Source organism: Pseudorca crassidens, chromosome 15, assembly GCF_039906515.1.
Source record: "Pseudorca crassidens isolate mPseCra1 chromosome 15, mPseCra1.hap1, whole genome shotgun sequence".
Lineage (NCBI taxonomy): Eukaryota > Metazoa > Chordata > Mammalia > Artiodactyla > Delphinidae > Pseudorca > Pseudorca crassidens.
In genome coordinates, this window is record NC_090310.1 from 4,264,620 (window position 1) to 4,405,853 (window position 141,234).

At 48.1% G+C, this 141,234-nt stretch overlaps 4 protein-coding genes across 30 annotated transcripts; 1 reads left to right on the forward strand and 3 right to left on the reverse strand.

Annotated features, from left to right (window-relative positions):
• Nucleotides 1-1,892: 1,892 nt before the first annotated feature.
• On the reverse strand, nt 1,893-7,755 carry LOC137206523 (speedy protein E4-like). Its single transcript, XM_067705221.1, has 7 exons — nt 7,356-7,755; nt 6,678-6,858; nt 6,395-6,453; nt 5,825-5,910; nt 4,123-4,291; nt 3,858-3,962; nt 1,893-2,018 (listed from the first exon to the last, which is right to left on the reverse strand). The coding sequence occupies exons 1-7, from the start codon at nt 7,518-7,520 to the stop codon at nt 1,893-1,895; spliced, it is 891 nt and encodes a 296-aa protein (XP_067561322.1). The 5' UTR covers nt 7,521-7,755.
• Nucleotides 7,756-16,085: 8,330 nt separating this feature from the next.
• ZNF12 (zinc finger protein 12) lies at nt 16,086-75,980 on the forward strand. 14 transcript variants are annotated; one of them, XM_067705497.1, is made up of 8 exons: nt 16,251-16,714; nt 17,697-17,761; nt 46,936-47,140; nt 47,487-47,624; nt 48,610-48,674; nt 55,546-55,672; nt 58,899-59,018; nt 75,428-75,980. In XM_067705497.1, the coding sequence occupies exons 3-8, from the start codon at nt 47,017-47,019 to the stop codon at nt 75,430-75,432; spliced, it is 579 nt and encodes a 192-aa protein (XP_067561598.1). In that variant the 5' UTR covers nt 16,251-16,714; nt 17,697-17,761; nt 46,936-47,016; the 3' UTR covers nt 75,433-75,980. The 14 variants fall into 14 exon arrangements, with proteins under 14 accessions (XP_067561592.1, XP_067561598.1, XP_067561599.1 ...); XM_067705498.1 differs by having other exon boundaries at nt 16,255-16,714; nt 58,899-59,006; XM_067705491.1 differs by lacking the exons at nt 46,936-47,140; nt 47,487-47,624; nt 75,428-75,980 and adding exons at nt 16,086-16,211; nt 55,941-56,036 and having other exon boundaries at nt 16,582-16,714; nt 58,899-63,010.
• LOC137206650 (zinc finger protein 510-like) lies at nt 57,510-88,691 on the reverse strand. Of its 12 annotated transcripts, none has more exons than XM_067705538.1 (8): nt 88,335-88,691; nt 87,770-87,968; nt 87,372-87,518; nt 86,700-86,848; nt 85,509-85,667; nt 75,746-75,869; nt 75,367-75,462; nt 57,510-65,927 (listed from the first exon to the last, which is right to left on the reverse strand). In XM_067705538.1, the coding sequence occupies exons 4-8, from the start codon at nt 86,754-86,756 to the stop codon at nt 65,893-65,895; spliced, it is 471 nt and encodes a 156-aa protein (XP_067561639.1). In that variant the 5' UTR covers nt 86,757-86,848; nt 87,372-87,518; nt 87,770-87,968; nt 88,335-88,691; the 3' UTR covers nt 57,510-65,892. The 12 variants fall into 12 exon arrangements, 2 of the variants coding, with proteins under 2 accessions (XP_067561639.1, XP_067561640.1); XM_067705539.1 differs by having other exon boundaries at nt 57,510-72,725; nt 88,335-88,690; XR_010934767.1 differs by lacking the exons at nt 57,510-65,927; nt 85,509-85,667 and adding an exon at nt 70,817-72,725 and having other exon boundaries at nt 88,335-88,688.
• Nucleotides 88,692-111,324: 22,633 nt separating this feature from the next.
• ZNF316 (zinc finger protein 316) lies at nt 111,325-128,996 on the reverse strand. 3 transcript variants are annotated; one of them, XM_067705472.1, is made up of 6 exons: nt 128,880-128,996; nt 124,634-125,016; nt 123,795-123,910; nt 122,828-122,954; nt 122,172-122,285; nt 111,325-115,531 (listed from the first exon to the last, which is right to left on the reverse strand). In XM_067705472.1, exons 2-6 carry the CDS (start codon nt 124,986-124,988, stop codon nt 113,217-113,219), a joined length of 3,027 nt encoding a protein of 1,008 aa, XP_067561573.1. In that variant the 5' UTR covers nt 124,989-125,016; nt 128,880-128,996; the 3' UTR covers nt 111,325-113,216. The 3 variants fall into 3 exon arrangements, with proteins under 3 accessions (XP_067561573.1, XP_067561574.1, XP_067561575.1); XM_067705473.1 differs by lacking the exon at nt 128,880-128,996 and having other exon boundaries at nt 124,634-128,589; XM_067705474.1 differs by lacking the exons at nt 124,634-125,016; nt 128,880-128,996 and adding an exon at nt 124,514-124,546.
• Between the last annotated feature and the right edge of the window lie 12,238 nt (nt 128,997-141,234).

Genomic DNA, 141,234 nt, shown 5'->3' on the forward strand with positions numbered 1-141,234 from the left:
TGTGAAGATCGTTGAAAGAAATTATTTGTCATTCCTTCAAGCCATAAACATTTGATGAATACTTGCAAAAAATAGAAAATAAAGAAACCTCTAGAGGCCGCGAGCCACAACTACTGGAACCCACGTGCCTAGAACCCATGCTCCGCAACAAGAGAAGCCACCGTATTGAGAAGCTGATGTACCACAACGAAGAGTCGTCCCCGATCACGCCAACTAGAGAAAGCCCACGTGCAACAACAAAGACCCAACGCAGACAAAAATAAATAAATAAATTGATAAATGTATTTTTTTAAAAAAAAAGAAAGTAAATGCACAACAAAATTTCTGCATTTCTGAGAAAGTTAAGCTCTCTTAAAACTGTGTTTCTTTTGGTCTGTTTTTTTTTTTTTTTTTAAGTGTACTGTCAAGAATTCCCTGGCATTTCAGGGGTTAGGACTCTGCGCTTCCACTAGTAGAGGCCTGTTTTTGATCCCTGGTCAGAGAAGTAAGATCCTGCAAGCTGCGTGGCATGGCCAGAAAAACAGCAAAGACAAAATAATCATACTTTAGCCGTTCAACACAGTCAGGGACCTTTAGTTCCTCCTCAAGGGCTATCGGGTAATATTCTGAGCCATGTCCTTGGAACTGCTTGGCAGAGACTGAAACCCCCAGCAGGTGGAAGAAGTTAACTGCATGCTGCCCACAAGCACGTAGACCCCAGACCAGTTGGAACCAGAAGGCTGATGATGTTGGGTCCCCGTGACCTCACCACCAACCAATCAGAAGCATGTCCGTGAGCTGATCACGCACCCTGTAACCCTCTCTTCAACATGTAGCCCCTTGCTCTTGTCCCTGTATAGTCCTCAAGCAAAACCTCAGGAGGGGAGAGTTGGTTCTTCGGGACATGAGCCCACCATCTCCCCTGGACTGCCGGCTTCCTCAATAAAGCTATCTTTCCTTGTACCCAACACTTGTCTCTCAGTATTGGAGTCCTGAATGATGCAAGATGTGCCTCATCTTCTGTAGTTTTCTCTGCATGAAAAATAATTCAGGATTATTTTTCAGAGTTAAGAAATGTGGTTGGATAATCACAACACCATTAAACAACACCTCGTTGGACAGCAAAGAGGCGAAGCCGACTGGTAATGACCACACACATCATGACTGTGGGAAGACTTTCATCTTTATTGTATTTCCCAAAAGCTGCATTGCTCGGTGCTCTTTAATAATCTAAAATAACGTACAAACATGTTGAGACAAGTTAAAAAATTACGACTGAATTCCCACAATTCAATAATGAGAACTAAAAAAATAAAATTTATGCTTACAAGATGTGGGAGGAAATACCCACCTAGCTGTAAGTAGAATGGGAATATTATGTAATATATAAAATGTATATTATATAGTAGATAAAAATAAAAATCTCTCTTGAAAATGTGAGTAAAATTGTATATATGTGTAAATATACAACAGCTGTAATACTCATCAGAAAAGTTTGTAGGAACAAGGTGTTTCAAAATGAAGACTATTTCTAAATGAATATTTAAAATAAATATATAAATATAAAAATACAATAATTTTATAGGTGACATTTTCAAAATAAGCCTGTGAAAGTTAAGTCATCAGTCACGACCCTATGGCTCTCATTATATATTTTAAACTTTTTCTATCCTATTCTGAGCCCCTACACTCCACCTTCAAATGCTTCTAGACCGGGGCAAACAAGTGTATAAAAAATGGGACCTCCAATGGGACCTCAGGGGAGATTTGAATGAAATGATCTGAAAATTGGGGTGGTGACTTCCAAAAGGATGGCATCTGAGAAAACCCTGTTTTCTTATTGTCCTGCCACAGACTCCTAGAAGCATGCCCCGCTCCTAGGAGTATGATATGAAGACTCTTCTCAGCTTGTTCTAGAAGGTGCTGGGTTCTTCGCGATTATCTGCACAAGAGGCTTTCTCCTTTCCTTCCTCACAGCTGTCATCACTGTCTGGAGTGCCCTCGTGTTGAACATCCTCATCTCTCCTGGGCTCTGTGATCTGGAAGTAAGAGAAAGAGCGAGGATGTCAGATTGCAAAGTGGCAACTGTGCAGATATAAAGGTTTTCACATGCTTAGTCCATTCTAAGCAGAATTGAGACTCCTTTATGATTGCAGTTTTATCTCAAATTCTCCATTCTGAACCCCAGTCCTGAGCCATTCATTGTTTTCAAGTGTGATTCTTGGACTCTGGTGACCCTGACTCCAAAAACTACTGAATACACCTAAGGTCAGGCCCAGTAATCTGCTTTATAGCGAAGACCCCAGGTGATTCTGCGCAGGGAGCTGGCATTTGGAGAAATGCTGCTTTAGTCTCAACTCACCTTGGTCCTCTGGCACCACTTCAGTTCTGAACTTGGCACCACACTATAGACATGACTGACAAGTCAGCATCGTGGACCAGGAGACCTGATGCCGGATGCCTAACCCTGACGCTAACCCTGCATCCTAATGTCTATTTTGTTATTAATTTTTCATTTATTTACTTATTTCCTTTATTTTATTTTTGGCTGCATTGGGTCTTCATTGCTGCGCGCGGGCTCTCTCTAGTTGTGGTGAGCGAGGAGTACTCTCCGTTGCTTCTTATGACGTTGGCTTCTCTTGTTGCGGAGCATGGGCTCTAGGCTCACAGGCTGAGTAGTTGTGGCTTGCGGGCTCTAGATTGCAGGCTCAGTAGTTGTGGCTCGTGGGCTCTAGAGCTCAGGTGCAGTAGTTGTGGCGCACGGGCTTAGTTGCTCCGCGGCATGTGGGGTCTTCCCGGACCAGGGCTCGAACCCGTGTGCCCTGCCTTGGCAGGCGGATTCTTAACCACTCTGCCACCAGGGAAGTCCCTGGATCCTAATGTTGAAATAATACTCAGTCCTCAACTTGGTTAGTGTTACAGGCTGAATGTTTGTGTCCCCCAAAATTCTTATGTTGAAATCTTAAAATCTTAACCGCTAAGGTGCTGGTATTAGGAGGTGGGGTGTTTGGGAGGTTATTAGGTCATGGGGTAGAGCCCTCATGAATGAGATTATTGGCCTTGTAAAAGAGACTGTGGAGTGTTGTTTATGAGCCACGCGGTCCGTAGTAGGTAGGGCAGGTCGAATGGACTAAGACAGCTAGTTTGCAAGATTTAAACCAAGTGTTTGCTCAGTCCTCTGCCCACATCTAGAACTCTAATGTGTCAATTGTAATAAGCCATGCTGAAGATGGCATTCCTTAACCTTCACTCGTTGTGATAAACCCCTTTGACCGTCAGCTTGAGGGGGAAAAGGTGAATTGTCCAAGAGGAATCATTGGTCCGGAAGTGGCGAGTCAGGGGAAATAAAGAGTCCCAGGTCATCTGGCCATAAGCAATTTGAAAGTAAATTTGGATGAAAATAAAGCCAGTCCTAATTCATCTTCTCTTATTGAACGTGTGGGCTGTTGTATGTAATATCCTGTGTGTAGACCTTTACTTTGTTGTAGGTAAGTGCTAGAACCCACATCCCTGAGGGATGCAAGGCCAAAAATGAATGAAAAAGAGAAACTGGAAACACAGTATATGGAAGAAAATCACCATCTCGTCAAAGCTGTCATTTGGACCCAGTTGCTTTGGGTGAAATGACTTGAGTGAGACCCATGCGTCTGGGACAAACTGGTTTCCCCGAGGTCTGGCGCCCACGGGCCCCACGGTGCTGGTGTCTGTGTGTGGCTGTCAGTCCGTGGCTGGGCGCTGAGTCGGTGTGAGGCTGTGTGCCCGGCTGGCCCCCTTCACAGCGTGAGAGGTGATGTGGGTCCAGCAGTGGGATTCCTCCGATTTCCTCAGTAGACAACACGTCATTCCGCCCTCACCTTCGCGCACGCACGCAGACCTACCTTTGCGCAGGCCGATGACTTGAGGCCTGCGTGCTCCTGGGGCCCCTGGGGCAAGAGGGCGCGATCTCTTCCCCACACCCAGAGCTCTGGATCAAAAGCCTGGATCTGGAAAGAAAAACAGCCTCTGGCAATGAGGATGCCGCTGCCTCCCGTTGCCCGGCCTCCGGTTCTTTCTCGTCCATCCCCAAGTCCCAAACCGAGTTCCCCGTGATCCCCCCCTCCTCTGCGGCCCTCCCCCTCCCCGAGACCGCCACAGCCCACCCACCTGCTCGCACTCTTCCCGAGTGACCCTCGTCTTCCAGCCCATGGAACGGATGAACTGGGAACGCAGTTTGTGGAACAAGGGACGCTGGGAGCGGTTCTTTCCATAGAGGAACGAAAAGATGGCCTGTTTGGGGGCCTGGTTGTCCTCTTCCATGTCGCTGGCCACATAGCTGGGGAAAGACATCAGGTCGCTGTCATCAGGACAGGAAGGGCCTCCGCTTGAGATCAGCTTCCCAGGAAAGAGGCAGGCTGAACATCCTCACACGACCCACCCAGCCCTGCCCGGTGTCACCGTCACCGTCACCGTCACCGAGAGCCGCCCATTCTTCAAGGAGGCACTGCCAGGCAGGACCTTCGGAAGGGTGCCTCTCACACCTTGAGGATGAGGACAAAATCCAAACCCCCTGTTCCCTTCAACTTGTTTTATGTGGACACACCTCTCTCCCTATGTTGTAGGTACAGGGACAGTTCCTGAGGGCAGGAGCTGATCTGATCTGTTTCTGCATTCATCCCTCTCCTACCAAATGACACATTTAGGGCTTGGTTCATATTGATGCATGAATTCAACAGCCTTTTGTGAATCTCTGTTCCCATCACCTCATATTCCGTGGCATGTACGGTGTACGTTATAAGGTTTCATTAGATGAGTGAATGAATGAATGAATGAACATTTAATCTCAGAGCCAAATGCAATACTGATTACCTCGAAGACTCACAGTAACGAACATTTGCAAAACGAAAAGAATTGTGCTGAGCGTTTTGGGAATGCATTGACATTTTGACAAGACCTGCCTTCCACATTGTGTCCAGTCTGATGGGACTGGGGAGGGGGAAGGGGGGACATCAGAAATGACTATAATGCAAAGCATCACAGTATAATACGATTTTAACTCCAGTGGCTCCGGGATGCAGTTAGGGAGATCAGGCATCGTGAAGGTTTTGGTGTTTGAACCCACTTTAAGGATAGGGTCATTTTCTTCAGATAAATGTGTGGGAAAGATACCTGGACAGAAAGCCCACTAGAAACTTAGAGGGCAGGGTATGTGGAAGGAACGGTGGAGCACAGGAGTAAAGCGTCAGGACGGTGTGCTGGAGACTGCAGAGAGAGTTGGATTCCAGCCCAGAGCCCTGGCCTTGATCTGGCACGGCATTAGCCGATGAAATTGTGCGAGGCGGCCAGACCTGTGTTTTGGGAGACATTCAGGCGAACAGAGCCGACTGGCCTGGGGGACTCGGGAGGAGCGCCAGTGGGGAGCAGTTTACACCAGGTCCGCGCTATGCGACGAGGACCCCCGGCTGTGGCATTTGTCGTGGGAACGCAGAAACGGAAGATGACCACACGTGGTGCTGATGTGGGAAGGCCCGAGACTGGAAAACCAGACCGGAAACGCCTCAAGTCTGTTTACTCGGGGGCAGGACGGCGTCAGTTCTTTCTTCCTCTCCTCTTAGGAAGGTTTTGTGTTTTGCTTTGTGTCGTTCAGTGTTTCAATTGACATTAGGGTAGTTTGTTTTGACAACGAATGGTATAAAAAACATAACTTTGTTTGAAAAAGAAACCACTGTACCGTAATCCTGTCATTTTCACACCAGAGTAAACAGTACAAAGGGGTTTAAAAAAATAGATGAAAGGTCAGAGCCCCCCGTCTCTCTCCACCCTCCCAGGGTGTTGAATATTGATGGCGGGGATGGAGCAAGGTACTCACAGAGCTATGAAGAAATGGATTCTCTGGAATTGCCAGGAGAAGAGCCCGGCCCGGCTAAAATAAGCTATCACCATCGACAGGAGATACTGATGGAAAGAGGGAAAGAACGTAGGAGAGAGGTCACCTCCTGGAAGAGGAGAAAGAGTGGGAGGGAGAAGGGAGCAGGGGACGAGGAATGGGTGGTGCCACTTGGAGAGGAGACCCCCCGTGTTGGGTGAGCCTGATCATTTGGGGAAGGGGGGAGGACAGAAGGTCAGAGTTGGCGACGCTCCAAGGATGGGAGGCTGTGGGTTTGAGGATGTGGACTTAGGGCCACTGGCACTGGATTGTGTTTGTTGAACCGGAGCCAAGGCGAGTCCCCAGGAGCTGAGAGGAGAGGGGACTTCGGCAGCAGCCACCAAAGGGGCACACGTGGGGCTCAGATCCCAGAGGGGCCCTCGAGGCCCCTGGAGGGAAGTGTTGACAAGGCATCAGGTTGGGAGGGGAGTGGAAACGTGGGTGTAGAAAGCACCCCGTGCGCCCACCCAGGACAGGCGCTGGAGCTGGAATCCATCTCAGCGGGTGGTTTACCTTGTCAGATACTTCCAGCCTTTTGTCCCAGGCAAGGAATTTCTTAACGACGGGATCCTCTGTGAAAAGAGGGCAGATGTTGCCAGTGGGAACAGGGCTGTCATGGAAGCATTGCAGAGCCAAGAGGGAGAACCGCGCCCCCCCCCGGGGGAAATGCCAAGTTGTGGCCCAGGGTGAAGCTGACGGGAAGAGGGGATTGAAGACCATTCACTGTGGGAGGAAAGGGGGTGACTCCCGTTCTAGGGGGGCCGAGTGACAGGGAGTGATGCCCCTTCATCGTTACCGAGCATCCTGTTGAAGACCTCGTGGTGCTCAGGCAGCACTGAAGACACCCGCTGTCGCTTCAGCTTCATCTTGAGCCCAATCAGCCACTCCACGACCCAGGTGTCCTGGGCCTCAGCAGCCGGGTCGCCCTCCACCTCCGCTCTGAACGCCACTGACCTCTTCCTCTTACCGCCGGGGCGCTGAGGCGGGGAGGTACAACCGGCCCAGGGGGCTGACGAAGGAGAAGAGACTACAGTATGACGCCCTCATCTTGGGAATTCAGCCACTGGTGACCACCCAACCCCACCCCGACTCTGCCTCCCCCCTGAAGCACCCCCGTGCTTTCCAGTCTCACAGACCGCTGACCTTGCCCCAAGTCATCTTTCCATCTTTCTCTGTCCATATCTACCGATCCCTCCCCTGACTCCTTTTGTCATCTTTCCAGCTTCCTGTCCTCAAAGCTCTTTCTCATGGTAGATAATTTCTCCCACCAGGGGAAAAAAGAAAAAAAGAACCCTCCCCTTGTTTCCTCTCTTCCCTCCTCTCATCCTTGGATCTCGTCTCCTAACCTCTTTCTTGCTCCCCAGGTGTTCCGTGTCCCCAGCTCCTGTGCTCTCCTCCCTCAATCCCTGGCTTTCCAAATGTCTCCTTTCTTTCATAGGCACCCTTCGCAGGGGCTCTTTCCCGACCTCTGTACCCATTCCTCCTTACCGGTCAAGCCTCTGCAATTCCTTCTCGTGCCAGCTCCTTCACCTGACAGTCCTGGGATTTCTTCATAGACAGTCACCTCCAGGGGGTACCCTGAGGAGCTGGGCTGGCAGGTCTCGTCCTCAGCCTGGGAACTCGGTGGACGATTGTCCATGATGTCTCCCAAACTCTTCCCTTCCTCGAAGCCTAGACTCTGCTTTGTCCCAACTCTTGTTCTGGACTTGGGCTAAACACGAGTGGTCGTCCCTTCTCCAAGCTGCGGGGCAACTGGCAGTGGAGAGAAGCTCTGGCGAGATGCTATTGTCTACTACTGTTGCCGAGCACCACGGAGTCTGGTCCTTCCAATCAGGAAGGTCGGAAGCCTCTGATGTCATCATCCGTCATTCCAACCTGGCAAGCAGTTTGAAGGAAATCACAAGTAACTGTCAAACCTATGTGTGCACTTGTCTCAGAGATCAGGGGTAAATGGTATCTCCTGCCACTGACCCAACCTCTGCCCGTCCTCCAAAACCCCCTTCAAGGTGTCCAGACCCCGCTTTACCGCTTCCCAGCAGGTGCGCTGTCCTCTCCCTGCTGGACTCTCCCCCTCCCTCCCATTCCTTTTCCACAGGCTGGTGGGAGAGTGGGAAGAGGGACAAGGAGACTTAGGGGAAGCAGCAACGGTTCAGCCTTATAAGAGTGAGATAAGTATGTAAAAAAATATCCCAGGTACATTGACTCACTGGATTAAAAAGTTACGTTAAAACATGGAATTCTGCAAAGCTCTTCTGCTCAGTGTTTACTGGCACTATGTTCAGAATTCTGTAGTGGGGGAGCACACGTCCGCTACCCTCAGGCACCTTTGAGTCCAAGAGGCATTTTGAGAAGCTAAAATCATACAGAACTACACGTGCTCACGCACCCTTCAACGGATGTCTACAGACAGACACACAAAAACACACACACACAAAAAGGGCCCCTTTGGATTTCACAAAGTCCATGGGTTGTCCAAAGCCTGCCCCTCGATTCCAATTAAGAAGTTCTCGTCTACTTATCAAAATTTTGAGAATGTAGTATCACTGTTGTCCCAGAGATTTCACTACCTGAATAAAAATGTCACATGTACAAAAGCCTAAATGGGAAAATCTCCAGTTCAAGACAGGTTATTTTGCTATGAGGGGAGGAAGTACACGGTAGCCGAGATGCAGAGAAGAAAATAGCCAACTCGGGATCGTGCAGTGTCACTGGAAGCTTCTTCCGAACTTCCCAACTCATGCTTCCACTCCTCGCCTGGGGGTCTGCGTCTTGCTCTACCTTCCTCCCTCCCTGCCTCCCTCCCTCCCTCCCTCCCTCCTCCCTTTGCTCTCTTTTTATTGTGAGAAAATTTGCATCACATGAAATTTGCCCATTTTAAGGGTACAGTTGAGTGACATGAAGAATTCACATTGTTGGGTTTCCCTGGTGGCACAGTGGTCAAGAATCCGCCTGCCGATGCAGAGGACACGGGTTCGAGCCCTGGTCCCGGAAGATCCCACATGCCGCGGAGCACCTTAGCCCGTGCGCCACCAGTACTGAGCCCGCAAGCCATAACTCCTCAGCCCACGAGCCACAACTACTGAGCCCGTGCGCCTAGAGCCCGTGTTCCGCCGTAAAGAGAAGCCACCGCAATGAGAAGCCCGTGCACCGCAGCGAAGAGTAGCCTCCTCTCGCTGCAACTAGAGAAAGCCTGCGCACAGCAAAGAAGACTCAACGCAGCCAAAAATAAGTAAAACAAAACTCTTAAGAAAAAAAATAAAGAATTCTCATTGTTGTGCAACCATCCCGACTGTCCATCTCCAGAATGTTTTCATGCTGTCAAACTGAAACTCTGTCCCCATTAAACACTGACTCCCCATCCCCCCCAGCCCCTGACACCCACCCTTCCACTTTCTGTCTCCATGAATGTGACCCCTCTGGGGATGTCACCGAAATGGAATCATGTAACATTTGTCCATTTGTATCTGGCCTATCCACTTAGCATAATGTCTTCACGTGTCATCCGTGTGGTAGCCTGTGTCAAAATTTCCTTCCTAGACCCCAAAGCCAGTGTGGACAGTACACAGTGAGCGAGAAGGAAATAAAACCCTAGGTCTGAAGAAGTTCAGATGTATGCCAAGTGCAGTGGGAAAGCAGTGAATGAGAGGTGTCGTGATCCAGTTTGCACTGAAAGGGAAACAATTGATGTTGGCTGCTGTAGAAATGGATGCGGTGGGGATTCAGCAAGAGTGGAAGTCGGGAGACCCAGATATGGTTAGGAATTTGGCGTGGTAGTGCAGGAAGACGATGTCTGAGAAGATGGAGAGAAGCCAACAGGTTCCATATATTTGGAGGGAGACTCAGCAGGGCTCATCGGGGGATCAGACTGGGGGGAGGTAGCGGGGCGGTATTTCTGTTTACTCTGTGTGCACGTGTGTGCTTATGCCTCTACTGCTGAGACTTAACTGTTTCTACAAAGAAACACTAACCTTTCCTCTTACAAGTGGAATTGTTAAATTTTCACTGTTTATACAAAGAAATGTCAAACAATCATTGAAAAATACCTACATGCTCTTTCTATCAATTAGAAACTTTCCTTCCTGTTTGTGGATGAATAATATCTGTTGTATGAATACACACACTACATTTTCTTTATCCATTCATCTGTCAATGAATGCTTGGGTTGTTTCCACATTTTGGCTCTGAATCTTGCTTTTGCATTATTGTTTGGACTTTGATGAGAAGTATCTCTGTTGTTCAGGATGTGCCCAGAGTTTTAGTTTGTCTTTTGATCACTTACATATTTCTAATTAGCCCAAGCAATGCATACGTAGAGTCAGATCAGTTCATCCAAGGTGCAGGGACTGAGTGTCTCTTTGGTTTGCACTTGTGGACTTTCTGAGATGTTCTAGGTCTCAGAGGCCATGCAAAGAGCGTCTGAGGTCCTCCAGAGCTGCCACAGCCCGGCTCTCCTCAGGGCCCGCACTGCTGGGAAAAGCACTGCTGCTTGAGGACCTGTGTCCCTCTGCTGTGGACGTTCCATCGTTAGGAGGCAAATGAGTTCAGATTTGCAATCATCGTGCTTTCAAACATCACCGCTGACTGGGTCCTTGTATAACAGAACAGAAGTTCAGTCTCCCTCTTGCTTAAGAGGCTTTCAAATCCTAGAAGGTTGGTATTCTGTCCCCGTGAAAATTTCTCTTGTATACTGTGAAATACCCTGATTGCTTTATCTAGTCTTCAGATCTGGATTTGCATAATCCCACCCCACATCACCTTGTCCAAATGAGCTAAAATCGGGTGGGACCAGTCTTAAGATGTGTTGGTATGTTGTCCAAAAACGGCGTAAACAGCCCAGATCGAATCTGATGTTGTAAGTGAGCAGGACCTTGTGGGGCCTTCCTGGGACGGATTCTCCCCATGTCTTCTGCCTGCTTCTTGTCTTTAGAAAATTTTAGCCTCCTAGCCTTCCCTGAGTTCGAAAGGGACAATTTAAGCAGAGAAGGGAGAAAGTGCAAAAAGACAGGAAAAGAGTCCAAAACGACCAAATAACAGTAGTGTAGCCGTTAAACAAAGTCAAGGACATTTCCTTCTTCCTCAAGGGCTGTAGATACTGTTCTGAGCCTCGTCCTTGGAGCTGTTTTGCAGACTGAAGCCCCCAGCAGGTGGAAGACGTGAACTGCATGCTGCCCACAAGCACGTAGACCCCAGAGCAGCTGGAACCAGAAGGTTGATGATGTTGACCTCAAATTATCTCACCACCAACCAATCGGAAGAATGTCCACAAGCTGACCACACACCCCTTAACCTCCCCTCCCTCACCCCACTCTTTTGTAATTCACTTTAAACATTTTTTAAATTTTATTTTGGGACTATAGTTGGTTTACAATGTTGTGTTAGTTTCCGGTGTACAGCAAAGTGATTCAGTTATATATACACAGATACCTTTTCTTTTTCAGATTGTTTTCCCATTTAGGTTATTACAAAATTTTGTGTTTTTTTTCGTTGCGCTGTGTGGCTTGTAGGATCTCAGTTCCCTGACCAGGTATTGAACCCGGGCCACGACCGTGAAAGACCAGAATCGTAACCTCTGCGCCAGCAGGGGACTCCCTAGGTTAATAGAGAATATTGAGTAGAGGTCCCTGAGCTATACAGGAGGTCCTCGTTGATTGCCTATTTTGTATATAGTTGTGTGTGTACGTTAGTCCCAACCTCCTGATCTGTTCCTCTCCCCCACCTTTCCCCTTTGGCAACCATAAGTTTGTTTTCTATGTCTGTGAGTCTGTTTCTGTTTTGTAAAGAAGTTCATTGGTATCATTGTTTTAGATTCCACATAGAAGTGATATCATGTGGTATTTGTCTTTCTCTGTCTGACTTCCTTCCCTTAGTATGATAATCTCTAGGTCCATCCATATTGCTGCAAATGGCATTATCTCATTCTTTTTATGGCTGAGTAATATTCCATCGCATGTATGTACCACGTCTTCCTTATCCATTCCTCTGTCGATGGACGTTTAAGTTGCTCCCATGTCTTGGCTATTGTAAATAGTACTGCTATACATATTGGGGTGCATGTGTCTTCCTGAATTATGGTTTTCTCAGGGTATGTGCCCAGGAGTGTGATTGCTGGGTCGTACGGTAGCTCTAGCTTCAGTGTTTTGAGGAACCTCCACACTGTTCTCCATGGTGGCGGCACCAGTGTACATTCCCACCAACAGCCTCACCCCATCTGTAAACACCTTTCCCTGAAAGCCATTGGGGAGTGGGGGCCTTCTGAGCCCTAGATACCTGGACCCCTTGCTTGTTGCCCTGCCAGAAACGCGGCACTTTCCTTCACCGTGACCCGGTGTCAGTAGATTGGCTTTAGTGCGTGCGGGCGAGTGGACCCAAGTTTGGTTCAGTAACAGCGTGTTTGGAGACAAGCAAAACTATCACCTCTCCTCCTCTCTTTTCCTCCTGTGGATGCAGTTTAATATAACAACGGCTGTAGCTCTAGTGCAGAAATATCAGTAGAGTGAAGCACAAGTGCTTTGTCAACACAGTCCTTTCGGCATGAGAGTCACGTGGAGAAAACATTACAACACAGATGCCTGGACCCAGCCTCACAGATTTATTTCCACAGCACTGAGCTAGGGCCTAATTTTAACTTTCTCAACTGACATGCTTCGGATGTGGAAATCTCTGGGTGGGACGTGCCACCCAGGCCGGTGCCGTAGGGGGGCTTCAAGGCGTCGTTGAATGAAATAAGAAGGAAGGAGGTGAACCGTGACCTGGATTTCACCCAGGCATCCTCTGGCAGGGCTGTGGCCAGGCCATGGGTCCACAGCTGAGCGGACGTCTGTGTCAGCCTCCAATCCTCCTGCCAACGCGTCCGTGACAACCCCTCCAGCAGCCCGGTGCTGCCGTGGATAAGCAGCCCTGGGATCGGAGTTCAGCCCAGGCACCTACCTGGTACATGCATAGTGCATGTGCTGGTGAGGAAACCGCCCTCTCCACCGGGAAGCCTGGAGCACATCCTCCCGTACGGCCCTCAGAGGGGACCAACCCTGCTGACACCTTGATCTCAGACTTCCAACCTGCGTAAATGTCGGACAGTGCATTTGTGTTGCTTAAGCCCGCCAGTTTGTCGTACTTGGTGACGCAGCCCAAGCAAACTGCTACGACCTGTATTTTGAAAAAGAAGAAATTCACATGTGACGGTCGCTTTCCTGCTTCCCCTGCCTTTATTTTTATTTTTAAAAAAAATATTTATTTCTCTTAGGCTGCGTCGTGTCTTAGTTGCGGCACACGGTCCTAATTGCCCCGTGGCGTGTGGGATCTTAGCTCCCGGACCAGGGTTCCCGGGCTTCGAACCCACGTGCCCTGCATTAGAAGGCGGAGTCGTTACCACTGGAACACCAGGGAAGTCCCTCCCCTGCCTTCAAATTAAGACGTGTCGCTGAACTTCAAAGAAGAACCTGTCCTTTTCTGTTAGATTACAAACTTGAGTTTTCTTCTTAAACGTTGCGTTTCCGGTTGTGGTAGATGAGTTAGTGTTGAAAAAAATGGCTGAGAGACTTTAAGAGGAAAAGGATTTTACAAATCCTGAAGATGGATGCCAGTTATCGTGATAAAATTGCTATGTTAAGAGAGCAAAAATAAACAGGAGACAACACAGATAAGTACTTAGGAAATGCAGGATGGGAAAGGCTTCTTCAAGTACAGTGTCAAAACACATGAAAAGTATGAAGTGGAAGTGAAAGATTTGAACACAACATACTTTTTTAAGTGTGCGTATAAGAGAATGTGAGAGTAAAAAGTTAAAAAGATAAAGAAAAGGGATTGACAGATACACACTTTTATATGTAAAATAGATAAACAGTGATGACCTAGTGTATAGCACAGGGAACTATGTTCAATACCTTGTAATAACCCATAATGGAAAAGAGGCTGAAAAAGAATACATATATTCTTACATAAATACATGTAACCGAATCACTTTGCTGTACACCTGAAACCTTGCAAACCAACTATACTTCAGTAAAAATAGAGAACTGACAAAATAGGGGAAATATCTGTACTTAATAGAGATGCAGATCCTCCAAGAGAAAGCTTTGTATTGTAAATATGCATATATATGAAGAGATCCTAAGGAAACCAAACTAAAAGGTGGCCGTTGCTGCTTCTGGTCAAGGTGCAGTCGCAGGGTCCAGGTTTACCCTCCTAGCTTAAAAGAGCTTTAAAAAGGGGGAAATGTATGAAATGACGGTTTTCCGCCTTTTGGAGAGAGGGGTGAGTCGTGAGGGACATCAGCTCACTGCTGGACATCCTATTCATTGGGATGACTCCGTACTTATTCCCTTTTTTAGAGCGTTTCCTCAAGACAACTGGTAATAGAAATACTTCCAGAGAGTGTCCAGGGCAAAGTACAGGGCAGGGGGCTGGGGAGCCCAGCATGTCCCTGGGCTGAAGGGATAGAGTGAGATGTTGAGGTGGGCACAGCAGCTGGGGTTCACAGGCCACCCCAGTGTTCTGCTGAGACCCGGTCGGTGCACGTGGGTGAGCTGAGAACTGGAGGCCTGGTGGCGGGCTGATGGGCGCGCTGCCCACCCACGGTGCTTCCAAGCAAGGTACTCCGTGTAGCTGACATCTTTACGTGGTGAAAATGGAAAAGGCGAGAAATGCGCCCTGGAGGTTTGCCAGGCTCAGGCTCAGAGCAGGCGTGGTCACTGTCATTCACACACAGGCAGAATTTCATTGGTGAGAATTCAGGCAGAGGCCACAGTCAACAGCAGCAAGAACCGGAAAAGACCATTCCTCGCTCTAAGCAGCCACTTCCAAGAGCAATTGTGGAGAAGCACGCATTTTGTTCAGGATTAATGTAATGTGGCAGTTCAGCTGGGGAAATCAGCAATGGGTTATGTGCTTATTCATTTGGACGAATCATCACTTATTTCCGTTTTTAGAGGATTTCCTCAAGACGCTTGTAATATAAATAGTTCCTCTGTCCCTTTCGTAAGCATCTAAATCTTTCTAAAAGCTAAATCAGTGTCTTGCCAGCATTACAACCCAGGAATGTCTTTGTTAAGGACCTGAGAGCTATCTTCTTTATCTCTGTCACCCGGGGAGTTTAGGCTAGGTGGTAGGCACCTTGCTCTGAGCTCTAAGTACCTGCTTATGCTAGAGATAGGAGCAGTTGTCTTTCTCCTTTGGATAAAGGGTATTAACTAGCATGGACAGCCACCGAGATTACCAGGTGAATTTAGGATATACTCTGAAAGAATGTATGCCATTTTTATGGTGTTGTCAAGTCTTTTCACATGAGACAAGTTCCCGTTTATCTTGAGAACATGTATGCAACAGAATTTATCTGCTGAGCTATAAAAAAAAAAAAACAGGTGAGGTTGATTTCATTTGCACAAACATTAGTGCTTCGCCTGTGGTGCACAACAGTCTGGTTTAATGGTTGTTCAACAGTAAAACCGTTTTCTTTACGTCTACATTTGTGGAGAGGATTTTCTCGGTTGGCGGGAGATTTTTTTTTAATTTTGTTTGTTACTTACTTAATTAATTAATGAGACTGCACTGCGCAGCATGCGGGATCTTAGTTCCCCAACCAGGAATCAAACGCGTACCCCCTGCAGTGGAACCTAGGAGTCTTAACCACTGTACCGCCAGGGAAGTCCCTGGAGATTTTATTTTTAACTTTTCCCCTAGCAGCTTTTAAGGAACAGTTGGCCAAAAACACAGTTATATTATTTCACCCCCCAAATAGTGATAAATCATTACCCTTATGATTCCATTTTTGAAAAATGATATTTTTACCTCACATAAACGGTATCCTCTTTAAGAGGTAAGATCCCTGGTATCTGATCTTCGTACAGTTTTTATCGTGTTGGCTGTGTAAACAGCTACAATTTCTATTTTCTTTTCTTTCCGTGGGTAATATTAGTTTGTATCATGGCTGGGCATTTATTGTATCCTAGGATTTGAAGGAAAGTTGTAGCGTTTCAGTTAAGCGAACATGATACGCTCCTTCCCCTCTCTTGGCGGTGGGGGAATCTCAGATGTAACCCGAAATGTCTCAGGACAGGGAAATGACCAGGGACCCTGGAGGCCATCACACAGCCCCCGCTTGAGGCCGCAGCTTTCCTTGATCCCTAACAGGAGTGAAGACAAATGGGCAATTGAGTCCCTGGTCCCGACGGCCCACCGTCGCAGCCCAGCAGCTCTTCACGGCCAGATGACTTGAAGACGTTTAAGTGGCTCACTAACTGGACGGCGCGGAGACTTCTGGGAAATAGAGTCCTGGCACTTGTTCCGCTCTCCGGTCGGGCTTTGGCAGGCGGACTTCCGGCGTCCTCCTGCGCAGGTGCGCCTCACGGTTTGTGCGTGTTGGCGCAACGCATCGTCGCCGCGCCGCCGTCGCTTCCTGTGTGTGCCGTGGTGTCCGCTGGTCGTGGTTCCCTCGACTTGGCCTGTTGTGGGCGAGCATTTCGGGGCCTGCGGGGCTGGGCGCCGTCCGGCCCGGCCGGCAGCCAGCGCGAGCGAGTTGTTCAGGGGAGGGTTCGCGCAGGCCGGGCGGAGGCTGGAAGTGGGACCCGCGAGCTCGAGCCGCGGAGCCTGCGGCCTGGGCCGGAGTGGCCGAGCGGCCGGCGGCGGTGCAGTGCCCGACCGTCTGCAGCGCGCGGCATAGCGAGTTTCCGGGAGAGCCGTGGGCCTGAAGGGAGTTTGTGCCGTAGGCCCAGAGCCGGCCCCTCGGTCCCAGTGGCTTCGGGAGGCGCAGCGGAGGGACCCGAGAGAGGAGCGCGCCGGAGGAGCAGCCCCCGGACCGGAGCCTCGGGAGCCCGGGGCCTGTCAGCTAGCGTCGACGGGGTAGGTGTTGCGTCTGCGTGCCTGCAGGCGGTTGTGGACCCTGCGGCCCTTGGAGAGCGGGGCTTCGGGTAGCCCGCCCCGGGCCCCGCCGGAGAGCGACCGGGAGGGTTTGAGCGCTTCCCCGAGGTGGATGGGCCGGGCTGGAGGGCAGGGCCGGCTGCTCCGGATGGGGCTCCCCTGGGACTTGTGAGCTCCGGGGGTCCTGGGGGAGCAGGGGCGGGACGTGCCGCGTCCATTCCTCGGTCCAACCGCGATCCTCCTCGTCTTCCTCCTCCTATCGCCGTCTCGGCATCTCGCACGTGTCTCTCAAAGCGCGTTAGCACATTGGTTGTTGAAGCTAAGTGTCCGCTGCCGCCCTGGGTTGTGCCCTGTGGAATCGCACAGTGTAGTTAGTGCTGGATGAGTCTGCAAGGCTTCTGTCCTGCTGCCTCGCTTGAGGAAGGAAGAGATTGGGCCTGAGGAGGGAGATGACTTGTCCTAGATCCTCACCGGGTGTGCACGTGGGGTCGCTAACAGGACTCCAAACTCCTAGGGCAGGTGTTCTGTCCACTTAAAGTCAGTTTTAATGAAAGAGCTTTTTGAGCGTCGCACTGAAGTTTGTAAAGTTTGTACAAATAATTGAAAGACTGAAACGCACCTGTGTCCCTTTATTCCGGGTATGCTGTGGATTTCCTGATCTAAGTTGTTAACAGACTTAGAGATAAACTATAAGCGTCTTTTAATTTCATATTTATTGACGGAGGTTTATTTTAATAGGACTCAATGTACACTCGGTGCTGAAAAAAAAGTATCCCCTCAGGTACCACAGCCACGTGGGAGTTACAGACCTGAGTGTGGTTGCTCCCTCCTCATTCTAACAGGCCCTTCTGAAGAGGAAATGGCGGGTCTCCCACAGGTGTCTCTTGTGGAGCGCGGGGCGGGTGCTCGTGCAACCCCGAGCCGCTTCAGTCGTAGCTTCACTGCCTGCGTTTTCCTTCTGCAGGTCCGCCTCCACTGTCACAGTCCTGCACGTTGTTCCAAGAGCAGCGGAAAATGAATCAGCCCCTGGTGAGTTTTGCTGTTTACTTATTTACCTGCTGCTGTTCTTTTGTGATAACACCTTGGGAGGCGAATAGTTCAAAACGTGAAATGGGAAAGTAGGAGTAGGGAAAAGATGTGGTTCGACAAAGCGTAGAGGAGCAGGTCAGTACCAAGTGTTTCTGGCAAGTTCCACGTGTAGATCCCACGATCCTCTTATAGACACAGTACAAGCCTCGTGTTCTTGACATCTGTGGCAAAACGCCATCCCTTGCTTGACTTACATTGTCCTGCCGAAGCACTTTTGTTCTCGGGCGTTAAAGGTTTCCTTGAGGATCCCGCTGTAGGCCGCTAGCCTTCCTGAGCCACAGCCCCTAACGTGTTGACATCGGTGCCTTCCTGTCCTTCCCGTAAGCCGAGATCATGCCTTCCAGGGAGCACTCAGGGCATAGAACTTTTCTGTTCAGTAGAACACCGTTGTCACATAGGTACATTGTTTTCAGTGCTCAATCCAGGGATGCAAAGAGGAGCATCTGGAAGCACAGCCTTGTCACCCTTCCAGTAAATTTCTCTCTTTGTCACTTACAATCTAACAGGGTCGCGTTACACACCATGTAGTGATGTCTGTGGCAAAGATTCCGTGTTTCCCACCTGAATTGTATCATGCAGCCTGCGGTCTTGGTTCTGCCCCTCCCCGGAACCTGATCCGGTTGAGGTGACCTGGCATCCAGCATACAAACCAGTGGCGATTTGCCAGTCGTCACCTCAGACCACTGTCGCCTTCCCATCTGCAGAGTCTGCTGTGTTGGTTTCTGTGACAGATCTCTCCTTGCTCTCTTCCTGACTGATTCTTTCTTCCCCCCCTTTGTGTGTTGTCTTTTCACTCTTGGTTCATGACTCTTCAACCTGTCTGACTTCGCCTTGTGGTGCTTTTCACTTCCAGCTCTGTCAGCTCTCCCAGCGGGACCAGATAGATGCCTCTGTCCAGCCACTTGCCAGCATCTCTGTGGAGTTTGTCCAAAGGGCACCTCAAATTGCTAGATCCAGTAGATCCAAGAATGATTACTTACAGCTCCCCCGCCCCTTGCCTTCTCTTTTTGTCCCTGGCGGCTCATCGTTGCATCGTCTAGCCTGTCACCCTACCCAGAAAAATGGGTTCATTCTAAAGTCCTTCACCAGCCTCTGTTACCACGTTGTAGTATTAGGCTTGTTAATGTAGTCTAAATGGTTTTTAGTCGTTCCCCCTCATCCCGTACTTGCTACCATTAAAATAGCTGATCTTTTCATTTCTGTAGTTCCGGAAACTTTTTTTCTGTGCTGCTACCTCTTTCCTCCAGCAGCTCAAGTGTATTGTGCATGCTGAGTATTTCTCCTAAAATATTAATCACAGCATTTTGTCTGCATATGGGAAGCACTTTAGAGGTTCCCTGGGTGACTGGACAAACGAGGTAGCCGTTCAATGGAGCCATTAACCATCGAGCCCAGCACTGGGGGGAGGTCGTACCTCGCTGATGATGCGTTTGGATGGATCTGTGGGGTAAAATCCTGATCGGAGACGCTTAGGAGAGAGGAGTGGGAGAACTGGGTTTGTTGTGTTTCTAACTTTTTCAGGACGTTTTGCTGTGACGGGGAAAAGAGAAATTGGACAGTAGCTGGAGTAGGAGCTGAGGTCCGGGGAGGATGTTGTGTTGTGTTGTGTTTTGACGGGAGAAATTAGAGTGGGAATGATCCAGTAGATGCGTGTGGGGGAGGGGAGAGCTTCTGCCCGGGGTGCTGGAGTGGGGAGGGGATGGCAGAGCTGGGTTGCAGGTGGGGAAGCCCTCCAATGGCTTCTCTGTTCTCAGGGAAGCAGCTCCTCAGCTGAGGGTGAGGGTGAAGTTGGGGGTTTGAGGAGAGAGCAGAGCTCTGGGGCCCAGCTCCATGGTGACCGTCAGCACACACAGTTCAGCCAGCTGGGAAGACTGTACTTGCCTTGTCTGCCTGAAGAGCCATCTCCTCTCTTACATGTGGGAGGAATTACTCTTTGGGGAGCCTATGTAATGACACGGGTGCTTCTCAGCTCAAAGCGAATTGAGTGCCAGTTCTGGCCACGGAGACTTTCTGCTCTGCTGGTGGAAGGGTCCCCAGACGACGTGTCCTGCTTCCCTGGCTCTTGGCCTCGGGGACCCTTCACGCCATCTAGTGTCGTGTCTTTTATCTTAGACATAAACTTCAGATGTCTTCAGGTTCTGCATGTGATCTTGAGCAATTCTCTGCTTCCAGGAGCTTCTGTTCTCCTCGGGAAAGGCACTTCACAGACGTAATTACGGGAGAGGACGGGAATCCTGCCCGTCGATACGTCGGGAACTCCAGAGTGCTGACACAGCAGAGCCTGCTTTTATTTACTTATCTATGTGTTTTAATTTTTGTTTCTTTACTTATTAATTTATTCACTTCTGGCTGCATTGGGTCTCTGTTGCTGCGCGCAGGCGTTTGTCTGTAGTTGCGGTGAGCGGGGGCTACTCTTTGTGGCGGTGCGCGGGCTTCTCATTGCGGTGGCTTCTCTTATTGCAGACCGTGGCTTCTAGGCATGCGGGCTTCAGTAGTTGTGGGCCGTGGGCTCAGTACTTGTAGCGTGCGGGCTGTAGAGCGCAGACTGAGTAGTTGTGACTCACGGGCTTAGTTGCTCCGCAGCATGTGGGATCTTCCCGGACCAGGGTTCGAACCCGTGTGCCCACCATTGGCAGGCGGATTCTTACCCACTGCGCCACCAGGGAAGCCCGAGAGCCTGGTTATAAATGCATCGTCAGAGCACGTGGCTCAGTGACTCGGGGAAGGGTGACGGGCCTCAAGTGACCAGGACTTGGGTAGCTGCAGAGGTTGGCGAGGCTCTCAGAGCAGCGTGAGGTGGACTGGATGAGGCTCCTGAGGTGCTGGTAAGGACCTCCTTCCTTAGGACGTGGGCCTCCCGTCAGGAACAGCGGGACGTGGATGCAGGCAGACCCTGAGGTTGACTGAAGAGCCTCCCCTCTGTGCTGGTTTTTGTTTCATCCTGTGGAGAAACTGAAACCTTGTAATCGGGACAGTGAGTCATCTGATCTAAAGATGTCATGTGTAGAGACCGTGGACGGCATGAAACACGGGGTGGGGTGCGGTGGGTCAAGTCAGGGGGACTCTGGGCTCCAGCGCGCTGCCCGACAGGAAGGGGCTAGGCCGCGGCGTGTTCCCGCTGGTCCTAGGCCCCGGTAAGCAGTATGGACGTTCCCTTGGGGTTTTTCTGAATCGTGAATGAGGTTGAGAGTATTTTCACATGCTTAGAAGCTGTTTCTTCTTTTTAATGGATAGACAGTTTTTAGAGCAGTTTTAGGGTTCCAGGAGAATCGAGCAGACAGCAGTTTCCTATGCCCGTCCCTCTGGGTTCCCTCCCTTGATAACCTCTCAGGCCTATGTGGCGCGTCATCGCAGTGATGGATCAGCATTGACCCCTGATTCTCCCGTGGAGTCTGTAGTTTATATTAAGGCTCCCTCTCTGTGTCCTACTGCCCAGGTTTGGACAAGTGTGATGACCTGCAGCCACCACTGCAGTGCTACCCAGAAGCACTTCACTGCCCGAAACATCCGTGCCGGTCACCTGTTCATCCCCCACAGTGTCCCCGAGCCCCCGACAGCTGCTGATCTTGTTACTGTCTGTGTATTTTTGCCCTTTCCAGAATGTCACGTAGTTGGAATCCTTCTGTCTGTGGTCTTTTCAGACTGGTGTATTTCTGTTTTTATATGAAGGGCCTGTCATGTGCATTGCCCGTCTTCTTGCCCCAATACTGTCTTGTTTTGTTTTGTTTCGTTCTGTTTTGTTTTCCTTGTCTTATTGGCTTTCAGAGTCGTGTTAAATGTTTCTAAATTTTTCCAGTTGGGGTCATGTTAGTAAACATTGTTTTCCAAAGTTCATTGTCTTTTTCCTGTATTTTCCAGCATTGCTATGTAATTCATTACTTTTTTTTTACTTTGAGAGGTTGAATACTATGCATTTCAAAAGTTTCTAGAAATCAGCACGTTTGTGTGGGTAAGAGTCCTAGTTGAAGAGCACCTTCCTTGGTCAGTACTGAGGTGCAGCTTCTTCGCGGGCGGAGGCGCGTGAGAGGGGAGGAATGCGTCGGTCTCGTGGTTCCCTTTCTGCTGGGTCTCAGTTCCCCTTTCTGGTTCTGGGCAGTGCATCAGCCACTCTCCTCGGACAGGCCAGGCAGGTAGGGTCCTCGCTTCCTGGCTGTGGAGGCTGTGTGTGTCTGGGAACACCTTTCTTTTTCCCTGACGAGCGAGAGGACCCTTTTGGTTGTGGAGCGGCGTCCTAGGACTGCGGCCCCTGGGCCCCCGCTGTTGTGTGTCATTTGGGCCCCAGCCATGCATGGGAGATCTCTGACACAGGGACGCAGCTGTTAAAGCCCTCTTGGGGTTTTGTCACGTACAATCCTCTGAGGAATACTCCTTTTCTCTAATGGAATTCCAGTGCTTAAGCTTTCTAGCCACTCATGAAAAGAATCTCAGAAAGGAAAGGAGACCCGTCCTCTCTGCCACCAAGCAGGGGAGTGAGCCGACACTGTGAACGTAACGCTGAGAAAGTGGCTTGTGGGAAATGTGTAACCAGTTCTGAGTTGTGGGATTACAAGGCTGTCTGTGTGGAATCTTACTGTACCAAGTGGTCTTTTAAGACACATACGTCGTGGGTTGTTCCCTTGTGTTTTGAAACTAACCTAAAACCCCTCAATATTTGCAGTTCTGATTGCTTTCTTAATTTGTTATCCAGGTTTCCTGACACCCATTTTTTTAAGTTTAAAGTGCAGTTTTCTCATCTTCCCTTTACATAAAAGTGAACGTGGGCAAGCCACTTAACCCATCACCAAATAGAAAATCATCTGGAACATTCACATGAATGCTGTTTTCAAGCAGCAACAGTGCATATATTTTTATGCCCGTTACCAGTGAAAACTACAATGTTTTCTTATTGTGCTGTTTTTTTCTCATCCGGCAAAATTACAAGCAATTAGAAAAGCCCCACAGATCACACATTTTGTGAAATTACAAATGCAGAACCGGAAAGGAGAATAAGGTGTGCGTGATTCTACTTACGCTTTAAAATGAGAGTAGTTCATGGTCTGATCCCTCACTCTCTTGCATTTGGTAATAACTTTCAGTGTGTGAACGTGTGGGCCCCCAGTCTTCATCCGGGCAGCCACAGGTGTGACCAGTGACGCCTGAATGGAATATGGGCAGAGCTTCTGGAAGACTTGCTGTCGATTTCTGAGACAGGCTTCTCGAGGCTGAGCCGAGGCAGTTCTGCACAGACGCTCGTCTGCCTTGGGCGGCAACCAGCTCTTCCCCCTGCCCCGCTCACCCCCTCATCCCCCACCCCCTGGTGTCCTGTCAGCAGGTGGGCACCCTCAGCCTTCCCAGGCCAGCAAAGCCTGGGTCCCGGACGTCTCTGCATCTGGAGCTGGGGGTCAGGTGACCTGGCATCTCAGGGGACCTTGCTAACAGGACCCATCCTGCCTCTTCGATTGTTACACGTAAAGAACTTTGATTTCCAGTCAATGTCAGGAGTTTGTTGCCATCTTAAACGGCCTCTGTGCTTGGCGTGGTCTTTTCCTTAACCTCCTCCACACCATTCCTTAGTTACCCTGCGGCACGTGGGATCTTAGTGTCCTGACCAGGGATTGAACCCAGGTCCCCTGTATTATAAGGGGGATTCTTTACCACTGGCCCACCGGGGAAGTCCCTACCCTTATGTTTTAACAGTTTGGGAGGTCTTCACAGAGATCCTGGATGGATTCACCTAACAGCACCAGGTAAACTTCGTGTCAAGAGTAGTGCACATCATTCCTCAAAAATTTTAAAGTAGAACTATAAAAGGATCCAGAAATTCCACTTCTGTGTATTTTTTTGGAAGAAAACAGAAACACTAGTTCAAAAAGGCACATGTACGCCTATGTTCATTGAGCATCATTTATAATAGCCAGTATATAGGAGCAACCTATGTGTCCATCCATAGATGAATGGATACAGAAGATGCGTCACATACACACACACACACACACACACACACACACACACACAATGGACTATTAGCCAGAAAAAAAAAAAAAAAGAAGAAGAATGAGGGGCTTCCCTGGGGGTGCAGTGGTTAAGAATCCACCTGCCAGTGCAGGGCAAATGGGTTCAAGCCCTGGTCCGGGAGGATTGCACATGCCACGGAGAAACTAAGCCCGTGTGCCACAACTATTGAGCCATGCTCTAGAGCCTGCGAACCACAACTACTGAGCCCGCGTACCACAGTGACTGAAGCCCGCTCACCTAGAGCCCATGCTCTGCAACAAGAGAAGCCCCCGCAATGAGAAGCCCACGTACCGCAAGGAAGAGAAGCCCCCGCTGGCCGCAACTAGAAAAGATGCCACCTGCAGCAACAGAGACCCAATGCAGCCAAAAGTAAAATAAATAAATTTTTAAAAATTAAAAAAAAAAGAATGAAATCTTGCCATTTGTGGCAACATGGATGGAGGCAGAGGGTGGTGTGCTAAGTGCAATAAGTCAGAGTGAGGAAGGCAAATACCGTATGATCTCATTTGTATGCGGCATATAAAAAACAAAGTAAATGAACTAATGTCACTATACAGAAACAGACTCATCGATACAGAGAACAAACAGGTGGTTGCCAGAAGAGGGTAGGTGGATGAGTGAAATAGGTGAGGGAGATTAAGAGGAACAGATAAGCAGTTACCAAATAAATGAGTCTTTGGAGTGCAATATACAGCATGGGCAATACAGTCAATAACATTATAACTTTGTACGGTGATGGATGGTAACTCGACCACAACTAGACTTAATCTTGGTGATCATTTTCTAATGTATAGAAATATTGATATTATGCACCTGGAACTAACATAGTGTTGTAGGTCAGTTGCACTTGAATGAAATTTTTTAATTCAGACGAAAAGAATAGTGTGCCTCGTTAACTATAGACGCTTAGTCATACAGCAGTTCTCTAGAACATATTCATCCTGTGTAACTGTAACTTTATACCCATTGAACAACTCCCCATTCTCTCCTCCCCCACCCCTGACAATTTATGTGTGACTCTTTTAGATACCTCATATAAGTGGAAACACACAGTTTTGTCCTTCTGTGACTGACTTATTTCACTTATCATAATGTCTTCTAGTTATATCCCCGTTGTCACAACTGGTAGGATTTCCTTCTAATAAGTCTGAATAATATCCTATGTATATACCCCATTTTCTTTATCCATTTCTGTGTTGGTGAAAATTTGCGTAGTTTTCCTATCTTGGCTCTGGTGAATAATTCTGTAATGAATATAGAGGTGCATGTATCTCTTCTAAATATTGATTTCCTTTTCTTTGAATATACAGGCTATAATTTATTATATTATATTACGTTATATTCTATTATAGTTATTGTGCTTCCCGGATCTTGTGTTTTTCACAAATTGAAGGTTTGCGGCAACTCTTTGTTGAGCAAGTCTGTTGGCACCGTATTTCCAACAGCAGTTGCTCACTTCTTGTCTGTGTGTCATATGTTAGTAATTCTCACACTATTTCAAACCCTCCATCAGCAAAAAGGTTACTACTCGCCGAAGGCTCAGATGATGGTTAACATTTTTTAGCAGTAAAGTATTTTTAATCTTTTTTTGTTTCGGCTGTGCTGCACAGCACAGCACGTGGGATCTCAGTTCCCCGACCAGGGATCAAAGCTGCGCCCCCTGTATTGGAAGGCGGATTCTTAACCACTGGACCACCAGGGAAGTCCCTAAAGTATTTTTTTTTTTAACATCTTTATTGGAGTATATTTGCTTTGCAGTGTTGTGTTAGTTTCTGCTGTATAACAGAGTGAATCAGCTGTATGTATACATATATCCCCATATCCCCTCCATCTTGTGTCTCCCTCCCACCCTCCCTAGCCCACCCCTCTAGGTGGTCACAAAGCACTGAGCTGATCTCCCTGTGCTATGCGGCTGCTTCCCACCAGCTATCTGTTTTACATTTGGTAGTGTATATATATGTCCATGCCACTGTCTCGCTTCGTCCCAGCTTACCCTTCCCCCACCGCCCCGTGTCCTCAGGTGCATTCTCTGCGTCTGCGTCTTTATTCCTGTCCTGCCACTAGGTTCATCAGAACCCCCTTTTTTTTTCTTTCGGTTCCATAAATGTGTGTTAGCAGACGGTATTTGTTTTTGTCTTTCTGACTGACTTCACTCTGTTTCACAGACTCTAGGTCCATCCACCTCACTACAGATAGTTCAATTTGGTTTCTTTTTATGGCTGAGTCATATTCCATGGTATATATGTGCCACATCTTCTTTATCCATTCATCTGTCAGTGGACACTTCAGTTGCTTCCATGTCCTGGCTATTGTAAATAGTGCTGCAGTGAACATTGTGGTACGTGTCTCTTTTTGAATTATGGTTTTCTCAGCATAGGTGCCCAGTAGTGAGATTGGAGGATCATATGTTAGTTCTATGTGTAGTTGGTTTTTTGTTTTGTATAAATTTATGTCGTTTTATTTATTCTTTATTTTCGGCTGCGTTGGGTCTTCGTTGCTGTGCGTGGGCTTTCTCTAGTTGCAGCGAGCAGGCGCTTCACTGTGCGGTGCGCAGACTCCTCTTACGGTGGCTTCTCTAGTTGCGGAGCGCTGGCTCTAGGCGTGCGGGCTTCAGTAGTTGTGGCACGCGGGCTCAGTGGGTGTGGCTCGCGGGCTCTAGAGCGCAGGCTCAGTAGTTGTGGCACACGGGCTTAGTTGCCCTGCGCATGTGGGATGTTCCCGGACCAGGGCTCGAACCCGTGTCCCATGCACTGGGAGGAGGATTCTTAACCACTGCGCCACCAGGGAAGCCCTATTTTTAGTTTTTGAAGGAACCTCCATACTGTCCTCCGTAGTGGCTGTATAAATGTACATTCCCAGCAGCGTGCAGGAGGATGGTTCCCTTTTCTCCACACCCCCTCCAGCAGTTATTGTTCGTAGATTTTTTGATGATGGCCATTCTGAGTGGTGTGAGGTGATACCTCACTGTAGTTTTGATTTGCCTTTCTCTAACGATTAGTGTCGTTGAGCATCCTTTCATGTGTTTGTTGGCAATCTTATATCTTCTTTGGAGAAATGTCCCTTTAGGTCTTGTGTCCATTTTTGGGTTGAGTTGTTTGTTTTTTTGATATTGAGCTGCGTGAGCCGCCTGTATATTTTGGAGATGAATCCTTTGTCAGTCGCTTCGTTTACAAATATTTTCTCCCACTCTGAGGGTTGTTTTTTTGTTGTTGTTTATGGTTTCCTTTCCTGTGGAAAAGCTTTTAAGTTTCATTCGGTCCCATTTGTTTATTTTTGTTTTTATTTCCATTTTTCTAAGAGGTGGGTCAAAAAGGATCTTGCTGTGATTTATGTCATAGAGTGTTCTGCCTATGTTTTCCTCTAAGAGTTTGATAGTGTCTGGCCTTTCATTTAGGTCTTTAATCCATTTTGAGTTTATTTTTGTGTTATGGTGTTAGGTAGTGTTCTCATTTCATTCTTTTACAGGTAGCTGTCCAGTTTTCCCAGCCCCACTTATTGAAGAGGCTGTCTCTTCTCCATTGTATATTCTTGCCTCCTTCATCAAAGATAAGGTGACCATATGTGCGTGGTTTATCTCTGGGCTTTCTATCCTGTTATACTGATCTATATTTCTCTTCCCTAAAGTATATTTCAATAAACGTATGTACATTGTTTTTTTAGACACAAGGCTATCGCACACTTAACAGGCTACAGTATAGTGTAAACATAAGTTTTTCATGCACGGGTACACCAAAGAATTCATGTGACTCGCTTTATGGCGGTATTCGCTTCATTGCAGTGTTCTGGAACCGAAGCTGCAGTGTCTCTGAGCTGGGCCCGTATACCCAGAAGTGGGATTGCTGGATCATATGGAAATTTTATTTAAAAGATTTTGAGAAAACTCCGTACTGTTTTCCACAGTGCCTGCACGATGTTACATTCTTGCCTACAATATGCAAGGGTTACGATTTCTCTACAACCTTGACAACTCTTATCTTTAAAAAAAAAAAAAAAATTGTGGGCATTCTAACAGATGTGAGGTAATATTATGATTTTGATTTGCATTTCCTGGATGATTAGTGACGTTGAGCACCTTTTCATGTACCTGGTGCTGTGTTAAGTCTTTCTAACACACACACACACACACACACACACACACACACACACGCGCGCAAAGGGATAGAAGGAATGTTTTGGAAGTGAAGAGTATCTTACCGTGATGGTGGTGGTGGTATCACAGGTGTGTGCATATGTCCAGACTCATCAAGTTATACAAATTAAACATGGGCTGGATTTTGTGTATCAATTACACGTAAATAAATCTGTAAAAGCCCAGCAACAAGTGGTGTGTTTCATGAGCCAGTGAAGCCCAGGTACGTCTTATCTCCTCTCCCAGGGGTGAACCCAAGCTGCCATTGAACTTGGAGCACTTTCTGTTTCTTTAGTTTCCCCTTGTATTACTTCTGTGTTTCTGCGTTGTTTTCAGATTACAGCTGAGTGGTTCCCCATTTGGAGCAGCAGGGATTCTGAGTTTGGCTCTGTCGTTTGAAGACTTTTGATGGCCTCTCCAAAGGGATTATGTTTCTACAGAACTAATCTCAATTAGGTGAGAGGTAACAGAGGATCTGGTTTGTTTGTCTTTTCTTAGTCTTTTCTGTTTGTCTACTTGGACAAGCTCAAATCAATTGAGAATCTCTTGCCCAATGGGAGGAGAACTGCTCTTTAACATCTAGACTGGTGAGTGTTTATTCCTGACTCATGTCTAAGACTTGAGAACTGAAGGTAGAAGTTCCATTCTCTATATGTCTGTGTGTCTGTAATTCAGGAGGTCTTTACCTCTGACAGTGTGAGTATGTAATGTTTTCCTACTTCTGGATCTATTAAAGTACATTGTAGAGTATCTTAAATTGAAGGCTTTCTGTCCTGATTGGCCTACAAAGATACAAATGTGCTTACAAAAATCATATATCCCTAAAATTCTCAGAGAGAAAGGAATGAGAACTTCTCATACGTTAAATGTGCTAGAAAAGTATTCTTGTAGAAATCAAGTCAGGGAATTCCCTGGCCGTCCAGTGGTAGGACTCGGTGCTTTCACTGCCAGGATCCGGGTTCCGTCCCTGGTCAGGGAACTAAGATCCAGCAAGCCTCTGTGTGCAGCCAAAAATCAACTCAGAAATTGAAAGACTTCAAGTTTACATAATTTAGGTAAATCTTTGACAAATGAAGCTAGTTTAATATTTTTGGTTTAATAAATATTTATTCCTATCTTAATTATCGGTATTAGGCATACATTTAAAAAAATCTACTTGGGAGTGTTCTTCCTAAATTTATATAGGTGTGCCCATCAAATAAGGTAACGTTACTTCTACTTAGTATTTAAGGCTGTGAAAAATGTAAATTTGTGTTTAACCGCATTTACTTATTATTCCGACAAACTTTCTTTCAACAGTAACTGTGTTTTGTACTGTGTTAGCTTGTCGATAAATTCCAAGATCTTTAGTTTACGTAAAGCCTTGAACTGATATTAAATTGTGTTACTTACTGGATAATCGTTGGATACCGAGGTCATTTCTAAGCAAGACAGAAACCCGAAACATTGATTACTAAGCATAATCTCAAGTTCTATGCTCTTGCTGCATATTTTTATTTGTTACCTAGAGGCTATGTCTGTGGATGTGTTAATGAATGTGTTTGTCTCTACCACTTGGAGAAGTCGTGTAAGGGATGTTTGTGGCTATGTAAAGTTGTGCTATGTGTGTTCATGAGCTCTCCTAGCCTAAAATGCTGATGTGTGATGGGCAGTTGTCAATTATTCGCTGCTAGTTTTCTTTGTGAAATGGAAGTAACTTTGGTTCAAAGTTATCATTAATATAATATGAATGAGACTTGACCAATAGTAATGTTATCAGCTGTAAGAGAACTGAGGTTCAGCTGCTCATCGCTCAGAAGTCAGTGTTCCAGAGACAAGAGTTGGTGGAAGAAGAAAGATGCTTTATTCAGGAAGCTGGCAACCTGGGAAGATGGTGGACTAGTGTCCCCAAAACCATCTCCCAGTTGCCAATTAGAGGGAAAAGGGGTTGATAGGGAAAAGACGGGAAGTCTCTGGGCTGTGCCGGTGGGGGCTACATGCAGAGTAGCACAGTCATCTCTGACCATCATCTTGAAATTGGTCATGCAGTGGTGTGGTTGGTGTCATGTTGATTGTTTCAGGCACAGTTAATCTTCAACTCCAGTGTTGGTTTGTTCCCATTTCCTTGAGGCCAGTTCCTGGAATTGTGTAAGCCATTGGTTCAGGTCTGCTCAAGGTGGAGCAGCTGACGTCATAGCTCCAGTCTGGTGATCATACAGTTAGCTTTCTCCTCTTGGAGTGGTTTTAGTATCTGAAAAACAAGTTAAGAGTGTGTCTCTGACACTGTTACTTATGTCCTTCGGGAGGAACCAGAGATTCTGTGAGTGCTGTTGTCCTAATCATTAACTGCTTGAACCTGTTCTTTTGTGACTCAGCGGAGGCCTGGGAGACTGCAGCTGTTTTACAAACAAGAGGCAGGGGACATGGAAGGGCCCTGCATGGTCCTGCTTGGTTCCAGCAGCCGAGAGGTACAACTTTGTATGCAAGATAATGAGATGTAGTTTTGTTTATTAACAGGAACAAAAATAGTTTGGTCCTAAAGTGAAATGACTGATTGTTCCAGCACCAGAAAGAGGATAGTGAAGGACACAACCTCAGTGAATATAGAAAGTTGCAGGAGATGGGTGGAAAGGGAATTTCATTTGTCTGAGCTGAAGGCGGCTCAGTTTTGATGTTTATTCCAGAGGTTTTCAGAAAAGAGCTTCTGGTTCTCTGAGTATCCAATGTTATATTGATGCAAAGCGGGAGTTTGGTTTTCTCTCTGTAAAATGATAACTGTTTCTAGTGGAGTGTTGGTCTCTTTAATAAGTGGTTGGAAAGTTGTTCTCTAAATCTGCCTAAACAGCAGAGCTTCTGAGTCTCACTGGAAGAGCTTTCTGCCCCTAGTTCTGAATTCATCCGGCCTTATTATGTTTTGAAAATAAATGCACAGGGACTTCCCTGGCGGTGCAGTGGTTAAGAATCCGCCTGCCAGTGCAGGGCACACGGGTTCGAGCCCTGGTCCAGGAAGATCCCACATGCTTTTAGAAACTAGAGCACGGAGAGAGTAAGGTCATACAAAATTTGAGACACTAAATATTGTCATAGTTTAAGCAGTGTGAAGATCGTTGAAAGAAATTATTTGTCATTCCTTCAAGCCATAAACATTTGATGAATACTTGCAAAAAATAGAAAATAAAGAAACCTCTAGAGGCCGCGAGCCACAACTACTGGAACCCACGTGCCTAGAACCCATGCTCCGCAACAAGAGAAGCCACCGTATTGAGAAGCTGATGTACCACAATGAAGAATCGTCCCCGATCACGCCAACTAGAGAAAGCCCACGTGCGACAACAAAGACCCAACGCAGACAAAAATAAATAAATAAATTGAAAAATGTATTAAAAATAAAAGAAAATAAATGCACAACAAAATTTCTGCATTTCTGAGAAAGTTAAGCTTCCTTAAAACTGTGTTCCTTTCGGTCTGGTTTTTTTTTTGTTTTTTTTTTAAGTGTACTGTCAAGAATTCCCTGGCATTTCAGGAGTTAGGACTCTGCGCTTCCACTAGTAGAGGCCTGTTTTTGATCCCTGGTCAGAGAAGTAAGATCCTGCAAGCTGCGTGGCGTGGCCAGAAAAACAGCAAAGACAAAATAATCATACTTTAGCCATTCAACACAGTCAGGGACCTTTAGTTCCTCCTCAAGGGCTATCGGGTAATATTCTGAGCCATGTCCTTGGAACTGCTTGGCAGAGACTGAAACCCCCAGCAGGTGGAAGAAGTTAACTGCATGCTGCCCACAAGCACGTAGACCCCAGACCAGTTGGAACCAGAAGGCTGATGATGTTGGGTCCCCGTGACCTCACCACCAACCAATCAGAAGCATGTCCGTGAGCTGATCACGCACCCTGTAACCCTCTCTTCAACATGTAGCCCCTTGCTCTTGTCCCTGTATAGTCCTCAAGCAAAACCTCAGGAGGGGAGAGTTGGTTCTTCGGGACGTGAGCCCACCATCTCCCCTGGACTGCCGGCTTCCTCAATAAAGCTATCTTTCCTTGTACCCAACACTTGTCTCTCAGTATTGGAGTCCTGAATGATGCAAGATGTGCCTCATCTTCTGTAGTTTTCTCTGCATGAAAAATAATTCAGGATTATTTTTCAGAGTTAAGAAATGTGGTTGGATAATCACAACACCATTAAACAACACCTCGTTGGACAGCAAAGAGGCGAAGCCGACTGGTAATGACCACACACATCATGACTGTGGGAAGACTTTCATCTTTATTGTATTTCCCAAAAGCTGCATTGCTCGGTGCTCTTTAATAATCTAAAATAACGTACAAACATGTTGAGACAAGTTAAAAAATTACGACTGAATTCCCACAATTCAATAATGAGAACTAAAAAAATAAAATTTATGCTTACAAGATGTGGGAGGAAATACCCACCTAGCTGTAAGTAGAATGGGAATATTATGTAATATATAAAATGTATATTATATAGTAGATAAAAATAAAAATCTCTCTTGAAAATGTGAGTAAAATTGTATATATGTGTAAATATACAACAGCTGTAATACTCATCAGAAAAGTTTGTAGGAACAAGGTGTTTCAAAATGAAGACTATTTCTAAATGAATATTTAAAATAAATATATAAATATAAAAATACAATAATTTTATAGGTGACATTTTCAAAATAAGCCTGTGAAAGTTAAGTCATCAGTCACGACCCTATGGCTCTCATTATATATTTTAAACTTTTTCTATCCTATTCTGAGCCCCTACACTCCACCTTCAAATGCTTCTAGACCGGGGCAAACAAGTGTATAAAAAATGGGACCTCCAATGGGACCTCAGGGGAGATTTGAATGAAATGATCTGAAAATTGGGGTGGTGACTTCCAAAAGGATGGCATCTGAGAAAACCCTGTTTTCTTATTGTCCTGCCACAGACTCCTAGAAGCATGCCCCGCTCCTAGGAGTATGATATGAAGACTCTTCTCAGCTTGTTCTAGAAGGTGCTGGGTTCTTCGCGATTATCTGCACAAGAGGCTTTCTCCTTTCCTTCCTCACAGCTGTCATCACTGTCTGGAGTGCCCTCGTGTTGAACATCCTCATCTCTCCTGGGCTCTGTGATCTGGAAGTAAGAGAAAGAGCGAGGATGTCAGATTGCAAAGTGGCAACTGTGCAGATATAAAGGTTTTCACATGCTTAGTCCATTCTAAGCAGAATTGAGACTCCTTTATGATTGCAGTTTTATCTCAAATTCTCCATTCTGAACCCCAGTCCTGAGCCATTCATTGTTTTCAAGTGTGATTCTTGGACTCTGGTGACCCTGACTCCAAAAACTACTGAATACACCTAAGGTCAGGCCCAGTAATCTGCTTTATAGCGAAGACCCCAGGTGATTCTGCGCAGGGAGCTGGCATTTGGAGAAATGCTGCTTTAGTCTCAACTCACCTTGGTCCTCTGGCACCACTTCAGTTCTGAACTTGGCACCACACTATAGACATGACTGACAAGTCAGCATCGTGGACCAGGAGACCTGATGCCGGATGCCTAACCCTGACGCTAACCCTGCATCCTAATGTCTATTTTGTTATTAATTTTTCATTTATTTACTTATTTCCTTTATTTTATTTTTGGCTGCATTGGGTCTTCATTGCTGCGCGCGGGCTCTCTCTAGTTGTGGTGAGCGAGGAGTACTCTCCGTTGCTTCTTATGACGTTGGCTTCTCTTGTTGCGGAGCATGGGCTCTAGGCTCACAGGCTGAGTAGTTGTGGCTTGCGGGCTCTAGATTGCAGGCTCAGTAGTTGTGGCTCGTGGGCTCTAGAGCTCAGGTGCAGTAGTTGTGGCGCACGGGCTTAGTTGCTCCGCGGCATGTGGGGTCTTCCCGGACCAGGGCTCGAACCCGTGTGCCCTGCCTTGGCAGGCGGATTCTTAACCACTCTGCCACCAGGGAAGTCCCTGGATCCTAATGTTGAAATAATACTCAGTCCTCAACTTGGTTAGTGTTACAGGCTGAATGTTTGTGTCCCCCAAAATTCTTATGTTGAAATCTTAAAATCTTAACCGCTAAGGTGCTGGTATTAGGAGGTGGGGTGTTTGGGAGGTTATTAGGTCATGGGGTAGAGCCCTCATGAATGAGATTATTGGCCTTGTAGAAGAGACTGTGGAGTGTTGTTTATGAGCCACGCGGTCCGTAGTAGGTAGGGCAGGTCGAATGGACTAAGACAGCTAGTTTGCAAGATTTAAACCAAGTGTTTGCTCAGTCCTCTGCCCACATCTAGAACTCTAATGTGTCAATTGTAATAAGCCATGCTGAAGATGGCATTCCTTAACCTTCACTCGTTGTGATAAACCCCCTTGACCGTCAGCTTGAGGGGGAAAAGGTGAATTGTCCAAGAGGAATCATTGGTCCGGAAGTGGCGAGTCAGGGGAAATAAAGAGTCCCAGGTCATCTGGCCATAAGCAATTTGAAAGTAAATTTGGATGAAAATAAAGCCAGTCCTAATTCATCTTCTCTTATTGAACGTGTGGGCTGTTGTATGTAATATCCTGTGTGTAGACCTTTACTTTGTTGTAGGTAAGTGCTAGAACCCACATCCCTGAGGGATGCAAGGCCAAAAATGAATGAAAAAGAGAAACTGGAAACACAGTATATGGAAGAAAATCACCATCTCGTCAAAGCTGTCATTTGGACCCAGTTGCTTTGGGTGAAATGACTTGAGTGAGACCCATGCGTCTGGGACAAACTGGTTTCCCCGAGGTCTGGCGCCCACGGGCCCCACGGTGCTGGTGTCTGTGTGTGGCTGTCAGTCCGTGGCTGGGCGCTGAGTCGGTGTGAGGCTGTGTGCCCGGCTGGCCCCCTTCACAGCGTGAGAGGTGATGTGGGTCCAGCAGTGGGATTCCTCCGATTTCCTCAGTAGACAACACGTCATTCCGCCCTCACCTTTGCGCACGCACGCAGACCTACCTTTGCGCAGGCCGATGACTTGAGGCCTGCGTGCTCCTGGGGCCCCTGGGGCAAGAGGGCGCGATCTCTTCCCCACACCCAGAGCTCTGGATCAAAAGCCTGGATCTGGAAAGAAAAACAGCCTCTGGCAATGAGGATGCCGCTGCCTCCCGTTGCCCGGCCTCCGGTTCTTTCTCGTCCATCCCCAAGTCCCAAACCGAGTTCCCCGTGATCCCCCCCTCCTCTGCGGCCCTCCCCCTCCCCGAGACCACCACAGCCCACCCACCTGCTCGCACTCTTCCCGAGTGACCCTCGTCTTCCAGCCCATGGAACGGATGAACTGGGAACGCAGTTTGTGGAACAAGGGACGCTGGGAGCGGTTCTTTCCATAGAGGAACGAAAAGATGGCCTGTTTGGGGGCCTGGTTGTCCTCTTCCATGTCGCTGGCCACATAGCTGGGGAAAGACATCAGGTCGCTGTCATCAGGACAGGAAGGGCCTCCGCTTGAGATCAGCTTCCCAGGAAAGAGGCAGGCTGAACATCCTCACACGACCCACCCAGCCCTGCCCGGTGTCACCGTCACCGTCACCGTCACCGAGAGCCGCCCATTCTTCAAGGAGGCACTGCCAGGCAGGACCTTCGGAAGGGTGCCTCTCACACCTTGAGGATGAGGACAAAATCCAAACCCCCTGTTCCCTTCAACTTGTTTTATGTGGACACACCTCTCTCCCTATGTTGTAGGTACAGGGACAGTTCCTGAGGGCAGGAGCTGATCTGATCTGTTTCTGCATTCATCCCTCTCCTACCAAATGACACATTTAGGGCTTGGTTCATATTGATGCATGAATTCAACAGCCTTTTGTGAATCTCTGTTCCCATCACCTCATATTCCGTGGCATGTACGGTGTACGTTATAAGGTTTCATTAGATGAGTGAATGAATGAATGAATGAACATTTAATCTCAGAGCCAAATGCAATACTGATTACCTCGAAGACTCACAGTAACGAACATTTGCAAAACGAAAAGAATTGTGCTGAGCGTTTTGGGAATGCATTGACATTTTGACAAGACCTGCCTTCCACATTGTGTCCAGTCTGATGGGACTGGGGAGGGGGAAGGGGGGACATCAGAAATGACTATAATGCAAAGCATCACAGTATAATACGATTTTAACTCCAGTGGCTCCGGGATGCAGTTAGGGAGATCAGGCATCGTGAAGGTTTTGGTGTTTGAACCCACTTTAAGGATAGGGTCATTTTCTTCAGATAAATGTGTGGGAAAGATACCTGGACAGAAAGCCCACTAGAAACTTAGAGGGCAGGGTATGTGGAAGGAACGGTGGAGCACAGGAGTAAAGCGTCAGGACGGTGTGCTGGAGACTGCAGAGAGAGTTGGATTCCAGCCCAGAGCCCTGGCCTTGATCTGGCACGGCATTAGCCGATGAAATTGTGCGAGGCGGCCAGACCTGTGTTTTGGGAGACATTCAGGCGAACAGAGCCGACTGGCCTGGGGGACTCGGGAGGAGCGCCAGTGGGGAGCAGTTTACGCCAGGTCCGCGCTATGCGACGAGGACCCCCGGCTGTGGCATTTGTCGTGGGAACGCAGAAACGGAAGATGACCACACGTGGTGCTGATGTGGGAAGGCCCGAGACTGGAAAACCAGACCGGAAACGCCTCAAGTCTGTTTACTCGGGGGCAGGACGGCGTCAGTTCTTTCTTCCTCTCCTCTTAGGAAGGTTTTGTGTTTTGCTTTGTGTCGTTCAGTGTTTCAATTGACATTAGGGTAGTTTGTTTTGACAACGAATGGTATAAAAAACATAACTTTGTTTGAAAAAGAAACCACTGTACCGTAATCCTGTCATTTTCACACCAGAGTAAACAGTACAAAGGGGTTTAAAAAAATAGATGAAAGGTCAGAGCCCCCCGTCTCTCTCCACCCTCCCAGGGTGTTGAATATTGATGGCGGGGATGGAGCAAGGTACTCACAGAGCTATGAAGAAATGGATTCTCTGGAATTGCCAGGAGAAGAGCCCGGCCCGGCTAAAATAAGCTATCACCATCGACAGGAGATACTGATGGAAAGAGGGAAAGAACGTAGGAGAGAGGTCACCTCCTGGAAGAGGAGAAAGAGTGGGAGGGAGAAGGGAGCAGGGGACGAGGAATGGGTGGTGCCACTTGGAGAGGAGACCCCCCGTGTTGGGTGAGCCTGATCATTTGGGGAAGGGGGGAGGACAGAAGGTCAGAGTTGGCGACGCTCCAAGGATGGGAGGCTGTGGGTTTGAGGATGTGGACTTAGGGCCACTGGCACTGGATTGTGTTTGTTGAACCGGAGCCAAGGCGAGTCCCCAGGAGCTGAGAGGAGAGGGGACTTCGGCAGCAGCCACCAAAGGGGCACACGTGGGGCTCAGATCCCAGAGGGGCCCTCGAGGCCCCTGGAGGGAAGTGTTGACAAGGCATCAGGTTGGGAGGGGAGTGGAAACGTGGGTGTAGAAAGCACCCCGTGCGCCCACCCAGGACAGGCGCTGGAGCTGGAATCCATCTCAGCGGGTGGTTTACCTTGTCAGATACTTCCAGCCTTTTGTCCCAGGCAAGGAATTTCTTAACGACGGGATCCTCTGTGAAAAGAGGGCAGATGTTGCCAGTGGGAACAGGGCTGTCATGGAAGCATTGCAGAGCCAAGAGGGAGAACCGCGCCCCCCCCCGGGGGAAATGCCAAGTTGTGGCCCAGGGTGAAGCTGACGGGAAGAGGGGATTGAAGACCATTCACTGTGGGAGGAAAGGGGGTGACTCCCGTTCTAGGGGGGCCGAGTGACAGGGAGTGATGCCCCTTCATCGTTACCGAGCATCCTGTTGAAGACCTCGTGGTGCTCAGGCAGCACTGAAGACACCCGCTGTCGCTTCAGCTTCATCTTGAGCCCAATCAGCCACTCCACGACCCAGGTGTCCTGGGCCTCAGCAGCCGGGTCGCCCTCCACCTCCGCTCTGAACGCCACTGACCTCTTCCTCTTACCGCCGGGGCGCTGAGGCGGGGAGGTACAACCGGCCCAGGGGGCTGACGAAGGAGAAGAGACTACAGTATGACGCCCTCATCTTGGGAATTCAGCCACTGGTGACCACCCAACCCCACCCCGACTCTGCCTCCCCCCTGAAGCACCCCCGTGCTTTCCAGTCTCACAGACCGCTGACCTTGCCCCAAGTCATCTTTCCATCTTTCTCTGTCCATATCTACCGATCCCTCCCCTGACTCCTTTTGTCATCTTTCCAGCTTCCTGTCCTCAAAGCTCTTTCTCATGGTAGATAATTTCTCCCACCAGGGGAAAAAAGAAAAAAAGAACCCTCCCCTTGTTTCCTCTCTTCCCTCCTCTCATCCTTGGATCTCGTCTCCTAACCTCTTTCTTGCTCCCCAGGTGTTCCGTGTCCCCAGCTCCTGTGCTCTCCTCCCTCAATCCCTGGCTTTCCAAATGTCTCCTTTCTTTCATAGGCACCCTTCGCAGGGGCTCTTTCCCGACCTCTGTACCCATTCCTCCTTACCGGTCAAGCCTCTGCAATTCCTTCTCGTGCCAGCTCCTTCACCTGACAGTCCTGGGATTTCTTCATAGACAGTCACCTCCAGGGGGTACCCTGAGGAGCTGGGCTGGCAGGTCTCGTCCTCAGCCTGGGAACTCGGTGGACGATTGTCCATGATGTCTCCCAAACTCTTCCCTTCCTCGAAGCCTAGACTCTGCTTTGTCCCAACTCTTGTTCTGGACTTGGGCTAAACACGAGTGGTCGTCCCTTCTCCAAGCTGCGGGGCAACTGGCAGTGGAGAGAAGCTCTGGCGAGATGCTATTGTCTACTACTGTTGCCGAGCACCACGGAGTCTGGTCCTTCCAATCAGGAAGGTCGGAAGCCTCTGATGTCATCATCCGTCATTCCAACCTGGCAAGCAGTTTGAAGGAAATCACAAGTAACTGTCAAACCTATGTGTGCACTTGTCTCAGAGATCAGGGGTAAATGGTATCTCCTGCCACTGACCCAACCTCTGCCCGTCCTCCAAAACCCCCTTCAAGGTGTCCAGACCCCGCTTTACCGCTTCCCAGCAGGTGCGCTGTCCTCTCCCTGCTGGACTCTCCCCCTCCCTCCCATTCCTTTTCCACGGGCTGGTGGGAGAGTGGGAAGAGGGACAAGGAGACTTAGGGGAAGCAGCAACGGTTCAGCCTTATAAGAGTGAGATAAGTATGTAAAAAAATATCCCAGGTACATTGACTCACTGGATTAAAAAGTTACGTTAAAACATGGAATTCTGCAAAGCTCTTCTGCTCAGTGTTTACTGGCACTATGTTCAGAATTCTGTAGTGGGGGAGCACACGTCCGCTACCCTCAGGCACCTTTGAGTCCAAGAGGCATTTTGAGAAGCTAAAATCATACAGAACTACACGTGCTCACGCACCCTTCAACGGGTGTCTACAGACAGACACACAAAAACACACACACAAAAAGGGCCCCTTTGGATTTCACAAAGTCCATGGGTTGTCCAAAGCCTGCCCCTCGATTCCAATTAAGAAGTTCTCGTCTACTTATCAAAATTTTGAGAATGTAGTATCACTGTTGTCCCAGAGATTTCACTACCTGAATAAAAATGTCACATGTACAAAAGCCTAAATGGGAAAATCTCCAGTTCAAGACAGGTTATTTTGCTATGAGGGGAGGAAGTACACGGTAGCCGAGATGCAGAGAAGAAAATAGCCAACTCGGGATCGTGCAGTGTCACTGGAAGCTTCTTCCGAACTTCCCAACTCATGCTTCCACTCCTCGCCTGGGGGTCTGCGTCTTGCTCTACCTTCCTCCCTCCCTGCCTCCCTCCCTCCCTCCCTCCCTCCTCCCTTTGCTCTCTTTTTATTGTGAGAAAATTTGCATCACATGAAATTTGCCCATTTTAAGGGTACAGTTGAGTGACATGAAGAATTCACATTGTTGGGTTTCCCTGGTGGCACAGTGGTCAAGAATCCGCCTGCCGATGCAGAGGACACGGGTTCGAGCCCTGGTCCCGGAAGATCCCACATGCCGCGGAGCACCTTAGCCCGTGCGCCACCAGTACTGAGCCCGCAAGCCATAACTCCTCAGCCCACGAGCCACAACTACTGAGCCCGTGCGCCTAGAGCCCGTGTTCCGCCGTAAAGAGAAGCCACCGCAATGAGAAGCCCGTGCACCGCAGCGAAGAGTAGCCTCCTCTCGCTGCAACTAGAGAAAGCCTGCGCACAGCAAAGAAGACTCAACGCAGCCAAAAATAAGTAAAACAAAACTCTTAAGAAAAAAAATAAAGAATTCTCATTGTTGTGCAACCATCCCGACTGTCCATCTCCAGAATGTTTTCATGCTGTCAAACTGAAACTCTGTCCCCATTAAACACTGACTCCCCATCCCCCCCAGCCCCTGACACCCACCCTTCCACTTTCTGTCTCCATGAATGTGACCCCTCTGGGGATGTCACCGAAATGGAATCATGTAACATTTGTCCATTTGTATCTGGCCTATCCACTTAGCATAATGTCTTCACGTGTCATCCGTGTGGTAGCCTGTGTCAAAATTTCCTTCCTAGACCCCAAAGCCAGTGTGGACAGTACACAGTGAGCGAGAAGGAAATAAAACCCTAGGTCTGAAGAAGTTCAGATGTATGCCAAGTGCAGTGGGAAAGCAGTGAATGAGAGGTGTCGTGATCCAGTTTGCACTGAAAGGGAAACAATTGATGTTGGCTGCTGTAGAAATGGATGCGGTGGGGATTCAGCAAGAGTGGAAGTCGGGAGACCCAGATATGGTTAGGAATTTGGTGTGGTAGTGCAGGAAGACGATGTCTGAGAAGATGGAGAGAAGCCAACAGGTTCCATATATTTGGAGGGAGACTCAGCAGGGCTCATCGGGGGATCAGACTGGGGGGAGGTAGCGGGGCGGTATTTCTGTTTACTCTGTGTGCACGTGTGTGCTTATGCCTCTACTGCTGAGACTTAACTGTTTCTACAAAGAAACACTAACCTTTCCTCTTACAAGTGGAATTGTTAAATTTTCACTGTTTATACAAAGAAATGTCAAACAATCATTGAAAAATACCTACATGCTCTTTCTATCAATTAGAAACTTTCCTTCCTGTTTGTGGATGAATAATATCTGTTGTATGAATACACACACTACATTTTCTTTATCCAATCATCTGTCAATGAATGCTTGGGTTGTTTCCACATTTTGGCTCTGAATCTTGCTTTTGCATTATTGTTTGGACTTTGATGAGAAGTATCTCTGTTGTTCAGGATGTGCCCAGAGTTTTAGTTTGTCTTTTGATCACTTACATATTTCTAATTAGCCCAAGCAATGCATACGTAGAGTCAGATCAGTTCATCCAAGGTGCAGGGACTGAGTGTCTCTTTGGTTTGCACTCGTGGACTTTCTGAGATGTTCTAGGTCTCAGAGGCCATGCAAAGAGCGTCTGAGGTCCTCCAGAGCTGCCACAGCCCGGCTCTCCTCAGGGCCCGCACTGCTGGGAAAAGCACTGCTGCTTGAGGACCTGTGTCCCTCTGCTGTGGACGTTCCATCGTTAGGAGGCAAATGAGTTCAGATTTGCAATCATCGTGCTTTCAAACATCACCGCTGACTGGGTCCTTGTATAACAGAACAGAAGTTCAGTCTCCCTCTTGCTTAAGAGGCTTTCAAATCCTAGAAGGTTGGTATTCTGTCCCCGTGAAAATTTCTCTTGTATACTGTGAAATACCCTGATTGCTTTATCTAGTCTTCAGATCTGGATTTGCATAATCCCACCCCACATCACCTTGTCCAAATGAGCTAAAATCGGGTGGGACCAGTCTTAAGATGTGTTGGTATGTTGTCCAAAAACGGCGTAAACAGCCCAGATCGAATCTGATGTTGTAAGTGAGCAGGACCTTGTGGGGCCTTCCTGGGACGGATTCTCCCCATGTCTTCTGCCTGCTTCTTGTCTTTAGAAAATTTTAGCCTCCTAGCCTTCCCTGAGTTCGAAAGGGACAATTTAAGCAGAGAAGGGAGAAAGTGCAAAAAGACAGGAAAAGAGTCCAAAACGACCAAATAACAGTAGTGTAGCCGTTAAACAAAGTCAAGGACATTTCCTTCTTCCTCAAGGGCTGTAGATACTGTTCTGAGCCTCGTCCTTGGAGCTGTTTTGCAGACTGAAGCCCCCAGCAGGTGGAAGACGTGAACTGCATGCTGCCCACAAGCACGTAGACCCCAGAGCAGCTGGAACCAGAAGGTTGATGATGTTGACCTCAAATTATCTCACCACCAACCAATCGGAAGAATGTCCACAAGCTGACCACACACCCCTTAACCTCCCCTCCCTCACCCCACTCTTTTGTAATTCACTTTAAACATTTTTTAAATTTTATTTTGGGACTATAGTTGGTTTACAATGTTGTGTTAGTTTCCGGTGTACAGCAAAGTGATTCAGTTATATATACACAGATACCTTTTCTTTTTCAGATTGTTTTCCCATTTAGGTTATTACAAAATTTTGTGTTTTTTTTCGTTGCGCTGTGTGGCTTGTAGGATCTCAGTTCCCTGACCAGGTATTGAACCCGGGCCACGACCGTGAAAGACCAGAATCGTAACCTCTGCGCCAGCAGGGGACTCCCTAGGTTAATAGAGAATATTGAGTAGAGGTCCCTGAGCTATACAGGAGGTCCTCGTTGATTGCCTATTTTGTATATAGTTGTGTGTGTACGTTAGTCCCAACCTCCTGATCTGTTCCTCTCCCCCACCTTTCCCCTTTGGCAACCATAAGTTTGTTTTCTATGTCTGTGAGTCTGTTTCTGTTTTGTAAAGAAGTTCATTGGTATCATTGTTTTAGATTCCACATAGAAGTGATATCATGTGGTATTTGTCTTTCTCTGTCTGACTTCCTTCCCTTAGTATGATAATCTCTAGGTCCATCCATGTTGCTGCAAATGGCATTATCTCATTCTTTTTATGGCTGAGTAATATTCCATCGCATGTATGTACCACGTCTTCCTTATCCATTCCTCTGTCGATGGACGTTTAAGTTGCTCCCATGTCTTGGCTATTGTAAATAGTACTGCTATACATATTGGGGTGCATGTGTCTTCCTGAATTATGGTTTTCTCAGGGTATGTGCCCAGGAGTGTGATTGCTGGGTCGTACGGTAGCTCTAGCTTCAGTGTTTTGAGGAACCTCCACACTGTTCTCCATGGTGGCGGCACCAGTGTACATTCCCACCAACAGCCTCACCCCATCTGTAAACACCTTTCCCTGAAAGCCATTGGGGAGTGGGGGCCTTCTGAGCCCTAGATACCTGGACCCCTTGCTTGTTGCCCTGCCAGAAACGCGGCACTTTCCTTCACCGTGACCCGGTGTCAGTAGATTGGCTTTAGTGCGTGCGGGCGAGTGGACCCAAGTTTGGTTCAGTAACAGCGTGTTTGGAGACAAGCAAAACTATCACCTCTCCTCCTCTCTTTTCCTCCTGTGGATGCAGTTTAATATAACAACGGCTGTAGCTCTAGTGCAGAAATATCAGTAGAGTGAAGCACAAGTGCTTTGTCAACACAGTCCTTTCGGCATGAGAGTCACGTGGAGAAAACATTACAACACAGATGCCTGGACCCAGCCTCACAGATTTATTTCCACAGCACTGAGCTAGGGCCTAATTTTAACTTTCTCAACTGACATGCTTCGGATGTGGAAATCTCTGGGTGGGACGTGCCACCCAGGCCGGTGCCGTAGGGGGGCTTCAAGGCGTCGTTGAATGAAATAAGAAGGAAGGAGGTGAACCGTGACCTGGATTTCACCCAGGCATCCTCTGGCAGGGCTGTGGCCAGGCCATGGGTCCACAGCTGAGCGGACGTCTGTGTCAGCCTCCAATCCTCCTGCCAACGCGTCCGTGACAACCCCTCCAGCAGCCCGGTGCTGCCGTGGATAAGCAGCCCTGGGATCGGAGTTCAGCCCAGGCACCTACCTGGTACATGCATAGTGCATGTGCTGGTGAGGAAACCGCCCTCTCCACCGGGAAGCCTGGAGCACATCCTCCCGTACGGCCCTCAGAGGGGACCAACCCTGCTGACACCTTGATCTCAGACTTCCAACCTGCGTAAATGTCGGACAGTGCATTTGTGTTGCTTAAGCCCGCCAGTTTGTCGTACTTGGTGACGCAGCCCAAGCAAACTGCTACGACCTGTATTTTGAATAAGAAGGAATTCACATGTGACGGTCGCTTTCCTGCTTCCCCTGCCTTTATTTTTTTATTTTTATTTTTTAAAAAAGATTTATTTCTCTTAGGCTGCGTCGTGTCTTAGTTGCGGCACACGGTCCTAATTGCCCCGTGGCGTGTGGGATATTAGCTCCCGGACCAGGGTTCCCGGGCTTCGAACCCGCGTCCCCTGCATTAGAAGGCGGATTCGTTACCACTGGAACACCAGGGAAGTCCCTCCCCTGCCTTCAAATTAAGACGTGTCGCTGAACTTCAAAGAAGAACCTGTCCTTTTCTGTTAGATTACAAACTTGAGTTTTCTTCTTAAACGTTGCGTTTCCCGGTTGTGGTAGATGAGTTAGTGTTGAAAAAAATGGCTGAGAGACTTTAAGAGGAAAATGATTTTACAAATTCTGAATATGGGTGCCAGTTATCGTGATAAAATTGCTATGTTAAGAGAGCAAAAATAAACAGGAGAAAACACAGGTAAGTACTTAGGAAATGCATGATGGGAAAGGCTTCTTCAAGTACAGTGTCAAAGCAGATTAAAAGTATGAAGTGAAAGTGAAAGATTTGAACACAACATACTTTTTAAAGTGTGTGTATAAGAGAATGTGAGTAAAAATTTAAAAAGATAAAGAACAGGGATTGACAGATACACACTTGTATATGTAAAATAGATAAACAGTGATGACCTAGTGTATAGCACAGGGAACTATGTTCAATACCTTGTAATAACCCATAATGGAAAAGAGGCTGAAAAAGAATACATATATTCTTACATAAATACATGTAACCGAATCACTTTGCTGTACACCTGAAACATTGCAAACCAACTATACTTCAGTAGAAATAGAGAACTGACAAAATAGGGGAAATATCTGTAGTTAATAGAGATGCAGATACACAAGCAGAAAGCTTTGTTTTGTAAATATCCATATATATGAAGAGATCCTAAAGAAACCAAACTAAAAGGTGGCCGTTGCTGCTTCTGGTCAAGGTGCAGTCGCAGGGTCCAGGTTTACCCTCCTAGCTTAAAAGAGCTTTAAAAAGGGGGAAATGTATGAAATGACGGTTTTCCGCCTTTTGGAGAGAGGGGTGAGTCGTGAGGGACATCAGCTCACTGCTGGACATCCTATTCATTGGGATGACTCCGTACTTATTCCCTTTTTTAGAGCATTTCCTCAAGACAACTGGTAATAGAAATACTTCCAGAGAGTGTCCAGGGCAAAGTACAGGGCAGGGGGCTGGGGAGCCCAGCATGTCCCTGGGCTGAAGGGATAGAGTGAGGTGTTGAGGTGGGCACAGCAGCTGGGGTTCACAGGCCACCCCAGTGTTCTGCTGAGACCCGGTCGGTGCACGTGGGTGAGCTGAGAACTGGAGGCCTGGTGGCGGGCTGATGGGCGCGCTGCCCACCCACGGTGCTTCCAAGCAAGGTACTCCGTGTAGCTGACGTCTTTACGTGGTGAAAATGGAAAAGGCGAGAAATGCGCCCTGGAGGTTTGCCAGGCTCTGGCTCAGAGGAGGCGTGGTCGCTGTCATTCCCACAGGAGCAGCATTTCATCGGTGAGAGTGTCGCAGTTCTGCTGGGGAAATCAGGAATGGGTTGTGTGCTTATTCATTTGGACGAATCATCACTTCTTATTTCCGTTTTTAGAGGATTTCCTCAAGACTCTTGTAATAAAATAGTTCCTCTGTCCCTTTAGTAAGTATCTAAATCTTTTAAAAAGCTAAATCAGTCTCTTGCCAGCATTACAACCCAGGAATGTGTTTGTTAAGGACCTGAGAGCTATCTTCTTTATCTCTGTCACCGGGGGGGAGTTTAGGCTAGGTGGTAGGCACTTTGCTCTGAGCTGTAAGTACCTGCTTATCCTAGAGATAGGAGTAGTTGTCTTTCTCCTTTGGATAAAGGGTATTAACTAGCATGAACAGCCACCGAGATTACCAGGTGAATTTAGGATATACTCTGAAAGAATGTATGCCATTTTTATGGTGTTGTCAAGTCTTTTCACATGAGACAAGTTCCCGTTTATCTTGAGAACATGTATGCAACAGAATTTATCTGCTGAGGTATAAAAAAAAAAAAAAGGTGAAGTTGATTTCATTTGCACAAACATTAGTGGTCCGCCTGTGGTGCACAACACAGTCTTGTTTAATGGTTATTCAACAGTAAAACCGGTTTCTTTATGTCTACATTTGTGTAGAGGATTTTCTCGGTTGGCGGGAGATTTTATTTTTTATTTTTGTTAATTACTTAATTAATGGGACTGCACTGCGCAGCATGCGGGATCTTAGTTCCCCAACCAGGAATCAAACGCGTACCCCCTGCAGTGGAACCTAGGAGTCTTAACCACTGTATCGCCAGGGAAGTCCCTGGAGATTTTATTTTTAACTTTTCCCCTAGCAGCTTTTAAGGAACAGTTGGCCAAAAACACAGTTATATTATCTCACCCCCAAAATAGTGATAAATCATTACCCTTATGATTTCATTTTTGAGAAATGATATTTTTACCTAACATAAACAGTATCTTCGTTAAGAGGTAAGATCCCAGGTGTCTGTTTTCTGTTTGTGTGTACCTTCTGATTTTCGTACAGTTTTTAAAGTGTTGGTTGTGCAAACAGCTACAATTTCTATTTTCTTTTCTTTTCGTGGGTAATATTAGTTTGTATCATGGCTGGGCATTTATTGTATCCTAGGATTTGAATTACAGTTGTAGCGTTTCAGTTAAGCGAACGTGATACACTCCTTCCCCTCTCCTGGCGGTGGGGGAATCTCAGATGTAACTCGAAATGTCTCAGGGCAGGGAAAGGACCAGGGACCCTGGAGGCCATCACACAGCCCCCGCTTGAGGCCGCAGCTTTCCTTGATCCCTAACAGGAGTGAAGACAAATGGGCAATTGAGTCCCTGGTCCAGACGGCCCACCGTCGCAGCACAGCAGCTCCTCACTGCCAGATGAGATGAAGACATTTACGTCGCTCACTAACTGGACGGCGCGGAGACTTCTGGGAAATAGAGTCTTGGTACTTGTTTCGCTCTCCGGTCGGGCTTTGGCAGGCGGACTTCCGGCGTCCTCCTGCGCAGGTGCGCCTCACGGTTTCTGAGGGTTGGCGCACGCGCGCCGTCGCCGCGCCGCCTTCGCTTCCTGTGCGTGCGCAGGTCGGCTATGGTCGTCGTTCCGCCGTTTTGGCCTCTTGCCGAACATTTCGGGGCTTCCGGGGCTGGACGCCGTCCGGCCCGGCCGGCAACAAGCGCGAGCGGGGTGTGCGGGCGAGGGTTCGCGCAGGCCGGGCGGAGGCTGGAAGTGGGACCACCGAGCTTGAGCCGCGGAGCCCGCGGCCTGGGCCGGAGTGGCCGAGCGGCCGGCGGCGGTGCGCGGCATAGCGAGTTTCCGGGAGAGCCGTGGGCCTGAAGGGAGTTTGTGCCGTAGGCCCAGAGCCGGCTCCTCGGGCCCAGTGGCCTAGGGAGGCGGAGAGGAGGGACCCCGAGAGAGGAGCGCGCCGGAGGAGCAGCCCCCGGACCGGAGCCTCGGCAGCCCGGGGACGGTCAGCGAGTCTCGACGGGGTTGGTGCGTCTGCGTGCCTGCAGGCGGTTGTGGACCTTGCGGCCGTTGCAGAGCGGGCTTGGGTTACCCCGCCGTGGGCCCCGCGGTAGTGCGATCGGGAGGGTTTGACCGCTTCCCGGAGGTGGAGGGGCCGGGCTGGAGGGCAGGGCCGGCTACTCCGGATGGGGCTGCCCTGGGACTTGTGAGCTCCGGGTGTTCTGGGGGAGCAGGGGCCACAGACTCGGCCGGGACGTGCCTCTTCCTCCCTTCCGTCCAACCCCGATCCTCCACGTCCTGTTGTCGCCGTGTCGGCATCTCGCACGTGTCTCTCAAGGCGCGTCACCACCTTGGTTGTCTAATCTAAGCGTCCCCTGCCCCCCTCGGTTGTTCCCTGTGGATTCGCACAGTGTAATCGGTGCAGGATGAGTCTGCAAGGCTTCTGTCCTGCTGCCTCGCTTGAGGAAGGAAGAGATTTGGCCTGAGAAGGGAGATGACTTGTCCTAGATCCTCACCGGGTGTGCACGTGCAGTCGCTACAAGGAATCTAAACTCCTAGGGCAGGTGTTCTGTCCACTTAAAGTCAGTTTTAATAAAAGTGTTTTTTGAGCGTCGCACTTAAGTTTGTAAAGTTTGTACAAATAATTGAAAGACTGAAACGCACCTGAGTGTGTCCCTTTATTCTGTGTATGCTGTGGATGTCTAATCTAAGTTGTTAACAGACTTAGAAGAGTTAAACTATAAGCGTGTTTTAATTTCATATTTATTGACGGAGGATTATTTTCGTAGGACTCAATGTACACTCGCTGCTGAAAAAAGTATCCCCTCAGGTACCACAGCCACGTGGGAGTTACAGACCTGAGGGTGGTTGCTCCCTCCTCATTCTAACAGGCCCTTCTGAAGAGGAAATGGCGGGTCTCCCACAGGTGTCTCTTGTGGAGCGCGGGGCGGGTGCTCGTGCAACCCCGAGCCGCTTCAGTCGTAGCTTCACTGCCTGCGTTTTCCTTCTGCAGGTCCGCCTCCACTGTCACAGTCCTGCACGTTGTTCCAAGAGCAGCGGAAAATGAATCAGCCCCTGGTGAGTTTTGCTGTTTACTTATTTACCTGCTGCTGTTCTTTTGTGATAACACCTTGGGAGGCGAATAGTTCAAAACGTGAAATGGGAAAGTAGGAGTAGGGAAAAGATGTGGTTCGACAAAGCGTAGAGGAGCAGGTCAGTACCAAGTGTTTCTGGCAAGTTCCACGTGTAGATCCCACGATCCTCTTATAGACACAGTACAAGCCTCGTGTTCTTGACATCTGTGGCAAAACGCCATCCCTTGCTTGACTTACATTGTCCTGCCGAAGCACTTTTGTTCTCGGGCGTTAAAGGTTTCCTTGAGGATCCCGCTGTAGGCCGCTAGCCTTCCTGAGCCACAGCCCCTAACGTGTTGACATCGGTGCCTTCCTTGTGCTTCCCGTAAGCCGAGAGCATGCCTTCCAGGGAGCACTCAGGGCATAGAACTTTTCTGTTCAGTAGAACACCGTTGTCACATAGGTACATTGTTTTCAGTGCTCAGTCCAGGGACGCAATGAGGAGCATCTGGAAGCACAGCCTTGTCACCCTTCCAGTAAATTTCCCTCTTTGTCACTTACAATCTAACAGGGTCGCGTTACACACCATGTAGTGATGTCTGTGGCAAAGATTCCGTGTTTCCCACCTGTATTGTATCGTGCAGCTTGCGGTCTTGGTTCTGCCCCTCCCTGGAACCTGATCCGGTTGAGGTGACCTGGCATCCAGCATACAAACCAGTGGCGATTTGCCAGTCGTCACCTCAGACCACTGTCGCCTTCCCATCTGCAGAGTCGGCAGTGTTGGTTTCTGTGACAGATCTCTCCTTGCTCTCTTCCTGACTGATTCTTTCTTCCCGCCTCTTTGTGTGTTGTCTTTTCACTCTTGGTTCATGACTCTTCAACCTGTCTGACTTCGCCTTGTGGTGCTTTTCACTTCCAGCTCTGTCAGTTCTCCCAGCTGGACCAGATAGATGCCTCTGTCCAGCCACTTGCCAGCATCTCTGTGGAGTTTGTCCAAAGGGCACCTCAAATTGCTAGATCCAGTAGATCCAAGAATGATTACTTACAGCTCCCCCGCCCCTTGCCTTCTCCTTTTGTCCCTGGCGGCTCATCGTTGCATCATCCACCCTGTCACCCTACCCAGAAAAATGGGTTCATTCTAAAGTCCTTCTGCAGCCTCTGTTACCACGTTGTAGTATTAGGCTTGTTAATGTAGTCTAAATGGTTTTTAGTCGTTCCCCTTCATCCCGTACTTGCTACCATTAAAATAGCTGATCTTTTCATTTCTGTAGTTACGGAAACTTTTTTTCTGTGCTGCTCTTTCCTCCAGCAGCTCAAGTGTATTCTCCACGCTGAGTATTTCTCCTAAAATATTAAGCACAGCGTTTTGTGTGCATGTGGGAAGCACTTTAGAGGTTCCCTGGGTGACTGGACAAACGAGGTTGCCGTTCTATGGAGCCATTGACCATCGAGCTGAGCACTGGGGGGAGGTCGTATCTCGCTGATGATGCGTTTGGATGGATCTGTGGGGTAAAATCCTGATCGGAGACGCTTAGGAGAGAGGAGTGGGAGAACTGGGTTTGTTCTGTTCCCAACTGTTTCAGGACGTTTTGCTGTGACGGGGAAAGAAGAAATTGGACAGTAGCTGGAGTAGGAGCTGAGGTCCGGGGAGGATGTTGTGTTGTGTTGTGTTGTGTTTTGATGCGAGAAATAAGAGTCGGAATGATCCAGTAGATGCGTGTGGGGGAGGGGAGAGCTGCTGCCCGGGGTGCTGGAGTGGGGAGGGGATGGCAGAGCTGGGTTGCAGGTGGGGAAGCCCTCCGATGGCTTCTCTGTTCTCAGGGAAGCAGCTCCTCAGCTGAGGGTGAGGGTGAGGTTGGGGGTTTGAGGAGAGAGCAGAGCTCTGGGGCCCAGTGGACATTTTCTGCTCTGCTGATGGAAGGATCCCTAGAGGAAGTGTCCTGCTTGCCTCGCTCTTGGCTTGGAGACCATTCACAGCATCTAGTGTTGTGTCTTTTTTCTTAGACATAAACATCAAATGTTTTCAGCTTCTGCATGTGATCTTAAGAAGCAGTTCTCTGCTTCCAGTAGCTTCTCTTCTACGCAGGGAAGGCACTTCACAGACATCATTACAGGAGAGGAAGAGAATCCTGCCCATCAATGTGTAGGGAAATCCAGAGTGCTGACAAAGCAGAGTCTGGTTTTATTTATTTATTTAGACTTTTATTTATTTATTAATTTAATCATTTTTAGCTGCGTTGGGTGTTTGTTTTTGCCTGCTGGCTTTTTCTCTAGTTGTAGCGAGTGGGGCCTACTCTTCGTGACGGTGCGTGGACTTCTCATTGCGGTGGCTTCTCTTACTAAGGAGCATGGCTTCTAGGCATGCGGGCTTCCATTGTTGTGGCTGGCGGGCTCAGTAGTTGTGGCTCACAGACTTAGTTGCTCCGCAGCATGTGGGATCTTCCCAGACCAGCGTTCGAACTCATGTGCCCGCCTTTGACAGGCGGATTCTTAACGACTGCGCCACTGGGGAAGTACGAGATCCTGGTTATAAATGCATCGTCACAACACGTGGCTCAGTGACTTGGGGAAGGGTGACGGCCCTCAAGTGACCAGGACTTGGGTAGCTGCAGAGGTTGGCGAGGCTCTCAGAGCAGCGTGAGGTGGACTGGATGAGACTCCTGAGGTGCTGGTAAGGACCTCCTTCCTTAGGACGTGGGCCTCCCGTCAGGAACAGCGGGACGTGGATGCAGGCAGACCCTGAGGTTGACTGAAGAGCCTCCCCTGTGTGCTGGTTTTGGTTTCATCCTGTGGAGAAACTGAAACCTTGTAATCGGACAGTGAGTCATCTGATCTAAAGATGTCATGTGTAGAGACCGTGGACGGCATGAAACACGGGGTGGGGTGCGGTGGGTCAAGTCAGGGGGACTCTGGGCTCCAGCGCGCTGCCCGACAGGAAGGGGCTAGGCCGCGGCGTGTTCCCGCTGGTCCTAGGCCCCGGTAAGCAGTATGGACGTTCCCTTGGGGTTTTTCTGAATCGTGAATGAGGTTGAGAGTATTTTCACATGCTTAGAAGCTGTTTCTTCTTTTTAATGGATAGACAGTTTTTAGAGCAGTTTTAGGGTTCCAGGAGAATCGAGCAGACAGCAGTTTCCTATGCCCGTCCCTCTGGGTTCCCCCCCTTGATAACCTCTCAGGCCTGTGTGGCGCGTCATCTCAGTGATGGATCAGCATTGACCCCTGATTCTCCCGTGGAGTCTGTAGTTTATATTAAGGCTCCCTCTCTGTGTCCTACTGCCCAGGTTTGGACAAGTGTGATGACCTGCAGCCACCACTGCAGTGCTACCCAGAAGCACTTCACTGCCCGAAACATCCGTGCCGGTCACCTGTTCATCCCCCACAGTGTCCCCGAGCCCCCGACAGCTGCTGATCTTGTTACTGTCTGTGTATTTTTGCCCTTTCCAGAATGTCACGTAGTTGGAATCCTTCTGTCTGTGGTCTTTTCAGACTGGTGTATTTCTGTTTTTATATGAAGGGCCTGTCATGTGCATTGCCCGTCTTCCTGCCCCAATACTGTCTTGTTTTGTTTTGTTTCGTTCTGTTTTGTTTTCCTTGTCTTATTGGCTTTCAGAGTCGTGTTAAATGTTTCTAAATTTTTCCAGTTGGGGTCATGTTAGTAAACATTGTTTTCCAAAGGTTATTGTCTTTTTCCTGTATTTTCCAGCATTGCTATGTAATTCATTACTTTTTTTTTACTTTGAGAGGTTGAATACTATGCATTTCAAAAGTTTCTCAAAATCAGCACGTTTGTATGAGTAAGAGTCCTAGTTGAAGAGCACCCTCCTTGGTCAGTACTGAGGTGCAGCTTCTTCGCGGGCGGAGGCGCGTGAGAGGGGAGGAATGCGTCGGTCTCGTGGTTCCCTTTCTGCTGGGTCTCAGTTCCCCTTTCTGGTTCTGGGCAGTGCATCAGCCACTCTCCTCGGACAGGCCAGGCAGGTAGGGTCCTCGCTTCCTGGCTGTGGAGGCTGTGTGTGTCTGGGAACACCTTTCTTTTTCCCTGACGAGCGAGAGGACCCTTTTGGTTGTGGAGCGGCGTCCTAGGACTGCGGCCCCTGGGCCCCCGCTGTTGTGTGTCATTTGGGCCCCAGCCATGCATGGGAGATCTCTGACACAGGGACGCAGCTGTTAAAGCCCTCTTGGGGTTTTGTCACGTACAATCCTCTGAGGAATACTCCTTTTCTCTAATGGAATTCCAGTGCTTAAGCTTTCTAGCCACTCATGAAAAGAATCTCAGAAAGGAAAGGAGACCCGTCCTCTCTGCCACCAAGCAGGGGAGTGAGCCGACACTGTGAACGTAACGCTGAGAAAGTGGCTTGTGGGAAATGTGTAACCAGTTCTGAGTTGTGGGATTACAAGGCTGTCTGTGTGGAATCTTACTGTACCAAGTGGTCTTTTAAGACACATACGTCGTGGGTTGTTCCCTTGTGTTTTGAAACTGACCTAAAACCCCTCAGTATTTGCAGTTCTGATTGCTTTCTTAATTTGTTATCCAGGTTTCCTGACACCCATTTTTTTAAGTTTAAAGTGCAGTTTTCTCATCTTCCCTTTACATAAAAGTGAACGTGGGCAAGCCACTTAACCCATCACCAAATAGAAAATCATCTGGAACATTCACATGAATGCTGTTTTCAAGCAGCAACAGTGCATATATTTTTATGCCCGTTACCAGTGAAAACTATAATGTTTTCTTATTGTGCTGTTTTTTTCTCATCCGGCAAAATTACAAGCAATTAGAAAAGCCCCTCAAATCACACATTTTGTGAAATTACAAATGCAGAACCGGAAAGGAGAATAAGGTGTGCGTGATTCTACTTATGCTTTAACATGAGAGTAGTTCGTGGTCTGATCCCTCACTCTCTTGCATTTGCTAATAACTTTCAGTGTGTGAACGTGTGGGCCCCCAGTCTTCATCCGGGCAGCCACAGGTGTGTCCAGTGACGCCTGAATGGAATATGGGCAGAGCTTCTGGAAGACTTGCTGTCGATTTCTGAGACAGGCTTCTCGAGGCTGAGCCGAGGCAGTTCTGCACAGACGCTCGTCTGCCTTGGGCGGCAACCAGCTCTTCCCCCCGCCCCGCTCACCCCCCACCCCCCGGTGTCCTGTCAGCAGGTGGGCACCCTCAGCCTTCCCAGGCCAGCAAAGCCTGGGTCCCGGACGTCTCTGCATCTGGAGCTGGGGGTCAGGTGATCTGGCATCTCAGGGGACCTTGCTAACAGGACCCATCCTGCCTCTTCGATTGTTACACATAAAGAACTTTGATTTTCAGCCAATGTCAGGAGTTTGTTGCCATCTTAAACGGCCTCTGTGCTTGGCGTGGTCTTTTCCTTAACCTCTTCCACACCATTCCTCCCTCCACGTTCTTTTGAAATCACCTGAACTTTTTTATGTTTAACATGCTGGTCTTGTGTTGTATTCCTTTGTTGGCAATTGCATAAACTTAACAGCCACATTACATTTAGTTATTTAAATTTACTTCTCTGTTTTCTGCTTCATATTTGTCCTCCTTTCACGAGTAATAGGATACACTTTAGATTATCAACAATAATAGTAGGTATCATTGAGAAGCATTTTATGTCCAAAGAACTATGTTAAGTGCTTTCCATGGATGAACCCATTTGATATTGACCTGTATCATTATGTGATAGGTACCATTATTATCTTTTTTTTTTTTTTTTTTTTTTTGCTGTACGCGGGCCTCTCACCGTTGTGGCCTCTCCGTTGCGGAGCACAGGCTCCGGACATGGCTCACGGGCCCAGCCGCTCCGCGGCATGTGGGATCCTCCCGGACCAGGGCACGAACCCATGTCCCCTTCATTGGCAGGCGGACTCCCAACCCCTGCGCCACCAGGGAAGCCCCCCCATTATTATCTTTATTTCAGAGGTGATGGTACAGAAGGAAACAGTTTGTAATGACAGGTGTGAGTGTTCGTGAATTTATTCAGAAGATCCACGCTAAAACGTCTGGGTGTGGCAATTTCTAGTTCTTTTGTGAGCTCTCTGTCCCTTGTCAGGAGTGTGCTTCTCCCCTGGAAGGTGTTCATGGGAAGAAGGGATTCCAAGTCCCCAGCTGGGAATTAGGGGCAGCTGACCCAGCTGTCCCCGACAGCTCGTTTGGCAGGTCAGGGTCAGACCACTCCAGGCTTATCTTCATAGTAAAATACGGAACTAGGATGTGTTGCCTGGCTTGCTTGTTACTTTGGGAAGTGTGGCCAGTACTGCAGCTCAGCTCCTTCTGTGAGCGGTAGGAGAAGCTTAGGACAGGAATGGGACACATGTGTCCGGAGTTTAGGAGAGAAGCCTGGGCTGGCGATATAAATTTGGGAAATGTTGACATGTAGATGGTAATTAAAGCCATGAGGCCAGATGGGATCACCATCAAAGCTAAGTGTAAAGGAAAATAACTGAGCCCCAGGTCCCTCTAACTTGAGGATGACTCAGGGGAGAGGAGGAGCCAGCAAACGAGACTGAGAAGGAGTGGCCGGGGAGGTAAGAGGAGGACCACGCTGTTAACAGTCTGGAAGCCAAGCGAAGGGGCACAGTGCATCCCGGGTTGGCACGCGTGCCCTCAGGCCTGTGCTCCTCGGGGGCAGGGGCTTTGTCTGCTGTTGTAGGTCCCCAACAGCCAGGATTGTTCCTGGCTCACAGTGTAAGACAATATTTTCTTTCTTCGTTGTACACTGAACGAACTCATAGCAGTGTATTGCATTTATTTTCCTCCCACGAGATCCATAACGTAAAAGAGGTATACAGTGTTAACTTTCTTGGTGAGCTGGGTGAGCTCTTGTCCCCCTAAGTCTTCTCCACGTCACCCAGTTCCCATCACGGTGCCATTACAGGGGCCAGTGTCATTCAAGGACGTGGCTGTGGACTTCACCCAGGATGAGTGGCAGCAGTTGGACCCTGAGCAGAAGACAACCTACAGGGATGTGATGCTGGAGAACTACAGCCACCTCGTTTCTGTGGGTGAGGAGAACCTGCTTTCTGAATTGCTGAGATAAACAGGATTTCCCTCTAACTTACTGACTTTAACTTTGAATTTAACGGGACAAATGTGAGTAATCTGGGGCACCAGGCAGGAGGGCATTTGGTCTTTGCCTCCAAGTAGGTTCTAATTTTGGTACAGCACAGATGGCCACTTCTGTTGTGTAGCTCGAAAGGCAGCCCTTTGCTTAGATGACAGATCTGGAAGCCCAGCAGCCAGGCTCAAGTTCTCTCTCATTTCTGTTAACAGGGTGTCACATTATCAAACCGGAAGTTATCACCAAGTTGGAGAAAGGAGAAGAGCCATGGATAGTGGGAGGAGAATTCCTACTTCAGAGTTACCCAGGTGTGTGAGTGAGGCAGTGAGGAGGTCGGTAACTCAGAAGTGTTTTTCCCTGGAATTTTTTAATGGTGCCAAGCCTTAGAAGTGACTAAGGAGAGTTGCTCGTGTGCTGTAGCTACACGAATCTCACTCCCAAAGACTTCCTCCTTCCCCACAAAAGCTTATGTTGGTAGAGCTCCTCCACGCTTGCTTCTACCCAGAACCAAACCCACTCACTTCCTTCTTCCTCTTAAACCTCAGATCCTCTTGTTCTTACAGCATATTCAGTAACCTCTTATCGTAGATTCTTTTTGCTTTCAGCCATTCATAGTCTGTTACTAGAGAATAACTCGTGACTCTCCATATTCTTTTTACTTCCCTTTTTTCTTGTTTCCCATGAAATGCCTCAGACTTGTTTCTGTCTGCAGTTTCACTTCTCACTTCTCTTTCCCTGAGGTCAGAGGTCAAACCCCCGTCTTGTGCATAAACCAGTAAACTCAGTTCACCTTTGCTGTCATGAGCACAGGTGCTGGTCATTCCTGAGACGAGTGCTGCTAGAGTTTGGTATCTCCCTCTTCCTCCAAATGCCCATTTTCATCTTGTCTCCTGTTTACTGTTCTGTGGCCAGGGCCTTGAATGCTGTCGTGTCGGAGTAGGTGTGGAGTGAGTAGGAGGTACAGAAATGAGTCGTGGCTCATTTATCCTCCCACCCCCCCCTCCAGAAATGTCTCTGAAGGATCTGCTTCACACTTCAGTGGTTTGTTCCCCGACTTCTTCAAAGGGCTCCTCCTGTCTGAAGTCTTGAGGGTTTTTGTCTGTTTAATGCTGCATTGTCCACCCTGTCCTCTGGTTCAGTGTTTCCTGTGGGAGCAGTAGGCGCTCCTTCATTCTGACTGGATTTGCAAGATGTGTTCATCTGCCTTTCTAACCCATCTTATCACTAGTCTCATAGGGTAAGCCTACAGCAATTCCCTGTTGATTGCTAAAAAGAATTTAAACTTCTCCTCCTTTAAGAATTACCCAATATCGGCCCTGTGTTACCTGGAAATTTTAATTTTCTATTGTTTTCCGAAACTCCGGATAAACTCCCTTTGGTCCACACTTCTAAATGTCTTCTGTTTCATTGGGGTGTGGGTTATTTGTCCAGATTACACATTCTTTAAGTCTGAACTCAAATATTCAAACCCTCCTTGAAGTTTTTCCTTCCAGCTCTAATCATCACTCCAATCTCTTCTTTGACTTTGACTCCACCTCATCATGGTGATGCCTTAAAAAAAAAAGCTAGGTCTGATCAAGGAATCTGTTATTTGATTATGTATTTTTTGCTTGAGCTTCTGCACACCACGCCCCCCATAATCCAATAAAGAAAAGGCCATGTTCTGTCCCCTTATCATAGTATGTAATATATAGTACATGTTTATTTCTTTGATTATCTGAGGAGCCAGGTTAGTGAAAGAACCTTCTTGTCCATTCAATCAGAAATAATTTATAGGCAGGTATTTCTTTTTATTTTATTTTTATTTTTTTATTGAAGTATAGTCAGTTTATAGTGTTGTGTTAGTTTCAGGTGTACAGCAAAGTGATTCAGATATAGGCATTTATTTCTAAATATGTATGTCTAGGTGACATCCCATATATTCTGCTGGTAGTCGAAAGATGTCCATATGATTAAAATTAAGAACAACTATGATTTCTATTGAGGGGTTCAAAAGAAATAGGAAATAGAGCCATACTTTCTAAGAGGTTTTGGTTAAGAAAAGAGAACAGAGATGCATGGGTAATTTAAAAGTCAGCATTGCACATGGAATGTTAATGTTCCAATGCAAGGCTGAATCAAAAATATATGGAGAGTAATTATTTTCAACTATAAGGGGAAATGGAGCTAATTAACTTGAGAAAGGACTTGAATAGTATTTTTTTTTAAGCATGGACACACCCTAAAAGATAGGGTTTGAGTGGATCAAGGCTGGAAGTCTGGCAAACTTAGTAAAACAATAGGAGCAGAGACCTGTGGTTGAACGTAAGCTGGAGCATTGCTGGTACCAGACATCTCGGTGTAGGTGACAGTGCCTTAGCCTGTGATCTGTCTCTCCACTTGATGTGAAAGTGCCATGGTGTAAAGTGCTGATCCACCTCCTGAGACTGATTCCTCCTTGTCCTTGTCCACTGGCTAAACTCATTGTCGCCCCATCAGTTTACCTGTTTGCAGTGAGTCCTTTCACATCTAAGAATTGGTCATTCACCCAGCATCTTTTGTCTTCACATCATTGCTCCACGTTTGTATTTTACCTTCTATACCCAGTTTTGAACAAAATCTTAAAAGTAGCAAAGATCAAAGGTGCTTGTGTGTGTTTTTGCTGCGTTGGGTCTTCGTTGCTGTGCGTGGGCTTTCTCTAGTTGTGGCGAGCAGAGGCTACTCTTTGTTGCAGTGTGCAGGCTTCTCACTGTGGTGGCTTCTCGTTGTGGAGCACGGCCTCTAGGTGTGCGAGCTTCAGTAGTTGTGGCACACAGGCTCTAGAGCGCAGGCTTAGTAGTTGTGGCACATGGGCTTAGTTGCTCTGTGGCATGTGGGATCTTCGCAGACCTGGGCTCAAACTCGTGTCCCCTGCACTTGCAGGCAGATTCTTAACCACTGCGCCATCAGGGAAGCCCGGTGCTTGTGCTTTTGTCAGCTTTTCTCACCACTGGAGATTGTGGAGGTTGTGTGTGTGCATGTGGGTGCTTATTCCAAACCAAAAGAATAAGGGAAAAAAGTACACTTGGAATTGTTTTCATCTGTCCATGAAGCTAGCACCTGTGCCACAAAGAAATGGCTTGTGTACAAGTCACATCTCATACCTTATATAGGAAGATGTATAAAAATTGGTTAATTTTGCCTCTTTTTAGAAGAAGACTGGGAAGCCCATGATCTGATAGAGGGAGCCCAGGAAAATGAAGACAAACATTCAAGGCAAACCGAATCTGTCAACAACAAAACCCTGATTGAAGAGAGAGGTAATGTTTTTGGTAAGAGTTTTAATGTGGAAACAAACCCTGTTCCTTCAAGAAAAATATCCTGTAAATGTGACTCATGTGGAAAGAGTTTAAAATCTACTTCAGAATATATTAGTAGTGATGGAAGCTATGCAAGAATGAAGCCGGATGAATGTAGTGCATGTGGGAAATCTCTTCTCCATGTTAAGCTTGAAAAAACCCATCTAGGAGATAAACCTTATGAATTTAATCAAAATAGGGAGGCTTATGCTCTAAATGAAGGAAGTATTTATCAGAACATTCATATTTTAGAGAAACCCTTTGAATATATGGAATATCAGAAAGCCTTTCGAAAGGGTACAGTGTTTGTTAATCATATGGAGGAGAAGCCCTACAAGTGGAACGAATCTGAAATAGCCTTTCTCCAAATGTCAAACCTCAGTGTGCACCAGAGAGCTCATATGGAAGTGAAGCCCTATGAATGCAATGCATGTGGGAAGTCCTTCTGTAAAAAGTCAAAATTTATTATACACCAGAGGACTCATACAGGAGAGAAACCTTATGAATGTAACCAATGTGGGAAATCCTTCTGCCAGAAGGGAACCCTCACTGTACATCAGCGAACACACACAGGGGAGAAGCCCTATGAATGTACTGAATGTGGGAAAACTTTCTACCAGAAGTTACACCTCATTCAACATCAGAGAACTCACTCAGGAGAGAAGCCCTATGAATGTAGTTATTGTGGAAAATCATTTTGCCAGAAGACACATCTCACACAACACCAGAGAACACATTCAGGAGAGAGACCCTATGTTTGTCATGACTGTGGAAAAACCTTCTCCCAGAAGTCAGCACTTAATGACCATCAGAAAATTCACACAGGCGTGAAACTCTATAAGTGCAACGAGTGTGGGAAATGTTTCTGCCGCAAGTCTACTCTGACTACACACCAGAGGACACACACAGGAGAGAAACCCTACGAGTGCAATGAATGTGGGAAATTCTTCTCTCGGTTGTCATATCTCACTGTACATTACAGAACTCATTCAGGAGAGAAGCCCTATGAATGTAACGAATGCGGGAAAACCTTCTACCTGAACTCAGCCCTCATGAGACATCAGAGAGTCCACACAGGAGAGAAGCCCTATGAATGTAATGAATGTGGAAAGTTATTCTCCCAGTTGTCATACCTCACTATACATCATAGAACTCACTCAGGCGTGAAACCCTATGAATGTAACGAATGTGGGAAGACCTTCTACCAGAATTCAGCCCTTTGTAGACATCGGAGAATACATAAAGGAGAGAAGCCTTATGAATGTTACATATGTGGGAAGTTCTTCTCTCAGATGTCATACCTCACTATACATCACAGAATTCATTCAGGAGAGAAGCCCTATGAATGTACTGAATGTGGGAAAACCTTCTGCCAGAATTCAGCTCTTAATAGACATCAGAGAACACACACAGGAGAGAAAGCCTATGAGTGTTATGAATGTGGGAAGTTCTTCTCTCAGATGTCATATCTCACTATCCATCATCGAATTCATTCAGGAGAGAAACCTTTTGAATGTAACGAATGTGGGAAAGCCTTCTCTCGGATGTCATACCTTACAGTACATTATAGAACTCATTCAGGAGAGAAGCCCTATGAATGTAACGAATGTGGGAAAAAATTCTACCACAAATCAGCCTTCAATAGCCATCAAAGAATTCACAGGAGAGGAAATATGAACGTACTTGACGTGGGAAGGCTTCTTTGAAGTCACACCTCATTTAATGTCACAGAACCCTCAATATTTCTACCATCCTAAGATAGTTCACACAGGTGAGTGTGGACAAGCCTTCGAGCATTATAGTCAGACTTGGAATCTGGAAGTTCACAGGATGGAAACCACAACTGTAACTAGGCCCCATGATGGGTTGACAAGAGTAAAAATTTATTGATACTTAAATTGTACATAGTTTCACCATGGATTCAAACTATTTCACATATCAGGGAATTCAGACCAAGGGAAAATCTCTCAACTTAAGGAATGTGGAGAATATATTCTGTTGGAAATTATGAATACTGAAAGTTATGTTTCTGATAAAATATAAAGCTTTTTGTAAAAAAGGAGCTGCAGAAGATGGCCGTTGTGAATAAATATGCTCCTTATGTAAATAGAAGCTGTAAAGTTGTCAGGTAGCTAATCAAGACAGCAACATGGCAACATTAAGCTCATATATGAGTGGGTCCTGAGGATGTAGGACTAATGCTTTTGAGGGTGTTTTGGTCTGTTTGTTTGCTTTTTAAGATGCTGCATTACAGGAATTGTTTGTTCAGTTTGAGTCATGTTTGAAAAGGCATCCTATCCTTATTAGAATAATATCTAAGGCATATGGTAAAGACCCATTTTAAGTAGCACCACTATGTTAGTATCTTAATATGCATTGTTACTGAACTAATATTTAAAGGATAAGAAGTATGCTTCTTTTTGTAATCTTCCCTGGCATTTATAAATGCATTTTATCACTGGTAATGAACTAAGTCTTCCATAAGGGAGCCAGTGTTTTTAATAATGTTTTCAACTGTATCTGAATTAGCAAGAGATAGAAATCTATGCAAAAAATAGCAAATGGCATAGATAATTTACAATTGTTAATGCTAGAAGTCTGTAGTGAGGAACATAGGACTCATTGCACTCAGTACAGTTTTTTAGATGAACCTAAAATAGTTTCATTTTAATCTAATTTTTTCCACCTACGGTTTTTTATTTAGATGCCTACCTAAGTGTAAGTGTGCAGAGCACACATAATGTGTAACCTAGGAATTAATTTTATTTGATAGGATGGTATTTTTAAACTGTGCTTTGCTCCTTCCTGAATGGATTAAGAGTGGGTTCATATGGCTTTGTAGCTGGCATTGTTGGGTGACCACCCTAGTCACTCCTTATTGTTGGCTGGCCAAGTTTGGGTATCCATTTCTCCTGACAGAACAGAAAAATCCTGATTAGTTTCAGCCAATAATGATAATCCCTTTCTCATGGCCAGCAACTGGTTTAGAGTGGTCCAAGGACCCATTCTAGACAAATAAAGGAAACATCTGACAGGTTATTTCTGGAAAAGTTTTCTTCAAAGCTTCAAGGAATCATGCTGGGTGAAATGGAACCTTGTTGAACTTTTCCTCCTCTGGAATGTGATGCCTGGCTCTGTCTTTCAGCAATGAATTATGATATAATTTGCACGTGGCAGAGCAGAAAGATTGGAAGAACCTGGGACCTGGGCAATGCTCTTGAGCCACTGAACCAGCCAGCCATGTAGCCATTCCACCTCTGGACTGTTTCTTTTCTGAAAGACTAAATTTATTTTTAAGATGATTGATTTAGGTTGTTTTTAGGGATAACTAAAGATACAGAGTTTGTAGGAGTTACGTGATTGAGAAGTGGACTTTAGGCAAATCATTTATTTTGAGCTGTTGATTTCGAAATTACCTTATTTTCTGTAAATTTTGGTGTAAATAGTTTAAGCATTAGAAAACCTGAAACCATTAAATGTGTATGTTTTTCTAAATTGTTATGTTACTGACCTAAGAACCTCTGGAACCTGATACGATGTCAGGTATATCTATCTTTTGGTAATGCATGACATAAATTTTGTTTAGGTTAATTTGTTATTCATGGATCATTGCTATCATGTTGTTGACAATATATGGTGTCAGGTAAGGACCTACTTCTGTTGTCCAGTGATTAGCCTGATAGCCTGTATTATTTGAGTAATTCACCCCTTACCACGGAGATGAAATGCCATGCTTCTCATGTATTTCTGTCACTCATGGCACCTGTTTTTTGTTGCTTATCACTTTTCCACCATATGATCTTGAGTCTGCTACATAACAGGAATTAAAATTCTGGTAGAGTGTATAATAGTTTTGTGTAGCAACTATATTTGTTGAAATGATATTTGCAGAGGTTTCCTACACTAGAGGGAAGTAGCTTAAATAAACAGTATGCATTTTAAGTAAAATATTTGAAAAGTTTAAATGGTTTACCACATTCTTTTTCTCTTATGGAGTGCCTGACATGAAAGGGTCCTGTACATGTAAGTGGTCCTCAACTGCCTCTTCAGTAATGCAGTCGTGGGATTTCTTTATTGTTTCAGAGATGTCAGTGTTTTCATATTATTACATCTCTGAAATTAGGATCCATAGCATGTTCTGATTCAACTGGCATTGATTTTTTTTCTTTCTTAGAGGTACTTAAAATAATGGGTTGTCTTAGATTTGATGGAATGCAATATTTGAAAAGTTTTTAACTATTCCTGGCAAGGCCTAAGTTCATGAAAGAAGGCACCACAGGGGATGGTTCTGTTTCCCCACCCAGCAGCAAACCGAATGTGGAATTGGGCAGAGCGGGAGTACTTGCTCTTTATACACAGTGACCTCATACTGTGGAGTGTAAGCAGATTTGGAACTCCCAGGGGGTTTCCAAGGGCTGAGCAGGAGGTCGACCCCTCCTGGCACATAGAGGTGAGATTCCCCCAGTTTTTTTGGTCTGTTTTTTCAGTTATCCTAGTGTTAGTGAAATGGTGGTTCATTTGATGCTTCTGTGGCCTCTCAAACAGGTCAAAATGAAGACCATTCCTAACACCAGGGCCCTCTTCTGAGGCAACAGTCACCCTCTCTTTATTCCACCTCAGCGTGGCTGGCTGGGCTGTCCACTCTAGCGCCCCAAAGAAAGTTGTATGGATAGATACTGGTAAGGATGTATTGGTATGTTTGTATACTGTGGAAATATGTAAAATGATACAGGCATCTGGGAAACTAACCTGGAAATACCTTTTAAATTCAATAATATGTGTGCTTTATCATGCAGTAGTACCCCAATCTGTTGATAGATCCCAGAGAACTTCTATACACAGGAGAATGTATATACAGGGAATTTCACCACAGCAGGACTTTTGAGATATCCTAGGTGACTGTCATTAGAAGAGGTGAGTAAAATGTGGATCAAGCAGTGGGGTGGTGTCCAGCAGTTAGCAGTGTGTGCTTTGTTGTAGCACAGCTGATTAACCCTTTTAGATATGAATGAAAGAAAAATGGATGGAATGAGATTTCGTGCAACTAAAAAATGTTTACATCAAAGTTACACACACACCCTCATAGAGGCTACAGTAGTATGTGCTTAAGGTCATACCTTCATCAGTGTGAGTACCTGTGGGGGAAGGGATGGAATTGGGGTTTGGCATGAAGAAACAGTGGGGTCCACACAGAAACCAATGCTGATAATAAGTATGTTTTTAACTGAGTAGTACAGTTAACACTGTGCCCAGGACTCCTCCAGAAATATGAAAACATGCACACAGGAAAAGTAAAGGCCCCTAATTAAAATCCCCAATAATGTTTTATTCTGTTCAGTTTTAGCCAGAATTTTATAGCTTAGGTACCTAAATGGTGCCTCCTGTGCCTTTTCTGGCAACTTCTACCCAAGCCAACTTTCAGGAAAATGGCACAGCTGCTTGTAAACGTTCTTATGATGAAAGAGTTATACATGTGAGTGTCTGCATCACTTTGTAGAACTCAGTGTAATAAACTGGGCTGCTGACTGTACTACAGTGTTACCCTGCTTTGTTTATGAAAGAGATTCCCCCTTAAGTTTCAACTGGCACATCACTGGAGATTTGACTTCTCAACTTACCTTTTAGGTAGGTTAGCCAGGTGATTATGTTGGAGCCCATTAGGGAAATCTGTGTCATCCTCTGAGTCACATTCTTAAAAGTTGGTTCTTCACTGCCTTTCTTCCTTCCCTTGCTTGGGCTGTGTTTGATAGAACTTATTATTCTAAAACATATAAAAACCATTCTTGGTTTATGCTGTACAAAAAAGAGGCAGTAGGCCAAATTTGGCCTATGATCCATATTTTGCCGACTCCTGCTTAGGGGATGGAAAAGTAATACGTTGAAGGGAAACTTCTCTGGATAACACCATGGAACGGGATGAGGAGGGTCCCCTACCTCCCTGGACCCCCTGTTTGGAATTGTACATGAGATTTCAATCTCTTGGTTCAGCCACTTTGCTTGGCAGCCAATCTGACACTTACACAGAATTAGCCAACAAAAAATGAACTGCAGTCATGTCTTCTAAAATGCAACCTATGCCTTCCTCCAAAACTTAGTGGTACACTAATGATGAAATACAAGAGTGAGTCTTAGAAAGTAAAAGGCAGCCCACTCAAAATCTTTTCAACAATAATTTTTTCAACAAGATTATTCATGGAATCAACAGAATCCTAATAAATACTAGCACACTGTAATAGTATTAAATTCCTAATTATGCAGTATTTTACCTTCAGAAAAATGTGTGCGCCCGCCCCTCCCCCCAAAGAAAAAGAAAAATGTTCACCCAGATCTTGGTTTGTAATTTTTCTCCACTAAATGGAACCAGAGCTCTTAAGAGTAAAAGCTTATTCCAATGCTGATTAGGAAAATTAAGTGTAGAACAGTCATTTGTATTAGCAATCAGGAAGTGCTCAAAAACTGACGAGAAGTGATTTCACCAAAAATGGCAGAGTAGAGAAATCTGTCCCCCTCCCCCAACATGAACAATTAATGAGCTGGCAACGTTGGCAAAACTCTAGAATCTAGTCTGGGACTTAGAACCACCAAGGAAGCTTGATAAGGGCAACACTTTGCAATGAGAAAGCTGCCCACCCACTGTCCCCCACATCTCTGGTCACCAGCCCGATTGCTGGCAGCCTGAGCCCCAGGCACAGGTTGCTGGGGGCAGGGCAAGAATGAGACCTTACCCCACAGGGCTGTGCTTGTGGGCCTCACCTGTGGGCTGCTGTCTGTAAGTCAGTAACAGGGCGTCCCTTTGTTGTTTCCTTGACTCAGAACAGTCTTCCCAGAGGGCTGGTGCCAAAGGCATTTAAAGGCACAAGTCCTGGGGGTGGAGGCAGCAACCTGGTGGGCAGGATGACAGTCAAAGTGAGCAGCAGACGTATTGAGAAGCCTGGGAAGGGACAGGTTGGAAAATGGAGTTGTGTGTGGCAATACAAGCTTTTGAAAAGCTTCCTAGTGCACATCGTGTGTGCCCAGGTGAGACACAGCTGAGAAAAGACCTGAAAAGTCCCTATGCTCTCACCTGGACTGGCCTGCAGGCTCCATGTAAGCTGGAAGTGAAGGCTAAGGCAGAGTGGAACCAGCCTGGCTAAGCGCTGAAGGAGTGCCCAACACAGCCAGCCTGCAAAACTGGGGGAATGTCCCCTTTTTTTGGCTCCAGGTGTTTACAGAAGCTGACAAAACACAGCTGACCTCTGGAAGCTAATGGAACAGAATTAAGTGGCCACACAATATACAGATTCAATGCAATCCCTATCAAGTTACCAATGGTATTTTTTACAGAACTAGAACAAAAATTTTTTACGTTTGCACAGAAACACAAAAGACCCCAAATATCCAAAGTAATCCTGAGAAAGAAAAACGGAGCTGGAGGAATCAGGTGCCCTGACAAAGCTAATCAAAACAGTATGGTACTGAAAAAAAAACAAACATAGAACAATGGAACAGGATAGAAAACCCAGAAATAAACCCACGCACCTATGGTCACCTAATTTACAACAAAGGAGGCAAGAATATACGAGAAGACAGTCTCTTCAATAAGTGGTGCTGGGAAAACTGGACAACTACATGTAAAAGAATGAAATCAGAACATTCTCTAATACCATACACAAAAACTTAAAATGGATTAAAGACCTAAGTGTAAGTAAGGCCAGACACTATAGAACTCTTAGAGGGAAAACATAGGCAGAGAACACTCTTCGACATAAATCGCAGCAGTATCTTTTTGGATCCACCTCCTAGAATAACGAAAATAAAAACAAAAAACCAAATGGGACCTAATTAAACTTAAAAGCTTTTGCACAATAAAGGAAATGATAAACAACAAAAAGTCAACCCACAGATGGGGAAAAAAATATTTGTAAATAAAGCCACTGACAAGGAATTAGTCTCCAAAATATACAAACAGCTCATGCAGCTCAGTATCAAAATAACCCAATCAAAAAATGGGCAGAAGATCTAAATAGACATTGCTCCACAGAAGACATACAGATGGCCAAAAAGCACATTAAAAGATGCTCAGCATTGCTAATTATTAGAAAATGCAAATCAAAACTACAATGAGGTTATCACCTCACAGTAATCAGACTGGCCATCAACAAAAAGTCTATAAACAATAAATGCTGGAGAGGGTGTGGAGAAAAGAGAACCCTCCTGCACTGTTGGTGGGAATGTAAATTGGTGCAGCCACTATGGAGAACAGTATAGAGGTTCCTTAAGGAACTAAAAATAGAACTACCGTATGATCCAGCAATCTCACTCCTGGGCATATATCCAGAGAAAACCATAATTCAAAAAGATAAATGCACCCCAATGTTCATAGCAGCAGTATTTACAATAGCCAAGGCATGGAAGCAACCTAAATGCCCATCAACAGAGGAATGGATAAAGAAAACGTGGTACATATATATAATGGAATATTACCCAGACACAAAGAATGAAATAACACTATTTGTAGCGACATGGATGGACCTAGAGATTATCATACTAAGTCAGACAAAGACAAATATGATATCACTTATATGTGGAATCTAAAAAAAATGATACAAACGAGCTTATTTACAAAACAAACAGATTCACAGACTTCAAAACAAACTTATGGTTACCAAAGGGGAAAGGTAGGGGGAGGGATAAATTAGGAGTTTGGGATTAACATATACACACTACTAAATATAAGATAGATAACCAACAAGGACCTATTGTATAGCACAGGGAACTATATTCAATAACTTGTAATAAATCACAATGGAAAAGAATATGAAAAAGAATACATATATTCTTTATGAATCTTTATGAATCACTTTGCTGTACACCAGAAACTAACATGACATTGTAAATCAACTATAGTCCAGTATAAAACAAAAACTAAAAAGAGTTAAGTGGCCACACATGACGAAGGATATAGACTTATAAAAATAGCTTAGAAAAGTCAATAAGGACGCAAACGACAAGAACCCACAACAAAAAATCCCTGGGGCAGGGGGAGAATCTGATTTCCAGAGTTCCCACGTTATCTAAAATGTCTAGTTTTCAGCAAAAAATTACAAAACATGCAAAGAAAGTATGGCCCACTCACAGGAAAAAGACCAACAGAAACCGTCTCTGAGCCCTGCCTCTGGTTGGGGGGAAGTGGTCCAGCCAGTGGGATTAGGAGTGCCACTCAGTAGGCAGCTACTTTAGACTAAATTTAAATTCAATCAGAATCCCAAAAAGCTCTGGAGAGGAGCCTGGTAAATCCGTTCTAAAGGTCGCCTCTAAGAATTAATGTGGGAAAAGCCAAGAAAGTCTTGAAAAATAGAAATGAAGAGGGACTTGGAGAAGTGTTACAAAGCAAGAACAATTAAAATGCCACTTTAGTTAATTAGCACAAGTGTAAAATGTGAGCTATATAAATAAAAATCTGGAAAGAACCAGAGTACTTACAACCTGTGAGTCAGGACAGAGAAGGCAAATAAGACAATGTAACCAAGCTGCCTGCAGCTCCAAGGTCAAAACAGACCAACCACTGGTCTACAATCATCTGCTGAGCCTGTGCTCTAGAGCCCATGAGCCACAACTACTGAGCCCATGCGCCTAGAGCCCACGCTCCGCAACAAGAGAAGCCACCACAATGAGAAGCCCACACACCGCAACAAAGAGTAGCCCCCGCTCATCGCAACTAGAGAAAGCCCGCGCACAGCAACGAAGACCCAATGCAGCCAAAAATAAACAAATAAATAAAAACATTTATAAAAAAAAATAACAAAACATGGAGTATAGACGGTCATAGCCCCATGTCAATCCATGTACCCTATGAATCAGAATCTACAGGTAAGTGATGTAGGCCTATGTACTTAGGAAATGCTTTCTGAATAAACGTATCTATCAGCATTAATAGATGAGCATATCTATTATATACTATACATCAAATTAAGGAAGAGTTAAAAAAAAAAAAAAAGACGCCCCCCAGATGGGGACAAAGGCCTCAGCAATAACCAGATGCTCTCAGGTGTCACAGTATATGATGAGGTCTGAAATCCTTATGGCTCAGCTGCTAAGTGAAATGGGAATTCTAAGAGGGGAGAGAGTAAGAAGCACTTCAAAACAGAGGTGAGTACTTGAGCTCAAACATAAACTAAGTGTAAAATATGCACAACAAGCATTAACTACATGCCAGGCACAGTCCTAAGCCCTTTCTTAAGGATCTGGACAGGCAAACCTCAAGAAGAGGTGCAGATGTGGGTAAGATGTATGAGCAGTATTTAGAAGGAGGATCATATGGAACTTACCATGAGTTTTTGAGTAACATCAACAAAAAAGGATGAATATGGACTGATATGTTTAAGAAAAGGTATTTTAAGTAATAGAGGACAACCCTAGGATTATATAAGGCCAGCAACAAGACGAAACAGATGCTTTAGATTTAAAAGTATATACTTACAGTTAGGAATGAAATAAGGCATCAGAGAATAAGGTTCTGGTTTTAAGGTCACTGGAAGGTAAGAATAAAAACTATAGAAGACAGTTTTCAAAAGAAAATTAAAAATAAGAGGAACTATGGACAGATCAGTATTACAGGTACTTTTCATGGTTGTCAGATACGGAAGAAGAAAAGGATTAGAACCCAAGTAAGTGGAAATAAGGAACGTGAGAAGATTTACAATTTGGAAGAAATGATTTTAGGGTTAGTTTCTGCCACACTGACAATGAAAAGACTAGAACACCTCAGGTAAAGCAGAGAGTAGAGGGCAGATGAGGCGGAGATAGAGGACGTGGGAATTTTTCAGTCACTGGGTAAAGTGAAAACCTTAACTCTTAGGAACAGATGAGGTACGGGGAAGGGACATTGTAAGACCTAGTTCTTGACAAACTCTTCCCAGCAGAGTGATCATGTGATCAAAACTGCTTGCTATTGAAAGACGTCTTAATTTTTGCCAAATTTGAGCACAGAAAATGCTATTTCACTGTCATACTTTTTACTTCTCTTATTACGAATGAAGTTGTAGATATTCTCATTTATCATTTGTGTTTTTGTTTCCCACTTGTGTTTCCTTTTCATGTATGTCTTTTGTCCACTTCTCTGTTGGGTTGTTTGACTTTTTCTTATGAATTGTAGGAGTTCATTATTCAACAAACTTTTATTGAATGCTAAACTGTGGCTGGCACTATCCTAGACAGTGGAAACACAGACATGAAAGAAAACAAACCCTGTTCTCATGAAGTTTACATTCCAGTGGGAGGAAGCAGAAATTAAGTAAAATGAATAATGTATAATGTCTTATTTAAATTTCTGTTTGAGAAAAGCCATGAATGTATTTTGGATATTAAGCCTTTGCTGGTTATATATGTTACAAATAACTTCTCTCACTCTATGCCATGAATTTTGAATTTTTATGGTGTTTTGTAATGAGTGAATGTTCTTAATCTATTTTTTTCTTCTAAAACAGTATTTTTGTGCTGTTTGAGAACCCTTTTATAAGGATTGTACATAGATGATACATACATATCAAGAGCGTACATATATTCCCCTTTTATATAGTTATAAACATATTCCACTATACTTTCTTCTAGAAGTTTTATATATTTTACTTTTAAATTGATTTCTGTATAATGGTAAAAGACAAATGTTTTCTCCATATGAATAATTTTCTCAACAGCACTTATTGAATTACCTCCCCTTTGTCTGTTTCTCACATATCTGATTTCCATATGCGTGGAGCTAGTTCTGGAATCTTCTGATCCGTTTAATATTCTTCTTTTTTTTTTTTTTTAAGCCCTGCCTTCCCTGGCTCTTAGCCTCATTCTCCCATCTTCAAAGGCACCGATGTTGCATCTCTCTGTGCCTTTATTCAGTAGTCAGGACTTCCTCTGACCACAGCTGGGAAATGTTCTGATTTTTTTTTTTAATTTATTTATTTTTGGCTGTGTTGGGTCTTCGTTTCTGTGCAAGGGCTTTCTCTAGTTGTGGCAAGTGGGGGACACTCTTCATCGCAGTGCGCGGACCTCTCACTATCACAGCCTCTCTTGTTGTGGAGCACAGGCTCCAGACGCGCAGGCTCAGTAGTTGTGGCTCACGGGCTTAGTTGCTCCGCGGCATGTGGGATCCTCCCAGACCAGGGCGCGAACCTGTGTCCCCTGCATTAGCAGGCAGATTCTCAACCACTGTGCCACCAGGGAAGCCCCCGATCCGTTTATTCTTACATTAATATCACACTACAGCCAATAGCTAGCACTGAATTTGAAAGGGCAAGCTCCCCCTAGTTTTTCTTAGCCTTCTAAACTGCTTTGTTTATTTTGGGACGTGGCTATTCCACACAAATTTTAAAATTTTATATCTAATAATCCTAAAATCTTAAGTCCTTTATGTTTTAATTCTATCCTGATAATCAATCCCCACTTCAGTTTTAGACTTAGTTCTCACTTAAATAGCACTCAAAAACAATCTTCTGCTATTTTATACTTTACCATTTCTTGATTAAAGTTTATGTTCTAGAAAATTCTTTACAAAGAATTCACGAAAACAATATTTCCCTGCATTCTTGCATGTTCAAACTTACTGTTGTTACTTTAGCTGAATAACATTTTGTCTACATATAAAATTATTGGGATTTACTTTTAGTTCTTAAGGATTTTGTAATTCTTTCTCCACTGCTTTTAAAAGCACTGGATGTTATTATGGACGTCTGAGATCAACTTGATTTTTTTTCTCCCCCTTAAAAATGACTGGGGAGTTCCCTGGTGGCCTGGTGGTTAGGATTCAGTGCTTTTGCTGTTGTGGCCCAGGTTCAAACCCTGGTCAGGGAACTGAGATCCTGCAAGCCAAGCAGCACAGCCAGAATTTAAAAGAAAAAAGACTTAATTCAAGTGCTGGGGATCTAATGTAGAGCATGGTGACTATTGTTAATAATATGGTATTGTACCCTTGAACGCTGTTGCAAATATATCTGAATCATTCTCACCCCCCCCCAAAAAAAAACCACACATACAAATTACCTGTTAACTACGTAAGGTGATGGATGTGTTAATTATCTTAATCTTGGTAACCATTCTACAATATATGTACATCAAATCGTCACACTGTACGTTTTAAATATATACAATTATATTTGTCAATATTCCTCAACAAAGTTTTAAATGACTTAATTCTTTGGCTTTGCAGACCAAAAAGAACCTTTCTTTCTTTAAAAATCTAGTAACTTCCCTAGGATACACCATGGTGGTGACAGTTCTGAGTTAGTTTCCCATAAGTTAGTCCTTTTCATGTAGACTCCAGTCTTCTTTCATACCAGGAAGCTTCTTTGAAATGTATCTCTAAGTATTTGTTCTATTCAATTATCTCTGGCTTTCCACATGGGGGACTGGATGGTGTGCATGCTGAACCTCCTTTTCCAGTCTTCCACATGTGACCCCTTTAACTGTGCCCCGATTCCCATTCCATCTGCTCACTTCCTGTGCTCCTCTCTTCCAGGCCCCTCACTATGTTTTCAGCTCTTTGTGCTCCTTCCAATTCTACACATTTTACTGTCAGGATGTTTCTTCTTCCAGTTCATTCCTGAGCACTGGAAGCTTTCAGACCATCTCCTGTGTCTCTTCATCTCTCCCCTCAGTGCTTATATATGGTTCCTTGTGCTTTTGAATCATAAAAGCAATTGCTTCATTAAGCTGTGAAACATTCATAGTGAGATACTTGGTCACAATATTTCTCTCTTCTATGACAATATTTTTCAGGTGCGTGTTCTTCACTTACTAATTTTTTTTTTTTTTTTTTGCCTTTTCTTTTTTTCTCTTTCTCCCTTTTTTTTTTCTTAGGAAGACATCCATGCATCCTGCACTGGCTGCTTAGGACCAAGGACTTAACATTGTATTTGATTATTTTTTATTTCTCTCTGAAAACCTATGGGCATTTTCACGTGCAAAGTCTTGTTTATCCCCCAAATGCTACAAAGACCAATACTTTACACAGTTAAGGGTTATGTGTGTGATTCCACCCTGAATCCCACTTCTCTGCTTCTCAGAACCAAAGCAGGTAACAAGGAAGTTCCTGCCACAATCTTGTTCAGTCCCTTCCTGATGTTTTACCAAGGGTTAGTCACCTTGCATTTCTTTCTGAGGTCAGCAGCCCTGGAGGTCTCTCTCTGGTTCCAATTCCAGGTGCCTGTACCCAGCTTGATTTTTTATTGCTTTCAACAGTTCTTCCCCTTATGTCATGGTTTCAAGTTTAGCTATTTCTCAGATTTATACAAAATACCAGTCTGCAACTCATTTCTCAATCTCCTAGTTGGTTTTAGATGGTTTACAGGAACGAAGGGGGAAAACGCTGACTTCATATTTCCAATTTCAAACTAGAAATTCATTGTGTCCTTCTTGACAAGCACCTTTCTTGCCCTCCAGACATCTCTCTGGGTTTTCTTCTCTGTTACGCTTGTGACTCCTACGTGTTGTAAGGCTGTGGGTTGCAGCCTCTTTTCCTGTCTATCCACATCCACTGCCCAAGGCCCAGTTATGTCTGCATACCACCTTTCAACTCATGACTTTCAAATTTAATCTGCACTCCTGTCTGTTCTCCAACTCCAGATCTGTATGTCCAAGGGCCTTATCAACATCTAAATTTGAATAATCATCTCAAGTCACTGACGCTTCTCAAAGTCACTTCTTAAAAAATTTGCCCCGAACTGCTCCTCCCCACTTTTCCCATCTCAGTGAACACTTCCCACCCCAGCAGGTTGCTCAGACTAAATACTGAGGTCATCCTCAGCTCCCCACCCCGTTCTCTCACTCCACATCCTACCCAACAGCAAATCCTACTCTCCCAACGTGGAGCCACATTTCATCACGTCTACCCCCTCCCTCACTTCACATCTGAGCCACTGCAAACACCTCTTTGCTGTCGAGAGCTGAAACCGTCAACATCCACACAGCTTACTCTCTGCATTACCATGTCTACTGTTCCACTGTGTTACCGGCAGACTTTCCTGCCCCATGAAACTCATGCCCAGGAAAATAAAAGTTGCAAATGATCTTACTGTTCATTTCAGAAGCTTCCTCAAAACCCTTTTAAACAAACTTCTCACCTTTCCCATAGATACTATACTACTTATTCTCCAAGACCTGTCCACAAATCCTAAACTGTTAAATCATAATTCTTACCCAAAGGTTATTAAGCCCCTGAATTAAAAAAATATACTTTAAACTATACCCTCAAATCTCATAAATAACCTTTGTTCACTCTTTTCCAAGATGCTGCGAAGACTGTCAGGGTGAGCAATAAATTAAGATTTGCCTTCACAATGGTGGTGGTCAGTATTTCAGGAGCCAGCATTTCACACTGTCTTTATGCTTTTACTTTGTCCACCACCCTTGTCCCCGTCCCCAATTTCCTCTGCATAGTAGCAAATTCTTTTAAAACATACTCTTTTGCAGAAATCCAGTAATAGCTACACAACTCGCCCCAAATGAAGTCAAAGCCCTCGCCGTGTCCTGTAACACATCATTTGGCCCCTGGCTACCTGTCTGATGTCACCTCCCACCAGCATCCCTCTCAGGTGCTCCCCTGCCACCACTCTGGCCTCCCTGTTTTCCTCAGAGCACTTCCAACAAACTCCTGCCGCAGGAACTTGGCCCTGTGGCTGTTCCTTCGCCTGGAACCCCCAGGAGCCACATGACTCACCTCCTTCCTTCTTTATCTGCTCTAATGCTGACATCATCAGAAAGGCATTCTCCAACCACCTTTTACAAGAGCACACCCCGCTCTCTATCTCCTGTTTTAGTTCTTTTCACCATTCTCGTCACCACTGGATGTGTAAACTTATTTATTCACGTCTCCTCCTCCTGCTAGCTTGTAAGCTATAGGAGCTCAGGAACAGTGTTTGTTCATTGGTGTATCCCCGACACCAGGAGCGAGGGTGGCACAGAGTAAAAATATCTGCAGAATGAATTAATAAATGCCTGTGGGGAAAACTGAAAAGAAAATAGTCCATGAAAATGGAGAGAAGATGAATACTAGAAAGGAGAAACCAAGAACAAAGGTCAGGAGGCAGGCAGGGGGTCAACACTGGGCACAGAATGGTCACCTTCCCTAAAAGTCAGGCCAGAGATGAAAGCGCTGGTACTTAAGAGTGGTGGATGGAAATGTGGTTCAGGTTATCTGAGGCAGGCTGGCTCGCCGTTCAGTTACTTCCCAAGGTCTGAAGCCCCTACATAGAAGTACTGAGACAGACACCAAAGGTCTCAACTTCTGGACCAATCCATCTGGGTCTGCTTTTCCAGTGGCTTCTTTTTTTTCACCTGATAATGACTAACTCACCTGGATCACTCCGGCATGGAAATGCTCTCTCTAATGGCCATGGCTCTTCTCCTTGCTCTAGCTTGAAGATCACCTCTGGTTTGCTGACGCAGTACCCTGTGAGTGAGATACAGGGTTAAGACTTCAGACAAGTTGCTTGGACATCGGGGGCCCTGAAGGACAATGAAGGTGCCGGTTCAGGAGTCACATGATAATGGTGCCCATTTGAACCTTTATTTAGGGACGTGAGAACAGAAGCCTTCTTTCTGTGCTCAATAGCAGCACTCATTTCTGACCCGTGAGGTGTGCAGATATCATAAAGCTCCGCCAAGGGCTCGTAAGCTTTGGCGGCTAAGAAACAATGCACACGCTGAGGCGCTATACAGGGAAGACGCCTCACCCACGGAGACCAGCATCACATCCCGGTACAGGGTCCTCCGCATGCAGGTCAGCTGTAGCCTCTCATCCCAGGTGAAGTCCACAGGCACGTCCTTGAATGACACGGATCCCTGGCCAGCACACTTCTGTTCAAGCCAAAGAGATCAGTATTGGGTGATGTGAGAGAGATGGGAAATAATTCTTAACATGTTGATTTTGAGAGTTTACCATAAATATTATATAGGCTGCCTATTCTATACCTTGTTTTGTGGTTTACTTTGTGGGATAAAGTGATATCATAATAGGAAAATCCAGATTGTAGATTAACTTATTAATTCAAACAAAAAAAACTGAAGTTTCTACCATGTGTCTAAAACTATCCTAGCTTGCCAAGAATATTGACCTAAATCAATCTTTTTTGTTTTTCTTTGTTTGCGGTACACAGGCCTCTCACTATTGTGGCCTCTCCCATTGCAGAGCACAGGCTCTGGACGCACAGGCTCAGTGGCCATGGCTCACAGGCCCAGCCGCTCCACAGCATGTGGGATCTTCCCGGACCGGGTCACGAACCTGTGTCCCCTGCATCGGCAGGCAGACTCTCAACCACTGTGCCACCAGGGAAGCCCCTAAATCAATCATTTTTATTTGGCCTTTAAGAAGCTTAAATCTGGGGAGACGGGCTAAACATGAGTCAGCCTCTCATGCCAGAGCACAACCTAAAACAAGTTAAAGGAAATTTTCAGCTGCCGTGCATTGCGAATAATCACATTGTTAATCACTCAGCATCTCTGTGCTTTGAGTCTCTTCTCTGTTGATTCACTTTGTTACAAAGCAGAAACTAACACACCATTGTAACGCAATTATACTCCAATAAAGATGTTTTTTAAAAAAAAAAAAAAGAAGCTTAAATCTTGGTAAGGAGAAAAATCATACCTATGAATACTTATTGTGTAATAAGGTATTATTAGAGCTATGCTAGAATCAGTGTTATATAATGTAGGAGATATGACTATTTTGTATTGTCAGGTCGGGATTCACAATAGCAGATCTTCATTAATGTGGTGCAAGCACATACACAAAGTCAAAGAGGTATGAAAAACACACAGCAGTATGACAGGAACAGGGGAACAGGGCAGGGCCACGAGAAGAGGAAGAACTGCAAAGGTGTTCAGCAGCACATTGTGCAGTAATTCTGGACTCATCCGTGTAGTTGAGTGGTCTCCAAAATACTTCATCACCATCCTGGCAGTAAAGTTTTGAGCACCCCCAATTTATTTATTTTTAATAAGTACTATATACATTCTGCTAATCCACATGATAATAAGCTTAATTTATCTTTTTTTCCCTCATTAAAAGTTTAAATGTAATCAACCTGTTTTCCTCCCAATGGAGAAGAAAGCACTGGGATATCTTGTGCCTCCACAGGTGGGAGGTGTGACCACTGAAGAAATGAGGAGCTGGTGAAGACACACGTGCAATCACCATGGTAGCTGTAACGTTTACATTAAACAGCAGCAAGGAAGATCTCAAATCAACAACCAAACATTACAATTTAAGGAACTAGAAAAAGAACAAATTAAACCCAAAGCTAGCAGAAAGAAGAAAATAATAAAGATTAGAGCAGATGTAAACAAAATAGAAAACAGAAAAACAGAGAAAATGAAACCAAAAACTGTTTTTTAAAAAAGATGAACAAATTTGACAAACTTTTACCTAGATGGAATAAGAAAAAAAAAGGAAAGACTCAAATTACTAAAATCAGAAATGAAGATATGAACGTTACTACCGATTCTGCTGAAGTAAAAAGGATTATGGGAGAGTACTATGAACAACTGTACAATAAATTGGATTACCAAGATGAAATGGAAAAATTTTTAGAAACATAAAATCTACCAAGACTAAATCATGAAGAAAATAGGCACACTGAATACACCTATAACTAGTGTGGAAATTGGGTCAGTAACCAAAAACATCCCGACAAATAAAAGTCCTGGACCATGGCTTCACTGGTTCGTTTTACCAAACATTTAAAGAAAAGCTGGGCTTCCCTGGTGGCGCAGTGGTTGAGAGTCTGCCTGCCGATGCAGGGGATACGGGTTTGTGCCCTGGTCTGGGAAGATCCCACATGCCGCGGAGCGGCTAGGCCCATGAGCCACGGTCACTAGGCCTGCATTCCCGGAGCCTCTGTTCCGCAACGGGAGAGGCCACAACAGTGAGAGGCCCGCGTACCGCAAAAAAAGAAAGAAAGAAAGAAAAGCTAATACTGGGACTTCCCTGGCAGTCCAGTGGTTAAGACTCCACGCTTCCACTGCAGGGGGCATGGGTTTGATCCCTGGTCAGGGAACAAAGATTCCACATGCTGTGCAGCACAGCCAAAGAAAGAAAGTAGAGCTAATACAAATCCTTCTCAAACTTTTCCAAAAAATTGAAGAAGAGCGAATGCTTCCTAACTCATTCTATGAGGCCAGCATCACCCTTATAACAAAGCCAGACATAGATGTTGCAAGAAAACTACAGACCAATATCCCTTATAATACTACAAAGCTACAGTACTAAAAATGGTGTGGTACTGGCATAAAAACAAACAGACAAAAGGAATAAAATAGCCCAGAAATAAACCCTCAAATTTATGCTCAAATGCTTTTTGACAAGGTTGTCAAGACCACCCAATGGGGAAAAGATAGTCATTTCAGCAAATGGTACTGGGAATACTGAATATCCACATGCAGAAGAATAAAGTTGGATCTTTACTTAACCTCAAATAAAAAAATTAACTCAAAATGGATCAAAGACCTAAATGTAAGACTTAAAACTATAAAACTTTTAGAAGAAAAGAGGGCAAACGCTTCATGACTCAGTATCTGGCTATGATTTCTTGGATATGACACCAAAGGCACAGGGAACAAAAGAAAAAACAGACAAACTGGACTCCCTGAAAACTAAAAATGTTCTGCATCAAAAGACACTATCAGGGCTTCCCTGGTGGCACAGTGGTTAAGAGTCCGCCTGCCGATGCAGGGGACACGGGTTCGTGCCCGGGTCTGGGAAGATCCCACATGCCGCAGAGCGGCTGGGCCTGTGAGCCATGGCCGCTGAGCCTGTGCGTCTGGAGCCTGTGCTCCGCAACGGGAGAGGCCACAACAGTGAGAGGCCCGCGTACCGCAAAAAAAAAAAAAAAAAAAAAAAAAGATACTATCAACAGAGTAAAATGCAACCCACAGAATGGGAGTAAATATCTGCAAATCATTATGTCTGTTAAGGGATTAATATCCAGAATATATAAAGAACCCCTAAAACTAAACACCAAAAACTCCCCGAACATCCAATTCAAAATGGACAAAGGACCTGGACATTGCTCCAAAGAGAATACACAAATAGCCAATAAGCACCTGAAAAGATGCTCCTTATCACTGATCATTAGTGGAATGTGAATTAAAACTACAATGAAATATCACCTCACACCCATTAGGACGGCTACTATGAAAACAAAAAACACAACAAAACACAACCACCACTACAAAATAACAAGTGCTGGAGAGGATGTGTAGCCATGGGAACTCTTGTGCACTGTTGGTGGGGATGTGAAACAGTACAGCTGTTACAGAAAAGGGTGTGGCAGTTCCTTAAAAAATTAAAAACGGAATTACCATATGACCAAGCAATTCCACTTCTGGGTATATACCCAAAAGAACAGAAAGCAGGATCTTAAAGAAATATCTGGGGCTTCCCTGGTGGCGCAGTGGTTGAGAATCTGCCTGCCAATGCAGGGGACACGGGTTCGAGCCCTGGTCTGGGAAGATCCCACGTGCCGCAGAGCAACTAGGCCTGTGAGCCACAACTACTGAGCCTGCGCGTCTGGAGCTTGTGCTCCGCAACAATAGAAGCCGCGACAGTGACAGGCCCGCACACCGCGATGAAGAGTGGCCCCCGCTCGCCACAACTAGAGAAAGCCCACACACAGAAACGAAGACCCAACACAGCCAAAAATAAATAAATAAATAAATAATTTTTTTTAAAAAAAGAAATATCTATACACCCATGTCCATAGCAGCATTACTCACATTAACTAAAATGTGAAAGCAACCCAAGTGTTCACTGACGAATAAATAAGCAAATGTGATATGTATATACAATAGAAAGGAAATTTTCACATATGCCACAACATGGATGAACCTTGAGGACATTATGCTAAGTGAAATAAGACAAGCACAAAAGGACAAATACTACATAAAACCATTTATATGAGGTACTTAGAATAGTCAAAATCACAGAGACAGAGAATATAATGATGGTTGCCAGGGGCTAGAAGGAGGAAGGAATGTGAAGTTATCGTTTAATGGGTACAGAGTTTTAACTTTATAAGATAAAGAGTCATGTGGATGGGTGGTAGTGACGGTTGCACAACATTATAAATGTACTTATTTAACACTACTGAATACTTAAAATGGTTAAAGTGATTTTTTTTTATTTTTTGGAGTATAGTTGATTTACAATGTTGTGTTAGTTTCAGGTGTATAGCAAAGTGTATCAATTATACATATACATGTATCCACTCTTTTTTAGATTCTTTTCCTACGTAGACCATTACAGAGTATTGAGTAGAGTTCCCTGTGCTACACAGTAGGTCCTTATTAGTTATCTAAAAATGATAAATTTTATATGTGTATTTTACCACAACAAAAAAACTGGGGGAGTGGGGGGAACTCCATTAAAGATAAGAATTTGAACACCCCTCCCCACCATGTACATGGATGGAGAAAGACACACCATGATAATACTAATCAAAAGAAAGCAGGAATGGAGTGGCTATATTATTTTCAGACATAGCAGACTTCAAAGTAAGAAAAGTTATCAAGGATAAAGAAAGTCATTCATAATGATAAAGGGGTCAAATCTCCAAGAAGAGGTAACAATCCTTAACATGTATGCACCTAACAACAAAGTGTCAAATACATCGGCAAAAAGTGATAGAACTACGAGGAGAAACAGATGGAATCTAATGTTGGAGACTTCAACACAGCTCTATCACAAACAGTGGGCAGAAAATCAGTAAAGACACAAAGACAAACCTCATTTTACTGTGCTTCACAGATACTGCCTTTTTTTTTTTTAATACAAGTTGAAGGTTTGTGGCAACCCTGCATTGAGCAAGTCTACTGCCGTCATTTTTCTAACAGCATCACTTTTTAAATTAAGTTACGTGCATTTTTTTAGGCATAATGTTATTGCACACTTAACAGACAACAGTACAGTGTAAACATAATGTTTTTTTGTTTTTTTTGCGGTACTCGGACCTCTCACTGTTGTGGCCTCTCCCGTTGCGGAGCACAGGCTCTGGATACGCAGGCTTAGCGGCCATGGCTCATGGGCCTAGCCACTCCGTGGCATGTGGGATCTTCCCGGACCAGGGCACGAACCCGTGTCCCCTGCATCAGCAGGCAGACTCTCAACCACTGCGCCACCAGGGAAGCCCTGTAAACATAATTTTTACAGGCACTGGAAAACCGAAAAATTTGTGTGACCCATTTCATCATGATATTCGCTTTACTAGGATGGTCTGGAACCAAACCCACAATATCTCTGAGGTTTGCCTGTAGTTGAACTCAACAACACCATCAGTCAATTGGCTCTAATTGACATCTATAGACTGCTTCATCCAACAAAAGCATAATACACATTCTTCTCAAATTCACATGGAATATTCACCAAGATAGACCACATTCTGGGCCATAAAACACACCTTAATAAATTTAAAAGAACAGAAATCATACAATGTCTAACCTCTCAGACCACAATGGAATTAAACTATAAATCAGTAACAGAAAGATAGATGAAAAACTCTAAAATACAAGAAGATTAAACAACACATTTCTAAGTAACACATGGGTGAAAGAAGAAATCTCAAAAGAAATTTTAAAATATTTTGAACTAAATGAAAATTAAAACAATTTATTGTGTGAGGCAGCAAAATCAATACTAAATTTATAGCATTGAGTGCATATATTTAGAAAAAAGAAAGATCTAAAATTAGTCATCTGGGCTTCCCTGGTGGTGCAGTGGTTGGGAGTCCACCTGCCGATGCAAGGGACACGGGTTCGTGCCCCGGTCCGGGAGGATCCCACATGCCGTGGAGCGGCTGGGCCTGTGAGCCATGGCCACTAAGCCTGCGTGTCCGGAGCCTTGCTCTACAGCGGGAGAGGCCACAACAGTGAGAGGCCCGTGTACCACAACAAATAAATAAATAAATAAAATCAGTCATCTAAGATTCCACCTTAGGAAACTATATGAAGAACAAATTAAATCAAAAGTAAGCAGAAGAAAAGAAATAATAGAAACTGGAGTAGAATCAAAATGAAATTTCAAAAGAAACTGAAAATAGGAAATCAATGGAGAAAAATCAATGAAACCAAAAGCCGATTCTTTGAAAAGATCAATAAAATTAATAAACCTCTAGCTAGACTAAGAAAAAGAGAAAACACAAATTACTAATATCAGAAATGAAAGTGGGGATATAACTACAGATCCCATTGACATTAAAATAATAAAGAAATATAATGAGTAACTCTCTGCCCACAAATTTGACAATGATGAAGTGGACCAATCTGTTCAAAGTCACAATCTACCCAACTCACACAAGAACAAATACACAATCTAAATAAGGCTGTATTTTTAAATTGAGTCAATAATTAATAACCTTCCAAAACAAAAAGAACCAAGCCTAGATGGCTTCACTCATAAATTCTACCAAACACTTATGAAAGAAATTATACTAAATATCTACAATCTCTTTCAGAAAATAGAAACAGGGAACAGTTCCTACCTCTTTGTCTCAAGACAAAGACATTACAAGATAATAAAACCACAGACAAATATCTCTCATGAATATAGATGCAAAAATCCTTCACAAAATGTAAAAAGAAATACACACCACAATGGGAGAGGCCACAACAGTGAGAGGCTCACATACCGCAAAAAAAAAAAAAAAAAGAATCTGTTTGCCAACGTAGGGGACATGGGTTCAAACCCTGGTCCAGGAAGATCCCACATGCCGCGGAGCAACTAAGCCTGCGCACCACAACTACTAAGCCTGCGCTCTAGAGCCCACGCTCCACAACTACTGGAGCCCATGCACCATAACTACTGAAGCCCATGCGCCCTAGAGCCCACACACCGCAACTACTGAGCCCATGCGCCTCAACTACAGAAGCCTGTGCGCTCTAGGGCCAGTGTGCCGCAACTACTGAGCCTGCATGCTGCAACTACTGAAGCCTGTGCCCCTAGAGCCCATGCTCCGCAACAGGAGAAGCCACCGCAGTGAGAAGCCCATGCACCACAACGAAGAGTAGCCCCTGCTAGCCGCACCTAGGGAAAGCCCACACACAGCAATGAAGACCCAACACAGCCAAAATAAATAAATAAACTCTCAGTAAACCAGGAACAAAGAGGAACTTCCTCAACTTGATAAAGAAATCTACAAAAGCCTACAGATAACATCATACATAATGGTGAGAAACTAGCAGCTTTCCCACTAATATAAGGAACAAGGCAAGGATGTCCCCTTTCACCACTCCTTTTCAACACTGTACTGGAAGTCCTAGCTAACGCAACAAGACAAGAAAAGGAAACAAAAGGTATACTGATTAGGAAGGAAGAAATAAAACTCTCTTTGTTGTCAGATGACAAAATCGTCTATGTAGAAAATCTGAAAGAATCAACAAAAAAGTCCTGAAACTACTAAGCGATTATAGCAATTTTGCAGGGCACAAGGTTAATATATAAAAAATATATATAAAATATATCATTTTTCTATATAACATCAATGAACAAGTGGAATTTGAAATTAAAAACAGTATCATTTACATTCACTCACCCCCCAAATGAAATACTTATGTATAAATCTAACAAAATACATACAAGATGTATATGAGGAAAACTGTAAAACTCTGATGAAAGAAATAGAGGAACTAAATAAATGGAGAGATATTACATGTTTGTGGACAGGAAGACTCAATGTTACCATGATGTCAGTTCTTCCAAACCTGATCTACAGATTCAATGAAATCTCAAAATCCCAGTCAATTATTTTGTGGATATCAACAAACTGGTTCTAAACTTTTAAAAAGGCAAATGACCCAGAATAGCCAAACAATATTGAAAGAGAGGAACAAGGTTGGAGGACGGACACTACCTGACTTAAAACCTTACTGTAAAGCTACAGTAATCAAGACAGTGAAAGAATAGACAAATAGATCAATGAAACAAACTGGAGATCCAAGAAATAGACCCACATACATGTAGTCAACTGATCTTTGACAAAGGAACAAAGACAATACAATGGAGCAAAGACAGTCTTTTCAAAAAATGGTGCTGGAATAACTGGACATCCACATGCAAAATAAATAATCTAAACACAGACTTTACACCCATCACAAAAGTTAACTAAAAATTGATCACAAACTTAACTAAAATACAAAATTACAAAAGTCTTAGAAGATAACACAGGAGAAAATCTGATGACTTTCAGTTTAGCAATCACTTTTTAGACACAGCACCAAGGGCATGATCCATGAAAGAAAGAACTGATAAGCTGTACTCCATTAAAATGAAAAATTTCCACTCTGTCAAAGACACTGTCAAGAGAGTGGAAAGACAAGCCACAAACTGGGAGAAAATATCTGCAACAGACACATCTGATAAAGGACTATTATCCAAAATATACAAAGAACTCTTAAAACTCAACAATAAGAAAACAAACAACCCAAGACTTTAAGGGACTGCTTACCAAAGAAGATATACAGATGACAAACAATAAGCATATGAAAAGATGCTCCACATCACATGTCATTAGGGAACTGCAAATTACACCAATGAGATTCCACTATACACCTGTTAGAATGCCCAAGATCCAGAACACTGACAACACCAAATGCTGGTGAGGATGTGGAGCAACAGGAATTCTCATTCACTGCTGATGGGAATGCAACATGGCACAGCTACTTTGGGAGATAGTTTGATGTTTGCTTACAAAGATAAACATGCTGTCACCGTACAACCCAGGAATCATGCTCCCTGGTATTCACCCAATGAAGTTAAAAACTTATGTCCACACAAAAACCTGCACACAGATGCTTATGGTAGCCTTACTCTCAACTTCCCAAATTTGGAAGCGACCAAGATGTTCTTCAGTAGGTGAATGGATAAACTGTGGTACATCTAGACAATGGAATACTATTCAGCACTAAAACAAAATGAGCTATCAAGCCATGAAAAGAAGCGAAGAAATCTTAAATGAATATTACTAGGTCAAAAAAAGCCAATCTGAAAAAGCTACATACTGTATGATTCCAACTATACGACATTCTGGAAAAGGCAAAACAATGGAGACAATGAAGTGGTTGGTGGGGGGAGGGGAGGCAGGGAGGGAAGGGAGGGATGAACAGGTGGCGCACAGAGTAGTTTTAAATGCAGTGAAACTACCCTGTATGATACTATAATGGTGAATACATGTGACACATTCATCAAAACCCACAGAATGTACAACACCAAGAGTGAACCCTAATGTAAACTATAGATTTTGGGTGACAATGATGTGTCAGCGTAGGTTCATCCACTTTAACAAGCGTACCGTCTGGTGGGGATTGTTGATAATGGGGAAGGCTGTAGGTGTCTGGGGGCAGGTGGTATATGGGAAATCTCTGTACCTTCAGCCCAGCTTTGTTGTAAACCTAATACTGCTCAAACAAACACGAATTCTTACAAAAGCAACAATAACAAACATACTCCACCTTGCATGATCCAAGATAGCATTCAGAGAAGGGAAAGGAGACCCCAATTCTCCTGGATGGCCCTGCTCTGTATTCAGGTAGGGTGATTATCCAGTCAGAGCAGAGTTTGCTTCCCAAGCCTACCATTTGCTTATTCAGCCACAAACACGTGATGAGCACCTACCAGGAACAAGGCACAGGGTGAGGAACGGAAAATATGAAGATGAACACGGCATGAACATGGACTTTGAAGGGCTAATGGCCTGTCAGCACAGACACAAACAGGTAATTTCCACGCAATGGACAAAGTGTAGTGACAGGGGCAGCAGGGGCATTGTGGAGCACAGAGGGGAAGGGCAATTAATCCAGAGGGGGACAAAGAAAGAGGAGAAGGGCTTCCTGGAAGAGATCTCTCCCAAGTTAGCTCCTGAGAGATGAACTGGAGACTCAGGAAAGGAAGTGGAACAGGGCTCCCAGGTCAGCCCGCAGGACAGAGACGTGAGTGAGATGCACAGGTGGGTGGTAACCGGATGTGTTCAGGAAGTTATGTCAGGTTTGGGGTCACTGGAGACCACTGTTACATGTTTACTCTTTAAATGTCACCTTCTCTAAACTGTGAACTCCATCAAAAAGGGACCAGGTCTCTACATCGTTTTGAGCAGAGTCTGTGGCACACAGTTCAGTACCTCACACACTAATCAATCACTGTTGAATAAAATGTAGAATATGAGAATTTTTTTTAATATTTAATAAAACAAAGAGAAATAAGAAGTGGTTCTGTTCTCAACAGCCTTAATTTCATGATAAGAACTCAGCCTTTCCCCTCTGGAGGGCCAGAAGCTATTCAAGTGGTTTCCATACTGAAGTGGCATCATCTGAATAGCATTTCAGATTCCTCAGGAGGACAGACTTAACCTCGGGGAGAAAGAAGCAAAAAACTGTTCCAACAGTGCAGGGGAGAGAAGATGAAGCTCTGATAAGGGGAGAAAGAATTAAGCAGAAAACACAGGTTTAAGAAATGATGACATCTTAAAGGTAGTAGAGCCTAGATGCTACCCAGGATGAGGTGAGGGGTGGGAAGAATAGGATGAATCCCATTTTGGTGGCTTTTTATCTATTTCCACTTTTCCATCTTAACATATGAACACCCTAAAAAAAGCCATGAAATCCACTGGAAAATGAAATAGGGAATAGAGAAAAGAAATACTTCACCTGGGATTTGTTCATTTTCTGTTGTTCTTGGAAGACTGTCAAAACCTGGGAAGGCATTCCTGGAAGAGGAGGAAAGAGGAACAGGATGATGAGAGCTCCTCAACGCTCTTCCTAAAAACTTCCACACGCCAGCTGGGTAACCTTTAATCCTGGAGAAGGAGAGGAAGGTTAACACCTGCCCCTTTGTGACTCCTTAAACCCACAATGTTCCCTACTCCTTTAACTATTTATGTTCCCCTCTCACTAACACAGAAGTATTTAAAGCAGAATTATTAAGCATATGATAGCATCTCAAAATATGAAATATGATGCCTTCATTAAAACATATAGCAGGGGGAAAAACCCTAAAGGCTATTTTGCGTAACTGTTTTTCTACCAAGATGTTAACCCCCTGAGTCCGAGAATCCTCATAAAGTTTTGAAAAAAGGGACAGGTGCCTTAAACTTGTTTTTTTTTAAAAAAAACTGTTTCTTCTAACTTGCTTTTTCTCAAAAGGATTTTTTTTAATATTTATCTTTTTTTTTTTTTTAATGGCTGCACCTGGTCTTAATTGCAGCACAGGGGATCTTTAGTTGAAGCATGTGGACTTCTTAGTTGCAGCAGGCATGCGGGATCTAGTTCCCTGACCAGGGATCGAACCCGGGCCCCTGCATTGGAAGCATGGAGTCTTACCCACTGGACCACCAGGGACATCCTCAAAAGGATTTTTTTAAGAGGAAATGTGTTTCCGTGAGATCGTGTGGACAGCACATGCCAGGACTTCTATGTGCCTCTTACTGATTCTTCACAAGTCATTTCCCCTTTCAGGCTTTTTCCCTTCTGTCAAATGAAAAAAAAAAAAAGATAATCCTGGCAAACCGTCTGGGAACTACTACTCTTGACTCTAAGAACAGGAACGACAGAAACCAGCTTCTGGAAAGAACTGGTGGAGAATGAAGGGAGGGGAGGTTGCCATTGGGGGTGGGGTTAAAGATAAAAGCTTCCCAGCTGCGGAATCCCCCAGCATCCCACCACTCCCGCCACATGTCACACTCAGTCCCAGCTCCCTTCTGTCTTCCAAAGTGACTCACAGCTGATGGTGGTGAAATCACTCAAGCCTCCGCCCTCCGGGCGATACGCTCCTTTTCTGGGTTTCTTCCGCTTCTCTTCTGAAGCTCCGATGCGTCTTGGGTCAGAGGCTAGAGGGAGCGGGGGTTCTTCCCTGTGAGATTCCCGTTCCTGGAGTCCCCTTCCTTCCGGCTCAGTAGAGATGCTCTGTTCCAGTAGAGCCTAGGGGACAAATTCACTTCAGCGGGAACCTGCATCCGGGTGCCATATCTGCCTCTCTGAGAACACGCAGCTCCAGAGACCTCAGGCCGCACTTCTACGACCGCAGACGAGGCTGAGGACAAAGGCGGGCTGGCCGCGGCTTAAGTGCCCTCGGCCCCTGGACGGCACAGCTGCGGGGCGTCTCCGTCGCGGCCGGAGGCTGCTCCGGACAGCGCTGGGCCAGACGGATACCAGTCTAAGGGAACTAAGGAAACCCGGGATGCACACCGCCGCCGCAAGCCTCGGGCACACACGCTTCGGTTACGTATTCGGGCCCGAGGAACGCGCGCCACGCCGCGCCGAGAAGCATCAGGGGGCTAGTCTTACCTCGCCGGGCTGCGAGGCCCGATGGGGTCTGTCGCTCAGTCCTCTGGGCCGCGTTCGGGCCGCCTCGGCGATTACGAGGATGGAGACCCCGCAGCCAGCGCGGCCTCTCCCACAAACGCGGCCCTTCCCGCGCGTTCGCTCGGGACCCCCAGTCTCCCTCCATTCAGTGTGGACGCGGCCCAGGCGGCGCTGCCTCTGCCTCCGCCCCGCGCCCCTCTTCGCAGCCTCGGGAGGCCCGCGCTGAACAGGACGCCGACCTCCAGGGCCTACCGCCCGCCCCACGCGCGGCCGCGCCCAGACAGGCCCGAGACCACCAGGGAGCCCCGCCGAGAACCTACGCGCGCCTGCGCACAGAGCCCGACGCCGATATAGGTCCTCGGCGAGCTCCGCCCACTGTGGGGCGGGGCCTGCGCGGGGCCCTTCCTCTCCACCCCCAACCCCCCCCACATCGCCCCAACTCCCACAACCCCGTCGCTCCCCACGTCATCCCCACCTCTCCTAGTCCGACCTCACCTGCCCCTCCCCCTACACGCCCCCGCCCCTACATCACCCCCACAGCACCCTAGCCCCTACCGCTCTGCATCACCATCACCCCCACCTGGAGATGACGGGCCTCCTCGCAGCCGCCAGCTAGAGAGAGATTTAAGAACACAGATGAAAAAGTTAACCAAATTAGCCCAGCCAAGCAATTTTTTTTTCTTTTTTTTTTTTTTGGCATTGCTGCCGGGCTTGTGGGATGTTAGGTCCCCTACCAGGGATGGAACCCGCCCCGCCGCAGCGAAAGCTTGGAGTCCTTACCACTGGACCGCCAGGGAATTCCCCAAGCAATTTTTTTTTAATGTGAAAGAAAAAGAAGTAACGGGGGTGCAAAATTTAAGATTCAATACACGAAAATTGAAGGTAAGTCAAAATTCACACAAGTGAAGTGGGGTGGGGGGAAGTATCTCACACATTCTCCCAGAGATGACTGTGCTGAACCGTTAGGCACGCATCTTTCTGACATTTTTACCATAAGGAAAAAATTCAAAAGGATCATGAGCTAGAGAACAGGCCTAGGAGAAAGGGTATTTAGCACTTTACCAAATGGTAAAGGGGCCTTTGGGATTGGTGGGGAGTATTCAGTATACTATGTTAGCTCAACCAGTGACTGCACTCAAATACAATTAGTGTTAAACTCCTAGTTCACACATTAGGATAAATGAGTTTTACCTGGATTCAACATTTTTAAATTCAAAAGAAAATTCTTAAAGCATAGTGAATTTTAGAAATATATAATCAATAGGGAAAACATATGACAACAGAGAAACCATTAAACTAAAAACTGTTTTTATTTTAGAAAGTTACACATTTCAGTTTCAGATTAAAAATTGCAACTAAGTTTAAAGAAAAACTAAGAAAAGGTCTTTATAACATATATAAGAAACAAAGACTTTATAATTTTAATGTATTAGCAGCTTTTATAAATCATTGAGAAGATCAACATTATTGTCACTTCTTTAAGATATGAAAAGGGAATTAAAAGACAGGATGTATCAATAAGTGAACAATAAATATATTTAAAAGTCTCGTGATAAATAAAAGACATCAAAATTTAAGATATTTTTTGAAAATAAAATTTGAAAAGAATAAAATAATAGGAATATCCAGGACTTCCCTGGTGGCGCAGTGGTTAAGAATCCGCCTGTCAATGCAGGGGACATGGGTTTTATCCCTGATCCGGGAATATCCCACATGCTGCGGAACAACTAAGCCCGTGAGCCACAATTACTGAGCCCGTGAGCCACAACTATGGAAGCCCACGTGCCTAGAGCCCGTGCTCTGCAACAAGAGAATCCAATGCAATGAGAAGCCCACACACTGCAACGAAGAGTAGCCCCCGCTTGATGCAACTAGAGAAAGCCCGCACGCAGCAACGAAGACCTAACGCAATCAAAAATAAATAAATAAATAAATAAATAAATAAATAAAAGAACAGAACTTAAGGCCTGTTGGGTTGAGCTACTCAGAATGAGGTCAGTGATTTGTCACAGCAAAGCCTAAGACACTGTACCAAGCTCTTCCCACGTGTACCTCACTGCAACCCTATCATGTAGATGTGCTGCCATATATATGTGGGGAAACTGAGGCTTTTAGAGGTTCAGTCACCTGCAGAGGTCATAAAACTGTGACCATTTCCCTCAAATCCAACTCTTAAGCATAACGCCAGATTCGTACCACTAACAAAAGTACCGGTTCCGCCATGCCGCCAGACAAACTTATGGGAGCTCCATCCAAGGGGCCACATCTCTCTTTGACCATGAGGAAGGACAGACATCCAGAATAAAGAGGCCAACTGAGTCTGAAGAAGAAACATGAGCCCGTATTCTCATGATGTCTTCCTCCCTCCTCTTACACCTAAAAAGTGAGAACAGAAGTGGGTAAGGACACAGCTGCATCTCTATCACTTTCCGTCCTTCACCTTTAAGGAGGAGAGGGAAGAAAGCACTCATTCCCTGAGGAAATCCACCTGGACCCTCCCAGAGCTCCCTCTCTGCCCTCCTCCTTGGGGACTAGAGCATCCCGATAATGCTCTTTCTCCATATTTACTGAATAAGCTGGATTTCAGCCCAAAGGCTCTGTATCTGTGAGGGACACTGACCCTATTTTTAGGAGAGTCTCGAGGAGCATAGAAAGGGCAGAAATTCAGAGCCACAAGAAAAGCAACCTCGTCCCAGGGCACTTGGTTAAGTTAGGGGGAAAACATTCAACTTTGTTTTGAAAGGAAAAGCATGCACGTGAAGTCCTGGGTAAATTCAGACGCCCAGGCTGGATTCGAACCCCAGAGACCAGGATCTTCCATCACCCCAGGTTGCAGTCCCACTGATGTCCAAGGTCAAGGATCAGAGGCAGAGGTGAGCTCCTCCAGACTTAACTTGGACCCACAGGGGCACTGGGAGGGGTCAAGGCCTCGGCCCGGTTAGGGAGACCCTGCTTGCGGGTCCCCCACCTCTGTGCTCCGTGAGCAGGCCAAGGAGAGGACATCAGCCTGGGCCCGGGAGCAAAAGAGGTCGGGAAAACCGCCGGGACCTGAGGGGAGGCATGCTGGGAGTCACCCCCGGGGTCCTGCCGCTCCCTCCAGAGAGCTGAGCCACCCGCTGGCCTCTGGGCTCCACCGCGGGCTCTGATGAGGGCCTGGGGGAAGGAAGCAAGATGGCAGCCGGGGAGAAGGTGGGAAGAACTTCAGAGACTCAGCCAATCCAGAGGGAGAATCGCGTGGACAGCCTGCCTCAGCCAATCCTAGGAGAGCAGAATGGCTCTTGGAAACTCTGCCTCAGCCAATCCTGAGGGAGCAGAAGTGAGTGTGGAGAGCCTTCCTTAGCCAATCCCGAGGGAGCAGTATCGGCGTGGAGAACCTGACTCCGCCAGTCTCGAGGCAGCAGTCCAGCGACGGGCCTGCCTCAGCCAACCCCGAGGGTGCATAGGGCATACTGGGCAAGCTCTTCAACCAATGAGAGAACGTTGTTCATCCCTCCAAGGTCTCTTTGTAAAAACCACTTTAGGCTGCATACGTTTTTTCTGGGGTTGCAGGAACTGGTTTTTCACTCAGACACGAGCTTGTCTTAGGAAATATAAGTTCTCGGTAATTAATGTTTAACAGTAATGTCGTCTGAGCCAAGAAAGACTACCTACTTGGTTCTTTCTCTCCCACAAACCTGTATTCCTGGGAAAATCTCCCAGGATTCTCCAAAGGATTTAAACCATCGCAAAATGAGAATTATAGGGAATTGGGGGAAATTGTCATGCAAGCATCCTTACTTAACACCTGAAATTGGCTGTGCTGTCAATAGGATTATTTTTCTTTTACTGTATTTTTTAAGATTAAAATTCACTTTTTAAAGAAAGTACAAAAAACGGATTTCAGGACAACTAAGAAACAAATTTTACTTTTATTTGCAAGTCATTTGATTCCTATACTATTTTGCTTTCTATGTAGGTGGTAATATTGCCTGCTTACTAAGAAATAAATTCCTTTATTAAAACTTTCCTCTGAGCCTCCGTGTTTGTAACAACAGTAAGAAACAACACAGTTTTTTTTGTTTGTGGTACGCGGGCCTCTCACTGTTGTAGCCTCTCCCATTGCGGAGCACAGGCTCCGGACGTGCAGGCTCAGCGGCCATGGCTCACGGGCCCAGCCGCTCCGCGCGCGGGGTCACGAACCCGTGTCCCCTGCATCGGCAGGCGGACTCTCAACCACTGCGCCACCGGGGAAGCCCAAGAAGCAACACGTTTTCAGCCCTCACTACTAACGAGCCAAGAGCCATTCTAAAAGTTTCTACTCATTTGATTCTAATGACAAAGCTGGGAGGTAGCCATTGTGTTGAGGCAACAGAGGCACAATTTTATTGAGGTAGAAGTGACATACAGTGAATTGAACTCGTAAAGAAGTATACAATATCGTAAGTTTGGGTGCATGTATATAGCTGCAAAACCATCACATCAAGATAATGAACAGATCAGACTCCAAAAAGTCTCCTCATGCTCCTTTATAATCCCCCACCTCTTACTTCTCCCTGCCCCCCCAACCCCCGCCAATTCCCAGACAATCACTGCCTGATCTTTCTGTCGCTGTAGATGATTTTGCATTTTCGAGAATTTTTGAATTTTATCTAAACGGAATCATACGCCTTTTTGAATGGCCTCTTGAAGGCAACATCATTATTTTGAGGTTCATCAATGTTATTGAGTGTATCAATATTGTATTCCTTTTAATTGTCAAGTTGTATTCCACTGCATGAACAAACCATTCCTTGTTTACCCATCCACCTGTTACTGGACATTTCATCCACCTGTTTCCGTTCATTCATCTTATGTAAATACCTAGGAGTTGAAGAGCTGAGTCATATGGTAGATGTATAGTTAACACTTTAAAAACTGCCAAACAGATCGTTTTACATTCCCACCAGTGACGTATGAGAGTTTAAGTAGCTCCACATGCTTGCCAGCATTGGCTCTGCTTAGTTTATTTAGTTATAGCCATTTTCATAGGTGGGTAGTAGTATCCTATCATGGTTTACATTTGTATTTTCCTAATGACTGATAATGCTGAGCTTCCTTTCACACGCCTAACTGCCATCCATGTAGCTACTTCAGTGAATCGTCCAAATCTTTTGCCCATTAAAAAAAAAAAGGGGGGTCCTTTGTTTTCTTATTATAGAAATTTTAGAGTTTTTTTTAAGTTGAAATGCATAATTTAATTATTAGAAATAATCAGTAAATCTTTATATCCACTAATGGAATAAAATACAAATTACATAGCACAATTCAGTGCTTACAAGCTATGAGGAGAATGCAAAACAATAAAGAACAGCTGCTCAGTTAATCAAACATTTCCATCTTTATTAACTGGAGAACTATATGGCAATCATTTAAATTGAAAAGAACTGTGTTTAGTGGGTAATACATTTAACCATTCCAGATACTTTCTTCAGTGAAATATTTATTTTCATCCTGTTATCAGATTATTTTTATTGTTGAGAACTTTTAAAAATTGAAGTATAGTTAATTAACAATTTTATATATTTCTGGATACAACCCCTGTATCAGATATGTGACTTGTAAATATTTTCTCCCATTTTATCATTCTCTTAACAATGTCTTTCAAAGTTCTTGATTTTAATAAAGTCCAATATATCATTTATTTTCTTTTATGAATCTTGTAACTAAAAAAACTTTGTCTAACATTTGTAAATGTTCAGAAAATTTTCTCCTATGTTTTATCAGAAGCTTCACAGTTTTAGGTTTTACATTAGGTCTCTGATCCAATTTGAGCTGATTTTGATACCTTGAGAGAGGGGTGGATAAAAATACAGTTTAATCCAGTGTTCCAATAGGAATTGAGAAGAATAGAATGATGGAAAGGCAATATTATAAGGTACGGTCTAAGAACTTTACAGATTTATGAAATATGTTCATACATCAATTCAGAAAATAAAATAGGTTCTGTGCCAGACAAAATTTAAAAATACACACCTTCCCATTAGACTGCTGTCTTCTTTTATTAATAGGAGTTTTTTGAGTATTTTAGACATTGCAAATATTTTCCCCCTCTGATATCTGTTTATTGAGTTTATCTCTGGAGTCCTTCATAGTACAAATTTACAAACCTTGAAGTAATCAAATTCATCAATTTTTTGCCTCATGGCTATGTATTAGAGTTTTGTTCAGTCCTTTCCTACCCTGAGGTCACAAAGATATCACCTACATTTTGTTCTGATAATATTAAGGTTTTACTTTTACATTCAGTTCTTTAATGTATCTGGCATCCACTTCTTTATACAAGGTTAAATAGTAATCCAATATTATCAGCCAGTTGCCCTAACATCATCTGCCGAACAGTCTGTGCTTTCCGCCTATTGGTAGGGTAAGTTACCCCCTCTTTACGCTTCTTCCACAGAAATTTATCAAGGCCTTCAAAAAGCTCAACTGACCATATGTGCGTGGGTTTATCTCTGGGCTTTCTATCCTGTTCCATTGATCTATCTTTCTGTTTTTGTGCCAGTACCATACTGTCTTGATTACTGTAGCTTTCTAGTATAGTCTGAAGTCAGGGAGCCTGATTCCTCCAGCTCTGTTTTTCGTTCTCAAGATTGCTTTGGCTATTCAGGGTCTTCTGTGTTTCCATACAAATTGTGAAATTTTTTGTTCTAGTTCTGTGAAAAATGCCAGTGGTAGTTTGATAGGGATTGCATTGAATCTGTAGATTGCTTTGGGTAGTAGAGTCATTTTCACAATGTTGAATCTTCCAATCCAAGAACATGGTATATCTCTCCATCTATTTGTATCATCTTTAATTTCTTTCATCAGTGTCTTATAATTTTCTGCATACAGGTCTTTTGTCTCCTTAGGTAGGTTTATTCCTAGATATTTTATTCTTTTTGTTGCAATGGTAAATGGGAGTGTTTTCTTGATTTCACTTTCAGATTTTTCATCATTGGTGTATAGGAATGCTAGAGATTTCTGCGCATTAATTTTGTATCCTGATAAACCCACGCACATATGGTCACCTTATCTTTGATAAAGGAGGCAGGAATGTACAGTGGAGAAAGGACAGCCTCTTTAATAAGTGGTGCTGGGAAAACTGGACAGGTACATGTAAAAGTATGAGATTAGATCACTCCCTAACACCATACACAAAAATAAGCTCAAAATGGATTAAAGACTTAAATGTAAGGCCAGAAACTATCAAACTCTTAGAGGAAAACATAGGCAGAGCACTCTATGACATAAATCACAGCAAGATCCTTTTTGACCCACCTCCTAGAGAAATGGAAATAAAAATAAACAAATGGGACCTAATGAAACTTAAAAGCTTTTGCACAGCAAAGGAAACCATAAACAAGACCAAAAGACAACCCTCAGAATGGGAGAAAATATTTGCAAATGAAGCAACTGACAAAGGATTAATTTCCAAAATTTACAAGCAGCTCATGCAGCTCAATAACAAAAAAACAAACAACCCAATCCAAAAATGGGCAGAAGACCTAAATAGACATTTCTCCAAAGGAGATATACAGACTGCCAACAAACACATGAAAGAATGCTCAACATCATTAATCATTAGAGAAATGCAAATCAAAACTACAATGAGATATCATCTCACACCAGTCAGAATGGCCATCATCAAAAAATCTAGAAACAATAAATGCTGGAAAGGGTGTGGAGAAAAGGGAACCCTCTTGCACTGTTGGTGGGAATGTGAATTGGTACAGCCACTATGGAGAACAGTATGGAGGTTCCTTAAAAAACTACAAATAGAACTACCATATGACCCAGCAATTCCACTACTGGGCATATACCCTGAGAAAACCATAATTCAAAAAGAATCATGTACCAAAATGTTCATTGCAGCTCTATTTACAATAGCCCGGAGATGGAAACAACCTAAGTGTCCATCATCAGATGAATGGATAAAGAAGATGTGGCACATATATACAATGGAATATTACTCAGCCATAAAAAGAAACGAAATTGAGATATTTGTAATGTGGTGGATGGAACCAGAGTCTGTCATACAGAGTGAAGTAAGTCAGAAATAGAAAGACAAATACTGTATGCTAACACATATATATGGAATTTAAGGGGAAAAAAAATGTCATGAAGAACCTAGGGGTAAGACAGGAATAAAGACACAGACCTACTAGAGAATGGACTTGAGGATATGGGGAGGGGGAAGGGTAAGCTGTGACAAAGAGAGAGAGTGGCATGGACATATATACACTACCAAATGTAAAATAGATAGCTAGTGGGAAGCAGCCGCATAGCACAGAGAGATCAGCTCGGTGCTTTGTGACCACCTAGAGGGGTGGGATAGGGAGGGTGGGAGGGAGGGAGACGCAAGAGGGAAGAGATATGGGAACATATGTATATGTATAACTGATTCACTTTGTTATAAAGCAGAAACTAACACACCATTGTAAGCAATTATATTCCAATAAAGATGTAAAAAAAAAAAAAAAAAAAAGCTCAACTGAGGGCTTCCCTGGTGGCGCAGTGGTTGAGAATCCCCTTTCCGATGCAGGGGACACAGGTTTGTGCCCCGGGCCGGGAAGATCCCACATGCCGCGGAGCAGCTAGGCCCGTGAGCCATGGCCGCTGAGCCTGCACGTCGAGCCTGTGCTCCGCAACGGGAGAGGCCCCAACAGTGAGAGGCCCGCCTACCGCAAAAAAAAAAAAAAAGCTCAACTGAAAATTTTATTAAAATTGCATTGAATTTGGGGAGAATTGACATCATTCCTTCCAAGCGCATGGAATACCATTTACTAGGATTGCATTAGGATTGCTGGGTTGCAATTACAAATGCAATTGCAGAGAAACACTGCTGATATCTTCAGGTTGATCTTGTATGAACGCTTCTATAAGTTCTAGTATTTTAGCAATGGATTCTTATGTTTTTCTAGATCATGTTATCCGAGAAGAATGACATTTTTATTTCTTCCACTTAAATTCTTACACCACCTCTGCCCTTGCATGGAAATTCCAGCACTATGTTAAACAGTAGCAGGATGGTGGATATACTTGTTTCCAGTTCTAAATGAAATCCATCTAATGTTTTCCCAACAAGTGTAAAGTTTGTATAGGTTTTTGTTATATACCCCTTACAAGGCTAAGGAAGTTTCCCTCTATTTCTAATTTGTTGAACTTGATCTAATGTCCTTTTTGTATCAGTTGTAATATATGAAGTTGATGACTAATATATACAGTTTAAATAGTTATATATAACTATAAAATATAATCAGTATATATTATTCATAGTAACATGTATAATATATAAGCACACTATGTGTGTGTATGTATACATATATTATATATGGTGAAATATATAATTTTGTATAGTTATATATACACAGAACCTGATGACTAATATGTACAGTTTAACAACATTCAAAAATATTGTTTTAGAGACATAACTATGTAGTATAACTCTAAAAACAAACACAGGAATGATGAACAGCAAATTAATGATAATAATCACTTCCGTAGAGGAAAGGAAGAGAATGAAACTAGAGAGGGAAATGTAGATGAGTTCTTCTGCACCTGTAATGCTTGTTTCTAACAAAATAAAAATGCTGATGCAATATAGGAAAACATTAAGTCTGGATATAGACGAAAGATTCACGGTTATTCATTATAGTATATTCTCTACACCAGTTATTTTTACATTTTTAGTTAAAACAATTGCATTCTGTCTTACCCATCAGGTTGCTAAAGATCACGAGGTTTGCTAATACGTACTGTTGGCAACGGTGTGGGAAAACAGGAGCGAGTGTGCTGCTGATGAGAGTGTACCCTGTTATAGTTACTTGGGCAAAACTCAGCACAAATGTACCCTCTGACACAGCAATCCCACCCCTAGGAATTTATCCTACCAATCACATTAACAAGTGTGGGCAGAGGACATACATGCCTTCCAGCATTGGTTGTGGTAGCAAAAGACAGGAAGCATCCCAGGTGTCCATTAAAGGGGATCTGAGTGAAAAACAAACAAACAAACAAACATTCATACAATGCAACTATGTAGCATTAAAATGAAGAGGTAAATGTCATTGTGCTAGTATGGAACTAGCTTCAGGAAATATGGTTTAGAGGATAAAAGCACTGTGTTTAGAAACGCACCATTCGTTTAAAAAGAAGGGAGGGATATATATGTATTTGAATACGAACATAGTTTCTCTGATTCACACGAGAGGTTAATAACAGCAGGTGCCCTTCAGGAAGGGAATGGTGAGCAGGTGGGGCTCTGAAATAGCTATGAGGAAAAGAATAACATTTTTTGCCACTCCTAACTAAAGCCTTTTAACATGTTTGAATTTTTATGATATGCATGTATTAATTTTTCAAAAATATAAAATCATTTGTATTAATGGTCTTTTAATGTCCATGTCATCCTTTTATCCTGCCTTTATTAGTAGCAGTTTCTAAAAAGGTAGTCTGTCTTTGCTTCCTTTGGGCTGGGGAAGTTATGGGGCTTTGAAGATTAAGATGGGCTGAGAGGCTCACCAACTCAGTAAAGAATTGTCACTAGCTGGAGACCACCCCAAACCGGGTGTCTCAAGGTCTACATGTCACCCATTCAATGATTCATTCATTCAGGCATGTTTATTGTACAAATTGTTTTTGCTAAAAGGCACTGCACTGGTCAGTGGGGAGAGATCCAAACAAACTCTGTCCTTGCCTTTTTGGATCACATGATCCTTCTCTTGAAGGAGACAGTCATTAAACCAATAACACGGACAATAATGTAATTTGTGATAAGAACTGTAAAAGATAGAGCCCATGCAGTGCTATAAGAGTGTAGAACAGGGACATCTAACATAGATTAGGGGAGCAGAGAAGACATGTCCAAGGAACAGATGTTTAAACAGAAACCTGAAGGATGCTTTGCCATTTAGGACCCTTTCTGCTGCAAGTACAGAAATCCAACTCGAATTAGCTTACATCAAAAAAGGAAAACTGTTGTCTTTAATAAAAGTCCAGGATGGGTCTTGCTAGCTTCAGACACAGTCAGACCTTTGGGCCCAAACAATCACATCAGGGTTGTGTCTGTTTCTGTCAATGGCCATGTTTGCCACTTTCCCTTGTGTTATAGGCTGAATTGTGTCTCCCCCAAAAGGTATGTCAAAGTCTTAACATCTTGTATCTCAGAATGTGACCTTACTTGGAAATAAGGTCATTGCAGGTATAATTAGTTAAGATAAGGTCATAGTGGAGTAGGGTGTGTCTTTAGTCCAGTGTAACTGGTGTCCTTATAAGAAGAGGAGACACACAAGGAGAAAGATGCCAAGTGAAGATAGCCACATGACCACGAAGCAGAGTTTGCAGTGATGCATCTGTAAAGCCAAGGAACATCAAGAATTGACAGCACACACTAGAAGCTAGAAGAGACAAGGAAGAATTCTCCATGACAGGTTTCAGAAGGAGCATGGCCCTGTCCACACCTTGATTTTGGACTTCTAACCTTTGAACTGTGTGACAAAAAATTTCTGTTGTTTTAAGCCACCTAGTGTGTGGTGCTTTGTTACACAGCTCTAGCTAACTAATACACTTTGCCTTTGTTCTCGGGAGGCTCTCTGTAAAGCCAAAGTCAGCCATGGAATCTGCATGCTTTTCTCATTCTTAGTCCCCACAATCTTAGGTAAGGGACAGCCTATCCTCACAGTGTTCTCTGCCCCCGTAGATTTTGTTATCAGTTCTCATGGGACTGCTTGAGTCTATGAGGATTTCTTGTTGGTCATAGGTAAATGAGATTTGAACCTAAGAAGCAGTGTTGGGAAGACAAAGTGCCATTTGGAAGTCAAGTTCCAGGTTTGTATAACCAGATCAAATGCCTTCCTATCTTGGAGAAATAATTCAAGTCACACAAATTGACAAGCAACAGGGAAGCCTTCCTGTCCCAGAAAATTCTTAAACCCTCTGGTCCAAATGATGGGCTCCAGCCCTTGCCAAAGGCAAGGTCCTGCCTGGTCAGAACTAGAGTGGGAAAAATCAAATCTTTACTTCTCTTAGTTGTCAACCTGTTAGTTCACTGGGCATTTCATCCAAAATGTGTACCATTTTCTTCCTTGTTACACCGGCATCAAGGCAGATGTAGGTCTTAGGTGATAATTTTCTCCTTCAGATCACTGGGATGCAATTTAGTCCCATGGAGAAAAGTGTCAAAAGAATGTTGACTAATTTGTGACCCTGGGCAAATTTTCCTCATCCATTTTGGTTTGTGGATGGGAAATTCTTATGCCTACACCCTGTTTATCAGTGCCCACACCCACTAGGATGGCTATAATTTTTTTAAAAAGGAAAATAATAAGTGTTGGTGAGTATGTGGAGAAATTGGAACCCGCATACATTGCTGGTGGGAATGTAAAATGGTGCAGCTGCGTTGGAATATAGTTTGGTGATTCTTCAACAAATTAAACGGAATTACCGTATGCCCCAGCAATTCCACTCCTAGACTTATACCCAAAAGATCCGAAACAGGGACTCAAACAAATACCTGTACACGAATGTCCACGGCAGCACCATTCACAACAGTCAAAAGGTGGAAACAGTCCATATCAATGGATGAATGGGTAACTAAAATGTGGTCTGTACACACAATGGAATATCATTCAGCCTCAAAAAGGGAGAAGGTACTGATACATGCTACAGTGTGGATGAGCTTTGCAAACACTGTGCAAAGTGACATGACTAAGTGACTGTGGTCACATATTGTGTGATTCCGTTTATATGAATTATCCAGAATAGGCTAATGTACTGAGAGAGAGGAGATTCATTGTTGCCAGGGGTTGGGAGGGGGAATCAGGAGTGACAGCTTAACGGGTGTGGGGTTTCCTTTCCAGGTGACGAAGATGTTTTGGAACTAGATAGAGGTAGTGGTGGCACAACATTGTGACTATAGTGAATGCCGCTGAACTGTATACTTCAAAATGGTTAATGTTATATAAATTTCATCTCAATTAAAAAGAAGAAGAAAAAAGAAAGAAAGAAATTGCATGTGATTCTACTGCAAGGGTCTAGAACATTAGGAAGTGTGTCTGGATGAAGTAGTTAATATTGTCCTGTGGGAGAATAGATGTGTTCTGACCTCTCTAAGGTTGCTTAGTTCTCCTATGACACCTCAAGAGACAGTCCAAGTTTCTCAGATACACAAACAGATCCAGAACCTTCTGTGGATGGAAATTGCAGTGTTTGCAGGTTTTAGGCATGGAGCTTCATCCATGGTCTGGGCAGGGCTGACACATTTCAACATTGGGGACGACCAGGTAGCCTCACCCCACAAATTCTGGGGTCCACAAGTGGCCTCCTGTGGGATTCCACATGGATGGCAGGGGGTAAGGATATGGTAAGTGGGCACACATACCCATTTTCACTCTGTTTAGCGTGTCTTCCTGTATTACTGAGGCTGGAAAGCTAAATACTGCATTTCCCAGACTCCCTTGCTGCTAGGGTTCTCAATTCAAATTAGACTTGGCCAGTTAGATGTGCTTGCGTGTGACTTGCCAGGTGGAGGAAAGGAGGGTGTATCTTCCTGTTGCTTCCAGCACTGTGCTGGCAAGCACACTCAAGGTGGGAGCAAGACCCTGGCTCCTCCCTGATCCAATTTGTGCCCAAAGAGAGTTCACTTAATGGCCCTGAGATGCCCCATGTTGTCTGTTCCCAGACAAAGTTCGTTGTTTTTTTGTTTTGTTTTGTTTTTTGCGGTATGTGGGCCTCTCACTGTTGTGACCTCTCCCGTTGCGGAGCACAGGCTCCGGACGCGCAGGCTCAGCGGCCATGGCTCACGGGCGCAGCCGCTCCGAGGCATGGGGGATCTTCCCGGACCGGGGCACGAACCCATGTCCCCTGCATCGGCAAGCGGACTCCCAACCACTGCGCCACCAGGGAAGCCCCGCAAAGTTCGTTTTTACATGCTGACCTGCATTTCACCACAGCTCTGCTCTTCCACGACCAACCATTCAGTCATGTTTTCTACTCTATCAGTTTCCCCCTGTTTCACAGAGAACTACTTCCTGAAGCTGCCCATCCACTTGCTCAAATTGGACTGATGGATAGCTGTTGGTCTGGGCAACTATTTCTCCCAGACTAGCTCCGCTGTTCCCTACATTCCAAATTGTTCTCTTTCTTGGTTGATTCTTTGCATTTCTGACATGCTTCCTAACATGGATTTAAGGGAAGGTAAAATTTATGAATTCTTGCATATCTAAAAATATCATTATTTGTCCTCATAACTAGAATAGCTTGGCTGGATATAGAATTCCAGACGGAAAATTACTTTTTCCTTAGGAAAAAAATTCCACCTAGTAGCATTGAGCACTCCAGCACCCAAATTGTGGTCCCTATATATCATTTCCCTCTAAAGGAATCAGGGCTTTTGGAGAATTGGCTGATTACAGGTTTGGGGTAGGAAATTGTCAAGGTAAGCCTGGGACATCTTGTCATACCAGGAAGTAAGGAAGCTATCAAAGATCATTAGTGTTGAGTAAAAAGCCATAGGAGCCACCTTCAAGAGGCTCCAATTAGCTATAGATGGAACAATTTGGACATTAATAAGAATAGTAACTGCAATGGGTTAAAATGACCCTCAAAAAATCAACTCTTTGAAACCTGTGGAGGATGCTAGAGAACCAAGTTTTTGAAAACGGATAAAGAAAAAGTATCAACTCAGAAACAGAGTAGAACAGTGGTTGCCAGAGCTGGGGGTGGGGGAAATGGGGAGGTGTTAGTCAAAGGGTAAAAACTTCCAGTTATAAGTTCTGGGAATCTAATGTACAGCATGGCGAGTACAGTTAACAACACTGTATTGTAGACTTGAAAGTTGCTAAGAGAGTAGATATTAAATGTTCTCATCACAAAAAATAATAGTGGTAATTATGTGAGGTGGCTCATCTGTTAACTAAGCTTATTATGGTAATAATTTTGAAATATGTATGTATATTAAATCATCACACTGTACACCTTAAACTTACACAATGTTATATGTCAATTATATCTCAATAGAGCTGGAAAAAGAATAAAATGCATTAACTTATTTTAAAAAGAAGAAAAAGACTCAAACATTTTTTCTTGTCTTTCCTCCACAAACTGTACCTCAAGGTACGAAATAGTTGATGAGGAAAAGCTTCTATTTTGGGAAGTAAGCAGCTAATACATGAGAAAGAAGTGATAGACTACAGTCATTTTGTAACCCCTAGTGAATTATCATATCTATGCAATAATCATCAATAGTGCTAATGCCATAACAGGAGAGACATCCAGACACATATGTGTTTCCTGATGGAAGTACACACCACCATCAATGAAGCAGTCTTGTTGGGGGGCGACATGAGTTTGATTAATTTTCAAAAACGCAGGGTAAAATGTTAATAACACGACACGTCCACACCCAGCAAAGTCCAGACTGTGGGAACCTCTGTAGGACAAAGGACCTAGTCTCCCCAACAAATAAATTCCAGGGGGAAAAAGTAAGATTTGGGGACCCTAAAGATTAAGAGAGACGTAAGAGGTCTTCCCTGGTGGCGCAGTGGTTGAAAATCTGCCTGCCAACGCAGGGGACACGGGTTCGAGCCCTGGTCTAGGAAGATCCCACATGCCGCAGAGCAACTAGGCCCGTGAGCCACAACTACCGAGCCTGCGCGTCTGGAGACTGTGCTCCGCAACAATAGAGGCCGCGATAGTGAGAGGCCCGCGCACCGCGATGAAGAGTGGCCCCCCGCTTGCCACAACTAGAGAAAGCCCTCGCACAGAAATGAAGACCCAACACAGCAAAAATAAATAAGTTAATTAATTTAAAAAAAGAAAACAACAACAACAACAACAAAAAAGAGAGACATAAGAGATAAATCAACAAATTGCAATGTAAGGACCTTATCTGGATCCTGATTCAAACAAACTGTTAAAACACACATACATTTATGAGACAATGAGCAACACCTGAACACTGAATACTCGATGGTATTGAACAATTTTTGTCAGTAATTTTAGGCATTAATATGGTATTGTGGTTTGTGTTTCTTTAAGAATCCTTACCTTTTAGAGATACACACTCAAATAGTTACAGATGAAATGACAAGATGTCTGGAATTTGCCTCCAAAAAATCAAGGCACTGGAAGACAGGGAGGTCAGCAGGAGCGTAGGTGAAGCAAACTTGGCCATAAGTCGACAATTCTTGAAGGCAGGAGATGGACACAATGCATTTGGTAGACTATTCTTTCAAGTTTTGTATATATTTGAAATTTTCCAGAGTAAATCTCAAAGTACAAAGAAGAGTAATTTCCCTAAGAAAGTTGCAGGCTTTTCTCCAGTTATGCTAATGAGGAATCTGATGTCAGTTGTATCTCTGTTCTTCTGCAGGTGACTGATTTTTCCTTTCTAGAAGCTTTTAAAATCTTCTCTATATCTGTTGTCCTGGATTTTCATGAGATTACATCTATTAATGGAATTAATGGAATTCCATCTGCGCAGCACTTGGTGGGCCTTTTCATTCTGAAGACCTGGGTCCATGACCTCTAGGAAATTATCATCTGTTTTATCTGTTAATTTCTTCAATCACGATTTTCTTTTTTCTTTCCTTCTGGAAAAGTTCGATGTGGAGACTCTTGAATTCATCCTTTGTGTCATGATTTCTGCCTCTTCCTTCTGCTCTATATTCTGAGAGATAAACTTTAACTTCTAATTTTTCTTTTTTCTTTTGGGCCATTATTTTTAATTGCCAGGTTTTTTTTTTGTACCCTGATGTTTCTTTTTCCTAATATCCAGTTCTTATTTCATACAGGCAATGTCTTCATGAATCTCTGATATACTATTGGTGGGGGGGAGGGGCTTAAACAACAGAAATTAATTTTCTCCCAGCTCTGGATCCTAGAATTCCCAGATCAAGGTCCAGCAGGGTTGGTTTCTGATGAGAGCTGTATTAGTCAGTGTTCTCCAGAGAAACAGAATCAACAGGATCTACATATGGGAAGAGATCCTTATAAGGAATTGGCTCACATAATTATGGAGGCTGAGAAGCCCCAACACATGCAGTTGACATGCTGGAGACCCAGGAGAGCTGATGTTATAGTTCCAGTCTGAGTCCAAAGGCAGAACACCAATGTCCCAGTTCAAAGGGGGAATTCTCCCTTACTCAACCTTATTGTTCTATTCAGGCTGCCAACATATTATTATTTTCAGGCTGTGTTGAGTGACACAACCAACATTTGAACTATTGATTCAGACATTAATCTCATCCAGAAACACTCTCTCTGATCAGCCCAGAATAATGTTTGAGCATATATTTGGGCACCTCATGGCTCAGTCAAGTTGACAAGTAAAATTAATTGTAAGAGTGGTGCTTCTGGCTTGTACAGGGCCACCTTCTTGCTGTGCCTTCACATGGCACAGAGGGGAGAGAGATAGAGACAGAGAGAGAGTCAGAGAGAGAAAGACTCTTTGGTGTCTCTTCCTACAAGGGCAATAATCTTATTGGACCAGGGCCCCACCCTTATGACCTCATTTAACTTTGATTGCTCCCTTTCTCCAAATACAGCCACACTGGGGAGTTAGGACTTCAACATATGGATTTGGGGAGGACACATACCTTCAATCCATAATGCTGCCTGACAAGTTATCACAATTTTGCAGCTTAAAACTTACCCATTTATTATCTCAAAGTTCTTTAAGTAAGAAGTATAGGTAGGCTCTGCTGGATTCTCTGCTCAGGGCTTCACAATGCCAAAGTCAAGGTGTTGTCCAGGCTGGGCTGTCACCTGGAGGCTCCTGGGAAGAATATGTTTCTGAGCTCATGCAGGCTGCTGACTGAGTTCAGATCCCTGAGGGTGTAGGACTGGAGCATAATTTTCTCTCTGACTGCGGCACAAGAGCTTTCGTCAGCTTCTGGAGAAAAATTCCTGGGCATGTGGCCCCCTCTGTATTCAAGCCAACAAGCACTGTTGAGCTTCAAAGGTCTTTCTTCCTTTTCTGCTACCAGCCAGAGAAAACTCATTGCTTTTAAAGGTCTCGTGTGTTTAGGTCAAGCCCACCCAGTGTTGCAATACAAGGAAATGTCATTACTAGAATGATATCTCTTCCCATTCATATGTCCCCCCCAACCTCAAAAGGGGGGCAACCATACAAGGGTGAAGGTCACTGGGGGTCATTCTTAGAATTCTGCCTTCCACACTCTCACAGAATTAATCCTACCTGTGGATGACAGAATCGGCCCACACCCATGAAATCCCATCCTGCTTGTGATCTTCCTGGAGACACTAATTTATAAATCCTTAAAGTCCTCTTGTTTCCTGAATTTTCTCTGTTTCTTCCTACACCATTTTTTTCCTGTTTATTTTGGTGGTTTGCTTTCCTCTAGCAGGATTCCTTCAAATGTCTAGTGGTCCTTGGCTGGCTCTTCTTGGTTGAGTAATAGATCTGCAGGAATATCTCTCTGCATATCTGAGGATTCCTGGAGATACACATATGTTTCACATGTGGCAAGTTCCCCTTTAGGAAGAGCAGGGGGCAGGGGGCGGCCACTCTGCTGAGGGTCTCCTACAAATCCAAATGAAGATGGCTTTATTCTAGGGGGCTAACACCCATACGAGGAATGATAGATGTGGCCATTAAAAAAATGACCATGAAATTCTCTGACATTCCTACTACTGAGAATTGGGGTTCTACACCCCTCCCCTTGAAATAGCTTTGACCAATGGAATATAGTAGAAGTGACACAACGTGACTTCTCAGGTGAGGTCCCAAAAGGCCATGCAGCTTCTGCCTTGTGTGTGGAACACGTTGGGATCACTGGTATCCAATCATCCCGAGACTAGCACGCCACACAGGGAGGCCCACCTGGAGGCATGCTAGCCCAAGTCCAGGTGTACGATTCCAGCTGCCAAGTCTCCCCCAGCTGAGGTCTCAGACATCACGGAGCAGAGAAAAGCCAGCCCCACTGTGCCCTTCTGAACTCCTGACCCAAGAATCCATGCATATCATCAAATGGTGCTTGTGTTAAACCACTAGGTTTGGGGGTTGTTTTTGACACAGACGCAGTCAACAAAACAACAGACAGGACAGAGCTTCTCCTCTCCTCCACGACCACCCACGCATCTGCAGCAGGTGCATTCTGGTTGCACAGCGCCCTGTGACCCTCACCCATGTAGAAACCTGGTCTCTGCACAGCCACCTCTGAGGGCACCTTCACGAGGGCACATAAGCCCCTGGGATCACACACCACGCCAGCCAGGCTACATGTCCTGGTCAGGGCCCCGTGCCTCCCTGAGAGCTTGAACCTTCCAAATGCAGAAAGTCAGGAAGGCAGGCATCGAATCTCTGTGTAACCTCCACTGTCATTTTGAAAGCTCCCAGACTCCCCTATACTGGTCAGGCCTCGACCTGCTGCAGGCAATGGAAACCCAACTCCAACCAGCTTTAGAGCAAAACGTTATCCCTGTAGGGCTTGGGCAATGGCTCTATCCAGGGACAGGAGGAACAGCGTCAGCCTTCTCTCTCTGCAAATCCAAGACAGGCTTTCTCCACATGGCAAACGCAGCACCTGTTGGCAACGCAAAGCACATCCCACCAACATACCCCCAGAAAGAGAATTTCTTCCCCCCTCCACATTGAAGGGACCAATCTAACTCCTTGGTTAGGTCCTATGCTCTCCCCTGGGCCATCATCAGGGGGTCAGCACACCCAATGTGGGTGGGATAGGTTGACCCCAAGAAAGACTTGTTCCATTAAAGGAGTCCACTATTCTGCCCATCAACTCCAATTCCCGAAAGAGTCAGGCACACACCAGAGAACCACACTGCCTGGACTTGAATCATGGCAAATCTTGGGCAGGAGACTTCTGTGTCTCAATTTCCTCATCTGCAAAATGGGACTAACAATAATAGATTTGTTGTATTAAATTGAATTAATTCACATAAAGTGCTCAGAACAGAGCCTAAGATACAGATTCTGTAGACGTGTGAGCGGCTATTATTACCAGCCCTGGCATCTCCCCCTCTCTGAGAAGCGACAGGAAGGGGAAGAGGACAGAAGGGAGAAGAGGCAGCCATCCCCCATACCCAGTCCCTGGAGAAAAGGGTTCTGGGCATCCAGAAAGGTACACTGTCCTAGCTCCCCAGCCTCCGCACCCCTGCCCAGGTCACCAAGGTCCACCCTAGTCCCCTCACGGCCTTAGATGCAGCAGCTCAGACAGAGGTGCATCTGAACAGAAGTCTTGCAGGGTCCCAGCCTAGCCTCTTGTCTTTGCTTTCCTGAACACTGGGAAAGCGCCCCCCGCCCCCATAGCCGGGGGAGGTTCTCACTCAGAAGGGGGCTGGGGTGCAGGGGAATCCAAACTGTGGTTTCCACACTGCAGGTCATGACTCATCATGGGTTGAGCTTTTTTTTTTTTTTTTTAATGAAATAGATTAAATATGGTGGGATAAAAAAATGCGGTAAGTGTTAAGTACTGGTTCATGAAAGTGTGTGTGTTTGTGTGTGGGTGTGTTTGCATGAGCACATGCACTAGGTCACAACTATGTAAAATGTTTTTCTCACTGTGGATTACAAGCCAGTTTTCAAAGCACTGAGTTGGGGGATTAGAATGTTTTAATGGGCTTGAGGACGGAGGCCACTGAACATGCCCACAGTAAGGTGCTCTGCTCAGGGATTCTGCTGAACGAATGAACAGAAAGAAAGGGGACCTCCTATTGGCTCTTTGGAACCGTGGGAGAGGCTGCAGCAGAAAGCACAGGTCACACACAAACAGTGAAGGAGCTGTAATCTGAGAGAGGCCAACCTGGTCTGGGTGGGGACACTTTCTATCCACAGCCACAGAAACACCTTAGCAAAGGCCACGGGTTTAAAAAAATAATAATAACCTATTTATATGTTAAAAATAAATAGAGGGAGTTCCCTGGCGGCCCAATGGTTGGGACTCCGAGCTTCCACTGCAAGGGCACGGGTTAGCTCCCTGGTCAGGGAGTTGGGATCGGCATGCTGCATGTGCTGGGAGAAGGAAGAAAGAAGAGGAGAGGGGAGGGGAGGGGAGGGGAGGGGAGGGGAGGGGAGGGGGAAAGGAAGGAAGAAAGAAAGAAAGAAAGAAAGAAAGAAGGAAGGAAGGAAGGAAGGAAAGAAAGAAAGAAAGAAGGAAAGAAAGAAGGAAGGAAAGAAAGAAAGAGAGGGAGAGAGAGAGGGAGGGAGGGAGGGAGGAAGGGAGGAAGAAAGAAAGAAGAAATAGAGGGATGCAAGCCATTCACTTCTCTGTAAAATGAAGAACCGAGACTAAACTGAATGCTGACGTGCCGTGTTGAGGTGGCCACGGACCGCTAGCACTCTCTCACTGCGCTGGGAACGTACAGTGACGGGCTGGAGTTAGCCGTACTCGGTGGCAATTTAGCTATATCTCCCAATTTAAATATGCATGCCCTTTGACCCAGCAACAGCACTTCTAGGACTTTACCTCATATAAACAGGTACATTAAAAATCTACATAACTGCACGGCTATATGTACAAGAATCTATGTTGAAGCACTGTTTGCAACAGTGAGAAGTTGGAAACAACCAAATAGCCACTTATGGAGAAGTTACCTAGATGACGGTATAGTCACAAAATGAAAATACTATGATGGAGCCGTTAAAATGAGTGAGGTAGCTCTGTCAGGTAAGAAAGAATGTCACATGGTTAAATGATAAAAGTTGTAAGAGAGCATGTAAAGCATGTCCCTAGTTTTACAACATTTCCACGTACATAGAAGAAATGTGCTCCCACACCTCCTGGAGCAACCATGGTACCTGATGGCTGGATGTAGTGTGACTCTTTAGGAAATGAAAAGTGTGTACTTAACACATTTTTGCACTGTTGGAATTTTTACACCTAGCGTGAATTTTATAATCAGCAAAAAATTAAATAATGAACAAGGATCATAAAGCTTTATTTAATAAATATAACCAAAAAATTCAAAATACTTTATTCCATATGTAGCCAATTAGGAAAAGAAAAAAGTTAGAAGGAAGTGTTTGAAGAGATTACGTGAAAGGGTCAGGAGAAAGGGAGGATGGGGAAATTCAAGCAATAAAGGTTAAGTGGAGACCAGAGAGTGTTCAGGGCCTCATGACTCTCAAAGCACCAGCTTTCAGGGGTCACATCTCAAGGGGCCCTGGGGGCTTCCTTTCCTCCTTGGCAATGACGGGAGATGCTAGACTGACATCTGTGGAATTAATCAGGACTCCAGAAATTTGGAAATCCTCTCAAAACCAGGGAGGCTGTCTACTTTTTTTCTATGACCATCAGAATTGCCTTATTTCCCCTCTAAAATAAAGTATCTGGCTGGATAACTGTAAGCTCTATCAGGGAATAACTTAAGTTTTCTGAATAGACTTTAAGATCCTCAAGGCCATCCATTTTAAACTAGGTCTTAATGCCCATCTACCACTGAAATACTGGCTTCTGTTCTGATGCCCCCAAATCACACGTGAAAAGAGAATTTACTTCATATTTTTCAAATCTGTGGGGAAAGGACGGGAGGGTCAGATCTGGTCACGGGGACACCATGTGGTGAGAATTCAATAATTCAGTTCAAAGGAAGGTGTCTGGGGCCCCGGGGGGCGGGGGGGGGGGGTGCTCTGCCCTGGCACAGAGCAGGTGAGCCTGGATAAACCCATGTGGCTTTGGGGCCTCAGAACAGGGGTCTGGAGCACCAGGAAGGGGACCTGGCTAGAACAGTCCTCCACACGTCAATGTCCTGATATAGGTGTGCATATTACAAGACGCAGGTGGCAGTGTGCGGGCCCACTGGGGACTCTGGGAAGACACAGTGGACACAGGTGGCAGGGGCCAAAGCTCTCTTGGGGTGACTCCTCACGGGCCAATTCTAGTTTCTAAGACGAGAAACTTCTAAAGATCGTTTGCAGGAACAAGGTGGGCCTGACGCCTTGCAGGGCCTCCCTGAGGTCCCTGAGGAGCGGCAACAACACGGAATCCAATCACAAAGCTCGTTTGTCCACTCTTTATTAAAGCTAGGTCCTCCCGCTGACAGCTGCGGGGCGGGGCAGCTTGGGCTCAGGAGGGGCACCGAAGGTGGGTACTCAGGGCTGTGCCGGGGGGACGGGCGCAGCTTGCCCCGGGCCCTTCCTGAGGCTCCTTCTCGCAGCTGGGAGAGAGCGCCCAGGGACAGGCGGCACCGCCCAGCGCTGCCGGCGCCCCTGCGGGAACCCCTGTCCTCCTCAGCACCCCGCCCACCCCCGCCCTCACCCAGCCAGGCCCATTCTTACCGCCACCGTCCAGGGCCCCTTCCCGCCCGCCCCGGCCTCTAGCGCCCGGGTGCTGGCTCTCGGGCCCCAGGGCCATGTCTGTGCTAAAACAGAAAGAACTAGGTCTAAAAGGGAATGCGGCTGCTTCAAAATCCCAGTTCTCTGGCCCCATTCACACTGGCCCCCAAAGCATTAAGGGGGCGGAAGTCTTGCAGGTGACCCAGTGGCTCGAAAGAGCCCAGCCTGGAAGGTGCGGCGCTGGCCGGCTGCGGGCCTTGCATAGCTGGACAGTTGGTCAGTCACTGAGCCACGGGCTCAGGCCCGAACCCCCAGAGGTGAACCACCGTCGTGTAGACAGCCCGGCCCACGGTGCCTCCACTCACTGCCCACTCTGTGAGACGGGAACCTAACCAGAAACACCACTTGCTCCTAGTGTACAACAATGACAGAAGCAGAGTTAAACGGACCCGAGGCGGTCATAAGGCCCTAAGCCTGGGAGGTAAGAAACAACCCTACTACCAACCTCTGTCACTTTACACTTGTCTATTAAATCTAAATGAGCGGCGGGCTCACAAGAGCAGGGCCCCGTGTGTCCACCCACTCAGGGAGAGGTGGCAGCCGGGGAGCCAACGGCTGGGGTCCCTGGCTGCTGGGCTCCCAGAGGATCTCCGAGTATGCCGCCTCCAGCGTTCCCAGGCAAGAGTACCAAAGGACTCAGAGGGGAGGCTGAAACTAGCACCCACACGGCCGGGCTGCTCTCGGTGCTCAGGTGGGGCGAAGACAGCGAGCGACTCTGGGGAATAAGGCTTCAAACTCCCTGGGGACCCTGCGAACACCTGCAACCCATCTGCCTGGGGCCACAATTTGGTTTCCGGGTTTTTCTCCTCCTCCCAGATTCTTCGGGCCACACAAGCCATGGAAATAAATATCCACAGTCGACAGAATAAAAGCTTTCCCAGGTGCAACTCCACTTCACCCCCGACCCCGGATTAGGGAAGAACACCGTCCTTTGAAAACCCACGAGGCTTCCCCTCGCCACGCACACCGTCCTCAAAACTTTCTGGACATACTCGAATGCCCGGAAGGCCCCTGAAGTCTCCCGCTGAGGAACTGGAAGAAGTCATCAGCCAAATCCCCTGGAGTAGCCATACGCTCTGCCCTCGACCACCCCACCCTCCCTTGATGCAAGGGCTTCCCCTCCCTCGCTGTAAAACCCAGTTACTAACTCACAAGTCACCTGTCCCCCGGGCCACCCATATCGGAATCCGAGTAAAATAAATAACACCTCGCCTGCCATCCCTACCGCTTGGCCTCACCGCATCGATCCAGTGATGTCGCAGTCTCTTGTCGGGGTGGCCGCCCCCTGTCCCCATCTGCTCCGCGCGCAGCTCTCCTCTCCCCCTACGCCCCCCGTACGGCCATCTGAGCTCGGCGGCCGGTTCTCTGGGGCCGGACAGGAGGGAAGCCCGAGGCCGGGGGGCGGTGCACCGGGGCTGAGGTGAAGGCACCGCACCAGGACTAGGACCCTCAGCTCCCTGAGGCCAGAAGAGCAAGGGGCCGGCGCACAGCGGCCGGCGCTCGAGCCGCAAGGTGCCGGTGGCCTAGCGGGCTGCGCCTCCGTCGGCCTGGGGCCCTCACATGATGCTCTCCTCGTAGGCGCCCGAGGGCCCCGCGAACGCGGCCGTCGGCTCGGAGCCGAAGCTCGTTCCGCCTGCGAACTCCAGCAGGGTGCTGCCGCGCTCCCCTGACCCGGTCCCTGCTCCCGCGCTCGGCGGCCCCTTAGCGGGTGCCTCGGCCTTGGGCGCGGGGGCAGCCGGCGTCTGGCCAGGCGCGCCCGCCGTGCCGCGGTGCGTCTTCATGTGGGTGAGCAGGTGCGAGCTCTGCGAGAAGCGGCGGCCGCAGTTGGCGCAGGCGTAGGGCCGCTCGCCCGTGTGCGTGCGCTGGTGTGTCACGAGCACCGAGCGCTGCGAAAACCGCTTGCCGCACTCGGGGCACGGGAAGGGCCGTTCGCCCGTGTGGCCGCGCCGGTGCTTGGCCAGGTTGGAGCGCTGCGCGAAGCCGCGGCCGCAGTCGGTGCAGCGGAAGGGCTTCTCGCCCGTGTGCGTGCGTCGGTGCCGCTTGAAGTCCGAGCTGTGGCCGAAGCCCTTGCCGCAGTCGGGACAGCGGTGTGGCTTCTCCTCGGCGTGCGCCCACTGGTGTCGCGTCAGCGCCGCGCTCTGCCCGAAGCGGCGGCCGCACTCGCCGCACGCGTAGGGCCGCTCGCCCGTGTGCGCGCGCCCGTGCGCCGTCAGGTGCGCGCGCCGGCTGAAGCCCGCGCCGCACACGCCGCACACAAAGGGCTTCTCGCCCGTGTGGCCACGCACGTGCGCCGCCAGGTGCGAGCCGCGGGCGAAGCGCGCACCGCACTCGGGGCACGGGAAGGGCCGCTCGCCAGTATGCGTGCGGCGGTGGCGCGCCAGGTGCGAGCCGTACACGAAGCTCTTGCCGCAGTCGGCGCAGCGGTGCGGCCGCTCGCCCGCGTGGTAGCGCTGGTGCTTCGCCAGCGCCGCGCGGCGCCCGAACGTCTTGCCGCAGTCGGAACATATCCACGGGCTCTCCTCCTCGGCCAGCGCGGCAGGCGCAGGCTCCGCCAGCAGCCCCCCGACTGCAGGCCCGAACGCACGCAGGCCGCCGCCGCCTCCAGGCCCAGCACCGCCGCCGAAAGGGTCGCAGGCCAGCCCCGCGCCTTCTACCAGGGAGAGCCGGCCCCCCAGGGGTCCGGGCAGGGGGCGCCCGTCGGTCGACAGCCGCTCCGCGAAGTCCGGGAGGCCCAAGATCGGAAAGCCATCCGGGTGAAGCCAAGACTTGGGGTGCACGGGGAAGTGGAAGCCGAGCGGGTGCGAGGAAGGGCCTTCGCCCTCCCCCAGGCCGTTGCCCAGCCCCAGAAACCGCCTGTCCGGCTCGGGGTCATCCTTTCTCCCGGGGGTGGGCGCCTCCATCGCCGCCTCTCTCGCCTCGGCCTCTCCCTCGGCCTCTCCGTCTGCTTCGTCGACCTCAGGCCCCTCAGGCCCGGCTTCGGCCTCCTCGGGCCCCGCCAAGGGCCCCGTCTCACAGGGCTCGCGCCGAGGGCCGTCGCCGCTGGGCTCCGCGCAGCCGCCACCCCGTCGATGGCGCTGGAAGTCGGCGCGGAGGCGGAAGGCCTGGCCGCAGTCGGGGCAGCAGTGAGGCCGGTCGGCCGTGTGCACGGCCTGGTGCCGCGCGAGCGCCGAGCTCTGGCTGAAGCTGCGGCCGCAGTGCGGGCAGGGGTAGGGCCGCTCTCCGGTGTGCGTGCGCTGGTGCGTGACCAGGTAGGAGCGGCGCCCGAAGCCCGCGCCGCAGAAGGCGCAGCGGTAGGGCCGCTCGCCCGTGTGGATGCGCCGGTGCGTGACCAGGTGCGACTTGTACACGAAGCGCTTGCCGCAGTCCGGACACGGGAAAGGCTTCTCGCCGGTGTGGGTGCGCTGATGGATGGCCAGGTGCGAGCGGTACACGAAGCCCTTGCCGCACTCATCGCAGCCGAAGGGCTTGACGGCCGCGTGGTAGCGCTGGTGCTTGGCCAGCCGGGACCGGTGCGGGAACACTTTACCGCACACGTCACACGTCGTCTCCGGCCGCCCGGCTGGAGCGGTCACCGCGGCCGGGAACGCCCAGGGCGCCATCAGGCTCGCGCCCGGCTCCCGGCCCTGCAGAAAGGGCTTCGCCTCGGACCCCTCGGCCAGGACCCCAAGGCCGCCGGGGTCAAGACCCCACCCCTCTGGAGTCTGCGCCGAATCCGAGTCGTCGGGGCCCCAGGTCCCAGGCACGTCCCCCACGCCGTAGGCCGCGGACCACAGCCCTGGGGGCTCGTTCTCCTCCTCGGCCACCTCTGCCAGGAAGTCCTCGTCGTCCTCCTCCTCATGGTCCTCTATGTCGTCGGTCCAGAACCAGGCCCCTGAAGGCGACAAGGGAAGGCCAGGAGAGAGAGGTGAGAAGAGGCCGTGACAGAAGCCGCTTACAGACTCCTGCTCCTGTAAGGAGCGATTTCTGCAGGACCCCAGGTTCTTGGAGCTCGGAGCCCGGAGCCCGGGGTCAGGGCGCCTCTGTTCCACGGGAGTGAGAGATGGTGCACGCCTCTTCCCTGAGTTAGGAGGAACTGTGCAGACAGGAGAAATGCACACGCGGGTGTCCCTCCTAGGAAGGCTGGGGTTCCCTCACCTCGTGGACTCTCCTCAAATGGCCTCAACTAATCCCTTTTCCAGACCTCCAGCTCCCTTCAGGGCTTGCCACCCTGCTGAGAATAGGGACACCTACGAATTGGGTGACCTTGCCTGTGGGTTCCTGTGAGACCAGGTGTCAAGCCCAAAACAGGGGTCCAGGGCCCAGAAAAAGAGACAGAGACGCCAGGTGTGTTCTCCCCAAAGCCCCTTGTCTCCTGGAGAACTCCACCCCCCCACCTGCTTGGCCCAAGGCAGCCAAGACTCCAGCACCAGCACGGCCACTGAGGACCTGCCTTTGTAACACCTAAGCTTTGCTTAGCATCCCTCCTCTGGATCTCTCCACCAGTCTCAGGCTGGCCAGCATCCAGGGCTCTCCCTCCCACCCCCAGAGCACAGCCAGGAAAGGCTGCCCTGGGCCAAGGAGACCTAGAGGGGCCTGTAGGCCCCAGCTCTCTGCACACACCCTAGAAGGCTCCAGCAACTGTGCAGGCACAGCCCAGCCTCCCCGCTGAGCCTCTCTGAAGCTTGGCTTTCTGAGCGGTTGTGCACTTGGGAAACGGTCCCAAATTGACTAAGACTGGGTGAGCTGCAAACATCTTCCCATCACAGAAGGCTAAGGACCCGCCTTGGGGTCCTGTAATTCCATCCCTCCTCCACCAAGCAGCGCCCTGACCGCTCCCTTCAGTGCAGAGTAAGGATAGGGATTCGGTTTATAAGAGTGATGTGCCTGCCATCATGAATGCACCCAGGAGGGAACTAGTATTGGGCTGGCCAAAAAGTTCATTCGTGATTTCCGTAGGGTGTTATGAAAAACCCGAACGAACTTTTTGGCCAATCTGATATTTACAAAGCAGGCACTGAGTCACACAACAAAAAAAGAAAAAGGCCTCGTCCACGGCAGCCCAGGTGTTCCAGAGACCCTGCGTGCCACCTGCCTCTGGTACACCTTGCCCCGTGTGTGTCTACCGTGGCCGCGTACAGTGTAGTCCACCTCACGATCCCAGTACCAGGAAGGTTCAAGCTCCCCCACAGAGGTAGGAATCCCCTTCCCCACCACTCCCGGGTCCCCTGCCAAGGCTGTGGCTGGTGTCAGCCATCACCTGACCGGGTGGGCCTTCGTCCCTGAGTCCTGTCCCCGAGGAGGGGTCGGGGCCCAGGAGGGATGCCCGTCCTGACTCGGCCCTGGTCCTGTGTTCTATATAGCGTCCCAAACATACGGTGATGAATCACATGGGCAAACACAGCACAGTGCTGAGTGACATAAAGCCAGACACCAAAGTGCACGGACATGATTTCTTCTCTGAAGGAAACATGTATAAAGGGACACAACGGGTTATTTTAGTTCTTCATGCTTTGCAATACTAAGTTTTCTGTAGTTAGTAATAATATACGATTATAGTAAAAATATGCTTTAAATAAAGGACAGTGGTTTCCTGTTACTAAGCTGAGTTCATCTCCAACTGCCACCCACGGTGAGTGAGGGATGAGAAGTGGCTGAACAGCACAGAAGAGGCCCAGCTCCTCACTGTGAAGGCTGGAGCACCCCTGAGGGGAGCTGGTGCAGGGACGGGCAGTTTGGGCCCATGGTCAGATTAGCTGGAAATTCTTCCAGTGAGTCTCAAAAAGGCTTTTCCCTAAGACTCTGGTGAGTGTCTGGAGGAGTTTTAATTGGAGTCCCTGAGGCAGGGGGTTCAAGTCGGGGAACAAGTACAATGTCTTCGTGGTAGGAATGTGCCCCAGGACCCAGCCAAGGGCCAGTAGCACTTGCTGGATATAAGTGGACACCCAGGCCACCCAGCTGGCAGCCTCAGCTACTCAGAGCCGGGGGACAGGCTAGGTCCCAACGACTCATCCACAACACCTCTTCCTTGGGGTCTGAGAGTAGCAAAGCCCCCCACTTGGGGAGGTGATCCTTTGCCCTGCCCCCACCCCAAACATCAAACAATGCTGCGCTCTGCAGAGGGGGCTGATCCTAGAAGGGGACCTGACCTCATCACTGGCTCTGGAGCTGGCATTATCCAAAAATGAGAAAATATTAAACATAAGGCAAGTTGGTAGAGGCCACCACTGACACTGAGTAAAGGACAAGAAGGGCATCCAGTTCCCTGGCTGCACCCCGAGACAAGATCTCTGGGAAGCAGCAGGGCCACCAGAGGGGACTCGGGGACAGCAGCCTGCCTCCAAGCCAGGCTCTGTTCTCATCTTCTGCCGCCAAAGTGGCCCAGGATCTGGAGGTCTGGGCCCCCGGGCGGGGGTGTCCATTGTCGGCGTTCCCCCCGGCTGCAGTGGGGACAGGGTTCCCCGGGGGTTTGCTAGTGCCCCGGATGCAAGCCTATTCTGGATCCAAGTGAGGACCTGTCAGGTCTACTCGTGAGACGGACCGAGGCAGAGGAGACGCTCTGACCGGGGGGGGGGGGGGGGGGGGGGGGCGGGGCGGGGCGGGGCGGGCCTTTCCCAAGCATGGCCCAGAAGGTCAAACACAGCTGCCTCTTCCAGAAGCCACAGGGGGCGAGTGGACAAGTGGACCCTGGGGAGGGGAGCTGGCCCTTCATCTCCCTGAGACGTCCGCTCCTAAGGACTCTGACGCTGGGTGAGGATTAGCTAGGCCAGGGCCCGCGCTCGGAGCCTGGTGACACTCGCGGGGGCCGACCAGTGGCCTTGTGAGCAGACGCCCAAGGCGCCCCTGGTAAGTGCCTTATTCAGGCACGAATAAATGGCCTCGGGGAGGAGGCCCCGCAGCCACCTGCCTGGCGCACCTGCTCCCTGAGCTGCTGCGAGGTGGCCTGACACCTGCTCTGCCCCGAGAACCAAGCCGAGGGTTTCTATGACTCCCACCCCAAGCACCCTCTGCCCCTGTCCTGTCCCGTCCCCGAGACCTGTCCCCAGGCCTGGCCTCACGGTGAGTCAGCTGCAGGTCTGCTCTAACCCCTCCCCGAGGGACCCAGCCACGGCACAGGGCCCAGGAGGCAGTCGTGTGTGTGAGGTCAGCACCTGCTCCTGACCCTCCGGCCAGACCGAGACTCAGGGTGGGCTCGGGGAGAGCCCCGCCCCCAGGCACAAAGGCAGGACGTGGACAAGGGGGTGGCCAAAGCCGCAGGAGGGCTCCTTCCTCCCCGTCCGGCTGCCATCAATAGCCCCTCCTTCCCTCTGAGCAGGAGTCCGGTCGCCCGGGAGGTGGTGGCTCCCGGCAGGGCTGGGCTTCTGCGATGGATCTATCCTCCCCGCTGCAGGGTCCTCAGGCTGACACATCTTCCGGGAGGGGGTCCTCCCCTGAGCGCCTCTCCAGAACCGCTGATCGCGCTCACCAGCCATCAGATTCTCTCGTTTCGGTGTGCTTCACCTGACTGCTTTTAAACTCTCTCTCTCCTTTCCTGTGTAATGTTTAAGCCGGTTCCGTCCTGCCTATCGTACTGCTCTGCTACCTTTCACTTTCACACGAGGGGCAGGAACAGCAGTCAGGGAGCGGGGTCATCAGCCGAGCACTGTGGAGACGGCATAGGTGCGAACAAAACACAGCGCGCGCTCACAGAGTCCGCTGGAGCAAACGAGGAGGCAGGCACCTGGGCACGGCCATCCCAGACCTCGCCGAGGGCTGCGGGTGCAGGGAACATCCTGGAGTGACATGGGAGGTTCCCGACATCAAGGCGGTCAGAGGACACACACACCCAAGTGGGACCTACACACTGAGCCAGCCACACGAAGGTCACTCCAGGCAGAGAAAACAGCAGGTACAAAGCCCCGAGGCAGGCGACAGCTTGAAGAGAAAGGCTGTCGCTGGAGTTGAGCCTGAAGAGCTATGGGTGTGTGCAGGGTGCAGACCCCCAGGCCGCAGAGGATCCCAGATACTGTGCCGAGTGCCCAGGGAAGTCTAGGGGTGGGGGGCAGCCAGCAGCTCAGGGACGCCCGTGGCCACATGCCTGACAACCTCATGCCTGCGCCAGGGGTGGGGTGAGGAAGGCAGAGGGACGAGGACCACCTGGGCCCCAGCCAGGCCCACCACGTGCCAGGGACGCTGCAGGCGGGGCCCGGGGTAGGAGACGTGGTACCACTTCAGGTTTAGCTCACTCTGAGATGCCCTCAGACACCCAAGTGGAGACATCAAGCAGGTGGTGGGACAGACAAGGTCAGAGCTGGAGAGAGAGGCTGAGAATGGGCAGGTGGGCAGCACTTAAGGCCCTGGCCCCAGCTGGGGTCACCTGCAGAGAGGAGAGAAGAGGACATGCAGTGGCAGGTGGGGAAGCAGCCAGGGGCAGCAGAGGGACCAGGGGCACGTGGGGTCCACCCTGCAGAGCAGAAAAGCTAATGCGACGAGGAAGTAAGGCCAGAGCCACCAGGCCAAGGGGACGAGGACATGCTCGGCCGCAGGAAATGGGGTTCAGCCACGGGCAGGGATCTGCCAGGCGACCACACCGGGCATCTGTAAGGAATGGGGGAGCGTACTATCTCAGCCGGGTGAGGAGAGAGGTGGCAGTGATGGGTGAGGACCAGGGAGCGGGAGGTGGTGGTCGAGGGGAGCCAGAGCAAGGAGGCTTTCATTCAGCACTCAGAGGCGCCGGGGCACCTGAGTGGGCGCGTGTGGCCAGAGTCCAAACCTTATGTGTGGCCCAGCTTGTTAAGAAGCACAAGAGATGAATATGCTTGTGTTTTGCAAGACTATGATCTAGAAATACAGAAACTCTGCCAGGCTCAGAACCGGCTGTCCTGCCCAGACCCAGCAATTTGCAACTCTCAACGGGCTCAGCTACACAGAAATGAGCGCAGGGGGAAAAGGGGAGGGAAGCGCTTGGCAGACAGGCTACAGTGACAGTTAAGAGGGGGGACCTCAGATGGATTCGCTCTGCCCGAGCTGACCCCAGCCTTCGCTACCACAGCCCCTCCCGGGAGGCAGGTGACGCGTGGAAGACTATGCCTGCATCCTGCACCCACCTCGGCCCACAGGGGAAGGCGGAGGCGCTGGCCCAGCGAGCCTGCCCCTTCTGCGAGCTGCCAAACCCCAGCTAGGTTCACAGAGCACATTGTGGGGACCACCCAGGCTCGAGCCTGTGAAAGGATCCACCCCAGGACCCTCCAAGAAGCATGGAGAACAGGGGCACGTCCAGACCATGTGTGGAGAGACTGGCCAGTGGAGGCCTTACAGCCCCTTCCTCTCCAGGTGGCTTTTCAGATCTGTGCCCAGAAACAGGGCACACCTCCCATTAGACCCTCCGACAAACATCGCCTACATTCCAGTCTCAGCCTGGAGGCAGCAGCAACATTTTTTGCCAGCCAGAGCCGTCCTGATTCTGAAGGCCGGGAGACATTCCAAGAGGGTCCCAGAGAATGTGGAGACCTAGGGCAGGAAGGCCACCCCGAAACACAGTGCACAGTAAGGCCCGAGGCCTGAACCCACTGTGGGCAAGTGACTTAGTCACTACTTCAAAAGTCAATTTCCTTGACTATAAAATGAGACCAATACTCCCTCCCCTGCTACTTCACAGAGCTGTTACGAGGATATAAAGTATACAGGGAAGTACTCTAAAGAGTACGCGTGTAGGCACAGCACTGTCGATGTTTTTCTGTATTTTATTTTAAAACCTCTACAAGCTGCTCCCAGTCTACCCAAGCACGGGAGTGGCATGAGACATCAGAGCCCCGCACTAGGCTGGCATCACCCGAGACCAAAGCCAAACACACACACCGTGCCAGGGCCTCCGCTGAACCTGACACACGGGGAACAGCTCACCAACCTCCACGGAGCACCTCCACAGAACCAGTGGTCCGACGGCCTCGGGGGGGAAACTGGGGGTTTTGTTCAACTCTTTATTCTCCAGATGAATAAAAATGAGGCCCAGAAAGTTGGAGGAACAGGGCCAGAGCCAGGTCCAAGGTCTCAGAGAAATCCGACACCCTGAACGCTTCCTGTATGTCTCTCTCCAAAACCTCCTCTCTGGAAGGTCCAGGGCTGCCAGCCCAGGCCCTGACCCTGGGCCTCCCAGGGAGAGGAGACGGCCAAATGGGCAGGGAAGCCGTTCAATCCTGGGAGCCGGAAGGCCAGCTCCAGCACTTCAGGGCAACGGTCTGTTCCTCACCTGGCCCCTCTGAGCTGGTAACGTGACAACTGACCCTCACACACACAAAAACAATCAGAGGCTCAAGGCAGGGACAGGGCATCGTTGTTAAAGATTCGCAACAGGAATCTCTGGGTTCTCTAAAGACTCCCCAGCCTTTGGGCCTCTGCAGACCAGAACCAGGAGGAGCCCACGAAGGCAGAGGTGAGCCCCCAGTGCCACCGTGTCCCCACAGCAGCAGCTCCAGGGCGGCTCCCTGGGGCCACAGTGGAGAGCGAAGGCACAGGCCGAAGTCGGTGAAACCCGCGAGACCCCGTGTCACGCTCACCTGTGTAGACACCGGTGACGATGTCTCCCTCCTCGGGACGGGGGCTATCCGGGACCCAAGGCTCCTCTCCTTGCTCCAGCCGGAAGATCAGATCCGGCTTGGGGATTGGGTATCCTGCCCCGGAAAAAACAGGCAGCAGCTGCAGGGCCCCGCCTGCAGGCCCCGCCCTCACCCACACAGCACTGCCACCACTGGCTCCTCTCTCCGGCCTTTCCAGGACCAGCCTTCCCATTTCTCCGCCTCTGCTGGGAGATCCCACACTCCCTTCTCTCTGGAGCCCTGCCCTGACCCCCAGCTCCCCTGTCCAGCCCCCTCCACACACTGCCATTTGCAGGGTGCCCGCCCTTCTCCTCCGTCACCTGACTCCTCACCCCTTGAGGCCTCTGGGGAGTGTACAGCACAGAGACCAGAGCAGCACTGCAGCTCCCCAGAACACGTCCACCTGGGTCATGGCGCTGCTGGGCCATAGTGGGCACCCCCCAAGACATGCCCCGGCCCAGAAGCCAGGGTGGTCCCTAGGGCTTCCCTGGGAGGCGGGCTGGCTCCAGCAGCTCCTTCACCAAGAGCCCGGGGCTCCAGAAACCACCCTCTCAGACAGCTAAGCCCTGGCAGCCATCACGCCAGGACGCCTCTTGGGGACGAAAGGCTCTGCTCACCCAAGGACACCAGAATCCCATAGTTTTCCTGCATGACTTCCTTGTAGAGCTCCCGCTGGTCTGCATCCAGCCTTTCCCACTCCTCCAGGGAGAAGTACACAGCCACGTCTTCAAAGGTCACCAGCCCCTGGAAAACAAAGAACCCTGGCCGCTGCCCTACACTGCCCCGGCGAGAGGCAGGGCGTCCCACGAAGAGAGGACAGGAGGTCACTTCAGTGGACACTGAGCTGACCCTGCAATGTGTGGGTCACGGGGACACAGCCCGGCAGCCGCAAGTCTACAAACACCTGACCGAACGAGGGGCTTGCAGGCCTGTCACAGCCCCGGGAGGCGAGAACCCCATTCCCATCCAGAGACCAGGGGCTCAGGCTCAGAGAGGGAGAGCGCTTGGCTCAGATGGGGCAGAGCCCGGACTCACACTGAAGTGCAGAGACAATGAAGCCCAAGAGCCCATGTATGTGCTGCACGGGCACCTCGCCCCCTGCTACTTCACTGTCTGCCTCAAGCCAGTGGTCACATCAGTGGTGTGAGGGCCCATGCCTTGGTGGACAAGTGGCACCAACTGAGTGTGGGCACTGGCGCCCAATCTAACTGGGCTCAATAGGAAACCAGAGCCTGGACAGGTGACAGGCACTCCAGGTAAGGGCACAGCTTGGCCCCGTGGGAGAGCCAGGGCTGACGCACCTGTGCAGGCTGCAGGAGAGCTGGTGGTGGGCAACATGGTCAGGACATTCCAATGGCCTGGGGAGGGTCGGGCCCCAGGAGAGCGGAACCATATCCCACAGGTTTGGGGCTGGAGACTCCCAGCTGCTTCCTGCAGCCCTGTCCTGGCCCACAGCCTGCGCTCAGCCTGAGGACCACAGTGCCACTGCCCTGCCTACAGGGCAGGTCTCCAGGACAGTGGGTGCCAATCTCCCTGGGGAAACCCAGCCTGGTCAACTGAGCCCCAAATAAAGGGGCAGCTCACCTGAGACCCAGATGCCAGGGAACTGTCCTCGTCCTCGTCCTCGTCCTCATCCTCGTCCTCGTCCTCCTCCAGGTCCTCACCCCTCGACATGGCTGGAGCCCGGGACGCCTGCAGGGCTGCGGGGAGAGACCTCTTGGGGTCCAGCCTTTAGTATCAAGCCTCACTGCCCTGGCCGACGTCTGTCCATCCAGCTACCAGGGTCAGCAGCTCCTGGCCACTCCCCCTTTTCAAAACCTGGGCCCTGGGCTTCCCTGGTGGCGCAGTGGTTAAGAATCCGCCTGCCAATGCAGGGGACACGGGTTCGAGCCCTGGTCCGGGAAGCCCACATGCCGTGGAGCAACTAAGCCCGCGTGCCACAACTACTGAGCCTGCGCTCTAGAGCCCACGAGCCACAACTACTGAGCCTGTGTGCCCCAACTACTAAAGCTCACGTGCCTAGAGCCTGTGCTCTGCAACAGGAGAAGCCACAGCAATGAGAAGCCTGCGCACCGCAACGAAGAGCAGCCCCTGCTCGCCACAACTAGAGAAAGCCCGCGCGCAGCAACGAAGACCCAACGCAGCCAAAAATAAATCAATGAAATAAATAAAATTTTTTAAAAAGGAAAAATCCCTGGGCCCTGCCACTCCAGCTGCACCCCGTCAGGTCAAAGAGCTCTTCCCGGCCTGCCCACCCAAGCCCCCCCTAACTTCCTGCCCGAAGACTAGCTCCTTTTTCTTACCCTTTTCCTGAAGACCTGGGGACTCAGCATCTGCACCCCGTCAGGTCAAAGAGCTCTTCCCGGCCTGCCCACCCAAGCCCCCCCTAACTTCCTGCCCGAAGACTAGCTCCTTTTTCTTACCCTTTTCCTGAAGACCTGGGGACTCAGCATCCCCACCACAGCTAAGGCGCTCCTGGGTCCCCGATGCCGGATTCCGCTCTTCTGCCACCACCGCCTCCGCGTCCTCCACCTCCGCCTCCGCCTGCCACCCTGGCCCTGCCTGCACCCCGTCCGCCTCCAGCTCCTCTGCCACCTCCGCCACGGCCTCGGCGTCCTCGGCCTCCACCACCATCACCTCCTCCTTCGCCAGCTCCCCCTCCTCTTCCCCCTTTTCTTCCTCCTCTTCTTCCTCCTGATCAGGATCACATTCCGACCCGTCCTCCGCCCTCTCCCGCTGGGCGGCTGGGGAGTCTGGAGTCGTGTGAAGGGCCGCCATCGTCTCTGGAAGGGAGCCTCAGCTCGGCCTGCAACACAGACAGGCGACGGTGACCAGCCGCTCGGCACGCAGCCCTCTGACGGAGGTGGGGTTGGTTTGCCCCGCGATACAGTGACAGCACCGGAGCTGAGGCGCGACTGGAGCTCCTTCCACGATCTCATGTGGCACAAGCTAGATTCTGTAGCAGAAGAGCTGCCGAAGAGCCCCTCACCGGGAGCCCCGCTACATGGCCTCAGCTCTTTCCTGCAGGCAGCGGCGGGCCTCGTGTGAGCTTGCCATGCTTTCTTGGGGTAAGCCAGGGATTGATCCCGGGTTTTCGTCCTCAAGAACATGGAAGCGTCAAGTCCAGGCAATGCGCCCAAGGGTGGCCCAGCCTGCATTTAGCTGAAACGGGTGCACACAGCCCATAAGGAACAGTGTACCTGACATATGGGGGCGGAGGAGATGCTCGCCCCGCTCTGAACGTGCACGAACTTGGGCACGAACTCGGCGGCAGGGAGTGTGGGAGCCGAGGTCTGAGCATGGGTGGGCCAGGAACCCCAGCGCAGTGTGACGGGCGGGGGAAGGTAAGACCACCCTGCCGGGAGAGCCCACTCTACCAAGCCAGCAGGTCAGGCTCCTCCCTGTGGGAGGTGGCAGAGAGGAGGCCCTGAGCAGGCAATTACCCCTGTGCCCCCCTCACCCCCTCGCTCCATTCAGGGCATCTGGAAAAAGCTCGGCTGATCAGGAATTTGGTTCATCGCTAGACCAGCAAAGGTGAAAAAAAATGCCCTGTGACACCTCTTCACGTTTGGGGATCAGAGAATCCTAAGTGTTGAATCATCAAAGCCCCAGTGGCTCACAGCATCCACCTCTCGCATCGATGTCGGAGACGGCTCAGCCCAGGCACTTGGGAGGTGCAGCCACACCGCCTCACAGCACGGGAGCCCGGGGCTGTGGACCCAAGAGGGATGGGATACCGCGGGCCCTGGGGCCACTCCTCCCTCCCAGCTGCGCATTCCTCACCAGCCCCAGTGAAGTTCCAGGACAAGACAAGAGTCATGGGTTTTGATGAGCCAGTTTCTGTGGCTCCTTTTTGAGTGCAAACCTAAGAACAGATCCATCAGCCAGCATGGCCCCATCAGTCTCTCAGACCTGACTAGAGCCACTTTCAAAGTAAGCCAACCCCACTACAAATACAGTGACCCCAGAACCCCGGGAAGAGAGCACGAACCTCGGAGGAGCCTGAGATGTCAGGCCACACAGGACAATGGGGCAGCAAATTCAGGCTGAGCCCAGATGCCACGCCAAGCCCAGCAGAGCCCCTCCTGCCTGGCCCCCTTGCAGAGCAGACTCCCGCAGGCCAGGCCCCCATCCGAGGACCAGAGGCTTGGGAATAAAGTGGACCCGTGCTTGTTGCACCTCAGGACCTTTGCACATGCCATTCCCACTCCCTGGCACTCTCCTCTCCTCTTCTTCACTGATCCTTTGGTGGTAGCCCCCTGGGCCCCTAAGACACACACAGTTCCCTGGACTCTGCCCTCTTAGCACCCACATATTTTTTTTTTCTTTTTTTCGGTAGGCGGGCCTCTCACCATTGTGGCCTCTCCTGTTGCGGAGCACAGGCCCTGGACGCGCAGGCTCAGCGGCCATGGCTCACGGGCCCAGCCGCTCCGCAGCACGTGGGATCTTCCCAGACTGGGGCACGAGCCCGCGTCCCCTGCATCGGCAGGCGGACTCTCAACCACCGTGCCACCAGGGAAGCCCAGCACCCACATTTTAATATACTTACAGAACTGTCTGCTTATTGCCTGTCTCCCCAAATACACACTCAACTCCAAGAAGGCAGAAGTTCCCTTTGTTCATCTCTGAATCTCCTTGTGCCAGACACAGAGTGAGCACTCAAATATTTATTGATAAAATGACTCTAGGGACTTCCCTGGCAGTCCAGTGGTTAAGACTCCACGCCCCCAGTGCAGGGGGCCTGGGTTCAATCCCTGGTCGGCGAACTAGATCCCACATGCCGCATCCCGTGTGCCACAACTAAGACCCTGTGCAGCCAAATACATAAATAAATATTAAAGAAAAAAAAGAAGAAGAAGAAGAAAGAATAAAATGACTCTAAAGCCTGCGGTCAACGTGATGAACATGAGATTTTCAAAACTCAGTATTCTGGCCCCACTGTCATGTTCCAGAACAGGATGACTGCTGTTGAGGGTCCTTCAGACTAGAACCCACTGGAGAATCTCTGCCTCTGACGAGGTTACGACCTGAAGTCCCTTCTCCCAAGAGGTGCACCTGCTGCTGACCAGAGGAGGGAAAGACCCTCCAGTCGTGGAGGTGGTCAGTCACCCTGCAGACGCGATGGGGCCTAGCACAGCCAGACGCCCCATGAGCCCTGACCCAGCATCCAGAACAGAATGGTTCTGAGAAACGGGCCTCAGTAACACGGGTGGCAGATGCCCCCTCTGCCTCCCCAGGACAGACGTGTGCTGCGCATACCCCCAGACCCTCCTTTCTTCTTTCCAGCCTGCCAGCCTACCAGAAACTCACTTCTGGCATCCAGCTCAGGATGCCACCAAAAGTCAGGTGAGCAACCTGACCATGATAACCCTTCAGGTCATCCCAGACCATTATTCCCATGGGGGCTGGGGCGGGGCTGCACCCTAGGATATAGTGCTGCAGAGTTTAGAATGGGGCACGGGGAGAGGGGGGCGAGGAGGGGCAGTTAACGAGATGCCTGCCTCCGGGAGAAGGACCACACAGACAGAAAGAGGCAAACTTAGAAAACTTAGCAACTCTCCACTGAAGTCCCATATCCAGGGAACCTACGTAGAGAAATGAAGAAATGTGTGGGTGCAGGTGGATCTAGGCCCCTTCCTTCCGTCTGCTGGGCTCACTGACCACACCTGTGACTCAAGGCCTTCCAAGCTTTCATTTCCGTCCAGAAACCTTCCTTCCCTGACTACCAGGATCCTCACTGTTTGTCCACAGATTTGGGCTCCCCTGCTCTCCTGGGTTTGCTCCTGGTGCAGGTGTATCCACGGGGCCAACCCTGCTGCCCGAGGGCAGCCCCTCACCTTGCTGGCCAGCTCCCCAAACCTGCCAACACTTGAACCAAACCCAGTACCAGAGTCTCCCCACAGAGGCACAGCTAGGGACCTGATCCTGCACACCTCCCCTTCCCCCTGCCCACTGGGTCCTCCACCAAAGGCTGGCCCCTCTCCCACCTCTCCGACCACATGGGGCAGCCCAGACCCCATCCAACCCCAGAAATGAGTTTCCCAACCCGCCTACTGGCGGTAGAAGACTCAGCACAGCAGCCCACCGGGGCCTCCATTTGCAGAGGGAGGACCCAGGCAAGGCCCCCAAGGTCACTAAGCAAGCTCGCGGGGGCGCCAAGCCATCTCCATCCCTCCAGGGGGCTCATCGGGCCTCCGCCTCCCTCAGAAGCCAGGTCAGGGCCGTGACAACCCCTCCTGGATGGGTGTGTCCCCGGGGGCGGCCGCGGCCCAACCCCCGCACCTCCGGCCGAGACGGCGGCGGGCACCTCCCAGGGGTCGCGGGTGTGTGTCCTCCCAGCCCACCTACTCCGCGCTGCCCGCCTGGACCGGCCCTGGGGGTCGGGGCCCGCCTCCCTCGCGCAGGCCCGGGCGGGGGTCCACGGGCCGCACCGAGCGTGGGCGCGGCCGCGAAACGCCAGGCCAGAGCGCCGCTCGGGCCCCCCCCAGACCCAGGCCCGCCCCGGACCGGCCCGCCCCGCTGCGCGCCGCTGCCTCCCCGCGGCCTCCCGCGCCGGCGTCGAGGGGCGGCGCGACCCCGACCCCACGCCCGCGCCTGGCCCGCCGGCACCTGCCGCCAGCGCCCGCCTCCCGCCGGCCTCGCCACCCACTCGCCGCGCCGCCCACTCACCGCGCGCGCCGGCCGCCGAGCCGCCGCCGGACACCGGGGCCGGGCCGGGGCCTGCGCGCCCCGCGCTACACAAAGTGACGGCCCCGGAGCTGCGCGGCGGCGGCGCGTGGGCACCGGAAGTGCCGCCACCGGGCTCCGCCCCGCCGGTGCCAACGGGGGGGCACTTCCGGTCACGCGGGGTCCAGCGCGGCCCCTGAGGGGGCGTGCGTGGGGGGAAAGAAAGCGTCCCTGGTGCGGGGGTGCCCTCGGACCTGGGTCGCCGCGCTCGTGTGCACTGCGTCCCGGGCCTTGGGGACCCTGGCGCGCCCCGCGCCGCCCCAGGGCCCGACCCCACCTCTGGGGACCCCGGGCCCGCCTTCCCCCTAGAGATGCCCGCGAGGTCCGCCCGCTCCCCAAAACCCTCCCGGCTTCCTCATGCAAACATGATTCAGGGGGCGCTACCGAGCGCCAGACTCGGCCAGGTCCACCCGGGCCTCGGGACCCTCCCCGGGCCCCACGACGGTGGAGGGAGGCGATGACCCCTATGAGGGCCCGCGTGCCCTCAGACCCGGGCAGGGGCGGGGGGCGATCCCTGCTGGTGATGGGCCCGCAGTACTGGAGCAGGTGGGCCGGACGTCTACAGCTCGTGCAGGGCCAACGCTGGGTAAACATGGTCGGGGGGAGAGGGGTTCCCAGAAAGGACCAGGACATGGACTGAGGGGGCCGGTGGGCCAGGGTAGCTGGATGAATGCAATAAGGGCCTCAGATCTGGAGGCTTTACAGGTGATCCATGGGGAGCGCCTGCCTCTGGGAAGGGAAGCGTTCCCCCAGCAGGAGGCAGGAAGGACAGATGGCTGCCTGAGGAGATGTGAGAAGGTGAGGTTGGTGGACTCAGGGGACGCCTGCAGCCCTCCCCAAACCTAACCGCCTCTGCCCCCCAGGGGCCGCAGCTGGGGTCCGCTGGTGAGCTCTTGCACCCACGGAGGTTGGGCCCTGCTGCTTCCCCAGCTCGTATCCCATGGGTACCATTATTCTTATATTTTCACTAGTGACCCCGCGCCTCAAGACAGGATCATAGTCTGACTGGGCTCGCGGAGGGGTCACACCTACCTGAAGTAACAGCTTCTCCTTCCTAGAACCTCAGCACCTGGCTGGGGAGCTGCTCAGGCCCACTGAGGACTCAAACCTGCCTGCAGCCCCCGTCCCAAGCCTTGCCTTCCCCAGCCCAGAGCACCTGCTGTGCGGCCTCCAGCTGAATCTAGCTCCTCACGCTTATTGTTTGGCTCCTGGTGTTTTTAAAATGTTTTAAAATGAATAACTAACACTTAAAAATTGAGGGTCTCTCATTAAAAGATGGACAAAGTCAGAAGTTCTGCCAATGTAGAGCCTGTGGTTTGCGGGGCCCTGGTCAGGGACCTGAGAAGGGACCAGCCCCTGTGATGAGCCTCGACTTTGAGGTGCTCCATGCCCACCGTCCCCCCCGACCCTTCTGTAGGCCCACTTCTACGTGGCACCCCCCTCTGGTCCTGTGGTCCTCTATGCTTTGGAACTCTGGACACCCCCAACCCTTCACCCCAGGTGGTTCCAATGAGAAGATCCGAAGGTGAGGTAACTCACAAGAGCAGCAGAGGCCAGGTAAACGGGAGCAGCAGGAATGGAGGCACCAGAGTCTGCCACCTGGACCTGAAGGGGTGGGGCAGGGAAGGATGCTCTTGGGCCTGCAGAGGGCTGGAGCCGTGGAGATGGCTCACCAGGTGGGAGCTGGGATTGACGTGAGACTCCGCCAGCCCTGTCCTTCCCTCTCCCACCCTGCCTGTGCTGCCCACTGGTCAAATCCACTCCTAATGTGGGGGGCAGGGGAGCCCAGGGGACGCAGTCAGAGTCGGGGCCCAGAGCCAGGTAGAAAACAAATGGGGGAGGGGGCAGGTGAAACAGAGAACCAACAGCTCATCCCTGCCTTAGAACCCTCCAGCTTCTCGGGCACGGAGCCCACAGTGCCCCAGCATCTCCTCAGATGTCCTCTTGGCCTGTTCCCACCTGACCCCTAACCTAAGACCCGATTTCTTCCCCTTGTGTCTCTGCGGATTTTCACAGGCTTGGAGCCCACCAGACCCTGCCCGCTCAGCAGGCCCCGCCCTCCCTGTCCCTGACGGAGTCTCTGCCCTCAGCTGACCGCCATCCTCTAGAGGCTGAGCAGAGGCTGCCACCCTAGGCGCTCCGGTTTCCTTCCCTCTCTGAGGGGCTCCTCCCCAAGACCCCCCAGAGCCTCTCCTTCCTCCTGCCTTGTGACAGGCAGAGTCCCCAAAGCTCGTCCTGTCCAGGACACTGAGTGATGTGACCACACAGCCCACTGTGTTCAGTGTGTCCCAGGTCAGAGGTCAACTTCCACCCCTCCCCTGCCCCGCGCGCCTGCGACTACAGGAGCCGGGTGTGCCCAGGTAGCCCGCCCACTGCTCTGTGCGAATAAGACCTAAGCCGCTTGATACAGTCCTTAGTATCTGTGTTTATTTCAGAATCAAATAAATGTAATTCCCCACTCTTGTGACCCCACCTGACCCTGTTCCTTCCAGGCCCGTTCTCCACTGGGCCTGGACTGGATGCATGGGCCTTGCCAACGGCCTCGGGCTGGCTGAGCCTCTGCAGATGACCTGCCCCCCCCCCACCCCTCCCCCGGGCCCGACGTCAAGTTTGTGCCTACTCAGGGCAGTGCTAGGCTGTCCCAAATGGGCCACGCCTTGTCCTCTCATGACCCGAAGTCACCTGGCCTTGACCCTTCCAGCCACCTAAGTCCAGAGCTGCCAGGGGTCAGGGCTGGCTGCCCCCAGGTGCCTGTAGGCACAGACCATGGGGCAGGACCCCTGTCAGGAGGGCCTATCTTCACAGCGCTCCTGGACAGCAGAGACCCAGGTTCCAGCCTTGAAGCTCCTTCTCCCCTCCCCCCTTTAGTCCATCTCGCAGTGATGGTCCAGAAAGCACCACGTGACCCCGCTGCTTGGGTTTTATGAATCTCAACAAGTCCTGGCCACTGGCCCTCTCTGGCCACCCCTTCCTGTGGGTTCTCAGGTTCTCAACAGCATCCTTCACTCCCTCCGAGGCCAGCAGCCCTATCCCTGCTTTTCCTTCATTCTCAACGGGAATTCTCGATCTGGGTGTGTGTCCACATGTTTACACTCAGCCCATATGCGTTGCACAGCCGATGAGCTTTGGACCCTGTGCTTACTCCAGTTGGTGGGGAGGGCGGGGGAGATGGGGGGCCCCGTGGCTCACCAGGCCCTAAGGATCGTGTGTAGAAACGTGTGAGAACCTGATGGGGGCAGAAGGCTGCAGGTTGAGGCGTGAAAGGGGATGGGAGAGAGAGGTTAGGAGGGGTGGGACCAGGAAGAGAAGTGTCGAGAAGGCCCGCAGGACTCACTGCGTTCCCAGGAGAACCTGGTGACCCAACTCGTGAGTCCAGACTCAGCGCCACCCACAGGGAGACCCACTTAGGGCCATCTGAATTTACCATGGGGTCTCTCAGAACTCAGATATACGATCCTGCCTGGCAGCGATAGCGAGCCCTTTGAAAACAATTATAAATGAAAACAAGGCATCAGTATTCCATGTTGCGGATGACTGGAAATGGAGTAGGGGTTTGAGGCCATTTTTGGACATGATGGGCTAACTAGATGTGCCCCAGTCCTTCCAATTGCCTGGCTCTGTGAGGGGCAGCTGATGGACCAGAAACACAAGGACCATCAGAAGAAGGGACCCAGGCCCGCTCGAGACTTCTGCCAATATGAGGCTGCCTGGGGAGAAAGGGAGGGTGAGTGGGCCTGTATCCGGGCTGGTCCACCCTGCACCAGCTGCTTCTGAGCCAGAAGAAGAGACGAGAGGGGTGGTTGGCAGTGTGTCCCAGGGACAGGGCCCACCAGGGCCTGTAGCCCGAGAGAGCAGGAAGCAGCAAGAACAAGAAAAACAGAGACCCAAACTGGACGTTGTCGCTTGGCCTGGCCAGCACTAACCTGTTAGTCGGAGCTCTGGAAAGGGGGCTGGGCAGCGGGGAAGCAGCAGGGAGAAGGGCTGGCCTTAGCGTGAGCTCCTCCTGCACCTGCCACCTGGGCTGGTCGGGAGTGAAGGGTGGACAGAGCAGTGAGGGGCACAGGGCCTCCATGCCCAGAGGAGGGCAAGTCCTGAGGTCCCAACTGTGAGAGCCATGGGCCAGGAGCTGAGGGGAGCTGCAGCGAGGAGGTCCCCACAACCTTCATGAGACAGGTGGCATTTCTGCCATACCTGAAAGATGGCCAGAGACTGGGATGCAGTGGGGCAGGGGAGACCTGGCCTGAGCAAGAGCCTGTAGGTGAGGAGCTTGGGGCAAGTCTGGGGAGGGGCGGGGCCATCCCGTGGCTGCGTCCACATCTCAGCGGGGGCACCACAGCAGCAGGCAGCCAGCAATGGCATCAGGTAGGGGTGGGTTGTCACTTACCAAGATGGATGGGGGGGGATGGGAATAGCAGGGGTCCAGATGGGATGCAGGGTGCTGTCCAAAGGCTGTTGAGGTAACCCATGTGGACAATGACAAGGCTTCAGGGTAACAAAGTGTCTTAGTGCCTTTGGGCTGCTATAACGAAGTTACCATAGACTGCGTGGCTTAAACATTTATTTCTCACAGGTTGGGAAGTCCAAGGTCAAGGCACTGACGCATTGTCTGGTGAGAGCCCTCTTCCTGGTTCATAATTGGAGCATTCTCACTGAGTCCTCACACGGTGGAAAGGGTGAGGGATCTCTCTGGAGGTCCCTTTTCTAAGGGCACCAATATCCTTCATGAGGGCTGCACCCTCATGATCTAATCACATCCCACAGTCCCCCCATCCTAATACCATCACGTTGGGGATTAGGCTTCAACGTGTGAATTTGAGGAGTGAGGGGAGCAGGAAGCAGACACAAACGTTCAGTCTGTAGCACAAGGTGACAGAGTTAAGCTGTGGAAATGGGAATTGCTGATGGGGGAAAACCTGATCACTTTGGGAACACACCTCCTGGTTCTGTGATCCTTGACACTATTGTGAAGAATTCTGCCCATTGTCCTTCTGGAGGGAGCCCCTCCCTGGCCCAGCCCCTCCCTCAGTTTAAATTGCCCCCTGCCTGGCCCGAGTCCATCCTAGCCTCCCTCCCAGCAGTGCAGGGCAGGCTGGCAGAGAGCGGTTGTGCCGGGTCTGGGGACAGGACAGGCAGGGGACTGCCAGAGGGCAGAAAGGAAGAGCAGACGGCTCCCTCCCATCCTGGGTGCAGAGAGAAATGACAAAAATGTCCACCAAACAGGGGCAGAGCTTCAAGTCCAGGCAGAAGGGAACAGGCAGGGGTGGGGTCTGGACTGCAGAGAGGTGAGGCCTGAGCCGGGTGTGACAAAGACTCTCTCCCACACCAAACTTTTAGTCTGAGCCTCATCTCAGTTAGGCCTCCACTTTGGGGCTCCCATGCCTATCTTTGCATTGCCCAGTTTTAGCAGAAATCCTGTCAAGTCAGTTTAGCCAGAATCCCCACCCTGGATATCTGATCAGAATCCTCACCCCCAGCATTCCCTAGGTGATGTTCTCTGGTTCCCTCTGACGGTGGCACTACTGCCCTTTCCCTACGCGGGGCATGTAGGGGCTGGCTGGGGACGTTGGTCAGCACTCCTCTGTGCCAGACTCTGCCAGCCCACAGCAGGAGAACCCAGGAGGAGCCCAGGAGGACTACCTGCAGGTGGTGACAGCTGAGCATGTCCTGAGAGTCTAGTGGGAGGGAGCTTTGCCTAACTGTGGGGGGCCAGCCCTTGAAGGCAGTGCACGCCTGTAGATGAGTCTGTGCAAAGGTGGGGGCAGATCAAAGCCCATGTGCCCCAAAGGAGACATCCTGGATCTCACAAATTCCAAGTGCACCTAGATGCCTCGTACCTCTCACATCCCGTGTCCCTGCTGCAGAGCCACAGGAAGGCTGACACACAGAATGAACTTCATGGCAGTCACTGGATGGCTGACAGCCTCCTCACCACCAGCATCCCCCGTGGAGGGCACAGCAGTAACTAGGCAGATGACACACCCCACTCCCGCCACGAACTTGATTTCGTGGATACATTTTTATATGCATCCACTAAAAGGTTTATAGATCTATAAGAAAGGAAATTTTATTAATGCAGAAGCATCTGATTTATTTTTTGGAGACCGTTCGATTTCTTACACCTTATTTCGATGTGTTTAAATTTACTTCTTGGGAATTCCCTGGTGGTCCAGGGGTTAGGACTCCGCACTTCCACTGCAGGGGGCATGGGTTGGATTCCTGGTCAGGGAACTAAGATCCCCACAAACCGCACAGCACAGCCAAAAATAAATAAATAAATAGGTAAAGTTACTTCTTTTCCAGGTGAATTTGGGAAACCAGTCAGGATTGAGTTCAGCACCGAGTAACAGGAAAGATCATCTAAGCAACAATCTATGCACACCAAGGATGTGATTGTCCTCAGGTCGGAGGAGGAGTGTGGTCCAGGGCTGGTCCAGCAGCTCCCCAAGGCTATGGACCACCTAACCCCACTCCATGTCTCCCCTCCCCTCCCCCGAGTCAGCCACTCAGCAGCCTTGTAAGCCATGCTGCTGGGAGCGAGAGGCACGTTATTGGTGGGCAGTTTAAATTGCATTATTTAAATTTGGTTCCCGTTTATATACTTACTACATCCTTGTTTACTTATTCCTAAAACAGATAAATAACTTGGAAGTAGACTGGCAGAATAAATCAATTTACGGCCAGAGTTTTTAGTGTCTGGAAGAATGTGGTAGGAAAGAGCCTAGTAGATAAAAAGGGTCCAGAGTCTGAAATGCCTTTTACTGAGGTAAGGAATTTAGATTTTTCTCCTGTAGGTCATGTGAGACAGAGATCATTTTAGGAGGTGCTGGGAAGGGACTTTCAGTAACGCTGAATTCCATTCGGAAGCAGTTGTTACCTTTACTCTTCTTCTTCTGATAACATCAGAGAGAAAGTCTCTGTTTGGGGCTCCCTGGTTTCTAACACCTTTCAGACATTTGCTCAGCTCCCATTTAAACAAAGATAATTTAACAACATCGTTTTGTTTCCATCGTATTTTTTTTTTTTTTTACAACTACCTTCTACTTATGTCAAGTGACACTGGTTTTCCATTTACGGTAAGTAAAGTTAGCTTTTAGAATAAATTTAGCAGGACTTCCAGTTTCTGGTCCAACATTTAAGGAGCTTGGAAGTCACTAGTCCATCATCACAACAAGAAAACAAACGAAAATCAACAACTCATCCTAGATCCATCAGAGAATTGAAATCATGGGGCAAACCACTGCCCCCAGAATTGAAGAGACAGACAGCAGATACAGAGAATCACAGCTTCCTAGAGCAATAGCGCCTGCAGGAGCAGAAACTGCACTGGAGCCGGTGCTGGTGCAGCAAGACTTAAACTGTAACAGACAAACTGTTAGGACCTCAGTGCAGTAAGTCTGAGACTTAAAAATTCCAGAGGTTCCAGTCTTAGGAAGGCCTTGCACTTGTGTGAGTTTTACCTCCAGGAGGACCAAATGGAGAAGTGACATGAATGACTGGGATGTTATAAGGGAGAAGAAGTAGGAATTGGGAATACCCTGTTATAAGATATATATATATATATCTCCCATGATATAGTATAGTGCACAGCCCCACTGAGCTCACAGCTGAACGCCAGTATCATCTACAAGTCTCGTCATGAGCACTTTTGGATGTCTCAGCCCCACGGAGCCCTCAGGTGATACAGCCCTGGCTAACCTCACATGGGGCAGAAGGACCACCCAGCTGAGCCCAGGAAGCCTGCAGAACCATGAGAAATAATAAAAATCTGTTGTTTTAAGCCACTGTTTTGGGGTGGATTATTGCACAGCAATTGTTAACTGAAACAGAGGGCGTTAGGAGAAGCAGGGGCCATCTAGAAGGACTCCTGGGTTTGTGTCTCAATGTCTCCATGTGGACGGCGCTGCCAGCCACTGAAGGGAGAAATCAGGAAGTACAGGCTTGGCCAGGGATTGAGAGCTCCGCGTGGCCTGACTGAGCTTTAGATCTTTGGAATATCCCAGTCTGGGAGACCAACGAGTCCTCAGGTTCAGGACTTTGGGGAGATGCCTGGGCGGTGGCTGATGTCACAGGATGGATAAAGTTACCTGGGAACCCTACCAGACCCTACCTGCAAGGGAGAATCCTAAGGGCATCGCTATGCCTTTCTACCATCTGGGGGCCTCACAAAGTCTTCATTTCTACAGGGTCTAAATTTTGAAATCTTGGAATAGTAGAAAGCCTTATCTCATAGAAAATCCAACCAGAGGAAAGAGTATGTGTTGGTCTCTTGCTTTCAGTGTAACAAACATATTCCAACTGTCTACTGTATGCCAGGTTCATTCGCACATATTATTTTACCTGTTTGACACACAATAACCCAGAACAATAGACCCTCTCGCTCACATTTTAAAGGCAAGGAGAGTTGTCACGTAGTAACTGGTGGCTACAATTCCAATCCCCAAGTCCTCACTGGAGGACCGTCGCTAGTTTCTGAAAGAGGAAAGGCTGACTCAAAGTCTGACTGTATCTTATTCCCTGGAGATTCTCTGTTTCACCAGAGACTTCTGGGCTTAGCCAGCCAGACCCTTATATGGCACAAATACAGCCCAAGGGTCAGCCCAGAGAGATATTTACCTGATTGCTAAGAAGCAGAATGACACCCTGCCCTACTGCCATTATTGTGACTAACACAACCCAAAGAGACAGGAAGGACTTCTTACCTGGTCCCTCTGTCTCACACTAGTGCCTAAAATAGGTAAAACCTTGAGTCCTAGCCTGACCCCCTCATAGAAACAACCTTCTCCCTACCTTTTGCAAACCCTTGCAGATATGATCGTTATATGAACAATTGAGGCTAATTATAGTCAGTAATTTGGGGGGTTAAAAAATGTTTCCCACTGTATTTTTTTCACTTGATGAGCCAGCCTTGTAAGGTCTGGACCTTTACAGAATTCCCCAAGGAAGACTCCTTTTCTTAATGTTCTCGTCTCTATGTTTTCCTTTGATGTCTCCCAACACATATGAATTAGTCAGGTCTGGCTGGCTGCCGGCACAGAACGGCCAAGATGTGATATAAACCCAGAAAAGCAGAGTTCCTCTGCGACTTAGGGTCAGGGTCAGGGTCAGGGTCAGGGTCAGGGTCAGGGTTAGGGTCAGGGTTAGGGTTAGGGTTAGGGTCAGGGTCAGGGTCAGGGTCAGGGTTAGGGTCAGGGTCAGGGTCAGGGTTAGGGTCAGGGTTAGGGTCAGGGTTAGGGTTAGGGTTAGGGTCAGGGTCAGGGTCAGGGTCAGGGTTAGGGTTAGGGTTAGGGTTCAGGAGGGAAACTGGCAAGGTAGGAGAGGGTTAGGAGAGGGGAAGGCGGGGATCAGTGTTGGGCAGGAACCCCAGAGGCAGGGCCTGGCTCGTGGGCCTTCCAGGGTCCACACTTGGCTGGCTTCAGGACTCAGGAGTCATCCTGGGGACAGCAGGCACAGAGGGCAGACCTAGGTAGTCTAAGATGCTATTGGAATGGAGAAGTCAAGTAGGGGTGGGAGAGATGCTGAGAAGTTCTGGGGAGAAGTCAGAGCCTTATTGGGAGTCTAGGGCAAAGGGATGGTAATTAAGGCAGGGGGCTAGGCGAGGCCACCTGGTGTAAGGCTGTGGACAGGGAAGGAGCAGACTCCGACAGACCCTGGGACCTGCCCACATTTAGCCGTGGAGCGTGGAACCCAGCATGGGGGTCGGAAGGAGAGTGTCCCCCGAGATCGTTCATGGCTGGGCTTCCTGGTGGAGTTTTGTCCATACAAGTAAGGAGGCCTTCAATCTCAACCCTGCAGTCACCTTCAAGGATGCTGCTGGAAACCCATGGGTTCTGGGAGAGAAGATGGGGGGAGGACACCTGTGCAAACTCCCAGGACTAGAGGAAGAGGCTCTGCCAGTGGAGACTCAGGGGTCTCTGCAGGTGGCCTTCCAAGGGAGCCGGGATGCACTGCAGAACTTTTGTGCATTTCCCATCTCAGCATCACACATCTCCTCCCAGTGATAAATGGAAATGCCACGTCCTGAAGATGATTGCTTACATGTGAGATATAGATATATACATATATACATACATATATATATATGTATTTTACTGTTGGGAATTATATTGTTATATTGTTGGGAATTAATATCAGATGTGTGCTCTCTATGTTTAAGTGTGACTGGTTGTTTTTTTCCTGTGAAGCCCATCAGAGATCCGTGGTTCAACAGGGAATTCTTACAGCGTAAGGGAGAGGATGTGATGAAAATGGATCACAGCGCAATCACTAACATGGCCTCTGATGTGTGTGAAACCAAAACCACAAACCATACTTAACCAGCAAACACACCAGTCCACCTACAGTGGTGCAACTACTCCCGTGCAACCAAAGCACACCAACTCTTTCCCCCAGAGGACACAAAGTCCCTTTATCCATCTTTGGGTGCCGTCATTTCCCTTCGACCTTTAATTCTCTGTAACTTAAATACTGAGCTATAAAATTAACTACTATGACTGTGTTTTATATGAGACGGTAGAGAAATGGGAGAAGGAAAGGGAGACAATGGTTAATATGTAAATGAACAGATTCACATCAAAATAAGGGCAGAACGCTGAGAACTATTACAGCCCTGGTTTCTGCAGAGGATCACGTGGTTGTAACTGTATTTAGAACTGCTTTCTTGCACACCCAGTGTGTGTTCTCTTTGCCCCCAGCAGGCCCCCGAGTGTGGCCTCCTTAACCAGAGACAGAAAAGGGGATTCTGGGAAACGTGGTTGGCTCAGCCCAGCTGACACACAGAGCTGCCCCACTGGCCTTCCATCTGTACTGGTGAAACCCAGTTCCCGTTTTACATACGTCTGTTTAAGAACAAAATCAGCCATTTAAGACAAATATTAAGACAACGGTAGTAAAGGTGAACATAATAGATACAATATGCCAGTGTCCAAGGTATGGGAAACACTGATCCGTACGATTAAATATAAGCTTCTCGGCTTGAAAATCATGTGATTCCACAAACTGTAGCCCCTGCCCAGCCCACCCCTCAGCCCAACACCTGTCTCCCATAGCACCTCTGTCTGGCCCTCGGGAAACCCTTGGAGTTGCTAACTCCTAACCACATCCAGAGCTTCTCCGGCTCTGATCCTCCACACACAGCGTGACTTCCGCCTGGATGCTTCCCACCCCACAGCCAGCCCCGCAGTCCCTCCAGTCCTCACCTTGCAAACACCTCCTGGGACTTCCCTGGCGGCAGCAGTTAAGACTCCAAGCTTCCACTGCAGGGGGCGTGGAATTGGTTGGGGAACTAAGATCCCACATGCTGCACGGCCAAAAAACAACAACAACAAAAAAAAACCAAAAAGACACCTTCTGACCCAGGAAGACTTCTCCCGTGAGGCCACTTGGGTCCCCGTGGCAGAGCTCGTGGCTCTGTCCCCACGGCCCATCCCATTGTGTCTCCCTCTCCCCCTGGGTTCTGAGCTCTTCAGCGATGCCTGTCAACCCCTGCCGCCAGAACAACCTTCGCCCGCCCACAAGCTTCGCCTCCCCTCCTCTCCTGGCCCCTGTCTGAGGTTTCCCAGGACCAGACCATGGAAGACCATTTGCGCACCAGTAACCACTCAAGGAAATGCAGCCAGGGGAAGCTGGTGAGAGAGGGGGACGCAGCATAGGAAAGGGGACTGAGGGGGAGGGAGGGCTCAGGCACAGCCACACAGAGGGAAGGAAGCTTCCGTGGCATCCCAGGGCTCCTAAGGAGGAGAAGTGGTGCCGAAGCCTTGTCCTCGCCTGAGGAGGGAGCTGGGCTTTCACACTCCCACACCCCTCAGGGTTAGGAGCCCCGTCCCCTTCCCCTGCGGGTGCTGCTGTGGGAAGCTAGGCGGGGCGGGGTGGGGGGACCGTACGTCTGTAAGGACTCGTCCAAGGAGAGGTGGGCAGAGAATCAACATCTGTCCCGAGCCCTCCTTAACCCACACAGATCCACTCGCGTCCCATGTGAATTCCACTCTGGGTGGAGAACGCAGACTGGAGAAGGGCTGGTGGGGTCACGTACAGCCCCTGAGGCCCCGGCTGACGCTTCTCATCTTCCCCATCCTTGGCTTTAGCACCTCTGCTGGTCTAGGTGGCTTGTCTGATGGGGTTACTCAGACCTTTACTCCCAAGGAGCCAGAGCCCCTGCTTGAAAGATCTGGATACCCTTGTCCCCTCAGTGAATGGTTGCTCAGGGAAACGGACCCAGGTCTATTTGGGGGAAGGACCAAGGAAACACTACTCTATACGAACACTGGGAACTGTCGCATCGTAAAGTCCTTGCCCAGGGGAC

What these genes read in the sequence shown, in the direction of transcription:
- LOC137206523 (XM_067705221.1), bottom strand. Translation starts at nt 7,520, where the DNA reads ATGGACAATCGTCCACCGAGTTCCCAGGCTGAGGACGAGACCTGCCAG. An exon ending in GGTCTTCAACAGGATGCTCG is followed by an intron (nt 6,454 to 6,677) that starts GTAACGATGAAG and finishes CTCTTTTCACAG; the next exon opens with AGGATCCCGTCGTTAAGAAA. An exon ending in CTCGGGAAGAGTGCGAGCAG is followed by an intron (nt 3,963 to 4,122) that starts GTGGGTGGGCTG and finishes TTTTCTTTCCAG; the next exon opens with ATCCAGGCTTTTGATCCAGA.
- ZNF12 (XM_067705488.1), top strand. Translation starts at nt 47,017, where the DNA reads ATGAAGACATTTACGTCGCTCACTAACTGGACGGCGCGGAGACTTCTG. An exon ending in GGAAAATGAATCAGCCCCTG is followed by an intron (nt 48,675 to 55,545) that starts GTGAGTTTTGCT and finishes GTGCCATTACAG; the next exon opens with GGGCCAGTGTCATTCAAGGA. An exon ending in CCTACTTCAGAGTTACCCAG is followed by an intron (nt 56,037 to 58,898) that starts GTGTGTGAGTGA and finishes GCCTCTTTTTAG; the next exon opens with AAGAAGACTGGGAAGCCCAT.
- ZNF316 (XM_067705472.1), bottom strand. Translation starts at nt 124,988, where the DNA reads ATGGCGGCCCTTCACACGACTCCAGACTCCCCAGCCGCCCAGCGGGAG. An exon ending in CCCAGGTCTTCAGGAAAAGG is followed by an intron (nt 123,911 to 124,633) that starts GTAAGAAAAAGG and finishes CTCTCCCCGCAG; the next exon opens with CCCTGCAGGCGTCCCGGGCT. An exon ending in TGGGATTCTGGTGTCCTTGG is followed by an intron (nt 122,286 to 122,827) that starts GTGAGCAGAGCC and finishes TTTCCGGGGCAG; the next exon opens with GATACCCAATCCCCAAGCCG.
- LOC137206650 (XM_067705538.1), bottom strand. Translation starts at nt 86,756, where the DNA reads ATGCCTTCCCAGGTTTTGACAGTCTTCCAAGAACAACAGAAAATGAAC. An exon ending in AGAAAATGAACAAATCCCAG is followed by an intron (nt 85,668 to 86,699) that starts GTGAAGTATTTC and finishes TGTTCCTGGTAG; the next exon opens with GTGCTCATCACGTGTTTGTG. An exon ending in TGTGATGCTGGTCTCCGTGG is followed by an intron (nt 75,463 to 75,745) that starts GTGAGGCGTCTT and finishes TCTCACTCACAG; the next exon opens with GGTACTGCGTCAGCAAACCA.